Genomic DNA, 104003 nt, shown 5'->3' on the forward strand with positions numbered 1-104003 from the left:
CCCTTGGGTCCCTCTGGCACAGCTCTCCCAGCCCACGGCTCACTACTGGTTCATCAGCACGGTGAACACCTCATCGCCCACTGCCATGAGGCTCTGCCAAAGTTGTGCTATGGTAGACAAATCCATGCAGTGAGGAAGCCAAACCTGGACTGCAGGGCAGGCAGGACTTCTGTGTCACCTCTCTAGACCTGTCTGCACACGTAGGTGGCACTTCACATCAATACTATAAATTCAGCGCTCCCTTCCACGCCTTGTTCTAGGCACCAGCTCAGTGTTTGCACAGAGCAGGATGCCTACATGCCCCTCCTCACCAGAAAAATAATTCTTCAGGATCAGAGCAAATGGTGATGTGTCCCATGGGCTGCCTCCAACCACTGTCATGCCTGATCAAGGGCCCAAACACCTTCTTCCTTGGAAAGGCATGGGAAGGTGGAGAAGTAGCCCTGGCCTGAAATCAGTATTGCTCTAGAGCACTCCCAAAAATATGTCGTAGGCTGGCAAAGAAGAAAGATCCTTCTTGGGACCATATGTATTTTGAAAGTTGTGGATGGGGGAGAACAGCTTGGATTTCCCAGGACTCTGACGCTTCTTGGAGGAATGACTCCTCTTTTTCACAGAATTTCTTACTTCATGGTATCCCTGTCTTCCTGCCCCGACAACACTCGTGTGCTTTACCCACTAGTCATCTCCTGGCTCTTCTTGACCAAGGGTCTCTATTCCTGGCCAGTACTATGCTTACCCTGACAGAGCCTTGATCTTTCATTAGAGAATCAGAATATGAATACCTCCAATTCACACACCAGTATCTCACAGGTAGGAAAAATACAACAGGAAGGCCAGGCACATTTTCCTTGCCTCATTTCCACCAATTACTCATAGTTCTATCTTCCTTTATTATGCTGAATAATTTCTCTTCACTCTTCAAATATTTGGAGGCCAGAATCCTGCTCCTAATCAATCATCCCTTAGGCAAACTAGATTTTGCTTTTGTAATGTTTTTCTGCATAGTAGCTCCAGCCTTCTAATCATCTTTGTTGCTGTTCTTTGAGCCGCTTCTCGTTCATCACGATTTTTCTGGTAATCCAGTTCCTGGAAGCGAGTGCAATATTCCAGGCACAGGAGCCCTGCGTGTCCCGTTGTGTGTGTGATGTTGCCCTCAGGTGGTTACTCCAGAGAGAAGATGCAGCTTAAAAAAAAGCCTCCGATATCTTGGAGACAGAGATTTGTAACTACATGGGAGCTGCGGAAAGGATAACTCTGCACTCTCTTAAGTGATACCTTTGCAACAGAAACCACAATTACACTGGCTTTTTCTTGCTGTCCATCCTCAGCTCTACCTCTCTGTGTTTTAACTGTATTTCCCCATGTGGACGCTGCTGTGCTTAAAGAGCAGCAGGAAGAATCTCAGCTTTAGTGAGCTACACAAAGCTGAATGGGAATCCTAAGATAAGAGGCACAAGAACTGACAGACTTTCACCATCACCAACTTTATTAATACTAATTTTATCACTACAGCTACTTGTCTTGGTCACATTTTTCAGCAATTCTTTTTGTCTCAAAATTATATGTGTCATAAAATTAGATTTCCTTTCTTTATTACACCAGGTGTTGTGTAACTCCTACAATATAATTCATATAAAGTCATGGAAGGTGCTCAGAAGGTGGCAAGAGACTTTATTAAAGGTCAAATGAGAAATTCATTGTGCTTGTCTCTCCCCTAACTCAACCCTTCACAAAGCTAAACCGTCCTGCTCACTCGTTCCCTTCTCCCATCACAGCCTCCACTGTCCCAGCGATTATGGTGTCGGGGTTTTTTTTGCCTTTTCTATTCCTCTCTGTCCCTTTGTTATGGAAGTGACCATACCTAACACTGATTTCAAGGTGGAGATACACAGCTGATTTATTTAGGAATCATTATGGTAATATATACATTCCTGACCTATTTAGTACATGACATCTTATTTTGGTTTTGCTTTGCTCTGCACTGTGCTTGCTCTCTCAACACTGCGCTGTCCAGAGAGGTGCCCAGAGCTTTTCCCTGAGATCAGCTCTAACTCAGAATTTTTCATTTAAATATTAAGTAAGTGAAATATTTTTTTCCAGCTTCCCTTAACTTACACTGGCATACAGAGAGCTCCATCTGCCATCACTTTGTTCCACTTACCTAACTTTTGGTTCATTCCTGCTCCCACCAAATGCAAATGCCAAACCATGCATTGGGTTTAAAAGGAGCAGCCTTTACTAGGGCCTTTTGAAGTTTTTCCCAGTCGTTCTGTATCTTACATAGATTTGGCCACCTCACTGAACACTTCATCCTCTGGATGTGGTGCAAAAGTAAGCTGTGGTCTCACTAAGGGCACTGGAGATTTTGCCATTGAAACCAAAGGAGCTGGACTGGATCACTCTTGGCTACTGTACCTCTCAGTGCTGATGATGGGGGATGCCTTGCAACTCCTGTCAGTGCAACACTGCTAAGAAATGGATGCTTTCTCCTATGTTTTCTTTCACAACTTCACTTTAGTTCCTTGCTTCCTGCAGAACCAATGCTTGTACAATCACTTTGTGTGTCTATAGGTGTGTCCTCCCAGTAACTTTCTAAGCTGTTTGCTGATTTCAACAACTTCGGCAAGCAGAGATTTCAAAAATAGTTCTGAAAGGTGTTTCTACAAGTTTCATGAAAACTGATTGCTTTGGGAAGTGCAGGGGGAATTTTATAAACATACCTAGAGAAAACAAAGTCTTAGAACAATTCAGTTAGAAAGTTTTTGTGTTTGTACTTGCAAAATACAAATTCTTTGTATTTGCAAATAGTAGCTGTATTTTGCAAATACGTGTAGGAAATGAAGCTTCATTAGTTCCACTGCTTGTGGAACTGCTTATTAATCTTTGGCAAGGATTCATCCTGCAAGCTGTTGTTGCCAAGTTTTCTTAATAGCCACTTGCAAAGGGCTTTATCCTTGTACCTTTGGGAAGGGCCAGTCAGTTACATATGCTGGGATTTTGCTTAGATAAGTCTTTCCAAGAATCCTGAAAAGCTGGAGGAGAGAAAAAAATTATACTTACAGACTTGTTGATAGAGTCTTTTTTACTGTATTCAGACCGATATCTTAAAATACAATACCTAATTATTTTCCCAGCTGTATTTGTGGGTCCTCGTATAAGGCTTAAGGTCCATAGTGCTATTTTCTTTAGATGAGATGTCTGCAGTGCTGTTATTACATTATACTGAAACATCCCTGGTTTTCCAGACTAGCTGTTTTTAATGAAAAATGAAAATCATATCCTTATGTTAGAAGTTCAGCTGATTCAGTCTTCATTTTCTTAATGCCTCTGGACCTGAAGAGTTTCTTCATATTACTGTTGTTGTTGCTGTTGTTATACAATGTAGGCATAACAACTAATAATGGACAGTAGGAAAAACCATAGAGAGAATAAATAATTACTCAGAAAGGAGGCCACAGAAATATTTCCAAATAGCTAGTGCAGTTCCCAAAAAGGGAGGAAATAACGCACAGAATCAGAGCAGAAAACTTCACAAAATTTCCAGTGAACTGAACACATCATGAGACCAACTTCTCAAAAAACATGTCTCCTCTTGCACATTTCTTCAGGCCTGCAAAGGGGAGCTCACACACTCCAGCAGCCCCTCAGCTGCCTCCCATACCGATCATGGGAGCTCTGTGGGTGCCTAATGCTCAGCTGCAAAACCCATGCTTAGATTTGGGCTTCTCCTTTTCCCTCTGAAGCCCTTCTTTGTAAGCACTAGTTTCGGGAAGTTGGCTATGCAGAGCTATGGCAGAGCAACAGGACAGAGACAACCTGCCCTTCTCCTGCAACACACCTTCCCCTCACAGCCGCTGAGCACTGATGCCCACCAAAAGCAAGACTAGGAGTTTGCCAAGATAAGGATGGAGAAAAGGAACTTGGGATCTGGCCTGCGATAATAGTTACTATTACAGGATCCTCAGCAGCAGTCATTGTTATTGAGAAGGATGGAGATTGCTTTTTTAGAGATTTTTTTGTTAAACTAAACAAATTATTGAGTATAGACCCCCTACCTATACTGATTTATCTGCAACCCTTTGTTGAAGATAAGCCCTTTGTTTCTGCCACTAATGCTTCTGTCACTACCGTAATGGCAAATCACCCAGGATATTCTTTTCCGTAAGATATTTATATCTATACTGTCCTCCAGATCTTAAGACTAGTCCCTCACTCAAGTGCCTTTGGTCAGTTGCATCCTTTTTTTTTAATGATTCTTGCTTTCTTTGCAAGATGCTAATTTTACATGGCTTGGAGCAACGGTTGCAGATGATACATGACGCACTCCTAAGATTGTAAGACAATAAAAATGGCATAACTGACCAGGGTTTAAAGTTGTATCTGTACTGATTGTATGGAGTTTCCTTCTGTATAAGAAATGCCTCATGTCCAGGCTGCTGGGCGCCTGGGTTAGCTGAGCCAAGCCCGCAAGCCTCCACGACACTCACTTACCAAAAAGCCAGCAATGTGTCCAAGCCCAAGAGGGCCCTGTCTCACATTACACTCCAGGATTAAGACTCCTAGTGCGCAGCATAGCAGCACCCACATCCCAGAGCACAGAAAGGACCCGTACACCTGGCTTTCAGTGCATGGCTGGGTGCACACGCAGTGACCATCACGTTTTGCGCATTTGGGCTCTGAGCACAAGCCCCCGGTGCCTGCTGCCTGCCTCCCATCGTCAATATCCCCAAGATTATCCCCGGGGTATCAGTGACCTAAATACACTGTTTTGGACTTGAAAGTTGCTTTTTTTTTTTTAATGTTGCTGAGTCTCTAAAACCAGCACACGTAACAAACTGCCTGTTTCCAAGCAGCTGTTGTGTAACTTTGCTCCCCACCCCCAGAGATGTTGCCTGCCATTCATTTAATGGGCTCGGTTTCACTGGGAAGTGCCTGGGGGAACATCTTAGCTCCCTAATTAGCAACAGAAGGGGCCAGTCCTTGCTGGAGGTAGCAGTGAAACATTTGTGAGGTCTCCTGAGAATAAGAGAAGCAGAGAAGGGGCCATTTCCAGATGGGAAAACACTTATTCAACTACAGTGCAGTGCAGAGGACTAAAGAGAAGGTGTTGGGGGGAAGGTACTTGCAGAAATGATGATGGGCTTTCTAGGCAAGAAAGAAGCATTTGTGAAGGGGGAGGAGGGGATGGGAGAGATTGTCCCTGGCCCTCCCAAGTTGTTCATCGCTCCTGCAATCCGAGTTTTATATAAGATAACGTGGAGCAGCACAGAGGCCTCGTGGGCTGGCTGCTGGTGGAGGCAGGAGCAAGGTGTTGCTGTGATCTGCTTTCAGATGTTTCAGCTGGCTCTTGTTAATAAGATTCAGGAATTAACAGCTTGGAAGTGCTTCGGAGCTCAGTGTTTCCTCCAGGGATGTGATCACCGAGGCTGAGCACAGAGCCTGCCATTCAGGGCTGGAGTAGACTTTGGTGCAAAACAAATCTCCCACCAACCAGCTGAACGGTTCTGAGACCTCACAGGGAAGGTGAAATCTTTGCTCGTCCATTGCAGGTAGGGTATTGTGCTTGGGACTATTTCTTAACGCCCAGGACACAGCCACACGTGGTAAGCTCTCCGATTTTTCCCATGCGATCCTATTTCTGGGCAGGGCTTTTTTAATACAGTATCAATTGAGAAGATTTGCATGTGCATGGACAGTCCCAGCTTGGACCTGTTGGACCATGGGGACCATTCCCCTTCAGAAGTCATGCAGGGAAATACAGCATTCGGTGTCTTTGGCCTGTGGGAGCAAAGATCCAGTGAAGCAAAGGAAAGCTTCATTAGCCTTAAGGACCTTCCTTAAAAGCAAAGGAAGAAGATGAATTTCAAAGACAGAGTGATACCATGTGGCAAGCAGGGTTGCAGGAGCCTGGAGGAGCACAGGGAAGATCTGAAGCTTCCAGACATTGCCCTGCCCTGCAACATCACTGGCCAGCAGCTCACTGGTAGTGGCCACTGACCAGATAAAAAGGAGAGAGCTGGTCCTTGGTATAAGTCAGGAGACCATATTCATAAAGATCCCCTGTTACTGAGCACCATTTGCTCTCTAGTAATATTCTTTAGACAGTGAACCTGATTTTGTGCATGCAAAAGGAAAATTATGCAGCAAAGCCTTCACGCTGTAAGATGAAGGGCAGTGCATTACAGCCAGGGCCATAAATGGCAGCGAGGGCCTTGCAATGGCTCTGAAGGTCAGAATAATAATTTCCAAGTTGCCACAGCATCTCAAGGTATAAAAGACCTATGTTCAAAGCTTTTGTGCTCCATTCTTACCCCTGTTCATTAGCTCATTTCATAACCAGAAGTCACTGGCTTTCCTCCCTGTATCTCAGGTTTCAGTATTAATAGCATTTATGAGGCTTGGATTATGATTATATGCAACTGGCAGTGAGAAAAACAGAAAGTCCAAAATAGAAAAAAAAGCCCAAATGGAAAAAAAAGTGGTATTACGTGTACTGCGAGCTCCTCTTTCCCACTAGAGGGCACCCAGTATTTGCAGAACTGCTGCTTGGCCTTTGGGTGCTTTCTCCAGCGTCAGGTCACGCTACGCCAGCAGTAGTGAATGGGCCAGGGAGACCTGGCAGGTTATGTTGTGTTTGGCTCCTCCTGCTTCTGTCCAGCTGCTAAACCCGCTGAAAAAATACATTACGGTAACACTTCCACATGCACATTTTCTATCATTGATGCAGGGGTGATCCTGCAGATCAGTGACAAGAGCAAGAGAAAAACATAGGAAACAAGCTCTCTGTTAGTATGTGATTTGTGCAATGGAAACATATTAAATCCCTTTATAAAATGATGCCAGTCGTAAAGGGATTGCGGGATGGCAGCAATTGGAAGTTTAGACAGAGATGCAATAGTGAGATACAGTATATCAGAAGTTATTCTCTTTTTTTTTTCCGCCATGCCAGAATAGCAGCTGAACCAGGAAAATCACAGCGCTGGGACAGAGGCAGAAAACTTTGTAATAGTGCTCCAAGGAGGCTTTTTAAAAACGGGTTTGCTAAGGTGTCTGTCATTAAGGATAAAGGATCCTGCCCCAGTGCAGGGAGATGCTCTGAGACACTTTTGCACGTCCTTTCCTGTGGGATTCCCCTTTCCATTTATGGGAAATGCATCATAATCTCGTGGGAGGCGGCTTTGTTGACTCCAGCAAGCAGTTTCTGCCTGGATTTGTGCATTTTGGCCACTAGAGGTTGTAAGAGAGAAGGGAAAAAAACTTGTTTTCCACGGACAATCTGCTGCAGCATCCCAGGGCGAGATTTCCTCTGGGACCCTTTGATCTCTGCCCACCAGCACTCACACAAAACTCCTGCACATACGGTCCATTTCAGTAGATGGGATCCTGGCATCTCAGCTGTTTCAGATTTATCACTAGGGGGTTGTTGCCTTTTACCCCCAGGGAATTAATGGCTTGGCGTGTCCCCTTATATCTTAAGCAAAAGCTGTTCTGATTCTCCCAAATCTTTTAGACAGAGAGCAGCAACTTGCATCTTTTCTCTGCAGCTTTAACTAGCTCTGCTGGCTCTTTTCCCACATTCCTGGTATAGATAATTTCAGTCTCAGATATTTAAGCCAGACCTTCCTCCACCAGCCTTTATGCTTTTTCCCAGTGCTAAGTAAGAAATAGAATTTTCCTGAGGTCTCTTTTGTCTCCTGGAGACATCACAGCCTGTTGTACCTCAACCTGGCATCTTACAGGGTCCTCAGCTACCTTCCACATGGGTTGTAATTCTTTCCTCTTGTTGCTAATAATTCTCTAGTCTTCTGACTGTAGTCCCTCTGCAATCAGGGATACCATCTTCCAAGAGGCCTCAAGAGAGCTGGTTTTGTTTGGGAAATAGAACCTTAAAGCTAAGTAATCCCAGATGGACATAACCAGAAATAGCTATGGTGTAGCAATAAATTGAACTTTGACCAAATGAAGGATTTACAGGCTTTTCTTCCCGATGGCTCTTTTTGATGGCACACTGGCTGCATATGAACTCACAGCAGTATGAGACCTAATCATCACAGAGCTCACTGGTGATGGTACTTCACTTTGAGCATTGCATGGAGATAGGAACCGTTTCCTCTGACAGTAAAATGTAGCTCTTCCTGGAGTGAAGCACAGCAAGGACACTGTGCAACAATTTAGGAAGGAGAAGGCTTTATCCAGTAAGATTTTACCAGCCATGAGGGAAATGAAATCTAGTTCCCTGAGGTAAAACAAAGCATTGATTTCTGTGGCAAATGAAAAACTTAACTTTTCCTTTGTTTTGGCTGCTGCAAATCACAGGTGCACATGGAACAGAGCCATGTGATACACAGATTAGAAGGGACACCTGGAGGTCAGCTCATCCCAACTCCTGCTCAGAGCAGGTTCAGGTAGGTCAGGTTGCTCACTGCCTTGTTCCTGTCAAATTTTGAATGCCTCCAAGGGCTGAGATCCCACATCCTCTCTGGGCCCCTGTCCTAGTGTCTGAATACCTCCGTGGTGAACTGATTTCTCCTCATATCTAACCAGAATTTCCCTTGTTGCAATTTGCATTCATTGCCTTTTGTCCTTCAACTGTTGCTCCTCCAAGAGGAGTCTGGGTCCCTTTTTCCTACGCTCTCCACTAGGTAGCTGTAGACAGCAATAAGACCCAACTCTTTGCCTTCTCTTCTCCAGGCTGAACAAGCCCAGGTCTCTCTGTGTCTCCTCGTACACCACATGCTCCAGCCCCCCGGCAGCCTGGTGGCCCTACACCACCACCCCAGTCTTTCCTCTACCAGCAAGGCCAGAACTGGACATGGCACTCCAGATTTGGTCTCACAAGTGCTGAAGAGAGCGAAGGATCGCTTCACTTAGCCTGCTGGCTGACACGCTTGCTATATAGCCCTGTACACAGCTGGCCTTTGCTGCAAGGACACCTTGGTGACTGAGGCTTAGCTGAGGACCTCAGGCCAGTCTTCGCAGAGTTGCTTTCTATGTATCTGGCATCCAGCCTGTGCTGGTGCACAGGGCTATTCCCTCCCCATGCAAGACTTTGCATTTGCCTCTGTTGAACTTAATTTGCAACTGCACACTTAGGCAATAGGTGGCACTAATGGATGATGTAGCTTGCATTGTCACGGAGAGAGCGTCACTACCGAAGAGAAAGCCAGCAGAGGAGACATTGGGGTTGTTTCGCTCGGAGCAGCGGCCAGGCGAGGAGGAGCAGACATGTGGCAGAAGAGCCTTCCAAATGCCTGGTGAGATCTCCTCGGTGCGAGGAGGAGGGACTCTGAACAGGGCTCCCTGGAGCTGGGGCAGAAGAAAGCCCCTGTGGGGTCACCAGGCCTTCGGGGGGTGGGAGCGTGCAGCTGAGTTCTCCTGGGCATGAGTGGGGAGGAGGTTTTATTAGACTGAGCCTTGTTTTGTGTCACTCAGAGAGTTGCTTCTGGGACATGCTTGCTTTGTGAGCAGTGCCGAGTTTGTGCTATTGCCATGATAACTGGTTTCATGCCTCTGACTCACTAAACTCCGGGATGTAAGTACAGAGGGATATTATTACCTGTTGCATAAGCTGCTTAGCCTCCAGGGAGGTGGAGGCTGACACTGTTTGCTCTTAGGAGCCCTGTTCTTCCTTGTCTGGGAGCGGTTTAAGGAGATATCTCCTTAAAAATCACACATAGGCTGTCTCAGAGATTGTTACCAAATTGCCTTGGCAACTGCTGGGGTCTCCAGTACAGGCACCGGGTTCTGCATCACAGGCAGTGGTGGGAAACAATAGTAGGTAAAAAGAAACACCCAGCAGACTTGGTTTTTCATGGAGTTTCATGTCCCTTTTTTTTTTTTTTTGTCTCAAGATATTGTAATTATGACACCAAACAGCTCCCTAATCTACCTGCCTTCCACAAGGCAGAGTAACAAAACTTTCTCTTGTTGCTTCTAATTTTGCTAGATTTTAGATTGTGCTTTTCTTGCAAGAGAATCTACGAGGCTGAAAGAGAACCAAGGAGGATGTTTTCTTTTTCTTGCAGGCAGATGAGACCTAAAAGCTTGGTATCTAGTCAGGAGTAGTTAGAAGTAGCAAAGGTATAGCAGCTCATTGAACTCTGAACAGGGAAAGGTCCCACAAGCCTCTGCTCGTGCCAGCCCTGCAGCACGATGAGTACGACGTGGCTGGCAGCAGAATAACCCTTGAGCTTGAAAGTCGCCTGCCAAGGCTGTGCACCTATCGCTACACAGCAGTCAAAATAAACTATTTTCGTGGGTGAAGTAACACAGCCGCTCGTAGGATGAAACACCGCAAGGACACCTACCCAGTTGTTTAGTGCCTTTTATCTAAATTGTGTTGAAGGAGGGAATATTATGGCAACAAACTATCTAGCTAAAACTCAGACCAGAAACATTGTCTCTTTGTGCAGAGGGAGTGCTCTGAGCCCCTCTCTTTCTGTCCCATCCAAAAAGTAGGAAAAATAATGGCAGATGTTGCCAGGTGGCTAAACAGCTTGTGATCCCATGGCTGGGCAGTAAATGGTGCTGGCAGGTGACGTTCTTTGCACCATCCCCAAGGGCTGGTACCATTCAGACAACACTATCAAACTATAAGGATCTTTCTTTTTTTTCCCGTTTTGTAGGGAGAGCATCTTTTCCTGGATCAGGTGAGTGAAACAGTTGCTCTGTGCTGAGGCCTCCACTTTTTACTAGCACCCTGGTTGGGGCACAGCATAGTCCCTTCCCTACCCTGTATGACAACAACAACAAAATCTTCATTCACAGTCCCCTTGCAGACCCCTGCAATAGCCCCAGACACCTCTACTAATCCCCAAGGGAAGCTGGAGAGCTTGAGGCACAGGTCAGAGGGACGGGAAGGTACACTACATTTAGGACTGATTGCTCAAGCATTTGAACCATTTTGAAACACGCTGCATGTCTGTTAAAACCTACTCTGGTGACTTAGCTCCCACACCTCAAGAAAGTCTGAAACCTTGCTGTCTAGAACAGAAACAGGCGCACCAGACAGACAAGCCTAGGCCCTTGCCCATGGAAAGCTATGGTGGAGGGCCAATGCTGCCCTAAAAGATGATTGAATCTGTAGGGGAGCTATGTATATAGCACTGCCAAGAGGGGCACATTGAGCACATCCAGCTCTCTCCAGCAGCTGAAGACCCTTGTCTCTGCTCCTGCTCCTCAGCCCATTCTATCTGTGCAGTTTTTGTTCCTGGAGGAGTCCAGCTGCTGTATCCCATTCACTCCAGTACCTGCCTTAAAATAGATTGGCCCATATCCTATTGACCCTTGTGCTCCAGAGCACCCTGGTTCACAAGGAGAGGGACAAGGAAGCCTTGTGATCAGCAAGTCCGGATCAGCAAGGACTTGAGGTCTCTAAGAAGCACTGGTAGATTTAACCCTGCCCCAAATCTTGCCCGTGATCTTCAAAAATAACAGAAACCCCCAGCCCCTGCTGACTCCATGGGATTTGTAGGCATTTGCTACTGCTTAGGCCCAACTGATGTGAATACAAGCCTCAGCATAGTCCCTTTACCCTTGACACTTCTGTTGTTGAACACAAACTATTTTATGCCTCCCCAGGTCTTTTGAATATTCTCAGAAGAATGCAGTCCTGGTCCCTGCAGCTGCCCTGGGGGTTGGAGGGATGCTGGTTTACTGGCTGAGGTCTAGACACAAGATCAAGACTATTGAAATGGGCGATGGATGGTGGGGCTCAGGTGAAAGACCTCTAAAAGTGAAAGAAGATGAAAGTATCCGTCCCTTCAAGATTGAAACATCTGACAAAGAAATCGAGGTACCAGTGGCTGGGATGTAAGGAGGGGCAGAAAGCTGCAAGGTGGAGCCAGTCCATCACCCACCTTACTGCTTCGAGGTGATGTCTTGGGGGTGACAGCAGTGCACTTATATATGCCAGTGCAGCTACCTAGCTCCATTAGATGATGCTCTGGCTCACTGCTCTTTATGAATGGGATTTGAGCTCAGATTCATTGCAATGTCCCATAAAGACTTTCTGAGACCATAGACCCTCCACGCTACCTGGGGCTGCTCCTGCGGAAAGGCCACGCTTGGAGCAGCAGACTTTGACAGTGGGTCTGCGGATGGTGGAGTGGGGTAGGAGGGCGTTGGGACAGCAGTAGCACCAGCGGGGCAGGACTGAGGGGCTTCCACAGAGGGAAGGGCTGGAAGGGTGAAGAGGGACGGGGTCTTGACTGAGTCACAGCACCTCTGTCCCTACATGCCTGACCCTAATTATCTGGCCAACTAGCAGTTGGCAGCTCAGGCTGAGCTTCTTATTATTCTCCCAGCTGGCAGTGCTGGCAAGCTCCTAGTGCCAAAAACTCAAAGCGAGTTAGCAGCAAGGCAAGAGTAGGACCCAGTACTCCTGGGTGCCCTAGGGGAACTGGTAACCTGTAGAAAAGTATATACCCCATATAAATGATTCAGGAGCTCATGCAGATTATGGCACTGCTTCAGGAGGGCTTGTGGTGTCCCAGAGAGTGATATAAAAGCCAACGGAGCCAGGAGACCCCGTCCATGACCGCCCTGGTGTAGGGCACGCGTGGGCAGCTGGCCAGCCTCGCATGAAGGGCTCCCCTCCACAGGACCTGCACCGCCGCCTGGAGCAGGCCCGTTACACACCGCAGCTGGAAGGGGCTGCCTTCCACTACGGCTTCAATTCCAGCTACCTGCAGAAGGTGGTGGCCTACTGGAGGAACCAGTTCGACTGGCGCAAGCAAGTGGAAGTCCTGAACAAATACCCCCATTTCCAAACGACCATTGAAGGTGAGGGGGTCTCTGTGGCCTGAGCAGGTCTCACTCTGAAATGCACAGAGAGAAGGGGGGGATTTAAGAGATTACAGTATTTAAGACAACAGTATGCATAACAGCTTAGTGATATGAGTGAAATATCACTAGTGGAGGCTCTATTATTAATAACCTTCTATAGATTAAGACCATTACACAGTGGCAATAAGATTAGGTCTGCTTCAAGATGGGCTTCATCTGGCTCTGAACCTGTGCTAGCTAATGATGAGTGGTTTTGCTATTGCCTTGAAGCCACCTTTGAAAATTGCAAAATTTACCCAGACTGTGAGGCTAGAATATCCCCCACCACCACCCAGTTTAGCCAGGTGAGGTCAGCCAGACTTTATGTAAGTGATCTGCAGGTTAAACTTTTATCCTGCACTTACTTTTTCATGTTTCTCTTTTTATTACCCACATATTTTGTAATTTTGTCATGTTTTTGCATGTGTCTTACCTGCATTATGCTATTCATTTAAGTGCAGCTCTACTCATATACTGTGAGATCAGCTTCTCAGGAGATGGATGCTCAATCTCCTGTGACCCCAATATCTGGGGCTGGGACCAATACCTCTGTCTGTATGTAAAAGATGAGACATAAGTACAATACCAGGCATCCCCTTTCAGCTAGGCATCTTCTTGCCATGAGTTGATTGTGTAACTTCTGCTACGAACGCTAATTACAATTTTGCCACCCTCCTTCTTCAGAGTCCAGAGCAGAAACAATGATGGAACCAGAGCTTTAATTTATCTGTCTTGGATGTGTGGCAGGGATCGATATCCATTTTATCCATGTGAAGCCCTCCTACGTCCCTCATGGTCGAGCTGTTCAACCTCTGCTGATGGTCCACGGCTGGCCCGGCTCCTTCTACGAGTTCTACAAGATCATCCCTCTGCTCACGGAGCCAGCCGAGCACGGCCTGAATGAGGGTGACGTGGTGTTTGAGGTCATCTGCCCATCCATCCCAGGCTATGGCTTCTCAGAGGCACCACACCAGAAAGGTAAGCAATGAAAAGGCTCTGTTGGAATCGCAAGGCTTTTGGAGTAACACCTCAGCCATCCCCAGGCCCCCTGGGCACTGCAGTTTGTGAATGCAGATGCTTGGCTCTGCCCTAACACCCACGTGGCTGAGGCTCTGGGGCTGGCTGTGGAGATTTGTAAGGCAACGGTAGCTGGAAGCCAGGTCTGCTTTCCACTTTCTCCACTTTCCACTGAATTTCTATCATCTTGTGTTCACTTTATTGCCAAGGAGTAAGGCAGAGCAGCATAGCACGCTGTGCCTTCACAGAGCAGCATACTCACGTGCCTCTGTCAGGCCACGATCTTTGGCCAGGGGATGAACACTAGGACAAACAGGTCTCCTGTGTTTCTCTTTACCTACAGGTTTTGACACCATAGCAACTGCTCGGATATTTCATAAGCTGATGAACAGATTGGGCTTCAAGGAATACTACCTACAGGGAGGAGACTGGGGATCTCGTATTACCACAAACATGGCCCAGATGCTGCCACAGTGAGTAGCAAAGGCAATCAGTGCAGAAAAGCTGCCTCCAGTTCTTACCCTGCCTTCTGGCTCCATGGTCCTGGTCCTGCCTTCTGTTTGCCCTGCCTCTCATCACGTTCTGCTTTGTTTCCTCCAGGGACATGCCCGCCCCTGTGCATTCAGTTGTATTCATATGCTTTGCATTGATATTGGCACAGTTCTCACACTTTCTAAATTTCAGTGCTGTTTGGCTTCTCTTTCACTAGCTGTGGAAGTAAACTCTGCTGCATTTTGATTTGAGACCTCAAGGAGACAGATCATCATTCTAAATCAGGAAGGAGATAAATTTAAAATCAGCCAGGAGAAAAGGAAGGAGCTCAGCCTTTCAGCAGCTGAACAGTACCACAAAGTATAGGACTTTCCTATCTAAAACGCAGAGTTGAGACTGATCAGAAAAGAAACACAATACCTTCCTTAGAAGATGGCATCCCAGCTCATTGTTTAGCATTTAATAAAAAGTGGGCACCACAGCCATGCTTAGGTCAGAGAACAGATAAAGCGGGAAAGCTCTTAAAGCAGCTAGATTGCAGGCTGAGCAACTCACTGTTCCTGATTGCAGTTGTCCTTCACAGCACCTAGAGCACTGTCGCCACATGTGATCTACTCAAGCTTTTCAGAAAATACCCAACGCAGCCTGTTCCCTACAGCACAGAATACCACAAGATCAACAGCCAGAGCTACCAGCATGGATATGCCACATCCAGAAACAGAGTACCTAAAGTTAACATCATACCAGTGGCACAGCTGGATGGAGATGGCACCAGCTTTACCATTTCTAACCCCCTTTTTTTTTTTTTTTTTAATCATGATGAACCTGAAGGGCTTTATATATTTGGCTCAGTGAAATGCTTCTATCACAGCTCCAGCCAGACTTATTTTCTAGAAGATTTGGAGACAGAAAATTGCTTGATTTAACCTTCTGTTCATTAACTTAATTTTAGATCTGTAAAAGGGCTTCATCTGAATCTCATCTTCGTCAGCAGACAAGGTTTGAGAAGGATGATTTCTGTGATGCTTGGGGCTTATGTACCATGGCTTGTAGGCCTCACTAGGGAAGATGTTCGACGTACATACCCTTTCATCCAGAAGAATATATATGAACTTCTGCGAGAGTCTGGATACTTACACATCCAAGCCACCAAACCAGACACTGCGGGTAATGAACCTTCTCTATATCGCTATGAATGTTGTATACTAACTGCTTATGGTATATAAAAACTTATAGTTGAACAAAGACCAACCACATTTGAGAAGCAATGAGTTCTGGTGACTGAATGCAACACATGGGGACAAGAACCGTGTAAAAGGAAGTTAAAAGGAACAGCTTAAAAAAAGATGGAGACTACAAATACTACTTTTCAAGGTCTTTTAAATGGCATACCACTTCTCTTGGGGAAAGAACCCCTTCGCAAAAAGCCTCTTGAAGTAAAGCACAGGGTCCTGAAATCGAAGCTTCTAGAAATAAATATGAGTGAAAACAAGAAAAATACCATAAGCAAGTGCAATGTGAAACTTGCAGAAAGGTAGACACAGCCCTAACACCTGAAAAGCCAGAAGCCTGACATAGTTAGTGGGGCCAGTAGATAAGGAGTCTGAAGAAAGATATGGGCATCTCAGAAAAGTTAACTGAATTATTTGCATCAGTCCCCACCAGCGAGGATTATGGGGTATTCCTTTATTGAAATAATCCCTCATCAGGAAAGACAGCGGACCTGTCTCAGACTGGTGTCAGATGTGGAGACCATAGAACGAAGAGCACCCCATCCTGGCAATTCACTGAAAAAGAAGAAACTCAAACTGAAATGTCAACTAATGCCTAGTCTGTTGCTTGAACTGATCGCAATACCAAAGAAATAAAAGGAGACAAACAAGATACCAGGTTGGGGTTTTTTTGGGGGGGGGGTTAACAGCCAAACAGTGAAGGTAGCCCCAGAAAAATGAAGACCAGTATGTCTAGTCTCTGATCAGAAAACTAGCAGAACTATTTTAAAGAGGAGAATTGATTTTAAAGAGGAGAATTTATTTACAGGTGATAATATCACAGGGAAATCATGCTTCAAAAATCAGAGCTCTGGCAGAATCAAAGAGCTGTGGATCCAGTAATGGAACATATTTCATTTCCAAAAAAGTTTTGTTGAGATTCCTCCCCCAATGTTCTTCAAGAAATTAAACTGCCTTAAGAAAAGGATTAAGTTCATGGACTAATAACTAGTTAACATGAGAATCCAAGCATAGGAATAAGCAAGCAGGTTCCAGGGGAGGGAGAGTATCACAAAAATCTGTGCTGGCAGCTGTACATTTCAACATGATCCTAATTTCTCTACAGATAAAAGTTAATGGTTAAGTAGAAATTTGACAGCTATCCAGGGTTTGGTTTAATCTAAAGATAACTGCAGAGAGTTGCAAAAACATTTAAGTGACTGGTTGATTAAACTGGCCAATAAAAACTGATGTCAAAGTCCAAAGGAATTTAAGTAGAGGAAGAAAATCACAATGGGCTCTAGTTTGGCTGCTGCCATATGAGAGAATCCATGAGTCATGGATAGTGCTTGGAAACGTCAGCCGGCTCAGAGTTTAAGAGAATGTTACAAACTCTTAAAGAAAGCAAAAAGAGACTAAGACAAAACACTAAATTCATGATATTCAGAATCTGTTGCACCCCTGTTCACCGTGTTTCACAAATATATTTTAGAATTAGAATAATACAGGAAGGGGAGAAAAGGAAGACTGAAGTGACTGAGCAGCTTCTGTACAAGCACTGTACATAGTCTAAGACTCTTGAACCTGGAAAAAGAAGAGCAGGGATTTTGTAGCACACTAAAATTGTGAAATGGAGAAAATGAATAGGGGGAAAAAAAATGTATTCCCTATTTAGTCTCAAGAAATATCTACATTATCAGTTTAGTGCTCATTAGGCAGGCTTAAAGCAAAGCTAAAGCATTTTCACTCACCACAAGTTGTGGTACCTAAGATGTGGTACAGGTTGAATGACTAATAAGCTGCAAACAAGACTGGTATTTCTGAGCATCTAATCCATGGACGTTGAATACAGTGGTTCAGAGGCAGCTTTCAGCCCAGAAAATGCTCATCTCCAGACAGGTCATGTGCTAGCTGGCACATTTCAGCCTGCCCTACCATTGCTGGTCAAAGCATTCATATTACTTTGATCTGTAGCAAATCACTCTAGGCCTGCCAGCGCAGGGAAACCGTTGTGCCAATGCACAAACTTACTTTGCGTTAGCTATGTCCACTATTAAATTGAGACCATGTTGTGCATCATCTTCTACAAAGTCACTCAGTGCCAAAGTCATACGAAAATACACTTGAGAATAGGCAATACTGAGCATACTGTAAAACTACAGCCTAGTGTATGGTACAGGAATCTTCCCAAGGCAAGCCTCTGTCACTACTGAAGTAATCCCTATCCCTGTTTTACAGGTAAACACACAGATATAATATGCTGTGTACCTGCTGTGTTTACGTTTGTTAGTGTTCCCCAAAGGCAGAAACAGATACACAACACTCCAGTTTAAATCAGATAAAAAGGGTAACCAGAGTCCTGGTTATCCATCCTAAGCAGGACAGTGCTCCCAAATAGTTTATCTGAAATTTCTTTTCAGAGTGTAATCCCTTTACATCTGAATTGGCTCCTTCTGCCACACATTACTAAAAGGACTTTCTTAGCTCCTAGCTTCTTTTGTATAGGAATTACTCGACTTTGTAGCGCTGTCAGTTACAGCCAGAATTCCACTGGGGTGAATTTGTCAAGAATAAAGTACTACCAGGGCTAGTAAAATACAGACTCTCTACTGAATGCTCATAGAAAATTCCGAAGAATTCATGAAAGTCTAGTTTAACTTCCACTGAAGTATTGCACTGCCAGGCAGCTGCAATAGCTCTCCCGTTCTTCTCCTGAATTAGGTTGTGGACTGAACGACTCCCCTGTGGGGCTTGCTGCATATATTTTGGAGAAATTCTCTACCTGGACAGATAAATCATTTCTGCATAAAGATGATGGAGGCTTGGAAAGGTAAGAAACAGATGCTCTTCCATGAGAAGACTCATTAAAAGAATGAGTGATGATAACTAATGAGGAGATAGGTAAAAGACTGGCCAGTCAAAGCTGAATTTTAAGGGTGAAAGATTACACATGACAAGTAGTAGTTTAAGCTTATAGCAGACTGCCTGCAAACTACTGCTTCAGCACTAGGCAGTTTTGCTCTGGGCGCATGGTGCCGATTAATTCGCTGCTTCAAAACAAGTGGAGAACAAGAGGAACGACTGTTCTTCAGAGCATGAGCCCAATACAGCATATTGAGAAACAGCTTCCAATGAAATTTCTTCATCTTTCGCTCTCAACAGCAAATACACTCTCGATGAGCTTTTGACCAATGTGATGATTTATTGGGTGACATCCTCCATTGTGTCCTCAATGCGATTCTACAAGGAGAACTTCTCCAAGGACCCTGGTCTAACTGCTGATGCCAGGTAATGAAGTGGCAGGTGCAAGACAGATTTGCAAATGAGATTGAACCACATTTGCCTGTGTAAACATTTAGGTTACTTACAACAGCAAATTTAACTAGTTCAAGAAAAATCCAAGTTCTTACTTTCTTTTGATAAATATAGTTAAGCGTCACTTTTCTTTTGAACCTATAATTCACACAAGGTAGCTTGTGGCCAAGACATTGCAGAAGACTTATCAAAGTATATTCAGTCTTGTTTATGTTCAAAATACAGGTCTATATACTTATTTACCAAACAAATGTAATCTGTGGCTCAGTTCAGTAAAAACAAAACAGAAAATCATGAGCATTCCTAAGACAGAAGTTTAAACTGAATTAGGAAGGATATGGCTTGCTGGTGGATAAAACGTAAGAACTACAACTGTTAGGCACAAACTTGGGGAAGTCATTTGGAGAGCAGTACTTGAAACCAAGCACCTTCTAACAGCTGCTGGCTTTAAGATAACAGTAAGAGAGGCTGACCAGGAAAATACTGCTAAGCAGAATTCTCCAAGTGATTGATCATACAAACAAACAGGAAAGTCCTTTTCTTTGTAGAGTGAACCAGTTTACCTTTCCTCTCGAGAGAGTCATTTGTTACGCTGGTACCATAACTTCTAAAGTAAACATGAGCTAGCTCATTTCTGACTTTCACAAAGAGGTGTGGCATCTTGCCACATATCACACAACTACAAAACAAGGTAAGCTTAAAAATCTGTAACATTTCAAGATTTAACTGTGTGCAAGTTGGCTCTACTTTACACATCTTTGGGTATAACATTCTTAAACTCAAGGAGATCCAAATACAAGTGAAGCTCTTCAGAGTACAGACCACAAAATGGGTTGCTGTGGTGAAACCTCTAGCTGACTGTGGCAGTTACCAGAGTCAGAAGGTCTTTATAGATTTTCCCCAAGACTTCTTTCAAGAATGCAGTTAACTAATGTCTTCTAGGGTTGGAGTATATGTTCCCACAGGGATTGCAGCTTTTCCTCAGGAGCTAGTACACATACCACGTGCCTGGGCAAAGGAGACCTTCAAGAACATCATCACTTACTCTTACATGCCACGTGGAGGGCATTTTGCTGCCTTTGAGGAACCAAAGCTTCTGGCACAAGACATCATGCACTTTGTCAGAAAGGTCGAACAGCTGTGAACCTGCAGTTTAGATACATAGATAGAATGGAAGCAAGTTGTTCTGCCACCAGCAGAACCTTTACTTTAAGGGATTAAATAAATCCAATGTAATCACATACAGAAGCCAGCATTTTATTTTGATAATGATTATAGCACTAAACTTGTTAATCAAGCTCTAAAGCTCTTCATAAGAAAAAAAAAAAAAGCATCTTGTCTTCTTTCATTCCCGGCACCATCTCATTGCTGCATTCATAGTTCAAGTATAAATGAATATGTAAACAGTTTAATGCAGTAACATTGCACTCATTTGGGGAAAGAGAGTAGAAAAGAACTGGCCCCTTGTTCCTCAGAACTAAGGCTTCTGTTCAAAAGCTTCTTTAAATACTTGAGTGCTAGCATTCTTAAATATGCATTACAAGCAGCTTTGGTGGAAGTGTAAAAGGTTTTGACCTCCTGAGCACAAACATTCCTACATTCAAGTTATATTTCATTCAAGAGGCCTGCGAATACATATTCAAGTGGGCAGCTACACATAAGGCAGCTTTCTTCATTCTAGCAGTTTTTCCCCTTGAGCTAGCTTTAGCAGTTACTACACATTGTAAACAGTTGTTAATGGATAATAAGGCAGAGACAGCACTCCTAGTGTACTCCAAGCTCAAAAATACCAACTTAATTTCCTCCTAGTTCTATAATTCCATTCCAAAAGATCAAAGTTAAAATATGCACCAAGTGTAGAGGGTTACTTCAACCTTTACCCTCCTTTCAAAGGATTTTTACCACCCCATCGTGCAATTTTTGCTAGTAAGAAACTGCAAGCAACCTCGCTACCGGTAGGCTCGAGCTTCTTGTCAAATGGGATAGAGCTATCTGGAGCTATTAAGCTCATTACTTTACAGATATGTACCCAGCTGACTGAAGACAACTCCAGCAGATACCTAGTTCTGACAGACTGTGCTCTAAGGGTTTCTCTCCCTCCCTCCCTGTCCCATTCTGCACTAGACACCAGGCCAGAAGAAAGGGCTCAAGTTCTGTTTCCAAGTAATACATTCTAACTTAGAACAGGAATTTGACAGGTAAAGACAGTGCTGAACTTGATCACACTCCCCTCACCTCTTCTTCACATTTCAGAAATGTTTAGAGTCTAAGACTTCTAAGAGGTAAAAGTAAGCAAGAAATTAACTTTGTTGTTGTTTTAAGTGAGAATAAGCTAGCATATTGGGGCAGGAGTCCTAACTTCCTCTGAAGAGGGTTAGAGCAGAAACTGCTTACTTTTAATTTTAACTGTATATCTAACTGATTGTCAGGGCTGTTGGACTAAAAGTTAGTAAAAAAAGTAGAAAGATGTCCTTCCCTGCCTCCACAGGACTGCTCAACCTCTTTTCATCACCAGTACAAGACCGTGCTAGGTACAAGACCTCCCAATTCCTGAGAAGTCCCACTCTTTGGATTCTTAAGTAACTGAAATTGAGTTATGGGGAAGTCTAATTTTATCAAATAGATGGGCAAACACTTGAGTACTCAAGCCTGATCAGACTGCAGGGAAAGGTCTCATTTTACAGGAATAGGGTAGGTAAGAATGGTTATGGCCTTTATAGTAAAGGCCAAGTGTATTAATAATCACGTACATTATCTAGAGTCCCAAACAATCAGATAATGTAGTCATTATTACCAGAGAAATGGCCGCATTAAAACTCAGGACAGAGAAGACTGTATCCAGTATTTGCCAGTTCAGTAAGTATGTGGCAGGAAAGTTTCACTCCCAACTCACTAATTCATCTCCTGTGCCACAACTCAGGTCCCTAAAGAATCACTGTATCTGTGTGCAACTGTGCCTTAAAGGGTATTTGCTTCCAACAACAATCCAGGAGATGAAGACAGATGAACATAGTCAAGCTATAGGAAGGTAGTAGATGCCCTGGAGAAGAGATCCAGACAGACAAGAATATGCGGTTACATTTGATAAAATTATCATCACTTAAAGCAGCACCAAAGGTTATTCAATATTCCATTAAAGTTCTACAGAGCACAGGTCATTCATGAAAGCCTTTGAGCGTCACGGGTGCTTGAAACCATACGTAGTCCTCCCAAGTAGAAGTCATATGCTGAGGAGGTGAGGCACTTATGTTGATGTCTCCATCACAGGACAAGTTAACAGTTAGTTTCCTCCCTCGGGTCGGCACTTTATAGTTGAGCTTGGGCCGGAACCAATCAACACCACAATCGCGGTGTCCTTGGAGCATAACAACAGTGCCCATGACAGGGAGAGCCTTAAGTTCACTGAAGACATCTGCAACGAAGAGTGAGTGAAAGAGCTTGCGAACACAGGATGCAGTTTTCAGGCTCTCCTCGGCACTGCCCTCACAGATACCCTCCAAGTTGAGCTCATAGAGCTCCTTGGGGCTCATGACATTGCCTCCAAGTAGAATAAGAACCCGAGGAACCAGTGTCAAACTAAACATCACTTCCAAGTGTTGGAGCACTCCCTCCAGCTCCATCAGCACCTGCTGGCACTTCTTGCTTGCCAGGTCCATGGAGGGTGGCTTCTTAATCACATCTCCATCCTGGAAAACAAAAGAAAAAAAAACATATTAGTACATTTCATTATTAGGACATGTTAGTCCTAATACACTCTTCAGAAAGCATGGCCTATCCCATCCCTGAAAGTCAAGGAAGGTTCAGAGGGTTTTATGCTCCTTTTAAGAGATATAGGTACTCACATATAGAATCAGGAGATCCAAGAGGAACACAAAAGGCTGCTCAGTTTGAATCTGAATCACACTACTGATGAATTTCCACAAGAATTAGAAACCCCATCTTTTAAAGATCAGCTATCACTTCAAAACCACTTAAGATTAAAAAAACCTTTTCTTAAGAGTTGTTTGAGCAACAAACAAAACAGTAACATGCTTTGAGCAGAAACTGGGACAACAAAAGATAAACAGTAACTTACTGAGACCTTTAACCACCTAACCTAAAGCTTTTTTTTTTTTTTTAATGAAGTTGTGGTAACGTTTAAGGCTGCAGCTACAATTAGTGCTTTACTTTAGACGCAGTTGACATATTAAAATGCGACTTACTGAGCTAGAATAGTTAGCTGACAGGCAAAATTCAAATGCCGCAGCCTCTGCGGCACGACTACCCCCGGGCCCAGGGGTCCCTCCAGGGGCCCCTCCCGGCCGGCCGCCCCCCGCGCCCCCCCTCACCTGCGCCGCCCGCCGGCAGAAGTAGGCGAGCTGCTCGTAGGGCAGGGGGAGCTGGTGCCGCTGGTGCAGGACGTGCTTGAGGAGCTCGCAGGCGAAGCGGCAGCAGCTCTCCCGGCTCACCGCGCCCGGGAACACCACGGACACAGAGGGGCAGGCCGCCGCCGGCCCGCTCCGCCGGGACCTCATCCCGCCACCACGATCCAGGGCCGGCGGTACCTCAGCTATGAGGAGCGGGGAGGTGGGAGAGGTCGCTCGGGCGGGAGCGCGAGCTACCGCAACGCCAGGAGCCGCCATTTTCTGGGCAGCGGAGGGCGGCCGGCTGGAATTTGAATGGCCGCCGCCGCGGGGCACCATGGGAGTGGCGGAGCTCCCGCCCCCCGCGGCTTCCGGCGGTGCAGGCGCCATGTTTGGTGGGGGGGAGCGGGGTTTCCGCCCGGCGGCTCGCCCCGGCCCGGCAGGAGGAGGGCCCGTGGGCAGCCCAGCCCAGCCCAGCCAGCCCAGCCCCGGGGAGCGGGGCGGGCTGACCCGGGGCTTCTCCTGCCCTGGGCTTGGAAGCCGCGCGGGGAGCAAGGGCAGGGGCCGTTGCCGGTATGCTCGGTGGGGCTGACAACCGCCGCGCTGAGGAGGCACCGCGGCGGCTGCGGCAGGCCCGGGTGCCCCAGCCCGGCCAGGGGCGCCGTGAGCTGCGGCCGCCTCCTTGCAGGGCTGCCCAGGGGGCTCCGGAAAACAAGCTCAGCTGCGGTTTTCCCCTCTGTGCCGGGGCCCACCCAGAACACATCTGCAAGGTGCGCGGCAGTGAGGGGGCAAAGCCCCGCCGGCCGCTGAATTCCCTCCGCCTCCGACTTGGCAGCCCTGTTGGCTCCGGTCCCTTGCGGAGGAACTCCCTTCGCCCCGCGGCGGGCTCTCCTCCTCCCGCAGCTGGGAGGCGGAGGCGGGGAGCGTGCGGTGAGTGGGAGCTGCCGTGTTTGGAAACAACGTGGCCGCAGCCCCATTGGGTGCCGCCTCCAAAACGCGGCGAGGGGAGGGCGGTCGCTGCCGGTGGGTGGCGGGAGGAGCCGCTCCCCGGCGTTGACGGCGGGCGAGGTTACCCTACAGCATCCCCGGCCGCCGGTTAAAAGCGCCGAAGAGTGTGAAAGTTTTACACACGCGAATCAAGCGTCGCCCTCCCCAGGGGATGCGGCGGAGAAAAACGAGGCTGTGGCGGCGGTGGTATATCGGAGGCTGGCGAAACACTCGGTGAGGGGATGCGGCGCACGGCAGGAGGGTCTTTTGCTGTCGTCCGTCCGTCCGCCCGCCCCCCCGACACACACACACCTCGGCAGGAGCTTAGGGCGTCCTTTGGGATAGCTCGGTACTGGGGTGCTGCCGTTGTATACTTATGAGGTATCTCCAACGCGGAACACCTTCAGAAACGTTCCAGCTCCCCGATGCCAGTCAGAACGGGTGCCGATAGTTCGCTGTCGCTGAAGAGGGGACCCGGGGCTCTGTCCCGCCGCGAAGGCTGTGAACTGCCAAAGGGGAAACCCGCGGCACCGGCAGGTCCCGGAGGGCCGGGCCGGGGGAGCGGCGGCACCCCGCGCGTTGCCGCCGCGGCCGCCAGGCGGCGCCCCCTCCCTCGAACTCCAACTCCCATCCGCCCCCGGAGGGAGCCCATAAGGGAGCGAGTGGGGTGCGCCGCGGGGCGCGCCGGGAGCTGTAGTTCTGAGCGGGCGGGGCGCGGGGCGGGGCGTGCCGGGAGTTGTAGGCGGGCGGCGGGCGGGACTCAGTTTCCCGTGGCGCCGCGCGGCGGTTGCTGACGCTGGGGCCGGGGCGGGGGGCCGGGGCGGGGGAGCCCGGGCGGGGAGCGGGCGCCGCACCGGGGCGGTGGGGCCGCGCCGGCCGCCATGGACTCACGGGTGTCGGAGCTGTTCGGGGGCTGCTGCCGGCCGCGGGCGGCGGGGCAGGCGGGGCGTTGCGCGGGCGCGGGGGGCTGCGCCCGGCGGCGGCAGCGGCTCGAAGGCGAAGAAGAAGAACGGGCGGACCCGGGGCGGGAAGGCCAACAACCCGCCGTACCTGCCGCCCGAGGTGAGCTCCCCCGGCCGCGCCAACGGCCGCCGCGTCTCGTCAGTCGCGGAGGGGGCGCCCCCGCCCCGGGGCCTGGCGCGGCGAGGGCCCGCGCCGCTCCTGTCAGGGCCGAGCTGGGGCGGGGGGCGCCGCCGCTGCGGGGCTGGAGGGGGCGGGGGGATGGTCGTCCCCCCCCGAGCGGCTCGGTACGACGCGGGCTTGCCGCCCCGCGGCAACCCCGGACCCTGGCAGGTTTGGTCGCGGGTCAGGCTGGAGGCAGTTTCTGGAGAGGCTCGGCCGAGGGTCCCGGCAGTGTTGGTGCGGGGTCGTGCCGGGGTTGGGCTAGCAGCCTTGCGGGCGGTCCTGCAGCCCCGGCCCCGAGAGCGGTGTGCCCTCCTGCCCCGGTCTCTCCTCCGGGGTTTGACGTGGCAGCGCGCAGTGCTTGTGCCCCCAGTGCTAGCGAGCTCCCTGCGTGGTCCACCAAACCCCATCCGTCAGTAGGATGCTGTCTGGGAACTAAATAGCTTCGGAAATAAAGCTTTGCTCAACTCGTAGTCCCGAGCATCCTGTTCGCATCTCTGCCTGAGAGCTGATCTGGTGGGTGTAAGTCCCTTTCCAGCTGCCAAACTCATAGACATTGCTCAGCAGGTTCGAGAGACTCCCTTCCCAGCTAATTTGGCAACTGTTTTCTTACATGGAGATGCATATGGTACTGACAGAGTGTGAGGCACTTGCCTCTTGCAGCAGGAAAAAATGACATTGGTACTAAGTGGGTGTGTTGGTTAGTTCAGGCAGTTGGCACCGCACTAATAGGACTACCACTGTGGGGAGCATTACATTGCTCCGGAGTCGATTGCTTGGCCCCACTCAGTGAGCTTTCTGTAAAATATATAAGAGCCTGTGCTGGGAGGGAGCAATTCCTCTACAAGGCAGGGCTGTGACTCTTGGCAAAAAGGGAAGACAGCGCTTTGCTACTGTTAGATCTCCACAGGCAGGATTGTCCCCTGCAGCCACAGTTTAGTTTTTATTCCTTTCAGCTGGAGGCTGGACAGTCCCCTGTGGTTTCAGCACAGCTTCCTGTCCCTGGCTACCCTGTGCAGTATGTGGCCTAGCAAGTCTAGGCTTGTTGCTTTTCTAGTCTCAGCTGCCTTGAAAGAGACCCACCCCCTTATTTAGACGACAGCGCAGTATGTGAATGTGTTTTTCTCAGAGCTGGAAAGCTGGTAGATGGTAAGAGAGGAAAACCTTCCACAAGTACCCTTTTCTCACTGCATAGCTCCGCTGCCCGAGAGCTGAGCTGACAATTCAGAACTTCCTTCTGTTGGCCTTTTGCCACCATAAGCACCGCTGTGGTTAGGAGCTGAGCTAGAAGGCAAGGAGAGGGCTATTGCCTCTCCTGACATGCAAATCTGTCTCCAGAGGAAAAGGAAGTGCTTAGTGTTGGCAGCCCAATTTAGTCTGCCAGAGTACTTGGCTTCCTGCAGGCTCCAGCCCTTTCTCAGTGGTCCTTAGACTGAATCAGTGGCTCCAGCCCTTCCTGGTAAAGTTCTTCTGAGCATGTTGTGTACAGACAGTCCTGATCAGGTCTGGTTCTCCAGAACTGCCAGGCCAGTGAGCAGCTTGCTGTACTGCAAAGAAGTCAGTAGCTTGCTTCCTTATGTCTGTAGTCGTCCTCTCTTGCAGAGAGAAGATATGCAAGGATATGGAAAGGAGTCAGTGAAAAACTAATTGAGTGAGGGAGGGTATCAGTGTGTAGGAGAGGAGGCAGCGACTTTTGTTCCCAGTCCCCTGTTTCTGTGCAAATTTGGTGGATGGAAGCTGCTGGATGGGGTGGGAGTGGGATGCTGTGGGTGGCATTGTGGGTCATGGATGGGTGAGGGGGGAGACTTTTAATCATCTGCTGGCCTGTGCCTTTTTGAAACTGGAACTCTCTCTCTGTGACTGTTAAGACTGGCCCTATTCTTTACTGGCAGTAAAAAAATCCCCCAAAACCAGTATTACCCCCTGTGTCCCTCTCTGGTTTTGTCCTCTGGTTTTCATGATGTGGGATGCAAACAGCAGAAACAAACCTAAAGTTCCAGTTGAGTGTAGGAATGAATGGCAGAAGAGGCTGTGACCTAAAACCGTGTATTTCTGCCACTTTCCCCTTCTCTGAAACACAAGCTACAGAGTAGCTGGGCAGCTGATGCCTATAGAAGTTCCTGCTGGCACAGCATCTAACCTTTCTGTCTTGTTTCATTCTCTGACCAGGCAGAAGATGGGAACATCGAGTACAAGGTGAGCTTTTTGAGGTTGCAGAACGAGGTCTTCCTCCCAGAGGGTTATTTTGCAGTGAGTAACTTCACCAAAGACAGCATATGGGGAACATGTCCAAGGAAGGGACAGAAAAATGGACACTGTACTAAGGAACTATCAGTCATCTTCTGTATCTCTGTGCCTAGCAATACCCAGTATGCTGAGCTGGAAGAGTTTGATCTCAGTACTCATTTTTAGGAATCTGTTTTAGGAGATGAGATGCACTGTGTTTTTCCTGAAATCTTGTTCCTTTTGAGAGAGACCTGCAGGTGTCCCAGATAATCATTTGTCACTTTCTTGTGGCTGTCCTGCCATTTGCACTTACTTAGCTCCTGTGTAACAGATAGGTCCCACAGTGCTGTCTTTACCCCTACAGCAGGCAGGGTACAGATCCCTTTGGCAAGATGCAGGGAAGTTCTTCTACCATATGTATGCACCTTTGTGAAACCCTTTCTCACCTGTCCTATGGCTTCTGTGCAGACACTAACATGGGCTGTGTTTTCTAGAGGTGGGTCACAGTTGGGGGCATTGCTTCATGGTGTTGGGTTAGGGAGTTGCTGGCTTGGGCAATGGGACTCCCCTCTGCATCCAGGCTGTGACTATAACTACCCCCTCCATTAAACAGCTAAAGCTAGTGAATCCCTCGCAATATCGCTTTGAGCACCTGGTGACACAGATGAAGTGGCGACTACAGGAAGGCCGAGGTGAGGCCGTCTATCAGATCGGCGTGGAGGACAACGGGCTGCTGGTGGGCCTCTCAGAGGAGGAAATGCGTGCCTCGCTCAAGACACTGCGCCGTATGGCAGAGAAGTACGTGTTCCCTTTCATCCGCAGGACGCGCAGGCATAAACAGCATCCAGTAGAGAGGCTCGGCCCCAGAGTCCCCTGAGGAGCCGGTGGCTCCATTCTACAAAGCCCCTGTATGACTGAAATTCCCTCATCGTGAGGCTCTGGAAATACGAAGGCAGTTATAGGGCTTTTGGCTGGAAGCTTGAGGCTCCTTCCCTGCTATCCCCAGCTTTCATCCCATTCACTTTGTCAGCTGTGATTCTAGAGGTGCAAGAGCTGCCGAGTACAAGTGTGTCTCACTCCTTCCTTTCCTGTTTGTGGTAGGGTTGGGGCTGACATTACGGTGCTGCGGGAGAGGGAGGTCGATTACGACAGCGACGTTCCAAGGAAGATAACGGAGGTGCTTGTCCGAAAGGTGCCTGACAACCAGCAGGTAGGGACCTGCGACTTGGCCGTCCTCTCCTGCTGGAGACTTAGAGGCTTCATACAAGCAGCTTCCTTTTGGGATGGGAGCCCAAACCCTAGAGGCACTTTGTCATAGATTGGCCCATAGCAGATGCTTTAAAGAGCTGCCAGAGGGAGGCTTGATGATAACGCTTTTCATCTCCAAGATTGTGGTTGAGGCAGATACCAGTAGGGGAGATTGCCTGGATCAGAGGTGAGAAATTATTTCAGTTCTACAGCAGCAGTTCTGATGCAGGCCAGTGTGCAAACAAGGAAGGATTTAGAGTTCCTGCTGCAGCAAATGACTTTTTTTGTGATATCAAAGCCTGATGTGTCACATCACAACTCTAGAGAGTGTATCACAACTCCTGGGCAGTGGTTTGCTGGAAGCAAGAGCAGAATCTGAGCAAGATTACAGCGCACAGTGTCCATCGTGGAGGGAAGCTCTCCAAGGCACATCTCCACTGCCATGTAGTGTTCATGCACGCCCAGCACAGCAGCGGTTAAGTTTCATGATTTCTCTGTTCTTCTTCCTGTAGTTCTTAGACCTGCGAGTAGCTGTGCTGGGGAATGTGGACTCAGGGAAGTCAACCCTGTTGGGTGTCCTAACGCAAGGAGAGCTGGACAACGGGCGGGGCAGAGCACGCCTCAACCTCTTCCGGCATCTCCATGAAATCCAGTCAGGAAGAACGTCAAGCATCAGCTTTGAGATCCTCGGCTTCAACAGCAAAGGAGAGGTGAGAGAGTGGGCTGCTGAACTCAGAAAGCTGGAGGAGAATAGGACTACCCTCCTGTTACAACTGTGAGTGGGACATGAGGGAAGAGAGGTGGCACAGCTCTGTGTCCCTTTAGCTGAACCTGAGTGCTACTTGTCCATTTGCAACAGACATCGTTTCTTGCATGCATGGTGAATGATCTCTCCTCACTAATTCTGAGGTCAAAGTGGATAGGTAAGAGCTGGGTTTTCTTCACTTGCCTGCTGGGGCTCCTCTCACCGAGTCCTTATATTCTTCAGGTGGTAAATTACAGTGACTCTCGAACAGCAGAAGAGATCTGCGAGAGTTCTTCCAAAATGATCACTTTCATTGACCTGGCTGGCCACCACAAGTATCTGAAAACAACCATCTTTGGTCTCACCAGCTACTGCCCGGACTTTGCTATGCTGGTGGTTAGCGCCAACACTGGCATTGGTGAGTGTTGCCCTGCCTGCATGGATTGACAGCAATGTGTGAAGAGAATGGGGGGAGTGGGTCCTTGTTAGCTGGGAACAGTTGTCAGAAAAATATATTAGTCTGGAAGCCTCTAGTGATTTCTTGTAAGCCAGTGCCTATGAGTGCCTGGGAGGGGAGCAGAGCTGGGATCCTCTTACCAGCTGTGGACTGCATTAAACTGTACCCTGGACAGAGAGGCTTTGTTTGGAATTTGAGGCTGTGTTTGTCAGGAAAAAAAAAAAAAAACAAACCTTTGACATATTCTTAGGGGTGCTGAATCCTGAAGCCTTGTAAAAAGGCAGCTGGAGTTCTCACACATCTTTCCTTGACATTTTTGTGGCTGTTTTCTGGCAAACTCTAGCCCAAGAATGAAAACTATTGTATCTTTCCGAAGCAAACAGATCAGTCACAAAAATTCTTGGTCGTTTTTATTTTTCTGGACTGATGTTTGGTTTTGTTTAAAAGAATAATTTTGCTTTTTCATTGCCTGATGAACTAAGCAGTTAGGGTGAAATCTCTAGAGTGGGCCTGTGGGAGAGGCAAGAGACATAGCTGTCGCATAAACAAGCAACAACGATGACTGCTACTGCACCTACACTCTCACTTGTCTCCTGCAGCGGGCACAACACGAGAGCACTTGGGCTTGGCCATGGCCCTCAAGGTCCCCTTCTTCATTGTCATCAGCAAAGTTGACTTGTGTTCGAAAGCCACCGTGGAACGGACAGTGAAGCAGCTGGAGCGAATCCTGAAGCAGCCAGGCTGCAACAAGCTCCCCCTGCTTGTGAACTCAGATGACGATGCTGTTACAGCAGCACAGCAGTTTGCACAGTCTCCCAAGTAAGGGACCATTCCTTTCTTCTGCTGGGAGCAGGCAATTCAGACTGGGCTGCTGCGCGGAGCTGGGGAAGGGCGACCACAGGGGAGGTGACCACATCTTGGACATCTTGGCTCCTCATCAAGTTTCCTACCTTTGCATTCTCCAAGAAGGCATTTTCCCCTCCCAGGCCTTTTTCTGGGCTCTGGGAGCAGAAGGTGCCTGAGGCTGCACTGGAGTTACTTCTCCATGACAGAAATGTGGTTGGCAGGGGATTAGTGCCTCGATCAACCATTGAGGCAGGGGTTACTGCAGAGTTGTACCTAGCCCACGTGCCCTCCTGCTCTAGCCATTTATCGCTGTAGTCTCTGTCCTCTTGCTGGACTCGGTAGATTCAGAATCCCAGCCACCTTCTGCAGCTGCGCTCTGCCCTTCTGCTTATTCCTGTCTATTTGTGTCTGACAGCATCACCCCAATCTTCACACTGTCCAGTGTTTCTGGGGAGAACCTGGATCTCTTAAAAGTCTTCCTCAACATCCTCCCTCCACTGACCAACAGTAAAGAGCAGGAAGAACTAATGCAGCAGCTCACAGAGTTTCAGGTGTGTAAGGGTAGTTTGTTTCCAGTTCTGGTACTGCACTCATTGCCGTGACATGCGACAAACATCGAGGGGATCTGGACACCATGGAGGGAGACGTGGTGAACTCCTGGACTATTGGGAGACATTAAAGTAAAGAAAGGACTCGGTCCTTGAAAAAAGCCTGTTACTCTGGGCACTGTCCTAACCAAGGGATGCCGATCTCAGGGATAAGATTGTTTCTCAGGTTGCCACTTAAAAAGCAGAGGTTCCTCTAATGGGAAGGTAGTGGGAGCTGGTGAAAGCTCTGAGATGGTGTCTGATGACCAGCAGAGCGCTCACCTCCCCCCACACAAGGGGCGGGCACCTTGTCTTCATCCTGGAGTGCTATTTCACAGCTGTCTGAGCACCTTATTCTTGTTGCCTTGCTACAGGTTGATGAAATTTATACTGTGCCAGAGGTGGGGACTGTTGTGGGAGGAACTCTGTCAAGGTAAGTGAGGCCAGGCACATAAGTATGGGTGTGAATGGTTGCTGGAGTTCCCACAAGGTTGGAGTCACCCACTGTGGATGTGGAAGCAGTGTAAGACTCAGTCCTGACTGCTGCCAGATGACTGAGCCAAGTGAGGGTAAAGCCCTACAGGGTGTTGGGAGGTGCCATGAGCAGACCATTGGTTATGTGGTGGCAAGCAGAGAGGCTTCTCTAAAGTTGCTGGATTAGGAATGTGACCTGTAGCATGCTGAAGGAAGGCTGCTAGGATCCAGAGTCAGCAGAGGTTAGCCATGATCCCAAGGCGTTCCTTTCCTTCTTCCTCAAGCAGGGGGAGGAAATGTAGAGGGCAAGCCCTCCGATCCCAGCAGAGGTTAACTGCGTGCTACCCCATGAGAAGGCAGCTGTCCCTCAGTGTTCAGAGCGATCAGAGCAGTTTGGCTACCAGCGCATCCACACAGAACAGGTGTCAACTGCAGTCTCTCCAGCAGAAAAAATGCAGTGTGGCAGAGCACTGGGGACAGAATGGTCCCTGTCTCTATCTGGTATTCTTAGGGGTGATAGTGTGGCTTTCAGTCCTACTGTAGGAAATCCCTGTTCCCATCAGCTTTGCATCCCTGTTAAGTTGATCCCAGGTAAGAGTCCAAGGACACTCACCTCCTTGGCCCTGGGGAGTTTGTGCAGGTTGATCTTGGAAGGTGAAATTTCTTCCTTGTCTCCTGATGAACTCTGTCCTGCTCTTCTGCCCTGGGCAGTGGGATCTGCCGAGAAGGGGAGAACCTGGTGGTTGGTCCCACTGATGACGGGAAGTTCCTCCGGCTGAAAGTGTGCAGTATCCAACGCAACCGCTCTGCCTGCCGCGTGCTGCGGGCTGGGCAGGCAGCCACACTGGCCCTCGGACCCTTCGACCGCTCCCTGCTGCGCAAGGTGAGTCCTGCTGTTGCCAGGTTGCTCACTGGTCCAGTGAGCAGGACTGGAGGCTTCCCTGGAGATCCCCCATTGGTAGGGTGGCAATGAAGTGGAGATGTTTGCAGGAAACTTGCTGGAAGGGGAGGACATGGCCAAGCTATGAAGTAGGATGAGTACAAGGCTGAGAATGGGATGCAAGCCCAAGTCACAGAGTGGAGATGTGTTTGTGATTTTGGGGGCTGTTCAGAAGCAAGGGGACTGGCCCTAACTGGTCTGAGCTTTCGGTTGTTGTGCAGGGCATGGTCATGGTGAGCCCAGAAATGAACCCCACCATCTGCTCAGTGTTTGAAGCCGAGATCGTGCTGTTGTTCCATGCCACGACTTTCCGGAAGGGGTTTCAGGTGACGGTGCACGTGGGGAATGTGCGACAGACTGCTATTGTAGAGAAGATCCACGGAAAGGTAGGCATGGGAAGAAAGGGGAGGAAGATGGACCTCCCTGTGGGGTTTGTTGGGATTCCACCATGCCCTCTAGTAAAGCTAGGGGCTACTGGTTATCTTGAGTAGCTGTGTCCCTTCCTAGGAGCACACTGCATTTCCTCCCAACACGTTAAAGAATTCCCTCCTCACAAAACAATCCGCATGATGGACCACAGAAAGACTGTGAAGGGAGGTGAACTCTCCATTCTCCAGAGCTTGTGTCTTCCTGTCTCCCTTTATGCATACAGTAATGGGAAGGACTCAAGCCATGCAGAGGGAGGCAACTTGCTCATTTGCCTCATCTTCTTAGCATCCACATGCACCTCTTCTGCATGCATTGGTATGGTAGATGGGTCTAAGCTCTCCCTTTTTTCTTTTCAGGACAAGCTGCGGACAGGAGAGAAGGCAGTCGTCCGTTTTAGGTTCATCAAGCATCCTGAATACTTGAAGATTGGAGCCAAGCTGCTTTTCCGTGAAGGAGTCACCAAAGGCATTGGGCATGTCACTGACCTCCAAGCCATCACCACTAAAGAAAATGGCCTGGAGGAGTCCCTGGGACCTGGACAGCTGAGCTTCTGACTACCACTAGGTCAGAGAGATCTCCACTCACCGACACCTGGGGAGAAGGGTGGAAGCTCCCGTGGCTCTCTGAGTGATGCCTGGAGCTGCTGCTGTCCCATTCTAGCGTGGGTGTCCCTCCTCCGCACAGTGAGATGGAGCCTGGGAGAGTTTCTCGCATTCAGTGCCGTACATGGGGCAAGTTAAGCATGTTCTCCACATCGCCTGCAGCTTTCGTTGCCCAGCCCGCCTTCAAAATAGATCAGAGGCACCTGCAGACCTGGGCAGGCAAGTTCTGGCTTTGTTTACTGTTTGAAAATTACTGGTTGGGAGGAGCAGAACCCTTGAAGACCAGCAGTGAAGGGATGTTTTTCCATCTCTGACACAAGATCTGGTCCCGTTTCTGCTCTCTGAGCACTGGGTTGATAACAATCCTCTCTTGAGTCATCCTGCAGCACATCCCTTTGGGCAGGGGATGGAAGAGGCCCTGCTACCCACAGCAGGGGCTTGGCTGAACCTCTCAAAATGCATTCAGGACACTTTTTAACCGTTTTAATCTTGGTTGGCTTTAATCTGCTGTGTGTCCATTTGTGTGTTGGTTTTGCATTACTCCAATCTGAGTGTCTTACTGTTGGACAAGTGTCCTGTTCCCCACTCACATGTACACACTCCTTCAGCATCCTGCTTTCTGACTCCTGGGGAGCTGTGGCTGCTCCAAGTGGCACAGCCTCCCGACATAACGGCGTGAAGGCAGAGTTTGCACTTGCATCTGTTCCTTGCAGCAGCTGAGCAGGAGGCCATTCTGTGGAGCAGAGCGGGGCCTGGGCCTGTGCTGGCATGTGCAGGTTGTTTCCATGGATGTTCAGCTGCAGGTGTCACCTGCATGTTGGCAGCAGGGGTTTGCAGTGGGCTCCCTGGTGTGGCTATTCCAGGGCCCAGCCCAGCTTGCTCCTCACATGCTTGCCTTAATGTGTGAGGAGGGCAGGCTGTGTCACTAACACAGAACCAGGTGGCTTCTATTGTTTAGATGTGATTTGACAGTGGCATGATTTTATTTCTGTTTCTCCTCAAGACAGACTTTTCTTTCCCTTGCCACTGGGGTTTGTTGTCAGAGGGAAGCTGGTGTTGCCAGCAAGGACTCTGTGCACCAAGGGTGGAGCACATTTGTCTCCCACTCACTGTCGTGCAGCTCCCCTGTGTGACCGTTACTCCAGGCCACTGGTAGCCTGGAGGGTGCAGCAGGGGCTGTATAGCTGTACATAGGCTTTTGGTTTTATTGTTGACTGTTAGACCAAATGTGTCAGCTGTGAGCAACAGGTTTTCAGCCAGCCCTGTCCCATGGCACAGTGGCCTGCCAGCCGTGACCGAAGAGAAGGGCAAGGGCCTGTGATAGCACTTGGACACCCAAACAGCCCTTCTACCATCCTGAGAGCAAGTTCTGCTTCTGGGCTGCTGGCAGAGGCAATGCCTGTGGGGCTGAGTGGCCCGTGCTGATCTGTGGATGTCTCAAAGCAGTGCTCTCCACTGGGCTGGGCTCCAGCAGGCGGGGAGGTGGCGGCTGCACCCTGTGAAGAGTATACTGAGGCATGGGGAAGCCAGTGAAATGGTGGTATATATGAAGGGATTCAGAGGCAGCTCAGCAGTGACAGCAGTGACCTGTCCCTTGGGGGGAGCACTGACCCAGCTGAAAACTCTGCTTCTTCCCCATCAGCCCAGCAGTGAGACAGGAGCTGCTGGCTCAGGGTCACTGCTCAAGCAGGATCCCTCTTTCTTCCCATCCTGTCAGTGGTCTGGGTGTTATGGTGACATGGTCTTTCACCAATGCCTGCAAGAAGGACAGGCCCCAGCTGCAAGCAGGCTCTTCCCTTTGGTGCTAGTGGGTCACAAAGAAAGCTGCCTGCGGGGTCGGGGGGACTCCAGCTGTTTGCAGCAGCCCTGGTGTTTTCTGCCCCAAAGTGGGCATGGGGTGCTGTGACCTTCTCTGAAATAGCTGATGGCTGGTCTCACCTCATCCCTGCCATCTGTGGCATGACTGTTCTTGGTGCCATGCTCTTCATAATTGCTGTTTTGTTGTCTTGAATTTTTCTAATGCTGGGGGTTGTTCCTGTTCCCCAAGCATCTATATATAAATGTACAGAATAAAGATGTTTTATTGAGCTTGCTGGCTGAATTGTACAATGAGCAATGGTGGAGCTGGGCTCTTGCCTTGCTGCCCTTGGAGCTGGGTCACGGTTGGAGGTGGCTGCCCTTCACCCCTTCCTAAGCTTCCTGTATTCAGCCCTATAAATACCGTCCTGTGGTGTGGAAGGAATGCACGAGCGCTACGCACTGCTGTTTACAACCGTGCTCTCCCGGCTTATCTGAGCAAGCCTGGGTGTGCAGCCTGGGGTGACAGGCAGCCACGTCACCCTAAGCCCAGCACTTCAGGCTGTTGTGGGCGGAACAGGCTGTGGCGAGTGCTTCCTCGCAGCCACAAATTCCCCCAGAGCCTAATTAAAGGGATGCTTTCTAGGGCATACATCTAACCAGTGGTTTGTTTTTAAAATAGCTTCGACCTTATCAAGGGGTTTGCGACTGCCTTCTCTCCATGAGAACAGGTAGTTCCCTTGGGACAAGCAGAGGCAGAAAGGCTTCCCTGTGGAGGTGACTTGTGTCACTGAAGGGATTTGCCTGTTCTCAACTTGTTTTTGTGTCAGGTAGTGGCATCTGCTGAGTCCGGTCCTGCCAGACACTTAGGAAATGAGACATGCTGCTGTCACAGGAGCGTGAGGCAACCCTGCCAGACTGGTTGCTACTTCTCTTTACATGAGGACTTTGGGAAACTTGTCACTGCAACATGAGGACTGTCATTAATGGGAGTGACTCCGTAATTCCTTCCTCTGCTGATTACCAGCAGAGCTGCATGCACCAGAATGAGTTTCTTGTGCTTCCTGAAATCTCGCAACAACTGTGTTGTGAAGTATTAGACCCCCACTGACAGCAACGTAGCAGCTTCCCAGCACAGGCTGTCTGCTGGAAGGAGAGCCGCTCAACGGCTGCAAGTAGGATAGCACAGTTCAGAAATGAAGGGGAAATAGCACATGCAAATACAGCTGCACTTTGCATCATTATTGGCCGCCTGAAAGGCACTCTCTCCCCCTGCTCAGGGAGGGGAAGCCTGCAGCTGATGAAACTCTCTGCAAACTGTGTTTCCAAACCCCACCCAGTGCTGCCTTGACATGGCATGTTCCTTCCCCCTGCCCTAAAAGCTGAGTTCAAGTTATTGGCAGCAGCACTTCTGGAAGAGGCCGACGGGCTCCAGGCAGCTAGTGGTGTAGCACGGAGCTGAGCCCTGCCACGCAGCTGAGAGCAAGCACATCTCTTGCCCTGGAGCCGGTCTTGCCCTCTCTCAGTGCCCGCTTGTCCCCTCCACGATATTGTGCTTTGTTGGCTCGGTTGTAATTTGTGGAGCACTGGGGCAGCCACTCTGATGTGAACTGTGGCCCGGAGAGCTGAACAAGTCATTCGGCAGAGCACGATCAAAACAGATACCTGTCATCAAGTTGCATGTAGTATCACCCAGAGGAGGAAAAATGTGGTTATATCTTCTTTCTGCGACGGAGGAAAGCTTTCACAGAGGGCTGTGTGACTCTGGCGTGTTTGCTGTTCCTTTCATGAGGACTCTAGCAGCAGTTTATGTGTCAGTAGCAATTATCAGGAACTGGTACTGAGATTTCAAAAGGCCCAACAAAAAGTACGCCCGTGCAGCTCGAGCTTCCTCAAATCTTATTTGACGGGAGCAGTCTTTCTTGTGCGCTCCAGAGCTGGTGATAAGCATCACGCAATGGACTGCTACACAGAGAGAATTGCCAAACCGTCTATAACAAAAATCCTGGGGCGGGGGGAAATAAGTGTCTTCCAGGTGGAGAGGGGAGAAGGAACCACAGGGCTAAGCTACCATATATAAATTATACAGTAAGGGTAAGGCCTGCAACTGCAGCCAGAGGAGAACTGCCATGAGGTGAAGGCTTCATCCTAAGTGACTGGATAGGGGTTCAAGCCTAGGCTTGGCTAGTGATTCCCTGGGGTAAGCTACTGTGCTTACGTTGCCGGCTTTTACAGTAGGAACAGAAAGCTGTAGGAACAGAATTACTGAGCAGGGATGCTATGGAAGTACCCATGGCAGGAGGTGTAGCTGAGAGTACGATGCAGCTTCTGGTAGCACCAAGCAGGCAGAAGCAAGCTAGCTGCCACCAGCTAACTAAGCATCATACGCAATTCAGGAGTTCCACTTCCTCTTAGACTTGGGGTAGACATAATTTATTAGACTTTTCTGCATTAAAACCTGACAGGCAGTATAAAAAACTTTTAACTGTATTTAAAAACACTTATTCTTTAAAAACACTGATTATCTATCTAAAAACTCCCAGGGTGGCTGGGAGTTAAGGAGGTAAGCGCTTAAAGAAAAAATCTAAAGTTCTTGTCACACCTTCTCTGGGTCGTTTTGCACTAGATCCTGCTGGAGTCTTGGGCTTGTTCTTTGCCTTGACAGGAGACTTGGAAGCTGCAGCCTTTGGGCTGGGAGCTGCTGCTGGAGCTGTGGGAGCGCTGGGCTCCAGGAAGGAGCTTTGCAGCTCCAGAGCAAAGTGGTAGTCCATGTGCTCTGGGAACTCCCACACCAGGACCAGCTGGCCGCACTTCTCACAGCGCTGCTGGTCCCCCGGCGAGGCAGGAGGGAGCGGGTCGAGCTCAGGAGAGGGTGGCAAATTCTGCTCGTTTCCTTCCATAGCTGGCTCTAATTTCAGAAGGGTCCTGGAGCTGGGTGGAGTCAAGGGTGTTTGTGTAACATCAGACAGTGACTTCTCACAGGGAAGCCTCTTGCAAGGAGAAGTAGGGCTCCCATCTCTGGGACTCCGCTTCACAGGGGACTCCAGGTCACACTGCACAGAGGCAAGTCCAACGCTCGCTCTCTCTTGGTGCTCTGGGGAGCTGGGCACAGGTGACTCTGCAGTGGTAGCAGCGGGCAGGCTGGTTGCTTCCGCCATCTGTGACTGCTGCCTTTCTGCCGCCTTTTGGAAGAATGACTCAATAGCATTAGCTGTCTTCTGCCTAAGACTGTCTTTGCTTGGGCTCCTGAAGAACTTGACCCTGGGCCTCCTAGAAGACGTGGTGTTTTGGCTGGTAGTGGCAGTGCCATCAGGCTGGGTATCGCTCGTCAGGAAGGTGGCAATGCCTGCAGAGAGGAGCGTGGCAGGCTCCGAGAACTTGCTTGCCGAGAGAAGCACCGATATAAGTGGTGGAGACCTGCAAAGGACAGACCAACATCAGCTCAGACACCGGCCTGGGAAGCAAGAAGTCTTTTGAGGTAAGACTTTAAGCAACAGAAAATGTTCACAGGCAGGGGACAGGGGAACTGCAGTCCAGGTATCTGGCAAGGGGTGGGAGAGATGTTTCCTCTGACAAAATGTTAGTATTGCTGCCTCCAGAACAGTCTCACAGACATAGCAGACTGCATTGGGCAGAGCAGGAAGCCTCTTCCCAGAACAGCATTTCCCAAAGGAAAGGGCACTGGAGCAGGGGCAGCCGGCTGCCAGCCTGGACTTTCAGTCCACCACAGGCTGGAACTGCTGTGAGACTCCCAGGCAAGGTGAGAGGGCCTCAAGGGAGCAGCAGCCTTGTCAGAGCCTAACAGACAGGACCTTCTTGCCTTAACTATGCCTCAGCCTTCACTGCAGAGCAGGAGAAAGGAAGGAAGGAAGGAATGTTGAATACGGGAGCTGTGCACCTTAGTTTTCCTTCCTGCCCCAATGGCCTCCTCCCAAAAAGCACCTTTGTCCTTAGGGGAGGACAGCAAGGCCTAGCTAGCTTCTCCCGCCCAGCAGGGCAAAGACTGCCTCGCTCCAGCTGGACACCCCCCTGCCAGTAGCAATCATCAGCTCCAAGTATAGAAGTCAGAAGTGTCTCACCAGATGTGGGGCTAAGAAGAGGCCAGGCTCTCACAGCTGTCCTACCGCTAACAAGCAGAGGTCACTGTGCTCTGCTGTGTGTGTGCTGGGGATCACTTTTCCTGCCAGTCAGCATAACACTCTCGTTCCTTTCTGTCAGGTCCCTGGCTCATCCTGCACCTCCCACAGCAGAACAACCCGTCGGGGACATGAACCACTTCCTCCCACACTCACCAGGCCGCTTGGTGAGCCCCAGCCATGTTGCAGTTTTGGATGAGGGCAAAGGCATCGCTGCACATCTTCTGGGCATCATAGCGGGACAGAGCGCAAAAGCGTGACACCCGAGTGTCTCCCTGCATGCGGATGACCACCATCAGCTGCTTGGCCACTCGGTGGTTCTGCAGAGAGAAGAGGTAGCTGTGTTTCAGGCGACACCTGCAGGGAAGAGCAGGAAAGGCCGAGGAGACCGTCTCGCTGCCCAGAACCCTGTACTATCAGCTACCACCTTCCGATGATGCTGTGTGAGAGATGGCAGCTTGTCCTGCCTGGCCTGATGTCCAAGGGATGAGATACAGGACAGCAAGTGCTTGTACAGCTGTGCCACACAGGATGGGAAGCAGTTAGTCCTTGCTTTCCTTCAAAGGCAGCTGCACACCTTTTCTTGGCCCCCCAGCAGCGATGAAGCTAGCATATTAATCTCACCCTGGCCTGCAGTCTACTATCCGGATTTGAGTGTATCACTTCCTCTCACAGCCCACAGCACAGGCAGAGCTGCATCAGCAAAGGGCTTGCAAGGGAGCAGCAGTGCGGCAGGATGAAGGTGCAGTGGCTTTTAGGTCCCTGCATCCTAAAGCACAGGACAAGGACCGTCCTTAGCCCTGCAGTGTTCTGGGGTGAAACCATCCTTCCTGGCTGGGCTCCTGCACATCTCTTTGCTTGAGGCACCTCAGCAGACAGGCACGCATCTGAGGGTGAGCAGATTTCCTCCCCCACCACACACCACCCACCCTCAGCCTCCTGCAAACAGCTCACGGTGCAAACGCGCTGCGTGGCTTCCTGAAGGCCAGCAGGGAGAATGCTGTCCCCGTGCCTCCCCTCCTTACCTGGCTCCTGTCCTTGACCAGTCTGGATTCCAGCTCCAAGGCCAGCTGCAGGAGCCAGTGCTGCACCTGGACAAAACAGCGGTAACAGACAGGTTGGGCCTCTGCTCACAGGACTGCCACCAGGCCAGAGCAACGCTCCGCACAGCGGGGAATGCTGGAGGGGGATCAGACTGGAATGGACACAGACTATCACAAGGCCCTGTATCTGGAGTACTCCTGGAGAAATCGGCCCAGGTGAGGATTCAACACCGGAGGCAAGGCATTGTAGATACCATACAAGTCCTGCAGCATTACTACTGCCAAGTAATCTGAGTCCCCTGCCCTGGATTTCTTTTTGCATCTCCCTACAGCTCTGGGGGAACCTCTCCCCAGCTAACAGGTAAGGTGCATCCTCCCTCTTTCTTGGGGCTAGTTACGTTCTTTCTAGCAACCAAGCCCTTGAAGCTTGGCACTGTGAATACCTTTTGAACAGCACAGGCCCACAGTTTTGCTCGTGGAAATTACAACAAGGTTGGACCTCCTTGTGCAGGAGTTAGTCAATGCGTTTCTGTCAAACAGGGATTTCCCTAATTTCTGGGGCCCAAACCACCTCCTCCCACTGAGCCCCTAGGCTGAGTTTCAGAGCACCGCGACACAGAAAAGCAGCGGTTTTGCAAGCTAGTCTCAGCTTTTAGTGTTCTCATCTCCAGTGCAAAGGCCAAGCCTTGTGCTAGATGTAGGCTTCTCCCACCTCCTTCTGTGTGGCCAGGGCTGTCTTCCCAGGGAAGTTCTTGCTGCAGCCAATGGACTGGGGCAGGTACCGGTTTTTGACAGGTTCCTCTTCAATTCCTCTGCACAAGTCATAGAGCCAGGACCTGAAAGCCACAGAGGAAGCACGAGGTAAGGCAGCCACAGACAGGCAGGCATCACTGGGCAGCAAGTCAGCCTTCTGCTGAGCTGTGCCTTCAGCTCTGTGCAAGCTGTGACTCTGCCTCCCATCCCCAGCTCTGCAGTTGCAGCTGAACAGGCAGGCTTCCTTCAGGCCACAACTGCCTGTCAGCGCAACTCCTCCTGAAGTGGCAACAGTTCACCAGTCTGCAGGGCACCCCAACCGCTGCTCTGGGCCCAGAAGTGGTGTTTCAGGCTCCAGTCCAGCCTTGTAATTTCCTCTGTAATGAGACTTTCAAGCCTGCCTGCTTCCCAGCCTGCAGGGAGCCCTTCCACAGCTTGGCCCCATCCTTAGGCACTGCAGAGGAAGGCAGAGGAGCTGGCTGACAGGCAAAACATTATCCTGGGGAGTGTGCTTGGGAGCAGGCGAGTCTGGAAACCTGTCTGTGGGCCTGCCAGACCAATACTTCTCAAAGATGTCACTGAATTTTTACCTTCCAACCTTCCTAATCACAGCAGAACAACCTGTGACCAAAAGGAAGTCTCAGTTCCTGCCGAGACCCAAGTTGCGGCGAGTGGTTTATCATTACCCAGTTTTGTCTCCAAAGTGAGTCTGGAGCTCTGTCTCGCTGAACTGTGTCAGCTGCCCGATGTATTCTACTCCCAGGATCTCTGTGATGGCGGTGCCAAGCTTGCCTCCCAGGTTACGGCTATGGCAGAGAAAGACAGAAAAAGAGAAAGACAGAACACAAATGAAGCATCGTGTGGAGACTATGCCAAGTCTTCTTGCAGCAGCTGTCCCTAGATCAGGACAGCTAGAAGCAGTCAGGAACTAGCAGGACAAAAAGGGAACACTTGGTACATAACAGCTCTTCCGCTCGTAGTAGAAGGACCCATAGGAGTTGAAGTGGGCACTGCTCCTTGGTTCACCCAGTTTCAGTGCTTCTCCCTCAGCTCCATCTTCAAAACGTGATCGCAAACCATGCTCTGAAGAATGCCTCACACGCTCCCTGCTTCCTCCTACACAGACAGGACCCTTCCCCACACACCCCCCTCTCCATCCCTAGTGAGACACTGAAGGCAGAAAGCAGCAGTGCAGGTCTGGAGAACAGGACCAGGGATCCATTCCTCTGGAGCAGTGGTGCCTACACCAGGAAAAGTACTTGCGCACAGTGTGGATGCTCAAAACCAAACCACATCTGCTCTCTGGGAGCACAGCTCTGTCACACTGGGGCACAGCTATAGCCTCCTTGCCCACAGTTGCTCCTGGCTTACACCTATGCACCCCAGCAGTCATCTTGAGCACAGCTCTACCCAGGGAAAGGCTGCCCACAGGATGCTAGTGGGCTCTTTGAGCTCCCCAGCATGCTCCTCCTGAACTGTCACTCACAGCTGTGAGGGATGACTGGCAGGATTTCCTCTCCATTTCTTACAAGCATTGATGAGCAGTTACTGTGGAGCTGAAGCCTTTGCTGGCTGCTATCAATTAGCATCAAATTGCTCTCTGTTGAGGCGGCCAGGAACAGTTTCCTACCCCCAAGTCACTTTAGTTCTGCTCACACAAGCAATGATGACAAACCAACAGGAGCAAGTACCACAACAATGAAGACAAACAGGGCTCTCTTCCTGATAAAAGCTTGGATTGTGGAAGCACAGCACCACTGTTTCAAATACATGCTCTTGCCACAGAGTAGCTCAGCCTGAGCCCCAAGCTGCACAAAAGCAGGCAGCTCCCCAGTACTTACATATTGCTGACGGGCAGTTGGCTGAAGAGCTGCGGGACAAATCGCGAAGATACTAGCGTCTGGCGGTTGGGCTTGTTTAACCCACACGCCAGTTTTGCCAGTGTCTGTAACACAGAATAGGGTGGAAACCCCGTTATTACAAACTTTGCACTGACTTTATTGTGACTCTGCCTAAAGGCTTGTGCTGCATCACCTCTAAGAGCTGCCTTTGGAATAGCTGCTAGGAAGGACATGCACGTTGCACCGTTGTTTGGTCCCAGGTAGCACCCACCTTGGGACTTGGCACACACTGGCTGGGTACACTGAAAGCACTGCTGCTTCCAGACTTCTAGCTCTGCAAAGGGCTGGACTCCTGCTCCAGGCAGCTTAGGGGATCTAGGTCTATCACCTGTTCTGGTTGGCTTAGTTTTCCATCAGGCAAGCATGCTAGAGCTTCCAGAGCATCCCCATAACCCACCCCAGGCTATTTCTCTCGCTATGTCTTGCTCCTTCATCTGCTGTATTTGTCTTGCTTTTTCCTCAACGTCACTATTTTAATCTTCTCTCTGCGAGGTCCACAGCAGCATAATGCTGCAAAAGGAAATCTGCAAAATACAGAATTGCTAGCCTGGAAGGGATCTTCTCTAGCCTATCTGCTATACAGCTTCCCCTCCCACTCTAATCTACCACAGGATCAAGAATACACAGACCAGCCTGAAATATGTTTAGCTGGGTGTTTGGGGTTTTTTTTTTTGAACAAGTCTAATAACTTCCTCTTTCACTGCTTTACCATACATCTTATAACTAAGCAAAATTTCTTTCCTGCCTATTGAGCTATGACCTTCATTAACAGCCTGTTTGACAGGCTTACATATGTTCTCACTCTTTTCTAGACAAAGTAGATCCCTTCAACTTTTCATATCCAGTCATTTTCCAGATGTCCAATTATTGTTATTCTTGTTTCACTGGAGACTCTTCCAAGTTTACCCACACTGTTCATAAAGAAGTACTACAAGCTGAACCAATCACTGAGACTTCATGGGGAGAAATCATTTACTTTTTCTGACACCTTCTCTAATCTGCACATGCTGAAACAGGATTTGCCATTTCTACAAGAGCACTCACATTACTGACTCATCCTGCTGCTTGTCCACAATAACTCCAGGCTACTTCCTGACTTACTGCGACTTAGCCAAAAGCCTGCTGGTTGCTTTCTTCCTATAAACCACAAAAACAGTCAGTGAGGAGCATAAGAAGCACTGCTTGGTGATTTCAGACTGTTTCTGGGCTTTTCCAAGCCCAGAATTTTCAGCTCTAATTTCACCTCCCAGAACTCTCACAGCCCAGGCCCTGAGCCCCATCTGTGCTTCGCATCACCTGAATTCCTACAGCTGTTCCCTCTCTATAGGCTTCAGTGAAAATATTGGCTCTTAGCGGACTTCAGACAGATCCCGCTAGGATCCCACTCTAAACATCCCAATTTGAGTGCAACTCACTGAACAAAATCATTATGGAAAACAAGATTTTTCTTCAGCTAGATGCACGCTCTTCGGATAACCTCAGTCATGTTGTGTTTTGCTAGGGTGTCATCATCAGCTTATGTGACTCAGGGTGAGGTGTGTTAGAAACCTTAAGGTCAACACCTCACATTTGCAGTTGCTCCTGTACATTAGGCCACTTATGCTGTCAAAGAGGGTACATAAATGAGTTTGGCACGAGTGGTTCTTGAAAAAACCATGCTGTTATCCTCCAGGTGCTTCCAAATAGCCTATTCAATTATTTGGTCTCATTTATCAGCTGGGTTCTTGGTGTACTCTAACAAATCAGCTCACTAGGAAGAAAAGTCCCCCAGGAGAGTTTTCTTCAGGAAAAAAATGAGAGCTTAAAGCAGGAAGCCTCCACCTTGAGTTTTAGGCAACAGTGGCTGTAGCCAGGGAATGGTTTGTACCGACACAAATTCCCAGTGACTTGGAGGAAGAAGAATACCAGTTTGGGGCACCTCACGGGTTGCTTTTCCTCTTTCTGGTCAATCAGTCTTTACCCCTGCTGGCCACGCTTTGGGCGATGCTCAGCCAGCTGCTGCGAGCAGCCGCAGGAGCACTTCGTGCATGACAGCAGCTGCAGAAACAAACGGACTTTGATGCTGCAGCTATAGAGGGTTTCCTGCTGGGTGAAATGCAGGGTGGTTTACTGAGAGCACCTAGCACTTGTTTCATTCTTTGCAGAAGGGGCTTATCTGTACAGTTATGACTTTAAAAATGCAGGCTCTGACTAAAAAAAGAAAAGGATAAAGACTAAATGGATGCTTTGGAACTTAAGGAAGATAAATTTTACCTTAGACTGCTGCAGAAACAACTGGAACTACTACCAGCTGTACACAGGTACTGGAGCTAGTTCTGCACCAGCTCACCTTGAAACTAGAGCAGACTGTGAGGCAGAAATGAGCTAGCTGAGGAAGATCACTGGTGTAGAAATTTCCAGTGGAAGGATGTTCAATTTGCCTTTTTGCTCTCTTTATTCAAGAATAACAGAGAACTTCCCTGCTATCCCTAGGAACTTCTCCCAGCTTCCATTTTCTATGCCAGCATTTTTTTTTTAAAGGGAATAAGGAAATTATGATGTATTGTGCTATCCCTGAAGAACTGTATATCTATACCAGCAAGCACAATGCAGAGATTATCAGAGCCTACATGTGGCTGTGCAGAACACACTACAGTGCTTCCACAGCCAGCTCACCTCTCTAGGTACAAACCTTTTCTGCAAAGAATGAAACGAGTGCTAGGTGCTCTCAGTAAACCACCCTGCATTTCACCCAGCAGGAAACCCTCTATAGCTGCAGCATCAAAGTCCGTTTGTTTCTGCAGCTGCTGTCATGCACGAAGTGCTCCTGCGGCTGCTCGCAGCAGCTGGCTGAGCATCGCCCAAAGCACGGCCAGCAGGGGTAAAGACTGATTGACCAGAAAGAGGAAAAGCAACCCGACTCACCTCAGTGCCCCAAACTGGTATTCTTTCTCCAAGTCGCTGAGAATTTGTGTCGGTACAAACCATTCCCTGGCTACAGCCACTGTTGCCTAAAACTCAAGGTGGAGGCTTCCTGCTTTAAGCTCTCATTTTTTTCCTGAAGAAAACTCTCCTGGGGGACTTTTCCTAGTGAGCTAACTCATTAGGGTACACCAGGAATCCAGGCAGTAAATTGAGTGCTGACTGCATAGGCCACATCTCTAGGAAAAAACTGCTCCCCTTCCCAGATGTCCTGGAATTTCCCTGAAGGTGTGCTCACACATGGCTGCATTCCCCACTCAGCTCATCTTCTATGGGAGACTTAGACGAGCGCGTAGGAGAGTACAGCACATTCTGACTCTGTTACTCAGAAGAAATCAGGTTGATGTGTTACAGATGTACCTTGTTGTGCGAAATCCCAGCTGAACATCTGAATCCGGTGGCTGCTTCTACAGCCACCCTAATTTCTTCCACAATTACAGCACCCATGGTCAGCTGCAGGTCAGGACAATTAGGGTTATCAAAAGACAGCGACGCCAGCCACTCGTGCAAGCCACGTTGCCGCAGCTCCTCTAGAAAAGGGACACAGAGGGGATCAACATGGGCATTTCTTGCTGAGCCCAGCAAAGGGACTGGTAGCATCGGCCAGCCCCAGCCAACAGCCACATGCTTCTGTAACTGCATGCCAACGGCAAGGATGAGAAGCGGGTGCCCTGAAAGCCATTCATTGGGGAAAACATAGATCCCATTTACCATGCTCTTGCTTCGGGGGAGATAAAGCAGCCCACCCTCTACCTCTGTTGATGTACAGGGAGTGTTACCGATGGAGCGGCAGAGGGACAGCACAGGGGGCCCGGAGGTGGCAGCACTGGCCTCCTTTCTCGCTGCGTTGTGCGGCCTCCAGGCAAAGCCGTTAGAGCCGCCCCGCCGCGGTATGCAAAGCGCCGGCCCCGGCGGCCGAAGCCCCGCGGGGCCACCCGGAGCCGGGGCCACCCGGAGCCGGAGCCGGGGCCGGGGCCGGGTCGGTGCGTACCCTTCCCGCCGGGCTGGGGGCCGGGGTCGTCGGGCAGCCCCTGCACGAAGGTGGTGGGCAGCAGCGCGGCCGCCAGGGGGCGCCCCGCCAGGGCCCGCAGCCGCTCCCGCGCGCTGCCCGTCAGGTCCAGGTACGCCTCGTCGATGCTGGCCCGCTCGATAGCGGCGAAGCGTGACAGCACCTGCATCACCTCCGTGCTGGCCTCCCGGTACCTGCCGGGCGGCGGGGACAGCCTCAGGCGCCGCCCCGCGTAAGGCGGCCCCCGCCGCCGCCGCCACCCCCGGCCCGATCCCCGGCCCCGCTCACCGGGTGAGGTCGGCTTTGCCCCGCGCCTGGGGCACCCGCGCCAGCGCCAAGTCGGGGCACAGCGCCCGCGCCTCCGTCGCCCACATCCCGCGGGACACGCCGAAGGCACGCGCCTCGTAGCTCACCGCGATGATCCTGCAAGACACGGAGGGCAGTGCAGGGCGGGCCCGGCCGCGCGGGGAAGGGTGTAAGGGGCCGGGGCCACGGCCGGCCCGCCGCCGCCGGCGGCACCTACCCGCCGCCCTGCCACTCGGTGTACTGCACCACGGCGCAGGGGCGGCCGCGCAGCTGCGGGTCGAGGCGCTGCTCCACTTGCATGAAGAAGCAGTCCATGTCCACCAGGGCCACCACGCGCTCCCGCCCCCGCGACATCACCCCGCCGCCGCCCGCCCGACTAACTGACCGACCGACCGACCGGCGGGGTGGAGCGCCCCACCCCGCCCCACCTTCTCCCGGGAGCTGTAGTCCCCGCGTGGGGCACGCCGGGAGTTGTAGTTCTCGGGGGTGTGGTTCGCCGCGATGGTGCGCAGCGCATGCGCTTTCCCCCGCCAGCTCCGTCCCCCCCCCCCCCCCCCGCACATGCGCAGAGCCGCTGCGGTGCCGCGCGTGCGCCGCGTGCCGGCCGCCCCCTCCTCTCGCCCGTAGGTGGCCGGTGGCGCGGGTCCGCCGCCGCCGTCGCCATCGCCATGTCCGCCGAGCAGGTGAGCAGCCTCTGCGAGCAGCTGGTGAAGGCGGTGACGGTGATCATGGACCCGGCCTCTACGCAGCGCTACCGCCTGGAGGCGCTCAAGGTGCGTGGCCGGGGAGGGGAGGCGCCGGGCTCTCGGCCACGCGGGTGCCCCGTCCGCACGGCCCCGGGGCCCGCTCGGGCCCGGCGGGCGAGAGGGGGGGGTGGGTCGGCTCCGGGCAGCCCCCGAGGCGCTGGGAGTCGGCAGCAGGCGGGGGCAAGGCGGCGGGGGCTGCGCCTGCGCGGCGCTGAGGGGTCGGGCGGCCCCCCCCGCCGCGTGCTCCCCGAGGGGTTGGGGCTGCCACACTCTCCTCCTCCCCCCCCCCCCCCCCGTTACCGGCCGTCCCTTGGCCGCCCCATGCACGCTCCTGTGTTGTAACTGCGTGTGCATGTCCCCGGTCCTTCCCCAGTTCTGCGAGGAGTTCAAGGAGAAGTGTCCCATCTGCGTGCCCTGCGGGCTGAAGCTGGCGGAGAAGACGCAGACGGCCATCGTCCGGCACTTCGGCCTGCAGATCCTGGAACATGTGGTCAAGTAAGGCAGCCTGTCCCGCCGTCCGTGCCCCTGCGCCAGGGAAAGGTGCCGGCCCGCTGCCACGCAGCCACTGGCGTGGGCTCTGCTCCCGTTTCAGCGCCTCCTGCTTCAGGGAGGCACTTTCGGGACGCAGAGAGTCTGTTCTGCAGCAGAGGACAGTTGCTGTCCTGCTCTGTTTCTTTCCTTCTCTGTAAAAGAAGGAGAGGAGAAAATGGCTTTCAGGCAGGTTGGGAAGGTTAATTCACCGAGTTCTAAGACACATTGGCATCGCAAGATCTAAATAAGCACACCGGGTTATCAGTAGGTCTTTGCAGCGTTCTCTGTCAATAGCCTCATGCTAACAAAGAGGCTTTGTATTAGTTCAGTTCTGAGATTCCTCTCTCTGCCACTTCTACAGCCCTGATGCTTTGTGCTTTTGCTGCTGCTTCTCATGTCTGTTGACCTTAGTGGTGCATACCCATTTGCCAGCAGCAGTTTTAACTCAACCTTTTCATTAAGGGATTGGGCAGTGGCAGAGTCAGTGAGCTATAGTGTCTCTCTCTAGTTTAGGTAGAGAAATGATGGTTCATTGCGACTCAAGTCAGAGATCTTTATAAATGTTTTGACGTGGTGTCCTTTTTGTTTCTCTCCTTTTCTTTGGTTTTTTAAAACTCTTTCAAACAGGTTCCGCTGGAACAACATGCCTCGCCTAGAAAAAGTCTATCTAAAGAACAATGTCATGGGCCTCATATCCAGTGTGAGTATCTTCTACTCCAGACTGTTCTCTGAAACATGATTCTCTCACTCGGAGATAGAAAGTGGGAGCAAAAGGAAAAAAGACTCCAGTTAATTAGCACAGAGGACCTGAATTAAATTCTGCATTTCATTACTTTCTTGCTGTGCTTCCCTCGTTGTTCCAGTGCTTTTCTCCGTCTTGTAGTCAGGTTAATAGCTATGTCACCTGACATGGCAGGAAGTTGTGAGGCTTGTATAACATATATAAGGTACTTTTTCTTTTCTTAGGGGGAAGTTCAGTGAGTATGGATGTTCTTATCCTTTGCAAGAATACTAAAGTCATTATCTTAGTCATGTTTTCTCTGTCGTTGTGATTGCTCTCGTGACCAAGTGACCTTCTTCTGAGGAAAATCCTTTTGGTTCCTAGAGTTCACTAGCTATGGGTGCTTGGGAGGGTAGGAGTGTCATCCAAGGCAGTTGGGATGAAGAGCTGCCCAATGTTGTGTTTTGTTTTGTTGGCTTTATTTTGTGTGGTTTAGAATATTTGCAACCATGGTGCTTCCCAGGTCAGAATTATAAATGTCTGATATTTGCTGTTTTGCATAACTCTGCCCCTCTTCTGTCACAGGGAACTCAAAGTATTCTGGAGGAGGAAAGTCACATTAAGGATGTTCTGTCTCGCATTGTGGTGGAGATGATCAAGCGTGAATGGCCTCAGCACTGGCCTGACATGCTAAAGGAGCTGGATACCCTCTCCAAGCAAGGGGTATGAAACACATCTGTCTGTTCTCTTCTGCTTGCTCATAGTATGGGTTTCAGTCTTCCATCATCCTGAGGAAAGCCTAACTCACTCATGGTCAGGTGAGACAGGATGATGATGGACTCAAAAATCCCTGTAAGATTAAGTTATTCTAGGAGATTATTTTAGCAGAGAGGGCCATCCTCCTGTCTTGTTTTCCCAAAGTGTGACTTGTATCTTCATGTACGCTCGCTTTCTCTCTGCATCTCTGAGCTAGCCTGTAGAGATTTTAATGTTTGAACTGTGCTGATGGAGTGTTTCATTTTGGGACATCAGGAAACTCAGACGGAACTGGTGATGTTCATCCTCCTACGTTTGGCAGAGGATGTGGTGACTTTTCAAACTCTGCCTACCCAGCGGCGACGAGATATCCAGCAAACCCTCACCCAGAACATGGAGAAGATCTTCAGCTTCCTACTAACTACCCTGCAGCAGAATGTCAACAAGTACAGACGCATGGTAAGAGTCTCCTTTCCTTGGCTTCAGTCAGTGCTGGAGGCATTTAGGAATTGGGATACAGCTCGCAAGTTTTTTGGGAAGCAAGTGCAGAAACTGTCTGAAATCCGTTGCTGTGAGGTAGGGATCTGCTGTGGCCTGGGAAGCCGGTGCTGATCAGAGGCTGAACACACAAGGTTGACAGGGTTAGTGTTGATAGTTTGGATTTGCTACTGTAAATGGCTTGAGTGGATGTGTGCCTCATCCGTACTGTTGGAATGCTCCGCTGACACTAGGGGTGTATGGCTCAGCAAAATGAAGGTGTGGTTGTGGCAGAAACGGGTAGATTTGGGGTAGTTTACATAACACACAGTGGTAAAGAGATGCCATCCTGGGCTTGCATCTGCTCTCTTATGCTGCAGTGGTGTCTTTGTGGTGATGCACCAAAATGCATGAGTTTTTGATGTCTCAGCATTGCCTCTGGGCCTCTCTAGTCCTTTTCTCCGAGAGCTCAGGTCAGGAAGCCCTTTTTTGTCAAGTTGTGGTGAGGAATGCTCTTCCTTTTTGTGTAAAGAGCCTTCTTTCCTGAATTCTTACCTAGAGTCAGAGATGTGCAGGTTGGTCAAGATGGATGGTGAAGGCAAGTCTCTACCCCGGTCTGTTCCTGTGAGAAGGAAGTGGATTTGAGAATGAAGCACAATTGAGAAACCAATCTAGAAATAAGTTGCTTAGGTGTATCTCTTGTTCTTTTTTTCTGTGAATTAAAATCCAGAGTTACACTGAATGTGAAACTGGGAGGCAGTGAAAAAACCCTCTCCTACCTGATTTCTGTTCACTTTCCTGATAAACTGACAGGCTGAACAAACCCACCTGTAGAGCAGACAGTTCTCTGTGCACTTCATGGTGGTGGGTGGGAGACCCTGGTGCATTTTGTAGTCTGGTTGAAATGCATTTCCAGGTAAGGTTTGAATTGCAATGCTTGAGGCTCTGAAGTGTGGCTGCTTCTGCTAATGGTGGAATCTTTCTGATTGGCAAGGTTGGAGCACCCCAGGAACAAGAAGTCCTCACCACTCCACAGGTTAGCAGATCTTTGGGGTGTTTGTGCACAGGGTAAATTCTGAGGGTTGGGTGTTCAGTTATGTGCCTGCACACTGAGACTGAGGGAGGTGATGGACAGTTGCCCAAGATCATAATAATCTGCAGTGCTTATAAATATGTAGTTCTGTTATGGTGGCTCAGTTAAATGTTTGGGACACAACCAGATTAACTTAAAATTACTGCACTGAATACATTGATGGACAGAGTTTCGAAACCAAAACCTTGCAGCGGAAAGAAATGCTTGTGGTGTCTTTGCATCTGAAAAAGAAATAAAACCTGAGTGTCTGAGAGACTAGTTTGCATTAGTCAAAGAGATGGTGCAAGCAATGCATTGCTGCTGTTAAGTGTTTGGAACTGGGAGTCGGGCTGTAAGCTCTTGCCCCAGCTTGCTCTCCAGCTGCCTTTCTGACCATGGACAAATCACCCTTTTCAGACATCAATCTGGGTACATAAAAGCCACCAGCATCTTTCAGAGTCTGGCTTTTGGATGTGAGATGCTCTAAAAGGTCAAAAGTTTCTTCCCTGGAAGCTTCCAGGAAGCACTGAAATGCCTTTCCTTCTTGTCCCCTGTGTCTCCCTGGTGCCTGCTGGCTGGAGTGTCATCTTTTGGATGAGAAGGAAATTGCAGCTTAACCTGCAATTCAAAGTCCTGTTGTCTTACTTGTCAGGGGGCTGCAGAGGTGGTTCTGATGGCTGCAGCAATGTCCTGAGCAGGAGACTGTGTTGCAGCCACTTTCACTAGGGAGCTGTTCTGTGAAGCTGCTTCTGGCTGCGTTCTCGAGAATAAGCCTGTCCAGCAGTGGCTGGGTGGAAGCGTGTGCTGTAGCTACTCACTTACCATCTCTTATTTTCTTTTTCAGAAGACTGATCTGGCTCAGGAGCCAAAGGTGAGTGGAGCTATGTGGGATTTAGTGCATTAGTCATTCTTAAGACCAAGATTGCTTAGAACTAGGCTTTTCCCAGGCTTTGGAGCCTATTACCTGCAGTTCTCATTTACAGATGGATTTGTTCACCCATAATACAAACTCCTTGAGAAGAGAGAAGTGACGGGTGGCAGCAGAAGGGTCCAAGTCTCTCACTCTCTCAGGGTGGTTCCTGGTACTGTTCTTCCAGGGAGTGGACGGCTTTAGATGGGAATTGGTGTTTCTCTCTGGCTCTGACCTCTTGCCTCCTCTCTGTTCACAGGCCCAGGCAAACTGCCGCGTGGGAGTAGCAGCACTCAACACCTTGGCTGGCTACATTGACTGGGTGGCCCTGAGCCACATCACAGCAGACAACTGCAAGCTCTTGGAGATGTTGTGTCTGCTCCTAAATGAGCCTGAGCTCCAAATAGGAGCAGCAGAGTGTCTCCTGATTGCTGTCAGCAGGAAAGTGAGTTGTTCCTCCTCAGCTCCTCTGGCTCTCCTTTTTCTTCCTCCTGTTCTCCTATATAATTCTTCAGATTGAGCAACGATATCTTTACCCTTTTATTTAAGAAACAAAATTCAAATTTGGCTGCTTATGTTAATGATATTTAGCGTGAATGTCATGCCAGCACAATACACACAGCAGCTGTTGGAACCCTCTCCAACTTCTGTGCTCACCTCCTCGCAGTTTTGGAGATCCCTATTGACTTTTTTCCCCCCACTTTCTACAACTGTGAAGTGGGAAATATTGTCACCAGCTGTGTCATCTGGCAGCTCAGAGAAATGACAGCAGGATCTAAACAGGTGATTTGACCCATACGTTCACAAGCAGCTTAGTGTCAAGGCTGCGTGTTTATCAGCTGCCTTTAAGTAACTAGCCAGTCTGCTGTGAAGAAGAGTTAATGTCTCGGGATCAGTTTTTTGGTTTAAAGTTCCTGTGGTGGAATTGCTTGGGGAAATTTCTTGAGATCAGGAATACCTTAGATTTTTTGGCAAGTTTTTACTGAAATCATTTGTGGACTGTAAGCCCCTCCCCAGATGGAAGGACAGCTGGGGATCTCCTAGTGTCACTTGCAGATGGGATTAAATAGTTGTGTAGATGGAATAAATAGTTACGTTCTAATTGAGGCATTTGGCATATTTTACACATAGGGTAAGCTGGAGGATCGGAAGCCTCTGATGGTCTTGTTTGGAGACGTTGCCATGCACTACATTCTCTCTGCTGCCCAGTGAGTACCATCCTGCTGCTGTAATTTCACATGAAACTGCATACAAATGGCTTTGTAGATGTGATTTGCAAAAGATATTGGTGCTTAACTGCAGGAAGCTGGGACTGGGTTAGGAGAGAACAAACCCACCATTTCTTTTGCAAAACCTGAAAAACTGGAAGTTTTTTCAAATCCCGTAATTGAAGGACAAAGTGGAGTAAATATCACAGCTTCCCCAGCTTTCTCTTTTAGCCTGAAACTGATCAGGAGGGGCTCTTTCAGAGAGGCAATTTCAGAGGTTTTAGATGCCAATAAAGCAGTACGTCTTGATAATAGTAAAGAAAATCCCACTGCAATAAAATCAAATTGCTCCAGTCGTCTTTTTATCTACAAGATAGATGCAGTGTGCCTGTTACCTACAGCGTGAGTAACTGTGATCCTGTTTTTCCCCCTCCCCTCATTCCCAGGACAGCAGATGGAGAAGGCCTGGTGGAGAAGCACTATGTTTTCTTGAAGAGACTTTGCCAAGTTTTGTGCGCATTGGGCAGCCAGCTATGTGCATTGCTAGTAAGTCTCTACTAATACCAACAGCAACCCTGGCAAGGCTAGTTTTTAGGGTTGGGGTGAGGCAACCCTGATCTAAGGTAGGACCAGGGTTCTCTCTGCACATTTGGTAGCCGTAGGGTTCTCTCCACACATTTGGAAAAGGCAGAAACGGCTCTGCTTGCAAGTGGGATAACTGTATCCTGCCAAGTCATAGGAATGTAGAATGGAGGAACCCTGACTGATTCCAGGCCTCTGCTGTCATCAAGAATCATCTCCTATAACCTCTGTAAAATGCTGAAGCTTCATTGAAAATTGGTCAAGTTTCTTGCTGTCTACTGCTACAGAAAAACTACTCCAGGAAATTACTCTTGTGTTGGAAGCCTTTTAAATTTCCCTATTAGAAATAACTCACAGAGTACACCTGTTTGTTCTTCTACCAAGATTCTCTCAAGCTGAAGGAAGAAACAGGTTTTGTTCCTGCTGTTCATCTTTTCGATGCTTTGTGTCAATGTTGAGATGAAGATGCCCATTGATACTTTGCATGCCATGCTGGTTGCTGAATTCCCACTCCCTTCATTCAGCACAGTGCTTCTACAGTAAAGAAGGCAGGCTTGTTGAGAGGTGCTGTTTGTGGGGAGACTGAGGCAGCCAGCCTGTGCAAGTGATAGAGCAAAGTAAATTCTCACAGGGAGGGAAAGGAAAAAAAAACCCTTTGAGAATTTATCCCTAAAAAGAACAGACAGCAAACAAAGGGTGTGTTATTACTTTCAGTGAGTTCACTTGCTGTTAGGCAGTGGGAGCTGTTAGTCTGTAATGAAGTAATGAGATGGGGATTTGAGTCTTCTCATCCAGATTCACTCCGGAGGGGCAGCACTGAGCTGTACAGCTCCAGACCAGGGAACTTGAGGGCACCAGTGGTTAGTGAGGAGCAGCAGAACCTTGAATTTATGGCTCCGGGCAAAACTTATTTTCCTGACAAACTTCCGAGAAAGTTATTGGTAAGAGATGTCCATACGTTAAATGCAGGAAACATTTGGAGGAATGGGAGTGAAATCATCTGTGTGTATTTGCTTGTGAAATTCTTCAGTCTGCAGTTGCGAATTGCTCCACTTCGGTACTGCTGGGTGGGCTTGACCCAATAGGAGTAAAATTGTGACTCATGGCAGCAGCAGCAGCGGTTACGAATTTGGTTTTAACGGAACTCCAGTATCTGAGAAGTCACCCTTTTCTCTTGAATGAGGGTTGTGCTGTCTCCAGCACCCCCAGGCTGGTCAGCAGAACTTGCTACTCCTCAGGCTACACTGGTTTCAGAAAAAATCACAGTTGTTCAGTGTTTCTGTCTCTGCTCCTTTACGGTCTATGGCCTTGGATGTAGTGCTCCTGCTTTACCCAGAGACGTACCACTTGTGAGCCCAGCGTGACACAGAGTTAGTATTTTGTCTGAAATTGTTTGTCTTCCTAATAGGGCTCAGATTCTGATGTGGAAACGCCAGCCAACTTTGGAAAATACCTTGACTCTTTTTTAGCCTTCACAACCCATCCCAGCCAGGTATGTAAAGGGCTGAAAGTCTCATGTATGTCTGTGTAAGAATGTGAGAATGCGTAACTGACCTAAGCTATGGAAGACTGCAGAACTTCAGCTGCCAAATACTGCGCTCCAGGCTCTCCATTTCAGCTGAAAACCTGGAAGGCAGAGTGGTTTCTCCTCCGTTGCCACCCCATTAGGAACAGTGCCTGACACAGAGGTGCTGAGTAGAAAGTGCAGAATTTGCAATCAGCCCTAGTATTTACTTAGAGACTTTTGGCATTCTGGAAGTTTTGGTTGTGCCTGCAAGGTGCCTTGGCCTCAACTGAATAGTCAGTGTAATTTGCTATTGCCTTCTGATAGCAACACTTAGTGGTAGCAGTGGAGATTCCAGCACTGAAATCCTTCTCTGCTCCCCTCTTTTCTCTCTTCTCCCCCCAGTTTCTGCGCTCTTCCACCCAGATCACATGGGGAGCCCTCTTTCGGCACGAAGTTCTGTCTCGCGACCACTTGTTGCTGGCTATGATTCCCAAGTATCTCCGTGCATCTATGACCAACCTAGTGAAGGTATGTGGGAACTGCGGCCAGATAGGTGTGAGAAGGTGCCTAGGTGAACACGGCCTGTGGATCGTCGGGGAGAAACTACATTTTTATAGTGTCTGCCAGAGACACGATCTCCAGGCCGCTGAGCAAACAGCTCTATCTCAACATTTTACTGTCTGCTCCTTGCCTTCAGTCTTCATCTCCTTGAAGGTGGTGTTAGCTGTGATGGGTGACTTCTCTTCCTTCCTGACCTTGTCCGCTCTGTCTCCAGGTGGGCTTTCCTTCTAAAACAGACAGCCCCAGTTGTGAATACTCCCGCTTTGATTTTGACAGTGATGAGGACTTCAATGCCTTCTTCAACTGTAAGTTGCCCTCACCCTGTCTGGATGCTGTTTGTGCGTTTCCTCTTACTTTCAGTTGCTGACTGAGCTTGGAGCCTGTCATGTTGGCTTGGCAGCTTCCATTTGTGTCTTGACTCTTTCAGCCTGGATCTTGGAGTTAAATTAATTTAGGATTTTCCTGTGGCAGCTCAGGCATTTTCATTTTACTTGCTTTTTGCTATTATTTTGCTTGCTGGCCAGGTAGGTGGCCTAGTAGCATTTGCTACCTAATGTCAAAGAAAATGTGCCTCTTGGTCACCTAGAGGAGGAGATGAAACAGCCTGGAGTCCTGCTTAGGTTAGGAGATGAAGGCAGCTTACAAAAGACTTTAAATGTCATTCCAAAATGAAAATCTGTCTTGGCCCTGCTAAGAAGCTTCTGGTTCAGTACTAATAGCTAGAGTTGAGCAATTAAAATAGCTAAATTTAATCACGATCTTAAACCAGCAAACAGGAAACCCTGGATATTAATAATTTTATTTTTTCTTTCTTTTTGTATTTTACTTCCCAAAACCAAGGTTGATTCTCACTGGCTGGTATAGTTTGGCACTCACTTGGTGGCTGGCAGGATATACTTAATAAATTACTTGAATTCTTACTTTTTACATTTATGTTTGAAGATTTTAAGTGTTGCATTTTTTTATTGCTTATTAGATAGTTTATTTTTTACTTATTGTAATAAATCTGTTTGGGTGGAAATCAAAAAGTAGCTAAATGTACAACGCCAGAATTTGAAATAGTTTTAGGGAGTTAAATTATATTGAAGGTATTACATATATAAGAAAATAAAACTGATTTGAAACACAAAATAAAACTACTTGATAAAGCAACTTTTTTAAACAATGCAAGTTGCATCTGTAGTCAGCAGAGCTGATTCTTTTGTGTGGTCATGTACTGGAATATCTTGGAACAAATTAAATTCCTGTTCTGTACGTCGCTTTTAATATCTTTGAAATTGAAAACAGGACTTCTTTGGGTTTTTTGAGTTCGCATTAGTTTGTCAACCTAGAATCTGAACTGGGTTAGATCTAGAAAAAGTGTGTTTAGCTGAAGTGGTAGTTACCTAATGCTGTTTTTCTATCTCAGTATCTCAAGGTGCTTTGTAAGCAGCAAACGTGTATAGTTTGAAGACTTTTTTTATTGAAAAATGGAGGCTTAATTGTAGTAAATCTGGGTTTAGCATAGATTTTCATAATTCATATTGCATTTTAATTGCACTTCTTTTTATGTTAATCCATCATTTTTTAGTCCATTTAAATTGCTTCCAAAATTGCCCATCCTGTTACACCTAGTTACTGACTGCATATCTGAGCTTACTACACAGCTGTTGCCAGAGCAGCAGTCCATAATGTTCCCAGGTCTGCAAAGCTGCAGGTGAGCTTTGGGGAAGGGAGCATTTGCAGCATTGGCTTGTTGCATGGTGTCTGATTTTTCACTGCAGCTTTCCGAGCCCAGCAAGGAGAGGTGATGAGGATGGCTTGTCGTCTGGACCCTCGAACTGGCTTCCAAATGGCTGGTGAATGGCTGAAGTACCAACTCACAGCTCCTGTTGATACTGGACCCATGAACTGTAAGTTACCTGAAAAAAAATAGAGATATGGGATTTGTTTTTTAATTCAAGCCAAGAAGAAACTTCCTTGCCTTTTACTTTCTTTTTTTTTAAGGGAGAGCCAAGACTCAACACTAGGTTTTCAGGCTTTTAAGGTCTTTGCAAGTTAAAAGCAAAATCAAATCAAACCCACCCTATGCTAAATTTAACCCTCTGCAGTCTACCTATGGAAGAGATAATGTAAAGCCCCTGGCTCCTCCTTTCCCTCCCCCAAATCTCTGCACAACAGATGCAGCTGTCCCTCTGATACAATTTTACAATTATTTGGGCCTTGTTATCTCCATAACATATTTATTATTTTTGTCCAGGGAAGTTCTGCCTGTCTGGCAAATCCCTCTGTCAGTCACCTTGCTTTCTTCCTGTGAAGGAAGGCCACTTTGTGCTCCACAAAGTCACGCCGAGGGCAGTCTTGCCTGCAGTGCTGAGTCTGGGCATGTGGTCTCCCTCCTTTTCGTTTCCCTTCTGTGATTTGGTGGTGTTGCTCCCTGTAGTATCTCAAAGGTCAGACTTATGTCTTGGGAGCCTTCACTTGAATGAGGCAAATCACACGGGAGTACCTTAACTGCTCCTGGTGCATCCCTGCCAAGCATCTGCAGGGAGAGCTCTCTGACCAAAATACTTGTGAGTGCTAAGATGTTGCAGCACGGGAGCTTATCAGCCTGCTGTTGTGCATGCAGGGAGGAGCATGGTGAGAGCTCCAGTGTTCTCTTCCTTTCAGCTAAGACAGGCGAAGGTCTCTGCTCCATCTTCTCTCCATCCTTTGTGCAGTGGGATGCCATGACCTTCTTCTCAGAGAGCGTCATCAGCCAGATGTTTCGAACCCTGGATAAAGACGTATGTGTATCAGATGCTCTTGCCTGCTCTCCTGGCTTGTTCTGGGTTGACATGAGTGGGTTTTTTCAGCTATGTTGTCCTTGAAAAGTTTGTAGTAACCGGTTACCTCCACGCAAAAACCCAGATTGATTGGTGAGTGATTCTCATGAGGAGTAGTGACCCTTCTTTAGATGGGACCAAACTCATACTGGCTTACTCTCAAGCATGTCTTGGTCCTGGACCCTATGCCATGAGAGGTCACAGGAGAGCGCTCAGGTGGCATGCTTTGACATAGTGCCTTGCTAGAGGAGAAGAGGACTGCTTAAGCAGAAATTTCCTACGTTTATTCTTTTTAATTATCCCCTGATTAGTTTTTTTTTATTATTATTTAATTTTATTTTTTTTTACTTTTAACTAAATGAGAGAAACTCTTGCTCAGGGAGTATGAGATCAGAAGCAATTTCTCTCTGCTTTTTGTTCAACAGCAGGCAAATCAGAAGGAAAGCATTTTTTTCTCAGTCTGATGGAGACTGACTTGATTTTTTTATTAGATTAGGCTGCTCATGCACTTTAGTTCATCATTCTAATCACACTAAAATAATTATATGAGTTGATATAGTTGGTTAAGCATGGAATCTGTTGGACAGAGTCAAGAGGAGAACTGGGAGCCAAACTGAGAGAGAGGAAATTTGCCTTTCCCAGAGGTGCAAGCAATAGTATGGGGACTTGAGATTGACATCTCAAGACTGCCCTACCAACAATGGCAATGCTGCTGGCCTTTTTCCCTCAGCAAGTGCACATAGCACACAGTTAAACTGAGGTTTCTACTGCTTTTCTTTCTGCTTTGAGAACAGTTGTGTTCAGCTGAGAGGCCTGATATGATAGCAGCAGCTCCGTGGCCTAGCTCTAGGAGTTGTAGGATGTGTGCTACAGGCTGAAGTACTGAGTGTTGCCTCCTTTTTTTCTTTCCTTTCTTTCCCTTTGCTGCCTTTGTAGGAAATCCCAGTGAATGATGGCATAGATCTGCTGCAGCTTGTCCTTAACTTTGAAACAAAGGATCCTCTCATCCTGTCCTGCGTGCTCACCAATGTCTCTGCTCTCTTCCCATTTGTCACTTACCGACCAGAATACCTACCGCAAGTACTTTCCAAGGTAGGTACTTGCAGACCATGCTAAAATTAGGTAGGCTTTTTGTGGTGCAAGGCCCTTGTACTGAACTGCAGGAGTTAATCCTCTTGGCATTACTGTCAGGGAAGGACTATCCTTTGTGTTAAAGACCAGAAAAACTGAGACTGAGTCTTGTTCAAGAAGAAACAATGTCAAATAACACAAATCTTGCAGTTCCTAGCCTTAAATCTTAACATTAAGTGCACGCTCTGGCCAATAAACACCATGTTTTATTTCAAGGCCTCGCTGTGCTGATGATTCATCTTTCAACTTAGTCAAGGGTTCTTCACTGACTGTAATGAAATTGCACTAAAGTCTTATGATCTGTTCCTTGAGTTCAAAACACGTGAGTGCTAGATATTAACAAATGATGTGAGTTTTTGGATTTTTCCTCCCTTTTCTCACAGCTGTTTGCTTCAGTTACCTTTGAAGTTATAGAAGAAAGTAAGGTACGTCTGAATTATTATCTCCTAATGAGCTATAACAGTTGAATGAAATCATGCTCTATTTGAGAGCATGTTGAGTCTGCATACTGCACTGTAGTAGGCTTCTGAAGTATAGTCATGCTCCTGGAAAGGGCTGGGAAGTCTAGATATAACTGATCTCTTCTTCATTGACACAGCCTACTAAGCTTTGGCTCACAAACTTAGAAGGCCACAGGCGTAGTCTAAGGCCAGTGCACTTAGTCCCCTGGTCTATGCTGGCCTTCCTGAGAGTGAAATCCCTTCATTAGCTGTGGGTATTCTTCAGTAGTTGGTATATGTGGCTGTGAAGGATGGTTGTAAAGCTGCCAGCTACCTAGGGAGTGCTTGGAGTCTCGAAACAGTAGGATCCATCGCATCCTTGCTCCTGAGTACAGCTTGTTCGAACATGGGCTTCTTGAGTTGGCTGCTGCTCCAGAGGAAATTGTTGCATGATTGTTTGGGGTGGGGGGTGTGGAAATGCTTTTTTGATCTGTACTCAACAGTGCAGAAAACTGTATGCAATGCATTTGTCTCTTGAAGATACCCTACATTTGTCTGAACTTTTGTTTTGTTGCATTGAAGTTTGTTATGTCTGTCCAGGCTCCTAGAACTCGAGCAGTGAAGAATGTGAGAAGGCATGCATGCTCCTCAATCATAAAGATGTGTCGGGATTACCCTCACCTTGTCCTGGTATGTAAATTCAACTTATGAAGAATCTTGCCTCAATTTCAGCTGGATTTTGTGGGATCTTCAGCTTCCTTGGCTACAGCCTCTGTTTTTCTTCCAAGAAACATTCCTGCTGCGCAAATGGCAAAGTGTTTTATTCCCTGCACCTCCCTTCTTCCCCCCCCTGCCCCTGAAAAATTTTCTGCCTGAAGAGTTGAATTGTAAAGTGATGAGTTAAATGAAAAGGTGATGAGTTAAATGCAAAAGGGATGAGGAGGAGGATACAAGCAGCACTAGATTAGTTTTATGGAAACGTTTGCTGAATTTCCGTTTTGTCGCTTGTGGTGGTCTCAGTTGATTCCTTTGCTGAAGGTTCTAGCAATGACTAATCTCCAGAGTTTCTTCTGTTACTTAACAGGATGTAGGAGCAAGAGGAGAGTATTTGTCTTCTGGGTTAGCTTGAGGAGACTAGAAAAAACAAACATGTTTAAAATCCATGAGCCAGTGTTTTGTTTGGTTTTGCTGAACTAAACAGCCTGCATGGAACATGCGTAGCTCTGAACTCCTTTCTTTAGCGATGTTTGTGTGGCGTGGCTCTAGTATTATGGGAGCACCATAGGACATTGCTAGTTTAAACAAAGACACTTTTTGAGGATGCTAATTAAGGTAATTTAAGGGTTCCAGTCTGCATTCTGCAATAGCTGCTAAGAACTAGCAGGTTTGTCTTTGTCTCACTCTACTGGTCCTTGAACTACAGCTTCCTCTTTCCCATGGCCAGCCAAACATCCTCACTGGAAGAGCCAAGGGCCCAAAGCTGCCCCAAAATAAGTTCAGATGACTTTGCTGAAGGGGATGATTGCTAATGCTTATACAAAGTTACAGGAAGACATGGTTGTGACTAGAGTGGGTAGGGAAGAAACGCAACCATTCCTATGGAGATAGTGATAACCGTATGAATCATTATTAACCTAGTTGTGAGCAAAGAGATGGAAGAGTTCTAAGTCTGGCACTTTAGAGCCAAAGCAGTGAGGTACTTTCTGTGAGCAAATAAAAGCACCAGAACTATTCTGAGGTGTGACACTGCTGTAAGGGATATGACTGCCTAGAAGAGAGAGATTTCCTCTGCTTATTTCAGTCATTCTGAAGACTAAAGTAAACTGGATGCAGGATGATGATAGAGGGGTAGGGAAGAAAAGAGGTTCTTTTAGACTGAACATTCAGAGAAACTTGAGACTGAGAAAGAGATGGCTATGTAGAGAGAAGGTAACTTAGACATGCTTCTCCAGCTGTTCTGTGTAGTACAGTACACCCCACTTCTGCCTCCCCCAGTGGCCCTCCTCCACACCAAATGCATGATGATATTCCACTTGGATGTGTTTTCTAGCCAAACTTTGAGATGTTGTACAACCACGTGAAGCAGCTGCTCTCCAATGAGCTACTTCTGACGCAGATGGAGAAGTGTGCTCTTATGGAGGCCCTCGTCCTCATCAGCAACCAATTCAAGGACTATGAGCGGCAGAAAGCTTTCCTGGAGGAGCTCATGGCTCCTGTTGCTGGCTTGTGGCTCTCCCCAGAGATGCAGAGGTATGGGTCATTTTTCTGAGCTTTGAGCTGGAGGTGTTGCAGAGGTAATGTCGTGCCCATAAGGGAATGCACAACCCAAATGAGGGTGGTGGGCTGCCTCGTGACCTCCTGTGCTCTGGGCAGTCGTAATGGTAATAGCTCTCCTGCAGTTCAGAAACTGCCAACTGAGTCTAAATGCTGTTTGTTGAAAATTGCTAGGAAGAGTTGGTTCTGGTGATAGAGGAACACTTCCCAGCATGCTCAAAGCATTTGCAGAAAATGAAAAACAAAAGATGTCTTTGCTCATCTCCAGGAGAAGCTAGGAAGCTGAGCTCTCCTTACTAAAGCTGAGGTGTCCTGCAGCCCTGGGCAGCTGGGCATGCACAAGAGTTTTCCCAGCAGGGCTATCTTCATAAGAGATTCAAAGGTTTTAGGTCCCCATGGCCCAAGAGAACTGGAGATGTTTGGAGAGTGCAAGTCTCTGGTGCTTTTTATCATGTTCCCACTTTACAGTGTGGAGAACTAGCTAGTCTCTCTAGCCTGCTCTGTATTTGTTAAGATGTTTATTGCCAGTGCAAAGCTCTGCTCAAATTCCCTGGTATAAGCAATAATCCCCGTTGCTGTCTTTTGCTGCTGCCAGAGTCCTCTCAGATCCTGAAGCCTTCATCTCCTATGTGGGTGCAGACAACAAAATTGCCGATCCGGTCTTGGAAGATCCTAGTGGCCTGAACCGCTCTAGAGTGAGTATCATTACCAGGAGAGGTGTAATCCTTAGCAAGATGGGACTTGCCTCCTTCCATCCCTCATTTCTGTTGTGGTTACACACAAGATCTCTCCTGATCATCTACTTCTTTATAGAGTGCAGATCAGTAGGTTTTTCAGATTGCAGAATAACAGGCTGGCTTTTGCCTCTTTAAGCTCCAGTAATGAGCCTGTAGGCCATGCAAAACCAGATTATTCAGCAGAGTGAAGGACACTAATCCCTACTCTTTGTGTAGCAGAGTTTGGTTTTGGAGAAGGAATTGGTTTACCTGATTTTTGGAAATATGGTGCAGTGAATTGCGCTTTGTGAGCCAGGCAGTATGGAAAGCGTCATGCTGAGACTGCAGCATGGAATATAATTAAAATTCATCCGAGGAGATTTGTGTTTTTTGAGTTGTTAGTGAATTGTCTTCACTTCCTGGACAGACTGCAAATGGAGTTGCTATCGTTAGGTCTGTAGAAGACACTGAAATGCAGTCCATAGAGCTGGGCTTGTGATTTGGGGCTAACGCAGTCTGACCACTGTGTCATCACAGATGTCTACATCCATCCCAGCACATGAAGGAGATGAGGAACTGATGGTGTAGACCCTTCCTTTTAGAGGACAACGTACCTGGTTGCTTGCATACTCATGAGACCGTATGCATTGATGCTTTGTCTAATAGCAAGTTCCTATGCCGTCCTGCCATGGCCAAGGGCCACTGAAGATGATGGAACGTAGCATGATCATTTGCTGCATTTTCTTGGCAGCAAACCCACCAGCGTTTCTTCCTATCACGAGATTAGGCTCACTGTAGAGCGTTCCCTTTGAGATGGGATGATGATGGGTTTCTCTGAAAACATACTTATTCAGGTTGTGCTCTGGCTAAGAAACACTCTCTCCACATCTCTTGCTGCAGATAAGCTTTTGCGTGTACACCATTCTGGGAGTTGTGAAACGAGCTCGTTGGCCTGCTGCTACTGAAGAGGCGAAAGCTGGAGGATTCTTGGTGGGATACATGCCCAGTGGAAGTCCAATCTACCGTAATCCCTGCACTGAGCAGGTCCTGAAGCTTCTTGACAATTTACTTGCCCTTATAAGGTGGGTCAAGTTGACTTGAAATCATTTATGTTGACTTAAGAATCTCTGAAAGCCAAACTGTGATAAATACATGGAATGCTCAGAGCATGTTCTCCCAGCAAAGCCAGCGGGAACACAGGCTGGTGCAGGTGCCCAAGTACTGTTCCTGACTGTTCACAGTGGGGAATGGCACTGGGGAAACTGGAGCCTTCTGAATGTTCATTGGCCTGGCCTACAAGAGTCCATCAAAGCCAATGGGAGCTTGGGCTGGGGTTGCCTCCCCCACCTCCACTGCTATAAATCTGCCACCCAGTTAATCGTTTCTCGACTAACATCTCTGCTCTGCCCTCAGCCCCTACAAGGCCACCTCTCCAGTCACCACCAGGGCAGTCCCAGCTCTCATCGCATCCTGTTTGCGTTGTTCTCTCTTCAGTGTTAAATTAAGCTGGTTTTGCTCAACATGAACACCAGCCTCCTGAAGCACTGTCTGCTATTGAAATCAGTGGATGCATACTCTCAGGCTGTCGCTACCTTGCAGTGGCTCTCTGCACGTCACTGGTGTTGTGTACATCTGGGGCAGCCAGAGGAGGGAGCAAGAGAAGGCAGAAAAGGGGAATCCTGAATAACACAGTTCCCAGAATTATAAAGGAGGAATCTGTCTCAGAGTAACTGCTGACACTGGGATTTTGCCAGGCTTATGGGGCAATTTTGTGAGATAACGCTACATGTTACGTACTTGAAAACTTGAGGCTCTGTCCTTGGCAGGAGCCTGTTGGGAAAGAGCATTTTCAGATCCACGTAGATTTTTCAGCTCCCAGGTCTGTGAGGAAAAGGGCCCTATTACTTGAACTCTGTCTAGGCAGGTATGTTTGGTAGTCACTGAGCTCAGGACTGTGCTGCTTCCAGTGAGAAGCAACATGCTGGACTGGTAGGACAAGCACGTGCTGTCTTGGCCCACCCTAGCTGTGCTTCTCATCACAAAGCTCTGTGTAGCACAGCAGGTGTTACTTTGGCCGGTGAGCAGGGTTGAACCATCTTGTTATGGCTGCGGAGCTGTGCTTGAAGTGGTTTTGTCTTTTATCCTGGAAGGCTGAAGATGCTATCAGTGAGCTTTTGGGAGAGGTTGGGTAGAGCAGAGTTGCCTGAGTAGGGGTAGCCTCATGCCATTTCTTCCAGAGCCTGGAACATGCTCCATATTGTGGGAGACCAACTAAACCAGTGCCCGAGGTCTGAACAGGCTGCAACAGACTTTTTGCTTGTGCGATCGCTGTTCTTGACGGAACTTATGCATTATTAAAAACACTTGGGATCTCTGTTACAACAAGCTTGGGAAACTGTTGTCAAACTCTGTCACTACCTGTAAAGAAGCAGAAATTCTGTGCCTGCTTGTTTACCACCTCCAGGAAAACGCATGAGCCATGTTCTATTGCCAGTGCTTCCCCATCTACATAAAGGAAGAGGCTCCGTGGCTGTTTTTTGAGACAATGCATCTGTGTTGTTCGAGCATCTCCCTGGCAGACCAAAATCTTTTCTGAGCATATGGTAGTAACATACATGGAGCGGCCTGTACTTCACCCACAGGTATCCAGGCTTTTCTTAAGGCTGGATGTTCCGACAAGAACCAATGAATGATGTATTGAGAGCAGTAGATCCTCCACCTCATACCTTTCCTGTCTGCTGCTGGATGTAGAGGCCTCTTTGTGTGACAACTGCAAGCTCATAGTTGTTCAGTGCAAATGTTGATGATGCTTATGTTTTTCTGGAGAAGTTGGAGCTTGTGCTATAGAGCTTCTGGTGTGTTTTTTGCTGGCTTTGAGTGTCTTTTCCATGTACTGCTTCCTCGGGCCCTCTTTAACATGGATTACACAAGAGAATATGAAATCTGTAGCAGCCTGTCAGCAGGCAGGAAGTACAGGGGTATGAGGAAGGCTGGCTGGCCAGAAAGCTGCCTGTGTTGAGGATGCCTTCAGGAACATAGTTGCATTACTGCTTGGGGATGGATGCTTCTCTTAGCTCTGTGCCATTAGGCAGCTTTCTGTGGGGTAAGGAAGGTCTGGCGTTGCTCATGTGCTTATGCAGGAAGCAGATGTGGAAGACCTCACAGATTGTGTTGGTTACTGTGTGAGCAGATCTGCAAGTAGCAGCAGCACGGATCCTACTGAGCAGCTGAATTGAGCACCAAGTCAGGCACCAGTATGCAAAAAAAGGGCATTTTGCAGGCTGAGCAGTTGAGTCTGCTGCTCTCTGGATGTTGTGTGGCATTCTTCTGTGTTTGCAGACAGAAGCAGTGAAAGTTGTTAAGCCATTGGGTCTTTGCCAGGGTAAGTAGCTTGAAGGTAGGTCATGGATGAGACCAAAGAGCTGAGAGGAATGAGAGGGAGTCCAAGTAACAAGGAAAAATAAGGTAGTTTTGAGTGGCATCTTTTTGTGCCTACCCATATTTGTCTCTGTCTTGGTAGCTGTATTTACCGAATTATTTTGAGGTTACTTTGTTAATCACTGCTTGCAGCTTTTTGAGTGATGATTCTTCTGTCCTGTGTGGTACCTCATTTCATCTAGGTGCTTTCTAGCTTCTGGCTTAAATTGTTCTCTCCTGAATTTAAACCAAATCATGATCTCTAGCCACCTTTAGATAAAGGCACATTTCTGGAGTCAGTAGCTGCATGAACTGATTGGTGCAGCACCTTTATTGTGCTGGGATTTGCTTGTGTTTTGTTATAAATGGACTGGTCAGGCTCAGCAAATGCTTTGCATGGACAAGGGTTTTTTTGGAACTCCTCTTGATGAGATGCTGGCATTACCAAGGCATTAATGCTGGTGAAAGAATTGTTGGATAGACATGGATAGGCATTTTCATTGTAGATGGCTCCAGCTTTGGATAAAGATTCTTCAAGCATGGACTGTCCTATAGGACTCATCTTCTGGCCTTCAAGCCCATCTCTCTAGGCATTAGACACTCTTTCCAGCAGAGCTGTGACCATCGCTGAAAATCCCCCAAGTCCTGCCATATCCTTTGCTTGTCTTTTCTAAAGCATGTCTCTTGAATTTTGTTTTTCCATGTTCTCCTCTGTGTGGGATGCCCAGGAGTGCTGCTCACTGCTGAGAGGCTCAGCTGGAACATGCCTAGGGACTACATCTTCATCATGTATGAGGGCCTTTTTAACTCCTGTGGGGAGCAGCTGATTAGCCATTTTCTCTCCTTTACCACTGGGACCTTGCTAAAGTATTAATTAAGGGAGATCGGCCTGTGAGTGAACATCTGCCCTCCCAACTGTCAAACTTGAGAAAATGCTTCAAGGACTCTGAAACAACTAAGGACCATGACCACAGCTTCAGGATATGACTGTCTGGCCCATCCTGCTGGGGTTAGAGCAGTGGGATTTCAAGGTTCACCACCGCAATTCCACATCCTTGGGTTCACCCCACTGCCCTTCTGCCCAGCATGAGGCAAAGCCAACATTGGCATGGAGCAGGCAGGAGACATACAAGAGGAGATGATTTTAGTAGCTAGGTTGCAGGATAGCCTCAAGGAGAAATGCACAGGTTTTTTTGAGTCAGTGGAACAACATTATCCAAACTTTTGTGGAGGCCGGGCTGCTCCCTGGCCCTTCTTGGGAAAGTAAAACCAGCTTGTGCCCCGTTTGAGGCCTGTTGCATGGTGTTAGATCCAGCCCAGAATGAGAGTATGAGTCATCAAGAAGTCATTTGTGTAGCTCTTTCTTATGAAACTTACATACTTGCCTTCCTCACGTGCAGTGAGCAGGGAAGTATTAAACACCTGCAGAGAGAAATGGGATAGTTGCCGTTTCGGAGCTAACTCAGGCTCTCTGCAAACTCAGGCAGACGTCACTGCAATGGGGTTGCCAGGATTGTGAACATAGACCTTCAAAAAAAAAAAAATTAAAAAATCATTAAGACATGAGTGAAAGCTGAGACTCTGGAGAACATACTGAGGTCTGTCCGCGCTCCCTTCCCCCAGCCATTCCCATGTACCCCCCTGCTTTGGGAAACGCTGCTCTAGGGGGAGATACTGAGTTGCCCTTGATCACCTCTAGCAGCAGGTACAATGGCATTGCAGTTTTGGAGGAGGCTGCAGGATTTGTGCTGTGTGCAGCTGGCGACACCCAGAGTGGAGGTCTGAGGTCTCAAAGGAGAGAGGTAGGTGAGAGAGACACCCCCTGCCGAGTCCAGCTCTGAGTGTCAGTACTCTGGCTAAGAGGGGACCCATTTTGGCCTGGATGGCAAGAACCAGCCACCCGTGGCTGAATTGGTGTCCCTCACGGAGATCTGACCGTGGCCGCCTCCTGATGATGCGGAATTGTTCCCAGCTGGATGTGTTGTCCAAGGGGCACGTGGGTCTGCCACGAGTAACATCTGATCGGACTGATGTTCTCCCTAGAGTCCCTCCAATGCCACCTGCCATTCTGGGGACTGTGACCCATCCCTGGGGGGCAGTGTGTGTATTTTGGAGCTGAAACAGCCCCTCCCTCTGTAGGGGCCTTAGGTGCAGAAGATCTTTTGAGATTACAGAATCCGTGTCTTGTCAGTTTTTAAAATACATTCTCTGATCCCTTTGGCTAAGCTAATAAGCTGTTGCCAGCATCAACTGGAGAATTGCTGGGAGTTTTTACTGCCAGTGCTTGCAAGGGGTGGGGTGAACTGAAATAAGTGGAAGGGGCAGCCAGGAGATTCAGGACATGAGGTGGAGTCACTCCATGTCTCTGTCGGGTCAGCTTCCCCAATATTTTTGCAGGTGGGGAAGGGGGATCCCATGCACACGTGCTTGGTCTCACCTTCCTCATCATCTGCCTCAGAGGAGCTGTTCACAAGCTGAAGGAGAGGATCCCACTGTCAAGGGCAAAAGGGGTTGACCCACATGAGTATAAACCAAGTGCTCTTCTGTTTCAGGACTCACAACAATCTCTACATGCCAGAGATGGTGGCTAGGCTGGGGGAGACATTTGCAAAGGCCTTAGACATGCTGGAGGTGGAGAAGAATGCCATCCTAGGTAAGGCGCTTCTCTTCAGGAGGAATGTGTGGGCAGATTCTCAGAGGTATTTGAGGTAGTGGTCCATCAATAGCAGTGGAAGTGAAGAGGGGCTGGAGACCCAGCTTCATAGTATTCGCAGCTCAGCTGTGATTTGAACCTCCTTAAATGAAGATGTTAAATAAGTTATTGGTCTCAGGCAAATGGGTTTCTTCTGCATGAAATGAAGGCTACCCTACCAAACTGCTTATCCCAGCTTGGGTGGTGGTCTCTGCAACATGGCATTTCAGGCTGGAGAGACTGGGTGTCCTGTAATTGTCTGCCTTTGAGCAGAATTAGTGCTCACCAGGATCCCTGAGTGCTGTTGCAGAGATCTGTCCTGGAGGGCAAGAGCCAAGTCCTGCAGTATGGCCCTGTTATTTGTTTCCAGACGGTGTATTATAAAGAGGCTTCTGGAACCGTCTTAAAAGAGGTTTGAGCTTGTGAACACAGAAGCCTTTCCGGCCAAGCAGAAGTGGGTGGCCTTGTGGATAAAGTGTGGACCATGACTCTGCAAATTGGGGTTTAATTTCAGGTTCTGGCAGACAGTGAAATATTTCAGGGAAGTTGCTTTCGTCTTTCGTATCTCCATTTCCTATCTGTAAAATGAGGAGATGCTTCCTTTACCTGTTTTCTGTGACCTATAAACTCTCTGTGAACCACTGCACATAAAGCAGCAGGGCCTTGATCTCTGCTCTGAACTCTTTAATATCATAGTTCAGCAGTAGCTTGTGTTCCGACAGAGATGAATACAAACCTGAAGGGATGGGCTATTAGAGGAGCTGCACAACTGTCAGCTTTGCTTCTGACTGGGTTCTGATAGCTCCAGTAAGTTTTGCTTTGGAGAAATGAGGGGGCTGTAACAACCTTAGTGGGAACGCCTCTGCTCTGGGTACAACCGACCTGAACTTGGCTGATACCTGAAGGGAGGTTCTGCCCCAGGGTGATTGCTGCACCTCTTCCCATTTGGCTGCATGCTGATCTTGCCAAGTGCTTCCCTTGCTGCCACCAAGCTGGCTGGGGCCTGCCCACCACGTTCTGAAGGTGCACTGTGCTCTCTCATTAATGTAGCTGAATCTTATTCTTTCCCACAGGTCTCCCTCAGCCTCTGCTGGAGCTTTATGACTCTCCTGTTTACAAAACGGTCTTAGAAAGGATGCAGGGCTTCTTTTGTACCCTCTACGACAACTGGTAAGAGCACCAGATATCCCCCACACAGTCCAACGTTGCACAGCTGGAGCAGTAGGCTATTGCTGGGTGCTGACTTCTTCTAGAGTTTTCATGTGAGCTGTATCCTATAATATCAAAGTACGAGCTGCAGTGGTGAACTATCCTCAGTGACTGTAACCTGCCACATACACATGGAACACAGTCGCTGGAAAAAGTACCTCAAAATGTGGATCTGCTTTTAGCTCTTCTGCCGTTAGGTAGTCGGATTGGAGCACTTATCTGATATCCTGACCTAGTTTGTGTCTCTGCCACTTTTAATCATGTGTTAGGATACATCAGCACTTGAAAGTGCATTTTAGTGCTTAAATGCTTAATTCATTGTCCCTCTGCAGGTATCCCAGAAAAAAAGAGATACTGTGCTGAAATTCCTCTGCAGTATTTGTTTAAGAACATGGCAACTATCTAATCTCAAGATGATAGTACTTGTAGCCTTTGCAGGCCAGAGGCATGGTACCTGTTATCTAGCAGACTTGCAACTAACTTGTTTTTTGTTGAAGTTTCCACATCCTGGGAAATGCAGGCCCCTCCATGCAACAGGATTTCTACACTGTTGAGGGTCTCGCCACCCAGCTCCTCAGCTCAGCTTTCATCAACCTCAACAACATTCCTGATTACAGACTGCGTCCCATGCTCCGTATCCTTCCATCACTGTCTCAGGCCAGCTAGGGAGGCTTTGAACACATAAATTGAAAACCTGCATTGTTTTCAGTATGACCAAGCAAAGGAAGGGTGATTGAGGAGGTAAACAAACAGGGATACACCTGGTGTGGATGAGGTGTGAGCCTAGGAGGGCACGAGCAGAAACAGCAGTGCATGGGGTCAGACAGAATAAATGTGAAGGATTTGTGTGGTCCTGGAGGCACCATGAGAGGTGGGTGGTGCCTTCTGGGGGGCAAGGGGGCTTGGATAGTGTAGAAGCTTGGCAGTAGGATGTCTGACTAGACTTTGTGCTTGCGTGGGAGACTATCTGGGGTTCCCAACCCACTTTCCAGGACTGGACGTTCAGTCTCACAGCTAGGAAATGGGCACTATGCACCCTCAGCTTTCTCAGCTGAACTGTCAGGGAAAGGGGCTGAATACCTCATGCTCTTGCTGTATAGAGGTGCCACTTGTTAATTCAGGGCTGTGAGAAGATGGGCTTCGAGGTATCTGTTGCTTGGCCTCCCAGTGGAATGGGCTGGTTTGGGCAGTGTGCTGCTGTCTACCTAGCAGCTGGCCATATGTGCTGGATCTCTTCCTTAACTGGTCTGTGCAGGTGTGTTTGTGAAGCCCTTGGTACTCTCCTGCCCTTCAGAATACTATGAAACCCTTGTCTGCCCCATGCTGGGACCGCTCTTTACCTATCTGCATGTGGTAAGAAAACAGCTTGTTCGATGCCTGTTCCTTGGCAGCCCAGACCCCTTGTAGCAGCTGGCAGCAACATGTGAGAACATCTGTCTCTCCAAAGCCAGCAGAGACGAGGGCAGAGCCTGCTTAGTGATTTTGATACTGTTTAGGGGGCGTTTTTGAGGTGCGTTGAACCCTGGCTGTTGCACAGCACCCCTTGCTGTGAATTCAAACCTGTGGATATTAGCTCCTCAACCTTCAGCCATGAGAATTTTTGTGGGGGTTTTTTTGCCTGTGTCCTCTCATTTTCCTGACAGATCAGATTCCTACAGCCAGCACAGCCACATGATTTTCAGCACAGCTGGTAGCAGTTCTTGTCCCATTCAAAATAGGGCTTGGCACGGGAGCTGTGTTTAAAGCTCTTGTGCTTCTATTAGCAGCTATTGCTTGGGCCTCTCTGCATTGTGTCCAGCATGGCTCCTTAGGAAGGTATTGAATCTTCCCTTTTGTCTTGAACAGAGGTTGTCTCAGAAATGGCAGGTGATCAACCAGCGAAGCATGCTCTGGTAAGCTTCTGCCCCTTGATATGAGGGGGAAATGGGGAGTGGGATGGAACTTTGGTCTTTTATGTGGCCCTTTGCCCAGGGAATAGCCCTGCCAGCAGAGGGCTGGAAAACACTGGTTACCTTGATGGTGACTCATTCCCTGTGCTTGGGCAGAGGGGATACTTTAAGGCATTGGCTCCCTTCACACTAAAACCTGTTCTCCTCAGTGAGGATGATGCTGCAGATGACAACCCCGAGTCTCAGGAGATGCTTGAGGAACAGCTGGTCAGGCTGCTGACTCGAGAAGTCATGGATCTCATCAGTAAGTGAAATCAAGCTAGGTCCCCTGGGATATTTGGGAAGTTTGCCCTGGAGAGGACAACAGGAATTTCCAATGTGCAGTAAAACTTAACTAGAATGGCCAGTAGTACTTAACATAACCCTTAGAAGCTAGGTGTGAGACAGTTAAACCTGCCGAAATCTTAGCTAAAACCTAGTAAGAGATCAATTAAAAACCTTCAGAAGAGAGTTTCTTCCTTTTGTTTTGTTAGTATTTAGGGCTCCATGTTTTTGGCACTGTGCCTGTAGGAGTCCAGTCCTCCTTTGGAATCTGGGTTCTCCCTTTCTGTGCCCTGGAGCCCAATACGGGACATCAATTTGTGGACAACCTGAGTGTAGAGCAGTTTTGTTGCTGGCAGTTGTCATGTCTCTAGCCAGGTGGAAGGGAAGAGTCCCTCCCCCAAAGCAATCTCCCTTCTTTGTGTTCCCTTTCTCCAACATCATGTTTTTGTCAGTGTGGCTTTGAGCAGAGAGGCTGGGAAAATTGACTCCGCATAGAGATTACAGATCCTCAATCTTCTATCTCCTTTCTTGATTGGCCTTGTTGCCTTAAGATGATGTTCTTCTCAGGTTATAGGCTTCAAATGGTTTTGCACGTTCCTGGTTCTCAGTAGTTTGAAGCAGCCACCGTGCAGCAGGTTCCACTGTGGGAGGATGCTGTGGGTGGGGTGTTTCAGCCTTCCAGGTAGCGCAGTATTTGGCTTTTATACTGGGCTTTCAGATTCTTCAGATACTGTGTAAAAGCTGGGGGAGCTTGCAGCAGCTGTGAGCCCGTCAGAGTCTGTAGGATAATCTCTGCGTGTTCTGAAGTAGCATCTTCCCTTTTCTGCTCCTCTGACTTGCAACTGTTTTTGCAGCTGTTTGCTGTGTTTCTAAGAAAGGTGTTGAGCATAACACTACTGCTGCTGTAGATGGAGATGGTGAGTAAATGCCTGCCTTTGCCTTTCCTGCCCATGGTGTATACAAGCACTTTTCCCATTACTTCATGCATTTCTTGAGAGAGAGGCTGGCCTGTTGCTGGAAGTTCTCTGTGAGGGGCATAGGTCTGGTAAGAAGCCTTCAGCTCTGTCCTGTTCAGTGTGTCTGGGGGCCACAGAAAAACCTGGTCTAGCCCAGGAACAGATGTGCAGTAGGGTTCACAGGTAGCGTGTTGGAGCAGCTGATTCTTAAGGTACCAAGAAGAGGGCTGAGGAGAAGAGGGGGATGTGCACTGTGTTCCCAAGAGCTGGAGGTAGCTAGTTGGGTGCCCTTCCTGCCCCTCAAAGGGTGGGTGCTTTCTGCTTGGAGAGAGATGTTCTGGCAAGCTGTGCTAGCATACTGATTTTGTGTGCTGGCTCCTGGCTCCCAGCTTAGTTCTCGCTGTGCCTCCCTGTGTCTCTCTCAGTCCTCAGAAGGCCATGTTCACAGTGCTGCCTTTGCTCTGCTCTGCAGATGATGAGGCGATGGCCACGGAGGTGACTCCCCCTGCCAGCGCAGAGCTCACTGAGCTTGGCAAGTGTCTGATGAAGCAAGAGGTAAGAACGCATGCTCTGACTTCCACCATCCTTTCTCTGTACTCTGTCACACTTGTCTGAGGTGCAGCCAGACGCTGCTACAGAGATCTAGGCTGCTGGAGCATTCCACAGTGTGAGAATCTTCTCTTGGGAACATACGTGGTTTTTAAGGGCCTTGTTAATGGTTGCAGAAGCCACAAAGCAAATGGGGGTTGGGATCCAGTATAACATGCAGCTACAGAGTTTCAGCCCTTCTGCAGGTGAGGCCCTGGGCATTCAGCCCCCAAGGTGCTCCTTGGCTCTGCCTCCATCCTGGGCTCCAGCCTTCACGAGGAAGAACTTCACCCAGCAGCTCTTTTTTTCTGTGAAATGTGCCAGAGCTGGCACAGGAGCCACAGTGCTAACACAACCCACTGTGCAGAGTACCTTCATCCTGATACCTCTGTACTCCTCTTCTCCTGTGGATGCCTCAGAAGCTCTTGCAGAAGCTTTTGCAGTGACTTGAGAGTAGCAGCTGATGGGAGTCCATGGGTGCTCCAGGGCCTTTCCAGGGGAGATGAAGGGAGCAGGTTTGCTTGACGTTGTTTCCTCATGGCTATGATGGTGCACACTGGGTGCCTTTGAGCACCTTCAGCTGGAGCAGCAGCAGCACGCAGGATTCTCAGAAGATAGCCCCAAGGAGCTCCTGCAGAGTCCCTGGATTGCTTCTTGGCTCCCTTCAGGTTTGAACCCTGGAGGTGGGAAATAGTTCCTTCCTCTGACTGGTTTCCCTCTCTGACTCCTTTTCAGGATGTTTGCACTGCGCTGCTGATCACTGCCTACACATCCCTCTCCTGGAAGGACACCTTGTCCTGCCAAAGAACCACAACACAGCTTTGCTGGCCGCTGCTCAAACAGGTACTTCTGGGAGGAAGAAGGGATTAGTTCTGGCAGGGCTGGGAGAGGAAGCTCTGATTGTAGTGAGAAGTGTGGGTCTGCTTCACCCCTGGGCACCTTCTCCCTCAGGAAGACTGAGCTGCTGCAGAAAGGCAGTCATGTATCGGTACCCTGCTTCCGTGCTGACAGTGCCTCTTCCCCAGGTGCTTCCAGGAAACCTCCTGCCCGATGCTGTGTCCTGGTTTTTCACAAGCGTGCTGAAGGGCTTACAGACACACGGGCAGCACGATGGCTGCATGGCAGCTCTTGTCCACCTGGCTTTCCAGATCTATGAGGCCTTGGTGAGAAATTCTGCTCTTTATCCAGACGCGAGGTTGGCTGGGGAGTGGTGGAAAACTAATCCCATGCCTGCTGGGGTAGGGGCAGAGCAGCCAATGGCCCCCCAAGGAGGGCAGGGCTGCTCCTCTAGCAGAGCTGGGTTAACCGTACTTCTCCCTGCAGCGCCCTCGCTACGCTGAGCTGAAGGCAGTGATGGAGCAGATCCCAGACATCCAGAGGGACTCTTTGGAGCAGTTTGATTCAAAGCTTCTCAACCCAACACTGCAGAAGGTGGCAGACAAGCGCCGGAAGGATCATTTCAAGCGCCTCATCACAGGTTGCATTGGGGTAGGTGATATCCTGGAGGAAAATGAAACTGTTTCATTTCATGCCTGTACGCTGCAGAAGTGATGGGGCAGCCAGCCTGCCTGCCTCTCCCCAACTGCCCCCCTTCCCAGCCAGGAGGCTGTTGCAGCATATTCTCAGTGTTTGTTCTGCCTCTCTTCAACTTGGAGGTACAGCGGGGATGGCAGCACAGACTGAGCAGCCTCTCCAGCGATGACTTCTCACCAAGAGGCAGGGGGTACCTTGCACAAGGGTGCCCGGGGGAACAGGGTGTTAAAATGTTTGAATGAGGCTGCTAGGTGGCTCCTGGGCTTTTGTGAGGATGGTGGCGTTGGAGCCTGGTGGCATTGAAGTAGAAGCTGGGGAGCTGGTGCACTGGTGGTTACCTCAGTGCCCTGGCACTTGGGAAGGACCAGGCCCGAGATTCCCCAAAATGCAAGCACGGGGTCCAGGCCTAGGCATTGCTCAGAATCTGGGGTCTGCCTCTGATCTGCAAGCAGGCTGCCCCTGAGCTGAGTGGGGGTACGGAGGCAGTAATGACTGATGCCCGCCTGTCTGTGCTCTGCAGAAGCCGCTCGGGGAGCAGTTCCGCAAGGAGGTTCACATCCGGAACCTCCCATCTCTCTTCAAAAAGGTGAAGCCATCACTGGAGACGGATGTGCTAGAGAATGAGGATGGAGAGGGCCTCACTGCACTCTTTGAGCCCTGAGCCTGGGATGCTGCAACCATCTCCTCCCCTACCTTATATTTTGTCTCTCCTCATAGTAAGCACATTAGATTCTCCTTGTCGTCACCTCCACAAGCATTCGTCTAAATAAAGCCCCTTATGGGTCCTGTCCCATGCTCCTCCCTACACTGGGATGAGGCCTGCGGTGGCATTTGAACCAGTCTATTAAGCTTTCCCTGATTCCTTCCCCTCCCCTCCATTGGATGAGCATCTTTAGACCTCTGCTTCTCTGCAAGGTGGGAGCTGAGCCCATAGACTCCATTAGGTAAAGCCTGGTCATCTTGTAGCCTTGGGTAACTCTTGCTCCACCTCTTCATCCCGTGGGGTTTAGGATTAATGCAAAAGGCAGAGTATCATGCCATGTGAAAAGGGGCTACCCTAATCTTCCTCTGGGTGCTAGTAGCCAGGCTTTGTAGGGAACACATCGGACACTCCTGTCATGCCTGTCAGCACTTGTCCCTAGCGGACTGGTATTCTGATGAATCCGTTTCCCTCCAGGATGCTGAGCCTTGGGCTGAGGGCTGTGTGCCAGGAAGCCTAGCAGTGCTCTAGGATCTCCCTTGAGATCAGCCTTTGTAAGGTGCAGCTGCTCTCTAGACTAAAGAGGCAGACACTGTCATACATATATATACATATAGATGTATATATATATGATCATGCAGCTTGTTCTACCCAGAGCCAAATGGAAGGCTTTTACTTTGTGCCAGCCTTTCTTGGACATCTCTCAGGGGGAGCAGGACAGATTTTTTTTTTATTATTTTGTCTTTTTACCATGCCCTGTAGACTAGAACATGGCCAATGCAGGGTACGCAAAATCTGGACCAATATCTGAAGCACCTGCAAACCAAAAGGGATCTCCTCACGCTGCCGCTGCGGAGGTGACAGTAGCCTGTTTTTACCCAGTCTGGTACTTCTCAGAGAATTGCATGGTGGGGCAGGAGGGGTGGGGTTTATTACTGCAGTTTACAGAGGGGAGCCGGGTCAGAAACTGGGTTTTAGATGAGGTTGGACTCTATCAAGCCACTCCAGTCTGCAAAGCTGGTTCTTCTTACATGACAAACGGTTCAGTCAATCTACCCTAGCGTTAGCACAGGAGCTGGGAGGGTCTGTCCAGAGCTAGCTGGCAGTTTTGCCATCCAGGAGACAGAACAAGTAATAAACTGTGGCGGGCAGAGAAGGTGGTGTTTCCGCTTGGACAGACTGGACAGAAAAGCTTGGGTTGGGAGGGGTGGGAGTGCAGAAAGGAAGAGCAGGCCTTGGGAATCCACTCACCCTCCTGCCCCTGCTGTTCCACCAGCACCCTCCACTGTCCTCCTAGCCTCAAACTTTTTTAACCTCTGAGCTAACATGGCTGCTGGCTCTAGCAAAGGCTGGGTATATTTATTGTGTTGTGATATTTTTAACATTCTGTGACTTCATGCTAGACACAAGGGGGTTTTTTTAAATGGTTTTTAGAACCTTTTTTGTAGGAATGTTTAAATCCGAAGCTGTCTCTGAACTGGTTGTGTTACACCTCTGAATGTCAGTAAAGCTATTCCAGTTTCATACACATGGTGTCATGTTTCATTTTTATTCTTTTATCTGTTTCAGTAAGATCTGAGGCCTCTGCTCTGCCCAGACTGCCTTCCTAGGGGTTGTTCAGCGCTCCTTATTTCAGCTACCAAAAAGTGAGCACCTTTGCTGGTAGTCAACACACATTATCAGGGAGGGGATGACTGCACAATTAAATTAGAAGGCAAGGCGAAAATTTCATTTTAAAGTATTTATGTCACTCACAGCTGCTTTATATTAATTCCACAACAGCCGCTAGGTCCTAGTTTACAGCTTGAACGGTACGTGTTGCCAAAGCAAAACGCTTTGGCATGGCTATTCCAGGGTATGTCCCATAAGGAGTATGGGAAATACTCGAAGCAATAGCACAGAAAGGTGCATATGCTACTAAAGTAGCCTCCAAGCCCCACCATAGCTACTGCTGGGAAGAGCAATGTCTTGCGATAGTACTGTAGTTTAGCCATAACTCTCTCAGCTGACCTTTTCAGTAACACGGGAAGGTGATGTAGCTATTGCCTTTGGTCTCTCCCCTCACCTGATGAAGGCTGCATGAAAGGTCTCTTACAACAAAAGCAGAAGCCCTCGAAGAGGTGGGCATGAGCAACGTCAATGTAAGTTTTTGTTATAAAACCTTTTTCCAAGGCCCCAGCTGTAATCCAGCTCAGCATGGAAGCTGCTTTAGCTTGTTTAAACAGAAAGGATCCAGCTAGAAACCACTGTTTTTCAAATGGGATTAACACCTAAATGGTGTTGATAGGAACTAGCCACGGTCCAGATGGAAAGGAACTTTTCTATGCTTATGCTGGCACTGGGACTACACCCTGTGTTCCTTATACATGTGAGGCAGGTACTGCACAGCTGAGCTGTCTTAAGTTTTAAGCAAGCAAAATGCCCTGGGGGAGGTATCTTGGCTAAGGCTGTTAGGAGCTCTAAACCAGGATGTACAACTACAAGACTTAGGCCTAGCTCTTGGGTTCCCAACGCTCCCTTCTAAGGGTAAGTGGATGAATGAGACCCTGTGGGATGCGTTCAGCAGCCAAGGTCCCTGCAAGCCTGCTGAAAGAAGATGAGGTGCAAGAAATTTCACATAGCTGTGAAACACTGACAGCTCCCAGAACAGCCCTGACAGGGAAGCAGCCAGTTTCCCCAGCAACCAATTACTATCTGTCTTGAAAAAAATCTGGAAGCAGGGCATGGGTCTGCAACATGGTGCCAAGTGTACCTCTTCCCTACAGCATATCCACCCTGACACCTGTAAGGATATTTACAGTATAAGTAACTACATTCCAGTGAAACAGGTAGAGAAAAAGTATGATTTGCTACACTAAATTATAGCATTATAGTGAGGATTGACTTAAGCAACTGGGACACACCAGTACTCCCAGCCATTCTCTGAAGTTCCAGTTCCTTCATCAGCTTGACAAGAGAGACTTTCACAAGCCAAGAGCTACCCGGTGCTGACTAACGGTAATGCTCACTACTGAGACTAACTTGCAAGTTCTCCCAGGCTTCCCTGGGTGGCGACAGGCCTTTGACTGTCACTTGCCCTCCACCATCCAGTCCTGCTTCAAGGTCAGCCCAAAGTACATTCAGTCACTGAAAGGGAGAACAGAATAGTCCAATCTAACACCTGGGAAGAAATGCCTTACCTTGAGATATTTAAGAAGGGACAGTCAGTCCTTACAGAGCATGTTTTTAAACCCTACCTTTGCACAGAGAAGCCCAGTACGGTATCATAGAATTGTTTGGGCTAGAAGGGACTGTCAAAGACCATCTAGTCCAACCTTCCTGCTGCGGGCAGGGACATCTTTCAGTAGATCAGCTTGCTCAAAGCCCAGTCCAACCTGACCTTCAACACTTCCAGGAATGGGGCATCCACAACTTCTCTGGGCAACCTGTTCCAGCATCTCACCACCACCCTCATTGTACAAAAAAGTCTTGTGTCCAATCTAAGTCTACCCTCTTCCAGTTTAAAACCATTGCCCCTTGTCTTGTCACTACAGGTCCTGGTAAAAAGTCTTCCTCCATGCCCCCTTTATATGTTGAAAGGCCACAGTAAGGTCTCCCCAGAGCCTTCTCTTCTCCAGGCTGAACGACCCCAATTCTCAGCCTTTCTTCATAGGAGAGGTGTCCCAGCCCTCTGACAGTACAGCCTTTTATCTACCTCATTAACTTCCCTGGAGCTGGTTTGAGACACCTGCAAAACAGTCCTGCACTGATACTGACTTGTTAAATCTCACTGACCTGCTGCAAAGTGCTTTACTACAGTGCCATATCAGTCCTCTTATACTGCATACAATCTAAAATAAATGCTATTATTCATCTTTAGACCTGCTGCCACTTTCTTCTCTCTGTATTACGGTCTCACAATTGTGAACAGCACAGGAGACAGCTGTAAATAAAAGCCTTTATTTTAGTGCATCTCCTCACTGAGGCTCATTACCAACAGAAAACAAATTCAGAGATGGTCCTAGGACTCTTAACAAGCCCATCTCAAACCTCTTGCCTACGGCAGAGGAATCACCCCTGCAGGCAGGTGCAGGAAGCCCAGAACAGCAGTGCAGGGATATGCTTCCCAGCTACAGCCTGGTCACTCCGTAGGCACAGAGTCCAGCTCATTCAGGAAGCGCTGACACTTTCCCATCAGGATCTTGATGGCTTCGCTCACCAGCACATCTGGAGGCAAGATACCCGTCGACTCCACTGAAACTGCACAGAGACACAAGTCAGCACAGCCACTAGGCAGCTTCAGCCTACACCTGGCTCCAGCATTTCTGTCCCTCGTCTTCCCTTACACCGCACTTCTGACAAGCCCGATCTTCACAGCCAGAGGAGAAGAGGTTACATTTCCCAGCAGGAAGCACAAACACATTCAATACCAAAGCAACACCAAACCACAACCTCAGTAGTTACCCACTGGAATATGAATGTTGATGATGCGGGGGGGAAGGGGGAGGCAGAGACCCAGCTATACGTGCTGGCCAGTCTCTGCTTGTTTGCACAAACCACAGCAGGGCTCTATGTTCTGTGGAAAATGGGGCACTTACAGATGTAATGGTTTCGTACTCTTGCCAGGCGCACAAGGTTTTTCAGACCCTCATGACGGAAAACTTCTCTGCTGAACGTGTCCAACCGTGCATTGGCTACTCTTGCCACCTTTTTTCCTAAAGGGGAAAAGATGAAACGAGATGGGCACCTGCAGCAGATGGGTGCCTTGTGGTCACAGCAGGCGCTTACCCCTCAAACATGCACTCCCCCATCAGCAAAGGCAGTGAAGCCACCAATATAAAGAATTAGCACATCCCCAACATGAAACTCCAACCTGACAAATCTGGTCTTCTTGAACAGTTCGAACCCAAACACAAAACTTGTATGTACCCCTGGGCAGGACGTAAGAAGTCTTCTCCACGCACAGCTGCTGGAAAGAGCAAGCTCACTACCCAGTCTTACAGACAACTGAACAGCACTGGAAGCTGCAGTCAGCAGCTGCAGAGCTCTGCGGACAGGCACCCAATGCCTTAGCATTTCAGGGATATCCCAGGTCATCACCCAACACATCTGCATGTGACAGCCACTCACCCATAAAACCAGGCTCAGAATAGCATGAAAGGTTGCCGATAGGCAAGGTAACATCACAACGTGGTTTTGTCTCTACAAGGTGTGGCTCTAGTCTCTAAACAGTCTCTGCTAAGGCTTCTAAGGAACAAGGCACTTAGAGCAGGAAAAAAGTACCCTTGATATTCTGGATCTCAATGACTCCAGGGGAAAAGCACTTCTGCAACATCTCAGCTGCCTCATCCTCAATAGGCTGCAGGAGAGTAATGTCAGGAAGCAGTCGATAACTAGCCGTGGCCACAGGAGAAAACTTGGCATGATCTTTACCTGCATGAAGAGTTAAGAGTCAAGGATGAGGGCAGGCCTCAGGGAACGAGAGTGCAAGGATGCCAGGGCCTAAAGTTCCAGGGGGGGAAGCCAGTTCTCCACCCTTCCCCTTCACACAGCTGTGCCCTAGCCCACGCACTCACACTCCTCCTCCCGCTGCCCCAGGACCCACAACTCACCTATACCCTTGACACAGTGCATAAGCACATCTATTTCCTGGCCAGGTCGCAACAGTGCAATGAGGATGTCATCGTGAACAGGCCGGAAGTCAGCATCTGGAAAGAGGTCTGTCTGATTCCCCAAGGGCACCCACGTCATATGTTTACTGTACACTGCGAAGAGAAGCCACAAGCATCAGCCAGCTGCTGTCTCAAAACAGGTCGCTGACCTGTACAGGACTGGAGATGGCAAAAAGTAAGTTTAGCAGAATGACGGAATCGGCTCTCTCTGCTCACAGGGCTGAGAGAAGAGGCCAAACCCTGCCTCCCAAGACCAAAAAAGGAAAAAACAGCACCTATTTTTAGGAGAGATCTCACCTTTGTGATTGAAATATAGTTCATTAGGATCAGATGATTCCTTGGCTGCCTGAGGGTTTCGGCTGCATTTTATTTTCAGCTGGAACTGCAGAGTATCAATTTCTGTGCCTTCTTCATCTCCTGAGAAGGGGAGAACAGCATGAGCCTCTAGGGAATCACACTTCTGCTCAGCTTACGTGACCCTGATTTCCTGCTTTGGGGGAAACCTTCAATATTTCTATTTGATCCAAGACTCTCACCTTGGTTTCTATATTCAAAGAGTCGAGGGTCAGCTCGGATAGGGATGAGGCCCAAGCGATGAGCCAGAATTTCATCCTGCACAATGGATGTGTTGTTGTATACAAAGACTTTCTCTACAGCCATCGTTGGCACCTCAGGGAGACAAGAGATCAAGTCAGCATCAGATGACAGTTGAACTACGTGCCAACAGAATACCCAGCTACAGTGTCCCTTCTCTCCCATAAATAATTGCCCCGCAGACTATTTTCAGTGGTATTTCTGCCAAACCAGGCTACCCAATATACCCTTACACCCAATAGACCCCCTTCCCCATTTTTTGTTTTTAAACAAACACAAGAGGTGAAGGGCAGGTTGATCCACACACACCACCAACAGCACCCTTAAGAGCAACAAGCGCTATCGCTCATGCTGCTAAGGCCCTAACTCTCTTTGGGCTCCGGGCACACCTGCAGAACGAATTTGCGCTTCTCTTCCAAACCCAGAAGCTGTCCGCAAGGGCTGACGTAAGGCAGGATCCTCCCCGCTCCCCATCGCGCAAGTCCCCCCGCTCCTAGGCCGGCACCCCCAGGCCTTCCCCGCAGCTCCCCGCACCGCGCCGGCGAGCCTCGGTCCCTGCCCCCCCCGCCCCGGTACCTCGGCGAGCAGGATGCGGCGGAAGGCGTTAGCGATGGCGGCGTCGATGCCCACCATGTCGAACTCCAGCGCGCCCTCCTCCTCGCGGATTACGTCCACGCGGAACGCCTGCACGGACCACGAGCCGCGGGTCACGCCGGACGCCGCACCCGACCCCCCCACCCCAACCCACGGCGGCGCTCACCCACCTCCTCGAAGCGCCGCTGGTCCCAGGCGTCCTCGTAGCCGGGGTAGTTACCAGGGAAGTCGGTGGTGTGGACCTGCGAGGAGGCAGACAGGCGGGGCCGTGAAGGGGGCCGGGGCCGGGGCCAGGAGCCGGGCGCCCCCCGCCGTCCCGCTCCGTCCCGTCCCGCCCCACTCACGTTGCGGACGCCGAACTCGCCCAGCACCACGCGGTCGCGCATCTCGTCGGTGCCTCGCTTGGCCGCCATGGCCGCCGCCGCCGCCAGCGGGGGGCGGGGGGGGCCGGCGCTCCCCGGCACGTGACGGGGCTCCGCCCGCCCACGCGTGGCCTCGCCGCTCCCGGGGAGCGCGACGCTCCCCCGCCGCTGGCCGGCCCCGGGTCCCTGCAGCAGGGCATCCCTCCCGCTACCCCGCCTCGCCACCTCCCCTCGCCCTCTTGTCGTTCCCCCACGCCGCTGCGCCCTTCCCCGCCCTGCGCCACACACAAGATGGCGGCACCGCCCTCCCTCCCGCGGCCTCGCGAGAGCGTGGAGGGGGGAGGGGGTGTCCCTCCACCTCAACGTCACATCCGGGTGCTCCGCTGCTGGTGAGCGGCAGCAGCCAGCGCGGCGCGGGCCGGGCCGGGTACCATGTCCGTGCCGGGGGCGGCGGCGGCCGCCGCGGCGGCGGGCGGCGGCAGGAGCGGTACCGTCGCCGACTGGGGCGGCTTCGAGGACAACATGCAGGTGGGGCCGGGCCGGGGTTGGCGGCGGCGGCGGTGCGGCGGGACCGAGCCGAGCGGGCGCTGACGCTGTCTGCCCCGGCGCAGGGTGGCGGCTCCGCCGTCATCGACATGGAGAACATGGACGACACGTCGGGCTCCAGCTTCGAGGACATGGGGGAGATGCACCAGCGCATGAAGGAGGAGGAGGAGGAGGAGGCGGAGGGCGAGGCGGGGGCCGCCGAGGAGGAGGACGGGGAATTCCTGGGCATGAAGGGGCTGCGGGGGCAGCTGGGCCGGCAAGTGGCTGACCAGGTGAGCGCGGCCCCCTGCCGCCCCCAGCCCCGGGGGGGCCCGTCTGCCCGGCCGGCCGGCCGCTGTCAGCTCCCTTCTCTCCGCAGATGTGGCAGGTGGGAAAGAGGCAAGCTTCCAGGGCCTTCAGCCTCTACGCCAACATCGACATCCTCCGGCCCTACTTCGATGTGGAGCCCGTCCAAGTGCGAGCCAGGTGGGCAGGGCTCGGCCTGGGCCATCTCCACCGGGGGGCCAGCAGCTTCTTGCCAGCGGGAGGCTGGCAGCCCACTCCAGCTTGCTCGCTTTGGGGGGGCAGCCAGCCTTGCAGGAAGGCTCAGATATGGGGAAACACGCTCTGTTTTGTCCCGCTCTCCTTAATGAGGTCCCCCAGGTGGGCTGGCAGCCCTGTCACCCAGCATTGCTGCTCAGGGCAGGAGAAAGGGCTTTGGGGCATCTTCAGCCTTTTAGTACTCAGCTGCATTATGTGGCTTCTGTTGGGTTTGCAACACAGCTGTGTCCAAAAAGGCAAAGTTTTGTGAGGCTGGATGAAGAAAAGTGCCTTTCTTTCGTACTGTTCTGTCAATGATCTCTCATCCCTGAGTAGATCCCTAAACTTTTTCATTGAATCCCCCCCAGTGACAGTAAGGTTTTTCTCCTGTAGTTACCTTATGTGACCCTGTAGAAGGAATCTCTGTCCCCCAAGGCCTGTGACCACAGCAGAAAACACTGGTAATGGGTGTATGGGATCTTTTACTTTTGAAGCATTTTGTTAACCATCCTGTTCTCCTTCCTGCTCCTGATGTTATTCCCTGCTTTGCTGTGATGCAGACTGCTGGAGTCCATGATTCCTGTGAAGATGATTAGTTTCCCACAGGTGAGTTCCCTTTTGCTGAATCAGACTCCATGGCCAAGTGAATGTCCCACAGACGCCTTGTAAAACTAAAGTAGTCCATGTTACTAAGGACCTGAGTTTGTTAGGTGTTCATCTCCCTGCAAATGTTGGTAAACCCTTTCCTGGGGTTGTTCCAAACCTCAGTGTGCTACCTTTAGTGCTGGTACAGTTCTAGACCTCTAGACTTCACACATCCCAGACTCCTCATCACACAACCTGTTCTGCCTGGCTCCCGTCAGCAGTGGCCTTGCTGTTACTTCTCAGGCAGCTAGGTGATAAACTTCATCCAAGGCACTTCTCACGTTGCTTGGGGTGGGGAGCCTGGTATTCAGGAGCACTAACCAAACCTTCCCTGATCTGTCTCCTCCTGTAGAAGATTGCAGGTGAGCTGTATGGACCCCTCATGCTGGTTTTCACACTGGTGGCCATCCTTTTGCATGGGATGAAGACCTCGGACACCATCATTGTACGTCGAGTCTCAGTGATAAGTTGTGGTTTGACTGGGCTCTGGATTGCTATAATGACACTAGAAATGGAGAGGAAACCTCTTCTGTGACTGAATAGCATCTTGCTGAAAAGCAGGTTGATTTGAGGAAGAACCTGTTGGTTTGGGGATGGGAGGAAGGATGCATCAGAAAGTCTTGATGCTCTGCTGCTGGGAGAGCTGGGGTGTAGGTCATGTAGCACCCTGAACGCTGCTAGCCAGCTATTTGATAATGCCTAGAAAGGCTCTGGGACTCTCTGAGGTGGAATTTGGGTGCTGGCAGGTCACTTCTTTGAGTCCTCCTCATCCTGAGTCTGTCTCCACAGAGGGAAGGCACACTGATGGGCACAGCCATTGGCACCTGCTTCGGTTACTGGTTGGGCGTCTCATCTTTCATCTATTTCCTGGCATATCTGTGCAACGCCCAAATCACAATGGTGCAGATGCTGTCACTGTTGGTATGTACAGATGGAGCTGCCCCACGATGCGGGTTGGCTGCATGGTGTTCCAGCACAAGCTCTTCCCAGAGCATGGGAAAACTCCTTGTAAATCGGTGGTCCCAGGTAACTGCACTGGGACAACCTGTAATTCCAGGATGCTTTTCTGACCTGCCCCATCCCAAGCACAGTGATAGCACAAAGAGGCAGTCCCTTCGTGCAGGTCTCCTGCTTTGCACTTCCTGATCTGAGAGCCTAGTGGTAAAAAAACCAGGAGATTCCAATTTCTCTGGAATCAGAAGCTCTTTCCTCTGTTTCCCAAGTTGTTGCAATCTCTGACATCCCTGTGAATCCTTCAGACAGATTATCTGCGTGTGAGCTGCTGTTAAAATTGTTGTGCTGGTTGACTCTTTGGCATTGAATGAGTGGTTTGTGAAGCTTTGCCTTGGTGAAGCATTGCAGGAATAGGCTGCTCATGCTCTTGATCAACGGCCGTTTGTGTGGGACTGACGCTTCTAACATGGACCTTTTTGTTTTGTCAGGGCTACGGTCTTTTTGGTCACTGCATCACTCTCTTTGTCACCTATAATATCCACTTCCACTCCCTCTTCTATATCTTCTGGTTGGGTGTTGGTGGACTCTCTACACTACGAATGGTAAGGGACAGGCAGCCTGGGGCCCCTCCTCTTCTGGGGACAAAAAAAGGGAGGGACGTGTTGTTTGTTTTCTGTTCCTTGGGCCTGGCAGTTCATTTCACAGCCAGTCAGGCTGCTGTGAAGAACAGCCTGATGCTCCTGGGTCATTTGGCCACTGGGGTATGGAGGTGACACTTGCATTCATATCCTCACCCATTCTAACAGCTGCAGGAGGTTTACTCCCTTACAGCCCTTGCTGCCGTGGAGAGTCGTGCCGGAGCATCCTGCACTCTTGGCGAGACTGGGCAAGGTTCACCTACATAAAACCAAGTCAGATTACTCTGAATTTGTTGGTGCAAACTGCAAAAAAGGCTCTGAGCATTGTTTCCACTGGCTCTCACTACTTGGCCCATCCTCCTGTGGGCTCCTCACTGCAATGCCAGAGGCTCAGGTAGCAGCTACCTTGTCTCTAATCGACACCTCTCTCCTAGGTTGCTGTGTTGGTGTCGCGCACCGTGGGACATACCCAGCGGCTCGTCCTGTGTGGGACCCTTGCTGCTCTGCATATGCTTTTCCTCCTCTATCTGCACTTTGCTTATCACAAGGTGGTAGAAGGTAAGCAAGGGAGATACGAAGACATATCCTGCTAGATCTGTGGGAAGAGGAGCTGCTTTTTGCTCTCTCTGAGAGAAAGGATGGACAGTTTGGATCTGACCTGAGGGCATCTGTGACAGTTTCCAACCCAAGAATGACCAGCACTAGCTTAATTAGAAGAAGCTGTCGAAGTAGGGCAGCAGGTAGACATGGGGTGGTTTCTGTGCGCTGAGTTTTAGTACTTAAGATCTAAGTTGTGAGGGAGGACACTTATTCTTTCCCCACAAGTGAAGTGTAACAGCACTGACTATTCTTGCATGCAGATGTCCAGTCCCTTCCTGAATCTTGCTGAAGTCAGGTTGCTTTTCTCTGATCAGGAAATGTGTCATAAGTCTTTTTCCTTCTTTGTGTAACGCCTTTTTTATCTTGTGTTGTACAACACAGATAGCAGAAGCTGCATCTTCCCCAGTCGGTGCTGTTTACCAGGCTATACATGTTCAGGTCCCCTTTCTGTGTCTCTCTTTGTTTTCTCCTAACGAAGTCTCAATCTCCTTTAAAAAAAAAAAAAAAAAAAAAGTCTTCCCCCACCCCATCACTAGAGTTTCCAGATCCCTAAACATGCAATTCTGCAAGCCTCTTTACGAGTTTAGGCAGCCAGACCTGTTCATGATATTTCAGATAAATCTGCATAATTTGGGGTTATAGCATAGCATTACAAGACCTTTTAGATGTAAATGCTGTTCTTTCCTGGATCCATTCTTATGGCGAAGGTTCTGAGCCCACATCTGCAACTTTTCAGCAGATGAAATAGGATAAAATATACTCCAAGCAATTTTCTTCGAGGCACTCCACAACTGATTATCAGTCTTGAGAGGATAACTGACAGGGACTGGAAGACACTTGCATCGGTATGCGTGTTTCCTGCCAAGCATGGTCTATGTTTGCATTGCAGTGATAAAAATTCCACATTGCACCCCGAGCTGCAGCTCCTGATGTAAGTCTGCAAGCGTATCTCAGGATGAAAGCAAACAATTGGTCTAAGAGCAGGATCTGTGCTGGGATGAGGTGGGGAGAGAATTTTATCAATCTGCCTCAGCAGAGCAGTGTCCCTGGCAGTGTCTACATTCGGGTCAAATGGCAGGGGCCTGGATCTGGCACCCTCAAAGTGAAAGGATCTGTGTTCCTCTTGGGAACATGCCGTTTCCCTGCCCCAAGGACAAGCTCTGATCTGTACCCTGTGGTCTCTGGATGGAGGTGTTTACTCCTGTTCAGTCTTTGGGGCTCGATGTCTCCTCCCATCACCTGCAGGTGCTTCGCATGTCCCGGGCGCTGCCACCATCAACCACTACCTGGCCAGAGAGAAAAGCAAGAAGAAACGTGCCGTCTGCATCTGAACTAACTCTTGCCACTGTCCCCTTTTTTCTCTTCCCTGCAGGTATCCTGGACACATTGGAAGGACCCAACATGCCGCCCTTTCAGAGAGTTGCCCGAGACATTCCAGTGGTTTCCAATGTTGTATTGAACACAACAGCCAAAGCCATTGCATTGACCCTGTAGTTTCACAGACTTGGACTTGCTTCCTTCACTACTTTTGGGGCTGCATAGGGCCATAATAACCTGCTGCCTCTTAGGAACAGGACAGAACAGCAGGAAGAAGACTTGGTTTTGTTTTCCTGGACCTGTCCTTTGGGTTGGAGTTTTCGGCAGCTGAGTGGACTGCACCTCAGTGACTCAGAAGAACTACGCTCTTCCCCCACCCAGGTCTGGGCTGCCTTGAGTAGAGTGGTTCTGTTGCCTGCATGTTTAGCTGGGATTTCCCGGCACAGTTTGTCCCTTACTCCTCTTTCCGCTTGCTCATGTAACCCCAGGGGTATCTGCCCTGTTCCTATCCTGAAGAGGGAAGAATTAAATTGATGTTGGTGCTGAGTGATGTCTTATGTTTGAGCCTACTTGTGTAATGGGAGAGTGGTGTTGGGTCTCTACGCTTTTATCTGTCCTGTCCTAGACTCAAAGCAGGATTCTTTGCAATTTTCTGCTGTCCTACTTCAAATGTTCTGTGATACATGGCCTGTCTTGGGCACCTTTTCCGTAGCCCAGGAGGCACAGGAACTTTAGTTTCTCTGAAGATTTTCAGGAACAGCACGATGTTTAACCACGTGCTCTTCCTTGTCATGTTCCAGATTGATCCCTCTCTTTTGACTTGGGCCAAGCTGCTATCTCACCTCACCGTCCCTTCTCCTGTGTATGTCAGAAATGTATCTGTCCCCATGCTTTCACAGCACCTTTTGTTCTTATCACCCTCCTGCCCATGTTGCTCTGTGGGACAGAAGTTCTGACTGCAGGGGCAGCATGTTTGCACATGGTCTTCTGTGGATATTTCTATTAAGAGGCTAGTTCAGCCCAGCCTCATGCAGCTTGCTCTCATGTCTCCCAGCCATGGGACTTTTACCTCATTGTTCTGAGCAGGAGCGGCATCCTGCTCGCCCAGACACGCAGTCTGCTGTGTACTGTCTGGCTTTTCGAGCTGAGTCTAGGCCTTATTTCTGAAAGGACTCCTGGAGCCTTGAGAGTCTCTGGCGAATTTTTCTCCAGTGTTTCCATTAAATAAAGGGAGAAATGGGGGAGTGTGCAATGGTAATAGAGTTGGCACGTTTATCTCCAGCGTACTGATGCAGGAAAGCTCCAGTAAGGATGGGGAAGCAGAGCAGCCCAGCCTAGGCTTACCTGCACTGCAGTAACTCACAATTGAGTAGTTCAGATGTAGCCTTCCCTCACTGATCTAACTTGTACTGGTCCAAGAGTGGAAAGCTGTTAGCTGGTAACTGGCTTTCACCTTTTCTCTCCCTGTAGCTCTGGATGATTCGGGGAGAGGAGCCACCTCTCAGAGTTCACCCTTAAGCTTGGGCTGAAAAAACCCAAGATGTTTCCCTTTCTTGGTGTACCTACAAGTTAGCTGTGCACAAGGCAGATGACAGCATGTCAGAAATGCACTCTTTGGTCCCTTGCTTATATTAGTGGGAGAGGATGCAGCTGTAGTGGCATTTGGACTAATGCCAAGGTGCAATGAAAGCAAGGAAGATAGCACCAGCTACTGTCATCAGGCTGGTCATCTGCTTCAGTTAAAACAAAAATGTCACTGGGTAGGACTTGAGCATTTTCAGTCACAGATCTACTTTCCACTGTTTGCTTATTCCCACGTTTGTAATTTGTTCCCCTTCCAAGAGCAAGAAGCTCATCTGCTAACAAACATACACGTACATAATAGACATGTTCTGTTACTCTCTTCTCCCCCCACCTGCCTTTGGAAACTTATTTGGGCTGAAGAACACCACTCAGAGCAAGTTATTTGGGGGAATCAAATTAATTATTTGGGCTAGTAGTCCCCACATTTTTTGGACCAATTGAACCACTTTAAGCTCCTAGAATTTCTATTACTTTCAAACTTGACAAAATGGAAGTGTTAGTTTGTAATGCTGCGTGACTCTAGTATTTCCCTCTTTATAACTCCACGGGAGGTTGGTTTCTAATTTGCACTTTTTGCCCTGGCAGCCTGGAACAGGTCGGTTTCTCTTGGTGCAAAGCCTCCAAGCACAGGCAGAGGGGAAAGAAAAGAGAAAGAGACAATTGTCACTAGAATAAGTCCAGCCAAGAAGAAAAATCATTCTGTGCCAAACTCTATCACTGCTGATGTATGGATGCTGTCAGAGAAGAGCTGTGCTCCCCTCCCGCACCTAGCCACTTAGCTAAATCAGAGGGATGAAGCTGTGCCCTGTGTTTTCACTCAAAGCACAGGAGAGAGCAGTGAGCAAACTCTTCATGCTTGCCCTGGGCAGCTTGTGTGTCATGTCAGCTGGGGACAGATGACCAGGGTGACAACCAACCACCCTTTCGGAAGCTGTGGGGCTTGCTCTGCTCCAGTTCTTCAGCCCCGATTGATTAATTCTCTGTGCAGCAGCAGCTGGAAGCGGAACTGTTCTGTACTGCCAGAAATTCAGTACTCAGCTGAGAGCTTCAGCATCCCCTTTTGCTGACAGAGAGGGACGTGCTTTTGCAGGGAAATGCATGCGTGCTGCAGTTCCAGGGAGCATGCTGAGCACGCAGCCTTAGTGAAGTCCTTGTGGGAGGGCATCTTAGTGCTACTCAAGTCCTCTAGTTATAAGGGCAAACCTTACAGCCCTATCATGCCAGACTATCTCTGCCTTTGTTTCCTGCCATGGCTCTTGCAGCAAATCTACAATGATTTTCTCCCTCCTCCCTTGCAGCAAATCTGAAATAATTCCCCCCCATCACCTCCCCCTTTTGAGGAAGGGTAGCTCTGTGAGAACGGTGTAAGCCCCTTTTTATTAAATATGAAATAAAGATGTCAGATTAGAACGAGGAAGATAAAATGTGTATTAAAATATCTATGGCCTCCTCCTCTCCTCTGCAGTATCTGGGAGTCCAACCCTTCTTACAGTCCATCCTTGTTGCACTAATTGTCACCTTGGTTGTGTTTTGGGTTACAGGTAGGCTGTTTCTTCTCCCATTTGTTTTCCTTCCTGCGTCTAGTCTCCCTCTAGCTGCTCCTCATCCACTGTTTTTCTCTGTTTATGTGTTAGCTCTTAATGGCATCAGTCTAGAGAGTCAATTCTCATTCCTTGTGTCCCCAGTAGGTAAACAATAAACTACCTTCCTCATACCTGCTGGGTAACTGCACAGGACAAGGAAGCAATATCTAGTTCTTCACAAAATACCACTGCCAAATTCCCATCTGCATAGCCCTTAATTAGGTTTAGTGAGCCAAAGCTTTGAACCATTAGCTCCTGTGCCACTTTTCCCAACGTATTTGAGCATAAGGCAAGGTAGGATGCTTGTCTCCTCAGTGTGCTCTTGCTCCTGAAAACAGGCAGTGAAGATGCCAGCACTAGGGCATCTTCATCAATGCTTCGGGGCTGCTGCTGTCAATTGAAGTGGGACATGTCCCAGGGGCTCTCCTCCAAGCATCTCTCTAATAATAGCCTGTTTAACAAAGCATGGGTTAATTAGTGCCTGGAGGTAATTGCGAGGTGAGACTGAGTGCAGTCTTCCAGTCGACCTGTAGGGATCAGCAGCTGGTATTTTCTTGGTCACCCCCCTGCCCACCACTCTGACATCCAGCCTCTGCCCCTCGCAGCCCTGCAATACGTAGGATCCCGTTCTCGCCTGGACCATTTAATGTAACCTTAGAGATCAGTCGCTCCTTTTTTGAAAGCCATCACCTGTACCACAGCTGGATGCTCACAGCTGCTGCTCACATCCCGGTGTGGATGTGTTGCCAGGCCAGTGGTCTGTTCTTGGCGTGTCTTGCAGGTACAGTATCAAGCCCATGCACCCCTGTGCAACAGGGAAACAGAGAGGTGTGTAGGTAGCTCTAGAGAACAGCAATGGATAACTCAAAGAGCATGGTGACACCTACGCTGTAAGTTAGATGCTGCAGCCAAAGTCTTAAAGCTGACATCTGAGTCCAGCTTCTTATCTCCTGCTCCCCTTGTCTCATTCAGGACCTAATGTGCAAGCCCTCCGCTCAGGTGACCTGCTCCTCCAGTTCAGTGGAGGAGAATTGCTTCACGTCCCCCTCCACATCCTATTTTTCCCCTCACTTTCCATCCTCTCTCTCCCACCCTGGCCTGCAAACCAAGCAGAGGAGCCTGAGTTTGTCCCAGAGTTACCCACCGGACTGGAATTCACTTGAGCGCTGCTATATGCAGCAGGCAGATTAGTTAGGTGCAGAAAGCTGCCTACTTAGGCGGCTTAACCTAATTTCCACATCACTGGCTTCCTTTTTCAGCTCAGTGGAGTTGAAAACGCAGGGGCCCTGTTTCCTATTTCTCTCCAAGTACCCAACGGGGGGAGAGAGGGGACAAATCCCTTTCATCCATACCTGCGAATTGGCAGGGGGTGAGGTATGCCCCTCACACCTCAGGTCAGGCTGAGGGTGCAGGCTGTGTGCTGCAGGGACAAAGAAGCCTGCGGCACTTCCCCAACTCTTCACCTTTCCCCAGCTGCCTCCGAGCACCGGCTCCGTGAGCCCTGGGCCACGAGGAGCGGTTCACACCGACCTCGCCATCAAGCCGTGGGTCCAAGCTCGAGGTGTAGCAGGTTTGAGCATAAATGTCACCGAAGCCGGTGGAAGACTGCTGTTCCTCAGACCAAGAGGCACCCAGAGTACGCCATGGCCCAATGGCTTTGGCCCCTTCCCCAGGCAGGAGCAGGGCTGGCAGGGAGAGCCCTTCCCAGGGGCTTCTTCCACCTTCCCCTCCCCTCCTGCGCCCCCTCAGCGCCGGGGACGCAGCCGCCGCCGGCCTTGGCCCCGCCATCGCCTCAGGGCGGCAGACAGGAGGCAGCGGGCGCCGGCGTCGCCCCTCACGGGCTTCGAGTGGCGCCGGGGCCCGACATGGCGGCGGGGGCAGCTGGAGTGGGATGGGGGGGGTCCCTCCACGCCCGCCCCCTTCCGCGAGGAGGCGGCCCCGCCCGGCGGGGGGCCGGGGAGAGGGCGGCGGGCGGTGGCGGCCCGCCCCGGGCGGTAGGAGGGCCCGGAGCCGCGGCGGGGAGGAGGCGGGGCGGCCCGGCAGGTGCGGGCGTAGCGGGGCGGGAAGCGGCGGGGCTGCCCGGCCCCCGCCCGGCGCTGCTGGCGCAGCGGGGCGGCGCGGCCCCGCGGGCTCAGAGCCCGGCGCCGGTCCGGATTAGCCCCCGCCGATGGCTCCCCTAGGTCTCGCCGTCCGCGGAGGGGCGGCGACCCCGCCGGGTGGAGCGGGGCGGCCCGGCGGCCGCCGGTAAGGCTGCGCGGTGACGCCCCCGGGGCCGTGGTGGGCCGGGCCGGGACTGCCCGGCGGCGGCAGCAGCGGCGGCGGCGGCGGCGTTGGCGCCCGCCCCGGCCCGCAGCGCGCAGCGCGGCTCCCCCCCGGCGCCCAGCCGCCGCGACGGGATCGGCGGGCGGCGGCTCCCCGAGAGGGGGGAAGATGCTGCCGGGGTCCATCCAGATCTCCGGGGAGACGCTGTCGGGGGCGGAGATCCGGGATATCTGCGAGAGCCTGCGGGAGAACTCGGTGCGGCTGCTGTCGCTGCGGGGCTGCCAGCTCTCCGAGCGGGACTTCGGGCACGTCTGCCGGGGGGCGGCCGAGTCCCGCTCCCTGGCCCAGCTCAACCTCAACCTGGGCATCGTGTCCAACATCAACCGCGTCAAGCAGCTGGCCGAGGCCCTGAAGACAAACCGCTCCGTCCAGTCCCTCTTGTGAGTACAGCGGGGTGGGGGCTGCGGGGGGTGCCCCTGGTCCCCTCCCGGGCGGGGACGGGTCTTTGGGGAACTCGCAGCTCCGGGCCAGCCCCTGACTTTAAGTCTTGTCGGAGGAAAAATGCCCTTGACGTTGCGGAGGGTAACCCCTCGCCCTTCACGCAGCTGGGAGGGAGCCACCGCTGCCCCTGCCGGCTGGGCACGGCCCTGGCTTTCAGTCCCGGCCCCTCCAGCCTGGTTGCCCCGGTGGTGGGGGCTGCCCCTGTCCCACTGACATCCCCTGCACCCCCTCGTCCCGGCCGGGAGAGGAGGGCCACCGTAGCGGCCGGCTGACCCTCACAGCAGAGGCTTCCCAGCGCTTTTTCCCCACCTGGGGTTAGGATTTATCATCCTCCTCATTTCGTCTGCTTCTCCCTCCCCATCAGGTTAGTCAGCCCCCAGGAGGAAGGCTCCATGGTAATTTTCCCTTTTACCTGCACAGCCTCCATGGGAGTCCCCTGACAGATGCAGGCTTGGCCCTCCTCAACCCTGCTCTCTCCATCCACCCCTCGCTGGTGGCTCTGGATCTAGGAGACTGCATGCTGGGTGATGAAGGCATCAACCTTATCTGTGGGCTCCTGCCGCCTGACGGGGCCAAGTCCGGTAAGCACCAGGGGCTGTGGGCTGCACAATGACCCGTGGAGCTTTCACGTAGAGCAGATGCATGCAGCAGTAAATCCTCAGCCCTGGAGGAGGCAGGCTCTGTAGTTTGCCTGCGCTGAGGAGTTTCTTTCCCCAACTTAAGTAAAGCGGAAAAGCTACACAATAGAGGAGTGGTTCCCTCTGGCAGGCATGGGCTTTCTGCTATTGATCTGTCTTGCTGGCAGTTTGGAGCTCAGGGACCAACAGGTTGCTTCTGGTTCATGACAGGAGCATTTGAAACTGGAGGAGGGGACAGCTTGGACTTTGAATGTATTGTTTTGCATTTGTGTGTTGATAATGACTGTAGATAAATACATGGTGTGCCCCCACCTCAGCACTTGGCTTTATTGTCAGTGCCTGGGAATTGTTCCTGCTTGCGGGTGCACTCTGTGAGTGTGTAGTTGCATGGTCATAGCCTTAGGGCCAAGACTCAGATCTTTGCAGGGGATGATCTTTGGTGGTCAGAGGCCAGTGGGCCAGGTAAGCTGAGAGCTGGCACGTGCTGAGGTAACACCACCACTCTCTCCTAATTCTCAAAGTGCTTTCCGCCTCTCCCCAGCACCTTCTCCTCTGTGTGCTCACAGTGCCACTGATGCTGTTATCTCTGCTGGCTGCCCCTCCCAGGTGCAGGCTTCAGAGCCTACTGTCCCCGTTATCCGCTCTCCAACTTGTCACCTTGTGCCACCTCCTCCTCCTGGTCAGTCGCCTCGCACACTCCTTACTTGTTTCCATTGCATTTGCTATTTAGGGTAAGGAGGACATGGGTTGGGACAGCAGAGAAATGGGGCGGTCACAGGATGGGCAAATGAAGGGCTGCTGCTGAAGGCAGTGAAATATTTCACTGATCAGTGAAATATGTGATGACAGTTGTCAGAGCAAACCAAACCCTTTAGCCCATCAGAGTACAGGGGACACGACTCAAAGCTGTTCTGGTTAGCTGAACTAGTTTCCCTGAGACTGCTTTGGTGACCCTGAGGCTCTGGTTTGGCTTCTCTCTCTTCTCCAGGCCTCAAAGAGCTAACGCTGAGCGCCAACCCAGGCGTCACAAGCAAAGGCTGGGGACGCCTGGCCATTGCAGTGGCTCACAGCTCACAGCTCCGTGTGCTGAACCTGGACTACAACCCCCTAGGTAAGCTGGGGGGCCAGGGAGGAGGAGCAGGGGATGCTGCACTCCTGCCTCTCAGCGTTTGTGCCATTTGCGCCGGTGGGTGGCTGGGGACCAAGCTCTAGGAAGGCGGTGGAGCATCACCAGCAGGATGGGGCAGTTTCTTGCATAGGTGCCTTCTGATCCCCAGCAGCAAGTTTACCCTGCCAGGTGCCTTCGGCTGTAGGGAAAGCCAGCCTTGCTGCTCTGCTTGTGTGAGGTGGCCACGTGCCCTGCGGGGAGGTGCAGAAAGGAGGTTGTGCCTTGCCCGCTCCACCGCCTTTGTCGTCGCGTTTGACCCTCCACGTCTCCCCTGTTCCTGAAGCCCTGGGCACCGATGCTGGCTTGGCACATGCAGTATGTCCCCGCGCTCCTCCCTTCACCTCCCCGGCGGAGCAGGGAGGAGGAGGAGGAGGAGAGCCTGGCACTCGTTGCCATAGAAACCAACTCTCTCCAGCTCTGCTGCAAGGTGGTGAGGAGGAGACCGGGCCATGCCTCCCTGAGCATCAGCAGGGCGCTCCCCTCCTTACCCTGTCTGGAAGTCTGGAAACAGAGCCTCCCTCCAGGCCCCGTCTGTCTGACCAGGTACCTCCTCTTGGGCAGGAAAGGCCCCAGGGTGTTACCTGACAGCAGCCTGTTTTTTTTTTCCCAAGAGAAGGTGTCACAGTTGTACGGTATCTTGGCACTCGCCGGGGAATGTCAGAACACACTGGAGTCTTGTCTCTTCACCAGCATCAATCTTTAATGCTCCTGTTCCTGCTGCGTCCACCCCCAAAAGTCTGCCCCCTTTCCAGGGAGACAGTCCGTCAGCTGGTGCAGAGTCTTCTGTCTGGCTCCAACCTCCCCCTAGACTGAGGTATTCAGCTCCTTATTCTGCATCTGGGATGCGTTACAGGGACTGTTGAAGGCCCTTGCATCCTTGAGTAGGAAGGAGATTTGGGAAGATATGGTTCCTTGGGGAATAAAAACAATTTCACTGTGTTCCTTCATGTTGCCCTTGACAATCAGTGAGTGCTCCCGTAACCACAAAATGGTGCACCTTTACCTTGTCTCTTTTCTCAGTTAACAACTTTTTTTTTCCCCCAAGGCAACTGAGATTTGGAGGTTGTCTGATGGCAGAAATACTCAGAGGATGTTTCCATGTCAGCCCCAGGCCCATGAGGGCGTGTAGTATTACATGAGGGAAGGCAGGCACTGCTGACAGCCCCTGTTTGCTTCTCCCACAGGTGACCAGGTAGCAGGGATGCTCGCTGTCGCTGTGGCCTCCAGTCGAACCCTCGAAGTTCTGGACTTGGAGGGAACAGGACTTACCAACCAGTCAGCCCAGGTATAAGAGCCTACAGTTACTCCACAGCATCACTGACGTCTCAAGGGCGTAGGTCTTGGCTGTCCGTAGAGGCCCTAGGACCTATACCTGCCTCCATCCCCCTCCCCAAGTCCACATGCACCCCCTTCCCTCCCTGCGCTCAGGGGTGCTGTTGCTTTTCCCTGGCCTGTTGCATTCAGCCACAGGAGAAGCTCGTAAGCCATAGCTCTGACCTAGGGCTCCTGGATCTCCCTCAAGTCAGCAGGGAGAAACATGCAGCTTTATTTGTAGTTCGGTTTTCTTGGAAGAAGTAAGGGGTTGGACTTGTGACTGAGGATCAGAGCTAAAGCTCTGTGGACAGGTAGGGGCCAAGGCTCGGTAGCTACAGGCTCTCCTCTCAGAGCCCCAGCTCCCAGTGGTGAGAAGGGACTAGCCTGGATATGTGGCAGCAACAGGGTGTAGAGCAGTCCCTTCCTCTTTAGACAGAGCCAGGAAGTCCAGGCTCAGCTCTTCCCACAGAAAGATGGAAGTCCTCAGGCTCTCAGAAAGCCTGGCAAAGGGAGGTCAAGGCCAAGGGAAGGTAGAGGTAAGAAGAGGAGGGCTGGAGTTTGCAGAAAGACAGAGCATTGAAGCTCTTTCTGCTCAGCCTCGCTGCTGTTTGTGCTGCTTGTCAGCCTGTTTATCTCGCTCTCTGCCCAGACCTTGCTGGACATGGTAGAGAATTACCCCACAGCCCTACGGACACTCATCCTGGCAGAGAACAACATTAGTCCCGAGCTGCAGCAACAGATCTCTGACCTGCTCTCAGAGGGTGAGGAAGAGGAGGAGACGGAGGCTCGAGAAGTCACAGCCAGGGAGAAGAACCCCTGGATCTGCCAGAACAGTAAGAGCTCTGGGACCTGGGCTGCGGGCAGGGGCTGACAGGCAGGAATTGGGGTGTCTGGGGTGTTTCCAGTGCCACTGGTCTCTCGTGGTGGGGTTGGTAAACGGGGTCTGTCCCTTCTCCCTGCGAAATGGAATCCAGACAGCCTCCAGGCACGACCTTCATGTTAAATAGCGTTTGGCTGAGCTGCGCTTGGAAAGGCAGCCTCCAAGGACAATGCGGCTGCTGCAAAGAGTGGAAGGGGTACCTCAGAGGTGTTTTCCCTGATGCTGCAGGAATTAAATCTTTGTGCAAAGTCTTAAAACTCAAGGGCAGGAGCATTAAAGATCTCGGGGGCCTTTGCCAGATATCCTAGCCAAAACTCATGTAATTCCTCACTGCTTCCAGAACCTCCCTGCAATCCGCACAGCATCAGCTATTCCTATCTCTGCATCCCAAACATGTGAAGGGTTAGCCAGGTGCCACAGCCTGTCTGTTGCTTGTAACAGAAAAAAACATATATTATGGAGATAGCAGTAGCCTGTTGTGTATTGTTTGTATATAGGATATTGTATATTGTCATGCCTACCTTGTGATGCTGCTGGTTTGGGGTTTGTTTTTTTTTTTTACCTTTAGTTGTCCTTCCCCCCTCCCAATTCTCATATCAGACTAGCAGCAGACAAGCACAACCACTCCCTGGGCCTCAAAACATCTGGATCCTCATTTACTAGAGCCATAAAAATCCTTTACTGACAGCACTGGCCAAGTTTTGGATCCACTTTCTGGAAACTGATCCCCAAAATAGAGACCCCATGCAGCAGTTTTGAATGTCTAGGACTCTGGATCTGAAGCACACGGCCACTAAAGATCTCCTCCCTCACATCCAGGAAAAAACAATTTTTTTTCTGTTTAAAAAGGCTTCTGGATGGGAAACTGGTACCCTGCTGAGTTTCTTACTTGCTATGCGTGCCCATCCTCCTTGCAGCTGATTCACTTGGCGTGGGGAGAGTCACAGCATTCCTGGCTGGCGCTCTATGCCATCGCAGAGCCAGCAAGCTGCCCTCACCTTCCTGAGGCAGGCAGGGGAGGGCTGCACAAACCCTCCATTCATGCAGCACAGCAAGTCAGGATTTCCAGGCCTCTGCTGCCATAAAATGGCTGCTTGCTCGCTGTGTTCCCTGCTCTTGGGAAGGCAACACCACCACCCTACGTGGGTTTGGTTGGCTTGCAGCCTGCCAGCCCTGTCCTACCTGGACACTGTCTCTCTAGCTGAAAAGACACTCGGTGAGTGCAGATTTAAAGGTGTGTGCAGGGCTGGGTAAGGGCATGGCTGGGTCAGCACAACCAGTATCACCTGCAAGTGTATGTGGGGAGGGTTCAGAGCCAATGTTCCTCTTGACAGCCAAGACAACAAATGCAGATCCCTACCCTGGGCTCTTGCTGCTGTCTCTGCCTTCCCCTCTCCCCAGGCATTGATTCTGTTCTGCTGGGTGGCCAGAGTAGACCTAGTTACTACTTAATCTCACAATCCTCTCAGCAGTTCGCTTGCTACCTGTGGCGCTCTAATTCCTCATCCTCACCTCTGGATCTGGAGTACAGCCCCACGCTCTCTGGCAGCCCAAACGGCTCATGGTTTTCTCCCTCTCTCGCCACAGATTCCAGCTCCCAGATGGTCCTGATGACGTCAGGTCTCGGTGACAGCCTCTTAGCAGAAACAGAAATGTAGCTGGGCTACCCTGTCTGCTTCTGCCGAGAAGAGCGCCGTGCCCGCTGGGGGAGCGTGTGTCTGCCAGCCCCCCTGCCTCCGGTGGGCTGCCCCAGCTGTCTCCTCACGCATTTCACGTCCTGTTGATGCCTCCCTCGGCTCTCTGAGTGTCGGAGCCTGGTCCGAGCGAATGTCTACACACGTCTCTGTGTTCTCACGCGCCCCGTTGGCCGCTTGTGATTGTCCAGTCGCTGCATGTGTAGCTCACGCTGCCCTGCCTCCCCCCACGCCCGGCTGTGCCCGCAAGGGCGCAGGCTGTATTTATTCAGATGTGTATAAGAGATGTTCTTTCTATTGCTTGTACTGCTGTCGCGATGAGAGTTTTATAAAGGTCACAGACGTGCCACCACTCCTGGCAGCGAGAGCCTCCCTCACTCCGCGGCCTCGGTGGGGCAGATGCCGACAGGTACCGGCAGCTGCCCGGTGACAGGAGCAGGCAGGAGCTGCGCGGGGGGGCGCCGGCAGGGGGCAGCAGCCCCTCGCCCCCGCTGCCCGCCCGGCTTGCGGGCTTTCTGCGTCCTTGCAGGGGCAGGGTCTCCACGATGCTCGCCTGGCCCTGGGGGGAGGTCGGTCATAGCCCAGTTTGCTGTCCCCCAGGCCTTCCCTCTGCCCAGGAGGGTAGAGGGCTGGGCTAGAGCCCATCTGCAGGGAGCCTGGCACCAGCCGCGCACCCTCTGGTGAAGGCTTCAGCCCGCACCAGCACTGCAGGTTTCACTGCTCGGCCAAGTGCCCCTTGCTGGAGCTAGGCAAGGAAGATCGTGTTTCAAGGCTCGGATTAGGCTGGAAGATTAAATTGTGGCAGCAGCTGCTACTCAAGGGAACACAGAATAAAATCATTAATTATGGGGACAAAGAAACAAGAAACTCTTCCCGTGTTACACTTTGCGTACACCTAGGTCAAAAGGGCACAGGCAGCATAACTTGGGCCATAGAGGAAATTTCATCACAGCCCTCTGACCTCTGCAGCACCATTCAACATGAAAAGGAAATGCTTCCAAATGCCCATATCAGCATCCTACAGAAACTCCCTCTCACTCATGTTTCCAGGACTTCCCATCTGGGGTATGTCCAATCAACCCCAATCCTCCCTCCCCACACAAACACACAAAATACTGACACTAGAATTATAAAACTTATGGGCTCCAGTGAAGGGGTATGTTACATGTTCCCACATAATTCAGTTTCTGAAATGGAGAACTGATACTGTCACATGACTCTCAGAGCTGGGGCTTCAAGAAAACCAACAAATATGCTATTCTAGTGTAGATCAGCACGTAGAGGTCTTCGCCAGCACACAGATCAGACAGAAGGACAGCCAGCAAAATACTTGAAATGGGGTAGGCAGAATTTTATGAGTAACACCGAGGCTGCTTACAGCACAAGCAGCTTTGTTGCAGAGGTTTTGACAAGCCTAGCCTTTACAGCGTTCAAGTAATGTGAAAATTGCCCACATTAAAAAACAACGTTTCTCAAAAGTTGCCTGGTTAAATAATCTGCCCTTTTTTTTAAGCCGTTGTCAGCTTCCGAGTCAAAAGTGACACAAGTGCTGCTGTGAACAATGGATTCTGGTCTGCAGGTTCAGTCTGATCTTTGAGCTGACAGTCTACATTCAGACCCAGAGAGCAGTTTCCAGAGCTTGGATACGATTACAGAAGTAAAACACTGCTCATCCCACACATCACTCCTTGCCTGGGACTGCACCTCTTCTCCAACACAGATGACTTGATTTGCACAAGCACCTTGAACCAGGCTGCTGCTGAAGTGGGCACTCAGGATGACCAGTGAATTCACACCCTCCTGGAAAGCTTACAGGTCTCAGGATCGCTCTGCCTAGAAGAGCTAGTGGGTGGCACACACAGTTCAGCAAACTTGGGACACTGTACCACGAGAGGCCCTGCTCCCTCACATGCTCAGGATTGGTCTGGTCCAGGTCTTAACCAACGGAGAGAACACTATAGCCATTGCCACCTACTTTTAAAATAGTTTATTTCTGGTCTTAAAATATACATCAGTTTGAAAATTTCAGAAAAAAAAACACATTAGTTACAGATTAACAGTCTGGAGTTGGGACACTGAAAGTGGGGTCAGCTCAAGGCCCCAGAGCCAATACTGCTGGAGGTGAGCAGGAGTGCAGAAGGCAGGCACCATGCCTGCTGGGAGAGGGCTCTGTTCCTCTTGAGGCCATTGCTCCCCCTCAACCTCTGCCAGGAGCCTAATGCTGCGAAGCAGAAGTGTCTGGTGAGGCGCTGGGCAACCCTTTGCCACCCCTCCATTTCTCCACTGTTTTAAGTCTACCTTGACCAAAAGCAGAGGGAGGCTAGCTTTGCCCAGCACCAGCTGCTTCAGCAAGAGTGGGTTTTGTCCCCTGACCAGCATGCCAGGCTTCAGGGGAGATGGGGCTGAGCCCTGAGGGGCAATGCCTCCCCCACGGCCCAAG

The 104003-nt window shown here is 50.0% G+C and overlaps 8 protein-coding genes across 13 annotated transcripts; 5 read left to right on the top strand and 3 right to left on the bottom strand.

The window, feature by feature from the left end:
• The first annotated feature begins 9194 nt into the window (after positions 1 to 9194).
• On the top strand, positions 9195 to 20033 carry LOC127014846 (epoxide hydrolase 1-like). Of its 2 annotated transcripts, XM_050894471.1 has the most exons (10): positions 9195 to 9257; positions 10629 to 10652; positions 11584 to 11797; positions 12606 to 12786; positions 13576 to 13806; positions 14189 to 14318; positions 15290 to 15504; positions 18270 to 18378; positions 18711 to 18836; positions 19806 to 20033. In XM_050894471.1, the coding sequence occupies exons 1-10, from the start codon at positions 9229 to 9231 to the stop codon at positions 20005 to 20007; spliced, it is 1461 nt and encodes a 486-aa protein (XP_050750428.1). In that variant the 5' UTR covers positions 9195 to 9228; the 3' UTR covers positions 20008 to 20033. The 2 variants fall into 2 exon arrangements, with proteins under 2 accessions (XP_050750428.1, XP_050750427.1); XM_050894470.1 differs by lacking the exon at positions 10629 to 10652 and having other exon boundaries at positions 9217 to 9257.
• Positions 20034 to 20099: 66 nt separating this feature from the next.
• Positions 20100 to 23454, bottom strand: MAD2L1BP (MAD2L1 binding protein). Its single transcript, XM_050894473.1, has 2 exons — positions 23192 to 23454; positions 20100 to 22549 (listed from the first exon to the last, which is right to left on the bottom strand). The coding sequence occupies exons 1-2, from the start codon at positions 23375 to 23377 to the stop codon at positions 22019 to 22021; spliced, it is 717 nt and encodes a 238-aa protein (XP_050750430.1). The 5' UTR covers positions 23378 to 23454; the 3' UTR covers positions 20100 to 22018.
• Positions 23455 to 25074: 1620 nt separating this feature from the next.
• Positions 25075 to 35957, top strand: GTPBP2 (GTP binding protein 2). The gene is given in 13 exon segments (XM_050894667.1): positions 25075 to 25143; positions 25145 to 25255; positions 27485 to 27511; positions 28155 to 28339; positions 28643 to 28751; positions 29302 to 29499; positions 29778 to 29952; positions 30591 to 30810; positions 31253 to 31388; positions 31799 to 31857; positions 32610 to 32781; positions 33060 to 33224; positions 33624 to 35957. Coding segments are annotated over 13 exon segments (1824 nt in total). The 3' UTR covers positions 33822 to 35957.
• Positions 35958 to 38070: 2113 nt separating this feature from the next.
• On the bottom strand, positions 38071 to 48129 carry POLH (DNA polymerase eta). Its single transcript, XM_050894158.1, has 10 exons — positions 47993 to 48129; positions 47758 to 47892; positions 47452 to 47663; positions 46821 to 46990; positions 43440 to 43543; positions 42285 to 42404; positions 41558 to 41681; positions 40828 to 40893; positions 39959 to 40122; positions 38071 to 39083 (listed from the first exon to the last, which is right to left on the bottom strand). The coding sequence occupies exons 1-10, from the start codon at positions 48127 to 48129 to the stop codon at positions 38222 to 38224; spliced, it is 2094 nt and encodes a 697-aa protein (XP_050750115.1). The 3' UTR covers positions 38071 to 38221.
• Positions 48130 to 48443: 314 nt separating this feature from the next.
• Positions 48444 to 78430, top strand: XPO5 (exportin 5). 3 transcript variants are annotated; one of them, XM_050893469.1, is made up of 33 exons: positions 48444 to 48548; positions 48895 to 49016; positions 49680 to 49752; positions 50359 to 50496; positions 50806 to 50988; positions 52001 to 52042; positions 52923 to 52949; positions 53248 to 53433; positions 54120 to 54196; positions 54643 to 54742; positions 56187 to 56270; positions 56688 to 56813; positions 57061 to 57151; positions 58610 to 58738; positions 59496 to 59611; positions 60587 to 60742; positions 61165 to 61206; positions 61804 to 61911; positions 63272 to 63471; positions 64091 to 64190; positions 65112 to 65293; positions 70181 to 70281; positions 71394 to 71490; positions 72027 to 72163; positions 72785 to 72882; positions 73375 to 73421; positions 73628 to 73722; positions 74597 to 74659; positions 75171 to 75253; positions 76022 to 76129; positions 76312 to 76449; positions 76610 to 76774; positions 77340 to 78430. In XM_050893469.1, the coding sequence occupies exons 1-33, from the start codon at positions 48444 to 48446 to the stop codon at positions 77478 to 77480; spliced, it is 3660 nt and encodes a 1219-aa protein (XP_050749426.1). In that variant the 3' UTR covers positions 77481 to 78430. The 3 variants fall into 3 exon arrangements, with proteins under 3 accessions (XP_050749426.1, XP_050749428.1, XP_050749427.1); XM_050893471.1 differs by lacking the exon at positions 52001 to 52042 and adding an exon at positions 59436 to 59441 and having other exon boundaries at positions 61822 to 61911; XM_050893470.1 differs by lacking the exon at positions 52001 to 52042.
• A 3012-nt stretch (positions 78431 to 81442) lies between these two features.
• On the bottom strand, positions 81443 to 84776 carry POLR1C (RNA polymerase I and III subunit C). The gene is made up of 9 exons (XM_050894128.1): positions 84703 to 84776; positions 84529 to 84600; positions 84341 to 84448; positions 83707 to 83839; positions 83468 to 83587; positions 83111 to 83263; positions 82782 to 82931; positions 82097 to 82213; positions 81443 to 81758 (listed from the first exon to the last, which is right to left on the bottom strand). Exons 1-9 carry the CDS (start codon positions 84769 to 84771, stop codon positions 81640 to 81642), a joined length of 1041 nt encoding a protein of 346 aa, XP_050750085.1. The 5' UTR covers positions 84772 to 84776; the 3' UTR covers positions 81443 to 81639.
• A 402-nt stretch (positions 84777 to 85178) lies between these two features.
• YIPF3 (Yip1 domain family member 3) lies at positions 85179 to 90485 on the top strand. Its single transcript, XM_050893834.1, has 9 exons — positions 85179 to 85248; positions 85332 to 85538; positions 85625 to 85731; positions 86346 to 86391; positions 86783 to 86875; positions 87220 to 87351; positions 87873 to 87986; positions 88457 to 88580; positions 89995 to 90485. The coding sequence occupies exons 1-9, from the start codon at positions 85243 to 85245 to the stop codon at positions 90114 to 90116; spliced, it is 951 nt and encodes a 316-aa protein (XP_050749791.1). The 5' UTR covers positions 85179 to 85242; the 3' UTR covers positions 90117 to 90485.
• A 5039-nt stretch (positions 90486 to 95524) lies between these two features.
• Positions 95525 to 101905, top strand: LRRC73 (leucine rich repeat containing 73). Of its 3 annotated transcripts, none has more exons than XM_050894687.1 (6): positions 95525 to 95808; positions 96290 to 96450; positions 97496 to 97618; positions 98860 to 98960; positions 99639 to 99828; positions 101457 to 101905. In XM_050894687.1, the coding sequence occupies exons 1-6, from the start codon at positions 95537 to 95539 to the stop codon at positions 101525 to 101527; spliced, it is 918 nt and encodes a 305-aa protein (XP_050750644.1). In that variant the 5' UTR covers positions 95525 to 95536; the 3' UTR covers positions 101528 to 101905. The 3 variants fall into 3 exon arrangements, with proteins under 3 accessions (XP_050750644.1, XP_050750643.1, XP_050750645.1); XM_050894686.1 differs by having other exon boundaries at positions 99639 to 99822; XM_050894688.1 differs by lacking the exon at positions 97496 to 97618 and having other exon boundaries at positions 99639 to 99822.
• Positions 101906 to 104003: the final 2098 nt, after the last annotated feature.

Source organism: Gymnogyps californianus, chromosome 3 (genome assembly GCF_018139145.2).
Source record: "Gymnogyps californianus isolate 813 chromosome 3, ASM1813914v2, whole genome shotgun sequence".
NCBI lineage: Eukaryota > Metazoa > Chordata > Aves > Accipitriformes > Cathartidae > Gymnogyps > Gymnogyps californianus.

What these genes read in the sequence shown, in the direction of transcription:
- LOC127014846 (XM_050894471.1), top strand. Translation starts at nt 9,229, where the DNA reads ATGTGGCAGAAGAGCCTTCCAAATGCCTG. An exon ending in CATCTGACAAAGAAATCGAG is followed by an intron (nt 11,798 to 12,605) that starts GTACCAGTGGCT and finishes TCCCCTCCACAG; the next exon opens with GACCTGCACCGCCGCCTGGA. An exon ending in GATGATGGAGGCTTGGAAAG is followed by an intron (nt 18,379 to 18,710) that starts GTAAGAAACAGA and finishes CGCTCTCAACAG; the next exon opens with CAAATACACTCTCGATGAGC.
- MAD2L1BP (XM_050894473.1), bottom strand. Translation starts at nt 23,377, where the DNA reads ATGAGGTCCCGGCGGAGCGGGCCGGCGGCGGCCTGCCCCTCTGTGTCC. An exon ending in TCTGCCGGCGGGCGGCGCAG is followed by an intron (nt 22,550 to 23,191) that starts GTGAGGGGGGGC and finishes TTTGTTTTCCAG; the next exon opens with GATGGAGATGTGATTAAGAA.
- POLH (XM_050894158.1), bottom strand. Translation starts at nt 48,129, where the DNA reads ATGTCGCGGGGGCGGGAGCGCGTGGTGGCCCTGGTGGACATGGACTGC. An exon ending in CAACTGCCCGTCAGCAATAT is followed by an intron (nt 42,405 to 43,439) that starts GTAAGTACTGGG and finishes TCTCTGCCATAG; the next exon opens with CCGTAACCTGGGAGGCAAGC. An exon ending in GGGGCTCACCAAGCGGCCTG is followed by an intron (nt 39,084 to 39,958) that starts GTGAGTGTGGGA and finishes TGTCCTTTGCAG; the next exon opens with GTCTCCACCACTTATATCGG.
- XPO5 (XM_050893469.1), top strand. Translation starts at nt 48,444, where the DNA reads ATGTCCGCCGAGCAGGTGAGCAGCCTCTGCGAGCAGCTGGTGAAGGCG. An exon ending in TGATTGCTGTCAGCAGGAAA is followed by an intron (nt 53,434 to 54,119) that starts GTGAGTTGTTCC and finishes TTTTACACATAG; the next exon opens with GGTAAGCTGGAGGATCGGAA. An exon ending in TGATACTGGACCCATGAACT is followed by an intron (nt 58,739 to 59,495) that starts GTAAGTTACCTG and finishes TCTTCCTTTCAG; the next exon opens with CTAAGACAGGCGAAGGTCTC.
- POLR1C (XM_050894128.1), bottom strand. Translation starts at nt 84,771, where the DNA reads ATGGCGGCCAAGCGAGGCACCGACGAGATGCGCGACCGCGTGGTGCTG. An exon ending in GCGAGTTCGGCGTCCGCAAC is followed by an intron (nt 84,601 to 84,702) that starts GTGAGTGGGGCG and finishes GCCTCCTCGCAG; the next exon opens with GTCCACACCACCGACTTCCC. An exon ending in GCCGCATCCTGCTCGCCGAG is followed by an intron (nt 83,840 to 84,340) that starts GTACCGGGGCGG and finishes TGTCTCCCTGAG; the next exon opens with GTGCCAACGATGGCTGTAGA.
- YIPF3 (XM_050893834.1), top strand. An exon ending in AGACCTCGGACACCATCATT is followed by an intron (nt 86,876 to 87,219) that starts GTACGTCGAGTC and finishes CTGTCTCCACAG; the next exon opens with AGGGAAGGCACACTGATGGG. An exon ending in TTATCACAAGGTGGTAGAAG is followed by an intron (nt 88,581 to 89,994) that starts GTAAGCAAGGGA and finishes TCTTCCCTGCAG; the next exon opens with GTATCCTGGACACATTGGAA.
- LRRC73 (XM_050894687.1), top strand. Translation starts at nt 95,537, where the DNA reads ATGCTGCCGGGGTCCATCCAGATCTCCGGGGAGACGCTGTCGGGGGCG. An exon ending in CGCTCCGTCCAGTCCCTCTT is followed by an intron (nt 95,809 to 96,289) that starts GTGAGTACAGCG and finishes TTACCTGCACAG; the next exon opens with CCTCCATGGGAGTCCCCTGA. An exon ending in CCTGGACTACAACCCCCTAG is followed by an intron (nt 97,619 to 98,859) that starts GTAAGCTGGGGG and finishes CTTCTCCCACAG; the next exon opens with GTGACCAGGTAGCAGGGATG.